Here is a 121896-nt window from a genome sequence, read left to right as displayed (position 1 = left end):
TTCGACAGAATCAGATGTCCACCGCCATTATAAGCAACCTAAATGACACAATCATATTAAATGAAATCATTATATTGAAACGCATTAAACTATACCTTTAAGTGTGGCTAAAAAAATGTTTTAAAATCTTATTTATTTTAAAATTAAAATAGTGAATTTAAATTTAATAAATAACAACTTAACATCAATCATATACTCATGTTATTTAATTTGTATAGTTGAAAATAATAATAAATATAATTCATAATGTATATACACAAGGAAGGTAAATTGATCGCAATAATTATGACATGATATAGATATACAATAAATATGACGATATTCGCAATTCGATTTTAAAATAATTATTTTTCGCGAATTAAGTATAATTCAATATATTTTGTTTTGGTAAATATAAAATTCAGCTTAAAGATGAGCTAGGGTGGCACTCGACTAACATGACCTCTCGATCCGTCCCCGCACCCTTCTTCTGGGACAGCACGACGTCTATCAAAACGTTTTTATGATAGCTGAAGCAATGGTTCGATATCTTTTCCTGCACTATGTCGGGAGAGTAAAAAGTTTCCTTGTAAGAGCACAGGTGACAAAACAGAACGAGAATTTGGTCAGGAGGGTTATCGTGCGTTTCCGTAGGATGGCTACCGCGGTCTATCCCAATATCCCGATTTGGTATTGGCTCACTCTCGGTATCCCTGATATCGTGGTGATTGCTTAACCCATTTAGATTAGATGGAGAGGGTTTACTAGTAGGAATAACACCGTTCAGTACTTTACGAGATTTTTGGGGGAATTTGGCGTTGGTAGACGGGACAAAGTTGTCAGAGGTAACGTGGGGGATTTTGCCTGCTACGCTTAAATCGTTCATTTCTTTGGCGGTTGTTATTACGCTGTTGTTGCGACGGTTAACGGGAATGTCTTTCTCGTCTTGTTTTTCTTTCCTTTTTACTAGATTGTCACCGAGTAGGGGATCACAAAATTTGGTTCGATTTTTGGCATTGCTCAAGTAAGTCCTTTTGCTTTTAAGGGTTGTTAGCTCTATTAGAGGGGTGTTGTCGCAGATGGGTAAGTAATCACGGACGTCAAACCGTTTCTCCGGCGGAGAGATTATTTTGATATCTTCTTCTTCATCCTCTTCCATGGTCAAATCTATAAGCATCTTCGGATTTGGATCTACGGGCAACTTTACCATGGGAAGTTGTTCATGATGTACAGACATGATTTTAGGAGTGGGTGTGGGGAGAGTATGAAGGGCAGTAGTCTTGGGTGATAACCGAATCAGCTTAATTTTGGGTTTTATCTTGTTGAAGGTTGGCTTGCTGTACTTTTTCTTGATGGCCAAACTGGGACTTCTATTGAGAGGTTTGAAGGAAGGAGGCGAGATAGTCTTGGAAGATCTACGATTGTGGAGTATAATATTGTTTGGGGATTGATTAGAGATTCTAGACGATATTCTTCTCTCAGCATGGACCTTGTCCTTTGGAAAAGCCCGTCGGCCCATAGAGCTATTAATATTGCGGGAATTGGAAATAAGGGATGCTGGTTTATGGCAACACAATGAAGTTGGGGTTTGGTGATCATTGCACCATCCATATATTCTTTCGGTGTAAAAACAACAGTTACATATGGAAACATGGTGAGGTGAGTTTATATTGTTTAAGATGGGATGCAAGCCATTAGTTTTAAATAAGGTAGTATCACTATGTGAAGAATAATATTCTGAATTGTAATAATCCCAATATTCTAAAGATGTTTTGACCACTATAGAGTGAATAGATTCTTTTATAAGGGGTATAATGGTACTTTGGAATTGAGAGTTGGATTTGTGGATGGTGTCAAATTTACTACTATATTTATTTTCCATTTTGCGCAAGTATATCCTATCTCTTGCATTTAGACAAAAAGATTCAGCTGATAATTTAGTCAGGCACACCTCAGGATCCAATCTTTTGTGCAGATGGGCTAGAAATTTGAGTGTATAGGAAGCAGACCTTTCACCAATTTCGGGATGAGATGGGAATGCATTTTTTGAAAGGCAGTCATAAGTAAAAGGATTGTAACAAAATTTGTAAGCATAGGATTGGGGTGTATTAAGTTTGCCACTATTGGTTGAAATATTGGATGGCATTTGGTCATGAGGCAAAATAATTGGGGTTGATAATGGTAAAGGTTTTACCGGCACTTTTTTTGTCAAATAATAATCATAAAAATTGGTGATAGACCTAAGCAGGGTGGGGTTAGTCGGTTTTCCTTGACTGTAAATATGAGAATATCTGTTGTATAAATTGACCATCTTTAAAATGTTATTATTATATGAATTTGTATTTGTGAGAAAGTTTGTATTCCTTTTATGATTATTTTGATTATTAAATGTTTGTTGAGGATTTAAAAGGGTTTGATTAAATGGAACTGACTGGGGTTCAGAATCTTTATTTACATCAGGCATATCATAATAATACTTTTCGCAATATTTTTCATATCTAGCACAATTTAAATGTAAAAGGGGCTGCTTCATCTTGTGAATCATTTTCAATGTTGAGAAAAGTTGTTTAACTATTTTTTGTTCAGGAGCTTTTAAAAGATGTTTAAATAATTGGTGAGCATTTGAATATAAGTCTAAAACTTCATAGAATTTGAGATATTTATCAAATTTTTGAAAATGTAAAAGGGCTGTGAGATAACTGTTTAGTAAAAAGCGTGGTTCTTTGATCATATTAATTAAACATAATAAATGTAGTTTATCAGAATTGTTGGCATTTGGGTTTTTATTAATATTCTGTGATTCAGGTTGTTTCAGCCATATTGGAGAATGTGGGAATAATGATAATAAATTATCGTATTTGAAATCTGTATTAAATATAATGGCATTTTTATTATCATTTATAAAGGAATCAACTGGATCTAATATATTATATGGTAAATTGTTGCCAACATTAATATTTTTGTTTGTATCAAAGCAATTTGTATTTTGATCAATTTGTAAGATATTTGTGGTATATATATGATTTGAATTATTTAATTCTTTAAAACCAATTGTAGATTTAGAATTTAATTTACTTTTGGGTAGAATTTTATCAAAATTTTGAATATTTGGCAAAATATCATTTCTGTGATTATGAGAATTTTTAATAGATATCAAACCAATGGATTCAAGAAAGCATTCCTTATTATTTTGAATTTTATGCAAGTGGCCTGAATATACATTTTCTGATATTCTTACATTTTTTATATATTTCAAATGACATTTTGGCAAATGTTGGTCAAAATCTATGTCAGAATAAAAGAATTCATAGCATTCAGTACATATGTGTTGAGGTTTGGAAATTTTATCTAAATAATTTTAAAACACATAATTAGCATTATATAGAATTGATATAAAATTATTACTTGTTTTTGTTAACTTTTTTAGCATTTTCTTATCATTATCCTAAATAGAATTTTATCAAAGTATAAATAAAAAGTTATTTACATATGGCAAAGCAAATGCAGTGATCTTGGTTTTATTTCTCAGGGGGTAAGACATTTAAATCCTAAATATAGTAATAAACATTATTAATTTGATTTTCGGAATTTATTCATATAATATATTTTTATTTATAAATTTCAATCATATTGTGAATATACTTATATATATATGAAATATCATATATTTATATTTAATTATTACGTTATAAAATTTTTATATTAATAACGATGTTTTAAAATAAAAGTATATAATAAATAAGTAAGATAGCATATATCAAATTATAAGTTCTATTAGGCTAAAATGTATTTACTTTTAACTATTAAACTATATTATATAATTATTTATAAATTTTAATCATATTATGAATATACCTTTTTATATATGAAATATAATATTTTTATTATTCTGTTATAAAATTTTTATATTAATAACGATATTTTAAAATAAAACTAAATAAATTAGTAAGATAACATATATCAAAATATAAGTTGTATTAGGCAATAAAAATGTATTTACTTTCAACTATTAAACTATAATATATAATTATTTATAAATTTTAATCATGAATATTCTTTTTATATATGAAATATCATTTTATATTTAATTATTCCGTTATAAAATTTTTATATTAACATTTTAAAATAAGACTAAATTCTAAATTAGTAAGATAACATATATCAAATTATGTATTAGGCAATAAAAATGTATTTACTTTCAACTATTAAACTATAATATATAATTATTTATTTGATTGTAAATTAATAATATAATGTATTAGTAATATTTATAGAGGGCGTTAATAATTTGCACATTTGTTCAATGCAAATTATTTGTTATTTACATATAAAATTTATAATAAAAAAAATAATTAAACAATTTAGATAGATTTTAATATAGAATAATATCGAGTTTTAAAAATTTAGATAATTTTATTACGTAGGGATGGACTAGAATGATAGAATCTTATACTGTATTCATAGTTCGGCGAAATGTATAATAATTAGTTAAATTATTATATTTATATCATATTTTTATACTTCACCTGAATTGGCATATCTGTGAATGTATGGTTACGAATATATTTATAAATATGGATTTATATATATAATATTATTTTAAATTTATTTATTATAAATTATAACTGACTACTAACCTAATAAATTATATATATATATTTTAAAAAGTAAATAACAATTAATGTAATTATTATATTAATATTGTATTAAGTGAAAGAGGTAAATAATAAGTCCGTAAGGTAAAATTTAAGTTAATATTATTCAAATATATTAACATTCCTCCCTCTGTTCTTTCTTCAGTATAGTGCGGGTAATGTTCGTTATAGTTAAAAAAGAAAGTAACATGCTATATATTAATCCAAATTAATAAAAATTACTGAAAGGAGGATTATAAAATAAAATAAATGGATAAGAGAAATATACATTACATTAAAAATTACATTAAATAATGTGAAAATCCCAAAAGAATAAAATATACATTAATAAAATAGAGTTCTAGAAATTTGGAAATATTAATAAAATAAAGAAATATAGACCGGAAGTAAATAAAATTTAAAAGAATAATTAAAAATAAATTTGTTAATTTTATTAATTTTATTAATTTTAGTTTATAGATATATAAATGATAAAATTAAAATTGACCATTATATTACACAAAACAAATATACACATGAATAACAATAATTTATTAGGGGTTAATATATTATTTTATGAATAAAACTTGTGATACCTTGGTTTTATATCTAATATGTATATATCTCATAGCAGGCAATATTTAAGTTAACTTTAAAAATCGGGTTACTCCTGGATGGATTTAAACCTAGGTCGAAGCTTATAATGATTGTCAAGATCTCTAGGTTCTGAACAACACACGCTATTCGTGAACAACGATTTTAGTATAAGAATAATCTAGACTTGTATAATATTTATATAAAATACATATAATTATATAATGTTCGATATATAACAATGAATATGTGTCCAAATAACTAACAAAATTTAATATTTTTAATATCCTAAAACCTCACTTAAAAAATAAATTTTTATAGTTACAATATCTGAATATAGAATTTTATGTATAAAAAGAAAGAAAGATTTGAACTGGTCAAAAGATATGCAACCTGGTAGGATTATTGCTCTCAAATATTTTTATAAACCATAGTTGGATATTAGGAGTTCGGATTCGTAACAATCTTGAATATCTACTACACTATTATAATATTTTTTTTTAAAACAATGTAGCCCAATGGCGTCGCTAGGGGGGTGGAGGGAGCGCAGGGGCTCGAGTCCCTGAAAAATTTGAATAGTCCCCCTGAAGCAAAATTTTTTAAAAGCTCCTTAATATCCCCTTGAACTAAAAATAAATTCTTTTGATTGCCCACTGAATGATTTCTTTTATAATTCCATAAAGTAATATATAGATATAATTTTATTATTTAGAAAATAAAACTATTTAAATTTTTATTAAATGAATATTATTTTAATTATTAGATTAGATTAAAACATATAAATAATATTTTCACTATGTCAGCTTGCAATCAAATTCTGTATTAAAAATATAATATCAATAACTCACTAAATATTACGCTTTAACAGTTGAAGTTTAATTGACTTTTATTATTTAAATTATTATTTAACCCTAATTAAATATATATAATCATATATTATTTAAAAATTAACAAATTTAATATTGGAATTAGCCGAGTTCAAAATGACTAATCAACTGTATATTTATTCATTTTAATATCATACCTTAAAAATATTATCAAGGTCGTAGATATATAGTTTATAATCCTCTACTATATACAGTTGTTTATAAAATATTAGATATAATGCCACTTTTATAGATTTGACAGTTATATAAATATTACAGTTAATATTATAATAAATTTTACTAATAAATGGTTTTAATAATAAATATAATAACAAATTGCATTCAAGTATTTAACGCCATCTATTTAGATATAAATATATTTAAAAATTAAACACTTTATTATTCATCCTGCAATAGATGTAATAAATTTGATATCTTTTCTACTCTTTTTTTACGTGTTTTTAGGAAAGCTATTTTTTTCTTATTCGAAAAACAGTCTTGAGTTAAATTTTTAATACAAGTATATTTTTGATATTATTACAAACTACTATTATTTTAAGATATAATAAATCAAGGTGGTACTACAATGTGTAAAATCTTAATTGTTTCTTCATATCATTCTGGTCCTTATTTTATAGTTAGAATTTCTAATATGGCATTGCCGTATAAATAACACCAGGCTTCAATATATTTGCATAATTATTTCTTCCAAAGATTTTTAGTGTTTTTATTTTATCAATTTATCCAACGTAATAAATTCTGATAGTTTACATCGTGAGTGTCATGGCTATTACTGCAAATTAACCAGCATCTATTATTGTGCTATGTAATTTAAGATTATTACTATACGGCTGAGAGCATATAATTGCATATTTTAGATAAACAATAATGGTCAACTGTGTAGTCGTTTATATATCATTTAAAATGGAAGATAATCTTTTAGAAATTTAATATCTCACAATAATTTTCTCGATTGCATATCTAGCTTCCATCATGTCATCTAAGAGGAAGCTCTAACCACCATAGAGTTTTATGATTTGGATTGGTCGTTTATACTCTCTCCTTCAAAAATTGTTGATTGGGTTTAGGCCAATATTTCCTTATTAGTCCATTCTATAAAACATTGTCTAAAATGGTAACAGAGAGCTATACTAGTTTGATAACTTTTTGTCAGTGTAAGTTGTTAAGAATTATATATTGCATTATGTGTCGTTTTTTATATGCCAGTTTATTTTGTATGCATAATATAATAAATGACAAAATATGAAAATCAGAATAATTATTCAGAGTTAGCAAATTTTATAAAAGTATAATATATTAATATAAAACCCGGCTGAAGGCCCGCAAATTGGAAAGTATGGGGGCGAAGCCCCCCAGAAATTTTTTTAGTTGAGCCCCCTAAGATTATGAAGGCTAGCGACGTCCCTGATGTAGCCCCACACCTGGTATAATCCTACTGGCGCCCTGATTTAATAATAATTATAAAAATATATCATTCTTATATTCTCCATTTATTATAATGTTTTGACTATGGATAATATATTTAGTTGTGGATTTATTATATTTTTTTAATGTGTAAAATTAATATAATTATGATTTTGTTATATATGATTTGGGATAATAATTCAGTTGTTATTTATTTTTTTCACTTATTTTTTGTTGTTGAAAGGTGTCACTATCCTTTACAATCTTAAGGGGTTTATAAAAAATTTTGAATTATTTTTAAAATTACATTCATTTTTTTTAAATTTTGAGGGGACTCTTCAAATTTTTCAGGGGGCTATGGTCCCCCTCCAGTGACACTACAGGTTGAACTTGTTCAATTAATTTTCTTTTCCAAATTTATCGGTGCCGTAAAATGTTTTTTTTTATTTGTCAGCAACATGGTTAAGGGATGTAACACAAAATAAACTTTCCCTATAGCTTCTCCAATTTTTAAAATGTGTTTTTTTGATTAAATAATTATGGTTTTGTTTATATTTTACTACTATATTTTTTCCTCATGGTCAATAAATCATAATTGTGTTTAGCTTTTGTATGTATGCTCTCATTCTCAATCATTATCGATCATAGGCGTAGCCAGGATTTTCCTAAGGGGGGGGGTTAAAAATTAATGGGGGCTTCGCCCCCAGACAGCTTTTGCCGGGCCTTCAGCCGCGTTACCTTAGTCTATATTTAGTCATAAAATATTTTTATAAAATAAAAGGTTAATTTTAATAAAAAATAAGTCTGGAACAAATATGAAATATATTTTTATTCGTTTATCTGAAATATAATAAATTACTTGTATATACATTTATATAAAAGCATGGTAATAATTTATTCCAAAAAGTATTAGAAATTTATTTATAAAAAGTAAGTCGACATATAGTTGATATTCCTCTATTTTATGGAATAGTTACAAAATACTAGGTAAAATTCAACTTTTATAGACATATTTGACAGTTAGAGAATATATTACAGTCAATTATATAACATCATCTTTTTATTTTAAATAAAAAATGATAATTAATTTTCATATTATTTATCCCACAATGTCTTTAAGAGATATTCTGATGTCCTTATCAATATTTTATAGTTTTCTAAAATATATAATTCGCTATATTGGTAAAAAAATACTTGATTGTTATATGATAATTGATAAAATTAGATATACTGTAAATATACAACGTATAATATTCCACTGTCTGTATTGTGCATCAATTTTTTTATTTAATTTATTATTTAATTTTATCAATAGTTTTATAATTATAGTTTACATTTATTAAGATTAATAAATTAAAATTACTCACTTTATAAAAAATTATATTTGATATTATTAGTAATTTTATGGATCTATTATTAATAATTATAATACATTTCACGTTTGTCTTAAGACTTATCTTTGGCTTATATTTCATTTCTTAAAAAACATTTTTGATTCATTTTTTTAATATATAAATGCTTTTATAAAAAAATATCAACATTTACATTCTTTCTTCCAAATTATTGTTTAAGATATATGCATATATTTTTGGGGTCAGGGAGTGGGGGAGGACTTAGAAGGATATTTTTTTATTAGCTTAAAATGATATTCACAAAGAGTGATAAATTTCTGAAGGTAGGGGGGTATTTCCTCTTGCCCTCCCCCCGGCTACGCCTATGTTCTCGATAATATTAATGGCTCAACACAAGTAATATTTATCTGAAAAGTATTTTTTTTAATACAAAAATAAGATAATGTAATAATGGAAGTATCCATAAGGAGTAGGAATTTTGGTTAGAGAAATGTGGGATATGGTTGGTGGTCAATTTAATGTTGGAGAGACATGTATTAAGTAAAGTTAATTAATTTATTTGATAGATATGACAGGTTTCATTATAGACAGACTAATATAAATTTTTGGGTTGAATTATTTGTTATAAAATTTTATAATCATTTGCAATTTTGGATATTAAAATTTTACAAAATACTCGTCTTTAATTAATTACCTCACCTGCAAAATATTTTTATAATTAAAACAGATGAAATATATATAATACAAGAAATTTGAAAGTTAATTTTTAATATGGAATATATTAAGCTCAATTGATTAATTATTTCCATGAAAAAATGCAATGTAAACAAAACATTTCAGTGATAATGAATTTTATGTAAAGCATATTAAATAGATACTGAATTGTCCATTTTCCTTAACTCATTATGTGTACTGGGAGAAATTATTTTATCTTCAAAACCTGCATTTATATTACCTTCAAGAATCATACTAAATAAAAATTTGTTAACCAATGAGTATGATAGGATTAAAAATATAGTAATCAAAAGATTAGATAAAAATGAAAATTTCATCCTCATTAGTGATAGGTAGACAAATATAAGAGAAGAATGTATTATATGTTATTATAATAATCCCAAGCCCCATATTCTGTAATTTAAATGAAACAGGGACCAATTGGCATACGGGAGAATATATATCTAATAAATTTATTAAAGTAATTGAAAGAACAGGAAGAAGGGTCGGACTGGCCATAAGATTAAGTTGGCATTTCTCCAAGAAAATCTCGATTTTGGAGGCTGATCAGTAAAAAATAAAAAAAAGAGACCGATCAGTTTTTTTCATATTTTTCTCTTATCATATTCATATATTTTATATATTCAAAGTTATCAAAATTTCCTTTTAGCATTTAGAATAACATATTAATACATTTTATGAGATTATCATTTAGATATTGCTATTTTATGGAGTTTTTTTTTTAAAAATGCTCATGAAAGACAAATTTTAATTAAGTTATTAATGCTGTTATAGGTAAAATTATGAATTTAATATTATAAAAGGGAGATAGGTAGCAAACTATTAGTGTGCAAATATATAGTACAAGACTTGATCTTGGTGAAAATAATTCATCTGGCTAAGAGAAGTTCTTAAGACTTTTTCACGTGCCCACCAAGGTGATGGCACGTGAAAAAAATCTTATATTATTATATAATTTATAGACCTAATCCGATTTTTATAAGGCAAAAACAACTTGATAAGTTAACTAAATCTTTAACTGAGAATCCGAAAAAATTTTAAAAGTTAAATCCGATGTGATTTTTTAAAATAAAGCTATAAAAAAATGAAAATTTATGAACTTGGAAAATGATTGAAGATGCCAAGTCTTCCATCTCCTTTCGAAATAAATCTAAAAAAAATGGCGATAAATATTTAAATTAAAATATTACTGTTTTAAAGCTATCAGATAACATCTGGATTCAAAATAAAGTGTTTAAGCTCAAATTATAATTATAACAAGGAGGATGTATAGTGATGAAAGCGATGATGAATGCTCGAAGATTGGATTAATTTTTATATTTTTAAACATTTTTGCCTACAATTGATCAAATTATAAATAGTTCAGCAACCATTAAGTTTTGGGTGGGACAAAGAGCTTATAACTAATGTCAATATTTACAATTTTTTTTTTGTATTTTCTCTAAATTTTGTATTTTGATGAAATAAATATTTACGGTATTTCTGGACTTAAAGAAAGTTTTACCATTCTAAAATTATTCAGTGGCACATTACGACATGAATTGTCTTCATTTCCGTTATAGTGAAGAGTCTATTAAACGGTTAAATATTACAAAATAATTGTAACACAAACCAAGTAATCAATGCTTAAAATGTAGCTATAAGATTCTTCGATGTTATGATATGCATACTACCAGAGTTTGGCATGTTACCTAATAGAAGTTTGCAGTTACCGAATCTCGATATAGGAAAAAAGATTTGTAGGGTCAGGAACAAAATACTCAAAATTTTTATTTAAATAATATGTCAATAGAAAAAAAATAATCAACATATACTTATAAAATATTTTTTAAAGGAAATTTCCCGATAAAATTTCCCTAATAATAGTTCCCCAAAAAATTTACATCCCTAACAAAGTGTAAAAAAATATTATATTGCAAAAAAAACATGTGTTCTAATAATTATTGTCATATACAGGGTTGCCAGGTCAAAATTTTTAAATTGCGGGAGAAATTTGGTATTATGCGGGAGAAATATAAAAATTGCGGTATAAAATTTTTTTTTTGCGGCACTTAATTATCCGCCTATTATTTTTTATTAGGTTATATAAATATAAAGTCGGTAACTATTTTTCAAAAAAAATAACATCTTGATTTATTAAAATATATTAATTTATAAAAAAAACCAACGATCTTTTTTATATAAAAGAATGTAAACACGATAAAATTTTATAAAATAAAAACCATTTTAATTTTACAATTAAAAATATATTTTATGCGAATGTCCTGCAAAACGACCGCAATTGGAAATCTACCGTGTGTGTGTATAACATTATAGGGATAGGCGCTTAATTATCACGTATCACGTTTAAATAAATAATAAGGTACTCCAAAAATAAGAAATAATACAGATGAAACTACAGTTGTGGTGTAATCACTTATATTGTAGTACAACATTCACAGAGATACTTATCATCACAATGTTTGTAGAATCTTTTTTATATAATATTTAACGACTATAATATAAATGAAAACTATACTTGTAGAACAAAAATGAGCAAGGCTATCATCAATGTTTTAGGACCTAAATCCAGGAGGTCAATTCTTGAGGATTTGAAAAATGGGCATACACATGCAGCATCTAATAAGGGAACTTGATCCTCCGCTATTTCATCTAAATTAAGGTCGTTTCAATAAAACTATTAAATCTTTTCCCCATAAATAGTGAAAAATCCAAAGACATAGTTAACCATATAATGGTAAATATAGCAGATTCGAGATTATCAATAAATTGCATGTCAGCTTTCTGATTTGATAATGCCTCAGGGAATTTGGTAAAAACTGTATTTACAGAATTGAGTCAGCACAATGGTGGTTGCGATATGTTCCTAATACCCGCAATCGATAGAATTTTAAAATTTTATAAACCTTTAAAGATATATTTCTTAAAAGTTGCAATCGGAAGAATCTTAACAAAGATTCATAAAATTATGCTGCAGATGTGTTCATCTTTATATTGACAATAAATTTTATAGCGCCATTGCTAAAACTTAATTATATTTTATTTGAGATTAAATAATAGAACTAAATGTTTACCGTCGTTATTGAGATATTTATAAAATTCCTGGCATGACATATTATATATTTGTTAAACCATTAGCTCGGCCTCTAATGTTGTTAAAGCAATTCGATTTCTCTCCCTTTTTCTAGGCAGTCCTTATCAGGCTAAAAATGCGCTCGGATGAGTCATTAGAATGGGGTAAGGAGAAGACATACTCTCATATATTTTCCAAGCATGGGGATTTATCGTTATTACGAAAAAATTCTACCCATTTCTCCTCTGCTTTTAGACCATCTAACTTTAAGTATTTTGGCGAATCATAAAAAATAGAGAGAATTACAATCTCCTCAAACAAAAAATCAATGTCTTTCGGTATTTTTAATATATTTATTAAATTATAAAAACCATCAATTGATGGTTTCTGTTCCAAGGTCATAATATTTATACATTTGTAAATAGAGTTATTAATATCAAATTTTAATTGTAAATATTCTAAAATTGTCTTAATAAAAATATCTGCTTCATTTAAAAATGTATTAATTAGAGTATTATTTGAACATTTTAATATAATATTTTTAGCAATAGTGCCATAAAATTTATTATCAATTTTTAACTTGTAGAGATGAACAGAGCTGTAGCATGATTTTGTGAATCTTTTTTATAAATAATATTCTTATTGTAACTGAATATTAACTGCTTGAAGTAGATTCTACATGTGAAACGAATCCCAAATATGCTTCTGCCATTTCATACTCAAAAATTTTTTTCTATATTTTAGGACAGGTTTTAAAATCTTTATTTAAGAAGTATTTTTTTAAGGGTTTGTAAAATTTTAAAAACACTTTTAATTCATTATTTTTTTAGTTGATGACTAAATTCGTTAAAACATTTAATCACAATTATTTCGAGATAGTACATTTATTGCCTTCTTAGTATATGGCATATACAGCAAATTGGTATTAATTCATAATTATGCTGCCTCAATCCGATAACTTTGGTTTCTGCCAAAATTTACAGAGGCATTATCAGCGAAGAAAGCTGACATGCAAATCATTGATAATCCTGAATCAGCTTTATTTATCATTATGTGGCTAGCTACATCGTTGGATTTTTCACTATCCGAGGAAAAAATTTTAACAATTGTATTGAAATGTTCTTATTGTTGAAATAGCGAAGGATCGAGGGAAATGTTTTAATATTTCCCTTATTAGTTACATCTGTTATAATTGCATATGGGTGCCCATCTTTCAAATCATATAGAATTGAGCTCTAGGATTCAGGTACTAAAACACTTGTGATAGCCTTGCTCATTTTTGTTGTGCCACCAGTAAGGTTTGCAATTATATTGGAGTGTTAAATATCATGAGAAAAAGATATGACCCACATTGTGATGATATAGCTCTGTGAATGTTGAACTACATGATAGATGTATACGATTTCCGCAAATGTAGTTGCATCTGTATTATTTATTATTTTAGAATATTTTTGTATTGAATCGATGTTGATATATTCCCCTGTACTGACTTATATGAATGAAATGATGTTGATTTATTATTGGATAAAAATAAAACAGGATAGAAAGAAATTTACAAACTAGACATGTTTTTCGAATAAATATTTAAAATTATTTTAAAAATATAAAAATAATCAATTAATGTCTATCAAAATTATTATTTATATATTAAAAATGTTAAAATACTAAAAAAAAAATTGCGGGAGAAATTAAAAATTTGTGGTGGATTTTTGCGGGAGATTTTTGATCGCGGTAGTTTTGAGGGAGATAGATGTCTGCGTGTAAACTAAAAAATTGCGGGAGTCTGCTGATGGGGGAGACATGGCAACCCTGGTCATATACCGCAAAAACAATAGCTGTATTGTATGGTATGGATGGTGAACAGTACGCATTTATATTTCAGGGTAATTAAATTCCATATTACAGAATAACTTAATTTAATAAATCAAATAATTAAGTACGTAAATAATTATTTATCTAACTTCAATTAATAAATACTCCCTTAAATTTCAATACTTCAATATTATGATGAACCGAGCCCCATAAAAATATTCATAAAAAGGCTCATTAAGTAAAAATGACTTGTATTACATAAAGCCAACACAGTATATAAAACCAACAAAACATGTAAAAATCACTAAGTTTATCATTGTTTTATTTTCAATATATATATACTAATAAAAAAAATTATTTTATATATTCTTCCGAAATAAAAATGATTATAATAATATAAAAAATGGTAAAATACAGCATAACTTTTCAAAACACTAAAAGTAAGCAAAACAGAGGTCCAATAAGAATTAGTGAATATTATGAGAATTATATAATTTCCGTTTCTTTTTCTTCAGAACGTCACGATACCCTCTTCGATACGATATGTATAGTTGTTGATCCTTGTCGTCATCTCTAGAAACCTTTAATCTGAACTAACTTTTTAAAAATACGGAACCAGCCTCATAGTAACCCATTTTGCCCCGTTTATTAATTAAAATTTATTAAAAAATGTTATAATTGGTTAATTGGTTGAATACAGACAATATCGTCATTGCTTGAGTATGAATATATTAAAATTTTGAGACGCTATTGAGAATGACATATGTTTCCAAAAAAATACCCAGCGTAATTGGAATATGATATATCGCGTGAATCATGAAAAATTTAATTTTAAACTATTAATTATGAATATAATATTTCAATTTAATAATAATAATATTTATTTCTTTAATTTAATTTTTAGACACAAATTTAAGATTTTTGAAGAAACTATTAGTTTTAAAAATATTCTATAAAGTATTTTTGCTTATTATATTTATATTTCTTTATTGACGAGGAATATGTGATCGAGACGCTTATATTTTGTAGATGTGCAGCAAAGGAAAAAAAAAACTATGGAAGAAAACTAACTTTATTTAAAAAATCGTATATTAAACAAGAGAGTTATCATATAAACATACAATAATTTATTTTTTTATACTCAAAAAAATTACATTTAAAAGTATTTTAGATAAAAATAATATAAACAAAGATAATAGACATAAAAAACGATATGACATAACATAAACAATAAGGTGACTGCTATATATTAATTTTAACAATCTCTCCGCTTTAATAATTTGAGCGCGAAAAAAATGAAAAAACAACAAATATAACACTATAGAATTGATAACCAGCTCTTGATTATCATAAAGAATATTAAGTGGAATTTAAAATGGGAGAAAATACACCAATCCACTGTAGGCCATTTAAGTAGCATTAAGAATAAATAGAATTATACCGTTGGTTTTAATACTATAGTAAGTGATTGGGAGACTCCCCCCCCCAATACCTATACACTAACCCAATGGCTCCATTCGTCTGCAAATAATTTTATGTAATGTTAAACCTCTAGGATTATGAAGGTCAAATTTCTATATTTTCATTTCAGCCACCTTAGAATTTGGCGAGAAAAATAATATATGTTTTCCAGATCATCTATAACGTAGAAGTTAACCAAACAAGAGATAACTAAAATTATACCTCTGCGATCTAGAAAAATAACGATATATGAAAGTCTTCACGGAAATAGATAGAGCAATTGGTTAACCAATAGACAATAAATGTGTCGTCCAATCATTAATTTCTACTGAATTAATTATAACCACTTGTCTGTTGCAGTTTACTAACATATACAAGCAGCATCTTCCATTTTTAAATGTTTTGCAATATATTTAACCGGTCAATCATTGATATAAAAAATTGAGACTAAGTCATAAGTCTAATTCTTTATATATGACTAAGCCCAATAAAAGGATATATGGTATATTACCTTCCTTTAGTCGAATTTTGGTTCTCATGATCATTAAGTTATCCTAAATATTTTAAATCACCACTTAATTGAATATTTTAAATTACAACTCTTATAAATATATGTCTTACAACTATTTCTTTTCTTTATTAGAGAACTTTTCTTGTTTTAAAATTTATATATTTTCGAGACCTTATTTTCTTAAAAAATTTCAACTTTTATTTTTAACAAAAACTACACAAATTAAGATAATGAATTAAAATATGATCATATTGAAAAAATAAAATTAATAATAACAATAAAAAAAATATCTTATCCGATTATCTACAATTTTTTTTCAAGACCTAAATAATTAATATTGATTTTTTAATAAATTAAAAAAAATTTTTCAACTTCGTGAGAGTAAAAAACGTTATTCAATAATAAAATGAATAATATGTATAACTCACCACCTAATATCGTATAATACTTGTAAATATTGAGTCAATAATTGTGTAAATTTATTCCCCTTTAGGTACCTCGATAAATTGTTCCTACTTTACTTTAATCCTTTAACAGATGTGCAAAAAATTATTAATTACCTATGTTTTCTACTCCAAAGGGGGTGAAGGTTTGCCTTAAGATATTTATTGAAGTATGAAAATGATATGTATTTATGACGACGCTACAATTGAATAAAATTGTAGGGGTGGGAGTAGAATTTTTGTACTTTATTTTTTGTAGATTATGATTTATAAGAGAGGAGAGGGTTTTAAAGTGTAAGGGATATTTTCTAGAGGTGGGTATGGATATATAATTGTAATTGATTTAAGGAGATATAATGGTGCAGTGATAATGATCGATAACGTCGACGTTTATATTTTCAATATATTATCGATCTTTTAATTGGAATTACTTTGCAGAATTTGTAGTTTTTAAACTTCCAAAGACCGTCTTATCCACAAAAGGGTCCATTCTTTAATATGCCACTCTTATTAATATATATATATTTAAAAGATTTTATATATGTTTATTAATTCATAATATATATTTAAATAAATGAAAATGAAGTTTATTATTTACATAGCACTTTATAATTATGCAATTTATTTATAAATAAATTTTTTTAAAAATTCTGTTTTTAATATTTATATTAATTTTTTTTTAATTAAAACTGTTATATTATTATGTATCAAAATAATTTTACTAACTTAAGACAAATTCCTTGAATTTTCAAATAATAAATAAAATAGAAAATAAAATAGAAAATGAATAAAGCCCTAATATAATTAAATTGATGAAATATAAGTATAAGATATTTAACAACGAAGTAGATGTTAAAATTTATGAAAAACAGAAATATTTTAAAAGAAAAATTGCCTTATATTAGTTTGAAAATAATATTCTTTTATAAACAAAACGGTCTGATTCCAAATCTCATATGATTTTGGATTGTAGTATTTTTTTGATACATGGATCCTAAAAGACCACCAGCATCTAAAGTCGTTCATGTTAGAGGATTGGCTCCTAAAACATCTGAAAACGATATAAAAAATTTAGTTCAAAAATATGGGAATGTTTCTTATGTGCTGATGCTGCCACAGAACAATCAAGCATTAATTGAATTCGAAAATATAGAAGGTGCGCGAAACTTAGTTATTACCACTGGACCAGTAAATTGCTCATAATCTGTTTTGAATTTCATGTTATTTTAATATAGCCATCTAAACCTTTATATTTACATGGAATGCCTTGCTATTTCAATTTTTCAACCAGTCAATATATTCAACGAACTAAGTAAAATATTTTGTAATTTATTGCAAAAAAATTTTAATTATAGAAAAGAGACTAAACTAGTCAACCCAAATATTTTGTTGTTTACAATTATTAATGCCAAATATCCCATAACAATTGATACTATAAGAAAAATTTGTGAACCTTATGGAAAAGTATTTTAGATTTTATAAGATAAAATATAAACCATCAAATAGATTTTAAAGATTGTCATCTTCCATAAATTAGAGCTTCATGCACTTGTTCAACTTGCTGATGAAGCCACAGCATTTCATGTGAAAAATAATTTAGAAGGATGTGATATATATGCTGATTGTTGTACAATCAAAATTGAATTTGCAAGAGTATATTTATATTTTAAATTTTTGCTATGATATATAGTAGATTAAAACATAATAATACAAATCACCATCATATTTTTTTTAATACCTAGTATTGTTTAAATTAATTTCACCCTCCAAAATATTAGAATTTATAAATAATATTGTATATTGAAATATATAGTCGTAAATTATATATGTATTATATCTTACATAAACACAATTTTATTATTCATTATAAATAATGCAATGATATTTGCCACCTTGAATTATATCAAAACTTAGACTGATGATTTGAATGTTTCCAAAAACGATAGCATGACCTGGGCTTTGGATAAAGAATCACAACAAAATGTTACTAATATCACACCAAATGCATCTTTAAGTGAATGTCACTATATCTTATATTATTTATTAAAATGTTAATATTATTTTATACTCAATGACACTTAGAGTTTAACAATTTTTCATATCATCACACATATTATTTAAACTATGAAAAAGTTCCAAATATTTCAAAGTATATTTTTTTAAGTTTTGATTTACTTCCCACATCGTATATAATGTGTTTTAGATTTAGAGCAATAACATTATGGTCATTTCTTAGGCACATAAAAAGTTGGCAAATTTATTTGGCAACACAATGTATTGATACATTTCACCTGTATTTGATAGGAATATTATTAATGGGAGCCTGAAATTATTTCTTTATCACTTGATTATAATTGGAATTGATTTATAATATTTTGATAATCTCAGTATATAAAGCAATTTTGAGTTTTTTAAATTTTATTCAAAAAAAACATTTATTATATATAATATATTATATGGCAAAAAAAAAATCTTTACTACAAAAGTTTATTTTACAAACGAATGCCTTCCGTACTTTACTAAATTATATTTTGAACATTTTTTTAATCTTTAATATTATAAAGGCTAAAAAATGTTTTTCATTGTTTTGTTTAGTAGCACAAAATATAAAATTTTCTTTTAAATTTATCATGCTTTTGAAAAAGTCATCCAAACTAAAGCTTTTGCTTTTAAAAATAAGTAAATGATATAACTTCACTAAAACCATTTTTTAATTGATATTATAATATATGTCTCTTCTTGCACAAACATCTTATTTAGTCAATCTTGACCTTAATACAAAGGTAAAAGTGAAATTTATTTTATCTACACTACTATATTTATTGTCGCAACAAACGTAAACTTGGCATAAAAAATTTATATAATTATAAAAATAGGGGCCATTTTTTTTTGTAATTACAAAATCATTAAATCAAACATTAATTTTTAAAATGGTAGTTTTTAAATGGGAGCCCAATACAAAGTTACTGGCATTTCATTATAAAAAAATTGATTTTTTTAGTAGCTAGTTTCTCTCTCTCTATATAACATATATTTTTTAAAAAGACCCTTGTTCTTAACCCCCATCCCTTCCCCCTAACCTTTTCCCATCCTTCGATTTGCCCTTTAAGAAAAACCTTATTCATATACACACATAAATATTAATACATTTTATAAAAGCAAATCATTCCTTAATTATTATTTTCCAACATAATTGAACCTGGAACTCAAATACGTTTATTTTGCTAACCATATATCTGTGTTTCTTTCTGAAATTTTTTAAATTTATAGAATATAATTTTTTTTTTTAAAATTTCCCTCTTTATATTTCATATATTTTTTGGTTTTTTTTATTTGTTTTCATTTTTTTCTTCTATTTAGTCGACAATGGAATATATGGAGGAATAACACCCATTTCTACACCTTCATCTAATCCATATGAGAAAAGATATACCCTCGATGCTGGCAATGGTATTAGAAAAACACATGTTTTGGGTAATTAATTATAAATGAAAATCTAGATGGAATGATCACTTTAAGTTGAAAACAAATAATTCAGACTCATGTGATCTAATTTAAAAGGCCATTTGGACTGGATGACCAATTTCAGTCCATTTGATCACAATTAATATTCTTTAATATATTATTCCTTATTTTAAACTTAATCTTGTTTAGAACATATGTATGAATCACCTATCGATCAACTTAGATCTCCAAACAAGGAATATGACTATTTAAAGATGACAGTCAAGAGTAAACAATTATTATAATCATCTGGTTTCACACATTAATATATTTATCAGAAATCTGCAGAGGTACCATTTGCATGGCTCGGCATAGGATTAAAAAAAAATAAGATTTTTAGGTCCAGTCTGGATATATTTAAAAATATTAACACGGGGGCTTAGGCTGGGCCTGCAGATTTTTGATCATTATATCTCCCTAAAATTTTCATGTTTATAAACAACGTCATTTTTATTTATTAGTTTATAAATAAAAACCATTATTTTTATTTTAAAAAATAAAATAAGTATGACAAATTGGTGGGAGAGGTACCTATTTCTTTATTTACAGCCTTTATTATTACAATTTATATATATTTTTTTTTTTTTCTTTTCTTTTCTTTTGTTTTATTTATTTATTTCACATAACACCTAATTAAAAATATTATAATTTATAAATTATAATTATATTATTAAAAATAAAATTCTATAATTGAGTCCCCAAAAAGGAACCATAATTGTGTCTAAAAATTTCTATTTGAATTTTTTGTCGAATAAAAAGGAATTCTCTTAGTTCATTTGTGAAAAGTCGTATTTTATTAGCAAGATTTTTTAAAAACAAAAATGTTGAAGGCGAAAAATGCCCGTTAGTAGAAGTCACAACTGGAAAGTTTTTAAAATTTTTGTATTTGTTTATCTTTTTAATTTCAGCCTGTGTTATTAAATGGTTGTCATACCATCAGGTCTTAAACCATCTACTTGAGATAAATTTGATGGTTCGAGATTGTTAGGAATGTGTGCAGCTGTTAAGCTTCTATTTATTATATGGTTTACAGCTGAGTGGCGTTGATGTCGCCCTTGACTAAAAATGCAATTTAAGCCATGTCTACCCTTTGAATCAACGGGTGATTTGCATTTGACGCAGGCATGAGGCTGTACTATATCGCAACCTAGACGTAGACCAATGGTTACTCTCAGTTGTTCATCTGATAAGAGATTACCAAGGTTGCGACTAGGGAGTGATTCTAACCATTCATGACCACCAAGTCTGTCAGATAATTGAAGAAGTTGAATGCAATCTAAAGGTGGATTGACTGATATATCTGACTGGTATTTAGAGATTAAAGGTGTGAAAAATTTTTTGTGTGTGATGATTGATGGTAATACGGTGTTAATGGGTGTGTTTGCCTTCCATTTGTCAATAGCGTCGTCTAATAAACGATCGGTAGGACATATGAAGCCAGAAATAATAGAATTGTTAGATAATCTAGATGATACGAATGATGATAAGGATAAAGAATTAATTTAAATAGTTTATTTTAGAATTAGTCCTCACTTGGAATTAACAGTTTCAATTTACCAAAAACAATATTAAAGTCTTTTAACTGTGCTTTAGAACATATCGATGTAACTTGGTCTACAATCTCAATTGGTAAGCTACATAGTAGTGTCCTAACTTTAGATGAGTCTGACTCAATATGTCCTTCAAAGTATGTTTCTATTAAGTTAAGATAAGTCTCAGATAATTTTCCTGATAACTTGGGAAATTTAGGAACATATTGAGTGTGTGTAAGAGTTAATTTTTCGTCCATGATATAATTTTATTTGAGTAAAGTAAACTTTCAATATTTAAAATCGTAAAAGCAAAACATTGTAGTTCATTAAAATCAAATTTAAGTTGTCTAAAAATTTTAATTTTAATCAAGAGAATATGGTCCACCAAGTTTTAATAGTTTATCTATAAAAATTCTAATTCAAATTCGTAAAGAGGATTTAATCCACTAAGTTTCAAAATAATTTGTCTGTGAAAAATTTAATACTAATTCGTAACTAAGTTTTAGAAGGAAAATTAAAAAAATTTTATTGATATTCTATAGGTTAAACATCGCGTAAATTTATATTTAATAACGTAATATAGGGAAAATTTTCTTTACCCTATAAATATAGTATGTCAAATATGTAAAGCGTAAAGATATTTAAATTTTAATATTTAAATTTTAATATTTCGTAATTTCACAAGATATAAAAATAAAATTATTTTCATCAAAAATATAGGGCTTCCCATTTAGAGACATATAAGCATCAATCATCTTTCGTAAGGATTTGAAATAAAAGACAATTTCATTCGTTCTATTATCACGGACATAAGAAAATTCATTACATACTCCCATTTCTCTCAACATTTTATCAATAATAATGCATTGAGGTATATTATAAGCTTTAAAACAAAACATCATAACGTAAAAATTGAAAGATTTTGATGAAAAACTATTTTTTATCATATTACTCTTTTATTTATATATATATACTCTATTTTATTTTTTTATTTTTTTTACCTTTTATAATTTTGTAAATTTGGATAAAATTTTGACTATCGAAAAGAAAAGTCAAAAAATTTTATTTGTCCTTTTATCATCTCCCATATCGAACGACGAATTTGATAAGTAATTCCTTTACCTTTTATTTTTACAAAAGAATTCAAGGTAAGGATATTTTAAACTTTTATTATTTTACTTTGTTTTATTTTTTTTTTTAAAGAGAAAGAAAAACGAAAAAACGTACCACCGTAACCGGGAAACCATAAAATAAACTATTTAAATTAATTCTAAAATAAACTATTTAAAAAAAAGTTAATTTGAACATATTAAACAATCAACGTTAATATATTTTAAAAATAAATAATATTCAAATAAGACTAATCAACATTCCCCCTCTTCTACAAAGATCAAAGCTTCTTCTCAGCACTCATCGAGAGCTTGTTGTCCTAGAAGTTTTTCCTGTTTCGATTGTACTCGGTTTTATCTTGGCTAGCGCATAAGTCTCAAATGTTCTCGTAGGCTTGATTCTATCACGTAGGTTTGATAAAATCGTTTATTAGAGTTGCGTGAGTTTGTACGTTTTTTGTAGGCTTGATATCCTTATCGTATGTTGTTCACATTTCTCAAAATTGTTATTATCATGTTTCATAATTAATCCAATCGAATATTGGAATTTGGAATAAATCGGAATATGTAATTTGGAATAGTTGATCAAATCAAAAATATGAATAATATGCACGAATAAAATTTTGAATTTCGGAACAATAAAATATGTAATAAGGAATGATAATAATCGAAACAGGAAAAACTTCTAGGACAACAAGCTCTCGATGACTGCTGAGAAGAAGCTTTGTTCTTTGTAGAAGAGGGGGAATGTTGATTAGTCTTATTTGAATATTATTTATTTTTAAAATATATTAACGTTGATTGTCTAATATGTTCAAATTAACTTTTTTTTATATATATACTATGTTTTTAGATATAAAGAAATAATAATAAATTTGATTTAAAAAAGAATTAATTTAAATAGTTTCTTTTATGGTGTCCCGGTTACGGTGGTACGTTTTTTCGTTTTTTTTTCTCTTTGAAAAAATAAATAAAACAAAGTAAAATAATAAAAGTTTAAAATATCCGTACCTTGAATTCTTTTGTAAAAATAAAAGGTAAAGGAATTACTTATCAAATTCGTCGTTCGATATGGGAGATGATAAAAGGACAAATAAAATTTTTTGACTTTTCTTTTCGATTGTCAAAATTTTATCCAAATTTACAAAATTATAAAAGGTAAAAAAAAATAAAAAAATAAAATAGAGTATATATATATAAATAAAAGAGTAATATGATAAAAAATAGTTTTTCATCAAAATCTTTCAATTTTTACGTGATGATGTTTTGTTTTAAAGCTTATAATATACCTCAATGCATTATTATTGATAAAATGTTGAGAGAAATGGGAGTATGTAATGAATTTTCTTATGTCCGTGATAATAGAACGAATGAAATTGTCTTTTATTTCAAATCCTTACGAAAGATGATTGATGCTTATATGTCTCTAAATGGGAAGCCCTATATTTTTGATGAAAATAATTTTATTTTTATATCTTGTGAAATTACGAAATATTAAAATTTAAATATTAAAATTTAAATATCTTTACGCTTTACATATTTGACATACTATATTTATAGGGTAAAGAAAATTTTCCCTATATTACGTTATTAAATATAAATTTACGCGATGTTTAACCTATAGAATATCAATAAAATTTTTTTAATTTTCCTTCTAAAACTTAGTTACGAAAGGAGCCATCGTGAAAGTAAAATTTAATGATTTCATACATTAAAGATATCTGATAACTTTATCATGGATTTAAATCCTTAAGCCAGAACTCAAGGCACATTCTCATGTTGGGTATATGTGCCTTATTATCGTATTAAATCTATTGATTCGTAGAGTTAGGTAAAGCCACACCTACTACCAATTTTGTTTGGTTTAAAATTTTTTATCTCTATTTTCGCACTAGCAATATTCAAGATGGTTGTCAAATGGTTACCCCTAATTAATCATCTGCAAGAGTGCAGTAAAACTTAATTAACCTTGAATGGACCTATGAACAGTTTATTTGAAGCTTCTTCTGTTCTTTTTTTAGTAAACGCGTTATCTTAGAGCGGCATTGTCACAGCTGATTAAGTTTAAAAAAACAACTAATTTAAGATAAAGCCAAAATAGAGATAATTATTATTTTATATAAGATTTAAGAAGATCAACGCGTCGTAACATATGTTTTTTTTAAATTTTATCATAGCGTTATAATCATAACGCTTTATACCTATTGGCTTAATTTTGTAATTCCGCGTTAATTAACCCAACGCTTAAAGTGTAACGCGTTTTCTATAAACGAGGCCCTTAATCATATTATTTTGTTCAAATTTATATATTCTTAAGTAACAGGTGTATTAATTTTTAAAAAAAAAACTAATTAGAACCAAGTGAAATAGACGAATCACGGATCATAGCTCATCCTTATTATTCGATCTATTACGATCGTTATTTAGCATCCACGGGTTCGGTCACCTCTGCTCGAGCAGCAGCGAAGGCGGCCGCTCTTGCAGCTATAACCCTAGAAAAACCGACGCATATGGATCCCGGACCAGCTTTAGAGAAGATGGAGCTTGACCAAGGTAAAAACTTAAATGAATACGTTCGATAATTTAAAGTAGGTATAATAAAAAAAGGTTAAACATTATAATTATAGATTCATCAAATAGTAAGCGAAAAATAATAATATATTAAATTGAGTGATTTATTTTATTTTTCGATACTTAATTAATTGTATCTTTTAAAATGAAGCCTACTTTCAACCCAACCCTCTGCAAGCTCATTTGCCTAATAATGGTTATGAGCCTCATCAACCTATAATTAGCAACAGCTACAACACTAGCCACCCCATCTTAGTTGAACCTCGAAACCCTTTGGTAATTCGTGTCACGAATGTTTCATCACCCGGGTTTAATCGGACCGGTGGCGGAATGAAACCGAATACCTCTTTTGCAGAATACGGTAACCAACTGGACTCAAAACCGAAATCCGTTTTCGATAGGCTGGGCTCGAATAACTCTCACCACCTGATTAACAGGAGCTATGACCACCATCTTCCAATTAGTATTCCCAATGCGAATCTCGGTAATCAGCTGATCCATAATCAGCTGTTAAATAATCGATTGCCGCCACCTATGCCTAGAGGAGCCATGAATAATATCAATCTCAGTAATTTTAATAACGACATGAGAGCCAGGGCAGCTGGCAACCGGTTTGGTATTCGGTTAAGGGCTGGTCCTCCACCACCTCTATTGCTCAACGTCATTCGCAACGCTATTTTCAAGTATGTATCTTAAAATTTGCAAATAGTTTCATGATGGCAAATATTTAATTGCAATATTTTATATCATTTATATAGCCAAAGAAGACCATCTCCACGTTCTTCGCATTTTAATAACAAACCACCGCCATTGATGTCAATCAACCCACTTCACGCTCATGTGAATGCCCACGGAGACTTCGAGGCCGCCAATCAGAACGGGGAAAGCGTGGCGAACGTTTTTGTCCTCTTTGGGATTGAACCTTCGCAGTTCAATTGTCGCGCCATTTTCAATCTGTTTTCTGCCTTTGGGGTCGTCTTGAAGGTTAGAGCATTAAATTCGAAATTAAATAAATTTATACATATATACGTAAATGTAATTAGCCCAATTCCGAATCGGTTTTCAATTGCTCTGACTCAGTTGCGCATTTAGGATTTTTATTCTGGGGGGGGGGGAATCAAAAATTAATAAAATCTTATTTTTGAGGGAATGCTGGGATTATCAAATGCCTCTTTATCCTCCCCCCCATCCCCCATAAACACGCCACTGCCATATTTTTTATGATATTATTATGATGTCTTTTTTTTTTGATTTACAAAAATGTTGGTTTATAAAGGAATTAATTCTGCACTTAATAGTAACTATAAAAATATTTAAGAAATCACTTTGATAAATATTACTTTTTCTATTTTTATCTTATCCGCGGGCTAAATATATTTTCTTTTTATTGGATGAAAATTTAAAGAGAAATGAATTTTTGTTAACGAATTTATTTGACAGTTATTTATACATTAAAACGTGGATGCTAACGATTTGTTATCTCTATTTAAACCTTTACTTGCTTTCTTTTTGCGTTTACGAAACACTTGTTAAAATTTTATTTTAATAATTCTTGTAACGTTTTAAAAAATTAAATTATATTCATGAAGAAAAAATAAATATAATTTTTGAGAAATCATATATATATGAAAAGAAGTTATTTTGTAAAAAAATTAATTCCTATTCTATCCCAAAATTTTATCTTTAAAATCTTCTCACAAAAAATACATTATACGCGTTCTATGCTTAAATGCTTTCAATATTATAATAAAATATTTTTATATCATTTTAACCTATCAATTATAATGTAATCAATTAACATTTTTATATAAAACAGGTCACGACAATTATAATATTTAAACTAAAATTCGATTTTTTTTTAGCTGGGTTCGGGTTTGACTGGACGAAAAAAATTACTTGAAAACGGGCTCGGTCACAAGATTTTTTAGAGATCGGGCTAGGATCGCCAAAAAAATCTCCTATATATATGAATTCTAAATCTGAGTTTGATTTTGCTCACAAACGTAAGATTTCTAAGGTTAAGATTATATATCGGACACTATAAGCTTATTCAAGATTTTTTAGGGGGGGAGAGGGCCTTCATTTTTATTTTACCACAAATTTTATCGAGTAATGTTATAGTGCAAACGAATTGAGCGTTTACGTTTTGCCATTTGTTTAATGATATCCGTCGATTTCAAAATTTTAAATAAATTCTAAAAAAAAAGGGATGTGTCTTCGAAAATTATATTATCGTCTGCCTTCTCATTTCTTTAATTTTATAAATATTCCTTTCTTTAGGATTATAAGTAAGTTATTTACATTTTGTAAAAAAATGGTTGCTAACGCCAAACGGTAATTTTTACTAATTTGCACGAGGCCATTTTGAAATGCATTATTCGCGCTTGCAACGCAGCGTTCGAAACGCTCAATTTGTGCACATTATTAGGCTCCCTAATTTCTCGCATATTTTACATGATCGTTAGTTTGTTTTTTTTTGATAGGGATAGATTCTTTTATCTCAAAATAACATTTGCCAAACCAGACAAATTTGTTTATTGTTTAAAAGAGTGTGGATTCCCCCCCCCCCCTCAAAAAAAATTATATGCTAGAAGATAGATTGCGTTTTTCATTTTTTATTTTGCGAACTAATTATTAGATAAGAAAGTCTGGTAGCAAAAAAATTTTGGGTTACGGCATTGAGAACTACTTTCTTTATGAGGCAATTATGAATAGACATTTTATGTTAAGAATAGAATTAACCCAATCATTCATGTCTAGCAATTACAATTAGGGACCATTTAACCTCACCCTTTATAAGATGTCGCAAAGAAGATTTCATCTTTTTGATGCTAGGGAAAACACTTGTAAAAACTAAAAAAATAATAATTAGGGCAACTAGAATTTGGCATTTTTTTTTCACAAGTTTATTATTTTATCTGTGGGTTGTATGAGATGTACCCGACATGCTAGGTGCCTTACATTGGCATCTATTCGTTTCTGCAATTTTTTTTGCAATGACAGCGGTCAAATCCTTTCCCGATTCTTTTTGAAGAACGTGTCGCAACGCGAATTCGCGGCGGTAAACGCAAAAATACAAGGCGTATTTTGTGAATTCGCGCTAACCGCGAATGCAGTTCATCATGTTTATTTCCGCTTCGTTCTTGGCGAATCGTCTCCAGAACCGAAAAGTTTCCCTTTCACCCTACTACACAATCAATCTATAAAATAAATTAATAGATTTATAATCTTGAAAGATAAAATAAAATATGAACGTATTATTCAAAAATTTTCCAATTATCGCCCCAAAGGTCAAATTTCTTCGCAACCACCCTGACCGGGCCGTGATCGAGATGAGGGACTCAACCACGGTTTCCCGTATGCTGAACCAAAACGTCTTGAATAGGCATATGCCCCCGCTCTGCTTCGATACCACGACGCCAGCTCACGATAAGGATCAAAAGTGAGATGATTGAGAAGAATCTAGGAAAAATTTTTCCCCCCGGAATTACAAAATTAATAAAATAGGGGGGAAAAAATATATCCATTGGATTGAAGATCCTTAAATAATATATTTAAAATCAATACCGGACCATTATTTTTCTAAGAATTATGAGAGAGAGAGAGAGATTTTGTTAGTTTAGGATTTGTTTGCACAAAAGTCGAATAGAGTTGATGAAACTCAGTAAAGATTTTAAAGAAAAAAACAGGCCTAGAATTAGGGCCAGGTTAATATTAGATTACTGACTCCATTTTCCCTTTAAAATTTATTAGGCTCAAAACTTTTTTCCTCAAAATCGGACCCGCCAAAAAGCCCTTCGACAGCCCTGACCCCGTTATAGTTGCGTCCTCTTACAAGGCCTCGTTGGATATCAGGGCGAAGCTAGAAATCAAGGACGAAAATAGCCTACTCGACGGGACACCGATTTGCGTGGAAGATTTCTCGGTTCTGGATATAAGGTGAATAATATGCTTTTGCTATGATCTAACTTAGGACAATCCCCCCCCCCCCTCCCACCACTCCTACCCCCCCAAAAATGACTTAAACTTCTAAGTTGAGCCCTCAACTTGAAGATTTGGATAAATATTATTATGATTAAAAACTTGCCTAAGCCTTTTTAGAATTAGCCAAAAGGTAGGTGATTTAACAGCACTCGATAGTATCGCGGAACAAACCCTTCTTTGCCTTTAGATAAGTCGGGATTGTGCCAAAAAGCCCGCCAACTCTTTATTTTTTTACCACGCCTCCTGCCTACCCATGTTTTTTTTCTTAAAAATTTACCCGCCAATTTATCTAAAAATTGTTTAGCTCCCTTTCCTCTAAACTTTCGTTTAAAAATTATATTGAACCAGCTGATTAGGGGTGGGGGTGGGTCCTTATTTATTTTAATATATTTTTTTAACTTATAGAAATATTTCTCTATTACGAAATAAGTATTAGAGGTCTGTCCGCCATTTTTTTAAATATTTAAAATTTTTTTTAGAAAATCCAAACTCGCCCACCTGCGACCATTTTTTTTTATCAGAAAAATATTATAATTTAAATTTTAGACGAATACCCAAACAGCTGGCCGAGTTCGTCCACCAACAAACACCCCCTACCATCTTGCCCTCGTCGTCTATCCTATTATCTTCCTCTTCCCCTCACCAGAAATATTGCATGGGAGTATCCGACAGTTTTCCCACCGGCAAATTGCTAATCTGTAATTTGCCGCAGGGTATAGGAATAGAGAACGTGTTGGAGCTTTTTGGCGGTAATTTATTTATAGTTTTTTATAAATATTTTACTCCTCTTTTTCCTTGGTATCATATATCATTTACCAGTGATGGTAGATTTTTAAGTTAGCGTTTTCTTAAGCCTCGGACTAAATGGCGATTTTTTAATACTGAATTTTATACGACATTTTTTTAAATGTACAGGTTTTTTTGGTAGTATAATATGCTGAAAATAAGAGAATATTTTGAAAGATAATGGTATAAGCCTTAAAAATGTAATGACCATATTATTACGATGTTCATTTGTAGATATTCCAAAAGTTAGCACCGAAAACGTGGTAAATTCTGTTATCAACGCCAAACCATCGAAAATTTTATTGACTGACGGAGATCAATTTTTTGAACACGTAAAAGATGGCGTCTCCGAGACCGAACCCATCCTTTGGTAAGAATTAGTAAACTTGCAAATTATTTAAATGTGTTTAAAATCATTTCTTTTTTTTAAAAAAAAATCCATTCCAAAGGGATCAGACGAAAACGGCTCTCAAGAATATTTCCGAATCTTACAATGTTATGGCCCTCCAAGGTTGCATTAAATTTTATACAAATTTCGGACCTTCAAAAATTAGGAGTGTACCGATACCACTTTTTTGGAGGTCGATATCCGATCCGATATTCCCGATATCAAATTGATATCGACCCGATCAGATCCGATATGAAATATCGGCACATCCCTATTTTAAATAGTGTTGTTAAACTGAACGATTTGAGCCGATTATTAAAATGGCTAACTCGATATTTTAGCCAGGAAAATGTTGTCTAAGCCTCAAAATTTTGTTAATAGATGTCAAAACTTTTGGTTATCCATAAGCAAAAAGTTTTTAGGCGACAAATGAATTATACCTGTTGTATTTATAATATTACTAGTGAAGGTCACGGTTCGGACCGAACCTATGCACTCTAACCGGACCTGGCCGCGGACTTTAAAAATAACGATCCAGAACCGTATTTTAAAAATATTTTTGGTTTTTACCCCAATTTAATTCTTGCTTATTCGGACTATAAAGTAAAAAAAAAACATGCATATTTGTGACAAACATATATTCAAAATAAAAATAAACTAAAAATTCGCAAATACTAAAATAACTCCCCTAGAAAAATAGGCACAAAATTTAAATATACCAAAAAAAGAGAAAAGTTATATTAATCGAAGTGTAAAGCAAACTTAAAAGGTCTTAACCGGAAAATTAAAAAGATCGGTTTCGGGCTAAGACCGATAGGGCCGGAATGTTGACCTTCACTATTGTACATTCGAAACGGCCCGGTTCATGTAAGCATCGAGATTTGGCAAATAGATGTCCAAGCATTTTCCGGCCTGCTACCAGCAAATCTTTAGGCTCTGATAATGGGCTTTTTTACATCACCACTTATTGTATACCGATTAATAAAAAAAATTAATAATGTATTTTAAATTTATATTTTTTTTATTTATATTTTTTTTTAAAATAAAATAGATGAAAAAATTTTGAAATCCGCTTGCCAAACAGCCTTAGCCGAATTCGATTCCATATCGGACGCCGTTAAAGCGATTTGTCTCACCAATTTCACCCTTTTGCCGGCTCCCAAAGATATCGGAGATTTTACTAATGGTTTTTTAATAGTTTTTTTTAGTTTTTTTTAGTTTTTTTTTAAAATTAAAATTTAATTTTTCTCTATCGAAACTTGTAGGGGGTTTTTTTTATTGGTAGAGATTAAGCTTATCCTATTTTGTACATATTTACACTCGTTTTTTTTAAAAAAAAATCAACAAATTTTAGGATTGCCTTTAATAGAAAACCAAGATAAAACTTTTATGAACATTTTTTTTCCCCCAATGAAATACATTTTAGGATCGTTTTTCGACTCGATTATCAGCATAGTTGAGTAATAAGATCAATTTTTATCTGAATCAGGGGGTTTTTTTTTATCTAGAAATGATTAAAAAAAGAATTGTTTTTCGGAATGGCCCTATAATTTTAGCTTTACTCGATTATAGTCATCAGTGAGGAGGTGATTGCGCGTGTCATAGAATATTTTCCACGATAGGCGGACATTGCTTAACTGTCATGCTTAAGTTGTCGGAATATTTACGTTCTTTTTTTTTTATACATATCCCCTATATTATATTTATTATGAACTAGGAGAAGGCGAAGAAGAAGCTAAGACCACGTATTTCCTTGTCAAAATGTTTTTTTGGTCTGACCAATTAAAATTAGGAACGGATTCGAATTTCAATTCTCCCCGAGGAATCAAGAGAAAATTTTGAAACATTTATATTTATATATATTAATATGTTGTAATTTATCAAAGTATTTCTTCTTTTTTTAGTTACATTTTTTTCATCCTAATATTAGAATTATAAATGTAATAATCGATTAGATCTTTTAATGTGTATTATGTGTGTATATATATATATAGGGCTCGAATTTTGTATTTATAATAACCTTATATTTTTTTATTATATAATAACAATAAAAAGGATTTTTTTTACTGTATTATTTTTTATTGACTTATGTTTAAACTGTGATATTTACATTTATGCGATCCTTATGCTATATGGCGATAGTAACTAGTGCGGTTACATCACAAATCTCTAGACCCCCCCACCCCCTTCCCCCCACCCAAATCGGCCTAGTCAATATCTTAAAAAAATTAACCACAATCATTAAAGCTGTGGCTTCGTCTTAGAAGTTTATCTTGGAATAGGCAAAAGGTTTAGATAATTTAACACTGATGCTTATTAGACCGAGGTAAAGACCTGGATGGAGGTGCAGCTATATTTAATTTGTGACAATTTGTTTTTTTTTCTGATATGAATTGGATATTATGTGCTGAGTTTATCCAGTAAACTCAAACTGGTAACTAAAGGGTATCGGGAGTAGCTATGAGTATCTATTTGATTTTAACCAGGATAGTAAATCCATATATAATATCATTTTGTTTCAGTAGAAGGCGTGAAGTAAATTACCTGACCTTCCTGATTCCAGAACTTGCCCGATCCCACCCAGATCCATCTCTAAATCCCCCCTCATCCGACTAGATAATGATGCAGGAGCTCGCTATCATGCTAAAATAATGCATACTATGTATGCTGTCTAAAACAACTCCCTATGAGTCCTTATTTAAAATTTTATTGATATTTTTTTAACTTATAATTAAGTAAGACGAATCTATCGTAAAATGAAGAGAAGAGTTTATTTTGTAATACATTTTTTTTGTTACATAAATTTTTTATAAAGTTCTCTTAAAAATGAATTGCGTAAAGAAATAATAATATTCTTTTCAGTCCATCATTTAGGTTAGTTGTCATCATCTCCATTTTCATCATCTTCATATTCATCATCTTCTCCATCAGAATCTGCTTTCGAAGATAAAATGAATAAATTAGATTAAGGAATGAGAATGACAGACTTCATCACTGTTTATGGGAAGTGCTAAAATCTTAAACTTTTTTGGAACAAAATTTAAAAAGGAAAACCAGGTTAAAAAAATTAAAACTTAGAAGCATCCTCTTCAGATCTAAGCGCTTGTAATTTAAAATTTTAGCAAATTAAAACTTAGAATTTTTGAAACCTTATTTTCTGTTTTTCTATTCATTAATTTCTCTCGTTTTTTAAATTTATTTTTTCTCTTTTCTTTTCTTCTTCTATTCCCTATTTATTTTTTTCTCTCCTTGTTCCAAGTGAAAGATGAATTTTTCTAACCTTAAATTCTGCGATAGTTCTAGATCATAAAATTTTATTGGTGCAGTGAGTTAGTATTTTAGCAAGCTCTTATTTTTATATATGTTAGCTGGAATTGCGTTTTTTTCCGGAAATGTGTTATTTTTTTTTAAAATTCCTGATCTCACGGGAAATGGATTCCATTATGCTTGACAACTACCTTATGAAAAATTTTACGATGAACTTTTGAACTTACATAAATTTTTCATATAAATTTTAAATGACTCTAAGGTTAACGATAAAATTATCTTATAATTCCTAATATAGGTATTCGAAACATGCTGGAATTACATTTTCGGTAAAATCATAATTTTAAATCATAAAGAAAACGTGCTTCAAAATATGATTTTAATTTGAAAAAATAATAGCACATTGTCTCTAACGTATACACAGTGTTGTTAAAATTACCTAACTTTGATCATCTCTATTGTGGCTTAAGTCAAGCTTTTAGCCTAAATAATTGTTTTAAGTCTATAAGTTGAGCCTCAAGTTGAAGATTTGATTGGAATATTTTTGGTTAAAAACATGGCTACGCTGTTTTATAGTTGACTATAAAGTTAGGTAGATTTAACGACACTTCATATACATATACAAAATTTGATTATTTTTGTAAAACTTTAAAAAAATAAATTATTTTTATTTTAACTTATATTTTTTACTTATTATTCCATCTTGGGTTGTGCATTCTTCCTCTGGTTCCTTGGTATCTTATTTTTGTTTTTTTCCCACAATTTATATTAAACATATTTTTTTTAAAAAAATGTGAATTTTAAAAAATAAAAGATTATTTTTCTTTCTTTCTTTCTTTCTTTCTTTCTTTCTTTCTTTCTTTCTTTCTTTCTTTCTTTCTTTCTTTCTTTCTTTCTTTCTTTCTTTCTTTCTTTCTTTCTTTCTTTCTTTCTTTCTTTCTTTCTTTCTTTCTTTCTTTCTTTCTTTCTTTCTTTCTTTCTTTCTTTCTTTCTTTCTTTCTTTCTTTCTTTCTTTCTTTCTTTCTTTCTTTCTTTCTTTCTTTCTTTCTTTCTTTCTTTCTTTCTTTCTTTCTTTCTTTCTTTCTTTCTTTCTTTCTTTCTTTCTTTCTTTCTTTCTTTCTTTCTTTCTTTCTTTCTTTCTTTCTTTCTTTCTTTCTTTCTTTCTTTCTTTCTTTCTTTCTTTCTTTCTTTCTTTCTTTCTTTCTTTCTTTCTTTCATTCTTTCTTTCTTTCTTTCTTTCTTTTTTCTTTCTTTCTTTCTTTCTTTCTTTCTTTCTTTCTTTCTTTCTTTCTTTCTTTCTTTCTTTCTTTCTTTCTTTCTTTCTTTCTTTCTTTCTTTCTTTCTTTCTTTCTTTCTTTCTTTCTTTCTTTCTTTCTTTCTTTCTTTCTTTCTTTCTTTCACACTGTATATAATTAAATTTTATATAAATGAATAAAATTATTAATTTAACCCTAGTCTTATGATTTACATTAATTTATAAATATAAGGTTACAATTAATTATAAAAGTTAACGGGTACTCGTTACATTTATCCCCCCAAAAATGTAACTTTTTATAAGTCGAATAAATAGAATAAACAACGTTCCATTTGTAATGCCCAATTCTCCAGTTACAATTACGGAAATTTTTACTTAATTCAAATTACCATATATAATATATTTGCATTAAATTTTAACTGTTATAAACATAAATTAAACATCAATTTTTTTTGCAATAATCATTTTTACAGTTTCTTTTTCAAATAATAATAATTAATCAAAATAACTTTTTCGAAATTACATCTGTTAAAGATGAAATTATTTACATTAACGAGGAATACAACATAAACTGGAAATTTAAAATTGTTTGGTTAGGCATTTTGAAACCATAGTTACAGACAGAGACCGATTAGGGGAACTCATTAATCCCGGGGTATAATGGACCTAATCGGTTTCGATTAAGTTCCCGTAAACAAAATTTCCATTAAATGAAAATTTAAAATTCTTAATTCCGGGCTCGAGTTCATATCCCTGACATAAACACATTCATAGTACTCTTAAGTGGAATACTGGAAGATTATTTATCTTATTTTACAATAAATATTACCATCATTTGTGACGTTAAAGCTTCCTAGATGATCCCGATCTCTGTCATTCTTCCATTCCCCAATCGACAGTGGTTTAGCTATAATATTTTTAAACAATTTTTTTTTTTTTTTTTAAAATTTAACATTGGTCGCCATATTTATGCTTTAAGAAAAATATAATAAACTAATATTTTATCTTAATTTCAAACTATATCAAATTCTCAATTCGCCTTACCCGTTTAAACTTAACTTTAGATACGTTATAATAAATTTATCAATGAAATTGCCTTTTTTTATTCACCTATTCAGTTTGACCTTTCCAGTTAAAAAAAAAAGCTTAATTTTTATAATTTTTTTTTACAAATAAACTAAATTTTATTTTTCCTTCAAAAAATAAAATAAATGTGAAAATAAAATTACATAATTTCTCTTTTTTTTCTAAAAAATAACAACTTTTTATTAATAATTCTCACCCTGACTCCTAATGGATAACGCCATTACTATTGCTAAGAATGCTAAGAAATATTTTAAGATCTTCATAATTTCTAAGAAAATAAATTTTTTCCTTCTCTTCTCTTCTCTTTGAAATAATAAAATATTTTAATATTATCGAAAAAAAAAACAAAATATAAAAGTTAAAATTTTTTTTTTAAAATAAGCTTAATAAAGATTAATTTTTTATCACAGGTTGGCAAAAAGCCATTAATTTTATTTTTTTTGAACAAAATAACCAGTAATTAGTAATTTTAAATTCAAGGAAATTAAGAGAAAAATAACTTAATTTTTGTTTTCCTTCAACTACAAGATATTGGTTAAAACCTGTTATTTTCTTATCATTTTTTGAAAAAATAAAATAAAATAAATAATTCATACTTAACAAAGAATTCGTATTGTAATTATTAACAAAAGTTATATTACAATGTTTAAGTCAGGCTATGAGTTATAAAGTCTAGAATTCGTGATTGACATTTCGAAGGAGGAAGGAGGGGGGGGATAATCGAAAGAGACCCTTATCGTTTAGATTTTCCTAGATGACGGTTATAACCTAAATTCGCTATGATTGTCATTGACTGCTTTAGTCAGGTTTATAAGTAAAAAGACACAGGCTTCATATTTTCTCTTTTTGTAACGTATAAGCTAAATTTCATTTCTTAATGGATGCGATAATAGCAAAAAAAAATACGCTGATTTTATTTTCTTGGCCCACGGGGAGTCAAACCCGGCTTCAAGAAAAAAAAAAGATTTGAAAATGATTTGGTAAGAAACATTTTGCGAACGTGGACCAAACAATCCGGGGTATCTTTGGTCCATGGCGTGTTCGAATCCAGATTGCAACCCGCAATGAAGTCAAAAAATTTCTGAACCAAAATTTAGATTTCAGGGAACTCTCGAACTTGACTAAGTAAACTTATTTTATCATCCAAAGCATGTTGCAAAATAAAAAAAATCTTTAAAGGTTAGAAGATTTCTGACAAAGAGGGGGGGGGGATTAAATGGCTTTTAAATTATTTGCCTTTAGTAGGTTACGCATTTTAGATTAAGCGTTGTCAGCCAGCGCCGATTTTTTTAGCGGCATCAGTTTTCCAGGGCCCTAGAAGGAGTCTTTTTATCATATGGTTGATGCATTGATTACGGGTATAACACGTGAAACAACGTGATCAACGTCTGGAAGAAGAGTTTTTTCAAGAGAATTCGCGATTTTTACGAATTTTTGAAAGATAAAACTAACAAATATTTTAAAAGGAAGTTAAATACAAATTTACAATGGTATTTCCGGGTTCTTTCAAAAAATTAATCGAGGCCAAAATTAGAGATAATAATTACTTCCTTAACCTTTCCCTTTGATAAAATTACTTAATTTGTTATTATTTTTTTGTGTTTTAATTTCAAGACTTATTTCAAATATTTTATTTCGATATATTTTATAAAAAAATAATATTTTTAAAAGAAGAGAAGAAGAGAAAAAAAAAATATTATTTTCAAAAAAAATACTTAAATTGAAGAAGAATATTAAAAAATAAAATAAATAAAATGATCTTTACGCAGTTTTTGACATTCCTGACAATCGTAATGGCACTGTCAATTAATCAAGGTGAGAATTATTTTTATAGCCTGAAATAACTAATCTTATAAAAACTTTTGATTTCTTTCTTTTCTTTTCTTTTCTTTTCGTCATAATGCATCAGATAAGGCAAATATGAGCTTTATTTCAACTGTTATTAGAGCACACTATTGTTTCATTATATTTATAAGGGAAAAATATAATCCAAATTCTATAAAAATTTCCAGTTTACTAGGAACTTAAAAGAGGGGGAGGGGGTGTTCTCTCGCCATTGATATTTAATAAAAGGAATATATTTTCTTTTCTTACTTTAAAGTTAATTAAATAAGCAGTCAAAGTCGGTAAAATGTTTATTTAAAATTATTATAGCTAAATCACAGTCTAACGGGAATTGGAAGAATTACAAGGATTGGATTAAACGAGGATATCGAAAGGCTGAGATTGATAGTAATATTAATTGTAACGCATTTTAATTTTATTTTAGCCCTGTAAAGTAACGATAAGTATCTTTATTCAATATTTTTCTTTACATTTCTAAAGCGCTCTAGACTACCCCCCCCCCCCTTCTCTTTCCTAGACCCTAATGAAGCTGATTCTCCTTCTACAATGATTAATTAAATTAATGAAATAGATAATGGGCACCCCCAGAAGTACCCCCGATATTTTAATGACGTAATTTATTCCTACCCCCTGGCCCATTTCATCTATCGAGTTAAATTGCTTTATTAATATGTCAAATTTTATATCATTTATTGGGCATGAATTGCAGAAAATGTCAAAAAATAATTATTTTAAGAAGGATTTTTGGAGAATAGAAAATGTGATAACTTTGCAGATATCAATTATTAAATATTTCTTGTTGAAGTCGATAAATGACTATATTCTAAACAATAATCTTAGTATAAAGATAATACGTTACTTCTTTAAAATAAAGTAACTGTAATTCCATATTAACAAAAAATCATTTTTACGAAAAGTAGCGATAAGATAATAAGTTACTTTAAAAAAAGTAACGTTTTACAAATATTTCCTTTTTTTCTATAATTTTATTATTTTTTCTTTTCCTTTTTTTGTGTAAAATTTATTTCTTAATTGAATAAAATAATAAAAGGATAAAAAAATAATTTTTTAAAAAGAAGAAGTTAATAGAAAAAAAAGAATGAAGGAAAAATGAATGGAAAGAAGAATGAATAAAAAAAAATATTTAAAATTTTAAAAATTTATTTATTAAATTGCAAAAAATAAAATAATGTCAAGGGTCCCTTATTGAAGAACCAGTGGAAGAAGTCATCATCGATAGCGAAAACGGGAACATATCTAATAGTAGAAAAAAAAGAAGAAAATATTTTATTTTTATCGAGGAGTTAAAAATAAATATCCAATTATTATTATTTTTTTCGCTATTTAGGTAAAAATGGTCGCTAAAGTTGTCAGCTGTTTTTAAGCGTAAAATCAAGAGCTCCTAGTTATATTAACTATTTACCCAAATAAAAATTTCAGAAATCTAAACGGAATAAGGCTGAAAACATTTAGGAAAAAAAAAATAGGAAGGAAAGAATAAAAATAAGAATAGAATAGAATAGAAAAAAAAGGAAGAAATAAAAAATGAAAGAAATAAAAAGAAATGATATAAAATAAAAAGAAATTTTTTCAAAAAAAATTAAATTCTAAATATTTTCATATAAATTACAAAGTAGACCTTTTTAAAGGTTGAGATAAATAACTATGATAAATTAAGTGATAACTGACGAGTGAGTTGATAATCCATTCATTCATTTATTTATTAATTTATTTATTAAATAAATAAATAAAACAAAAAAAAAATAAAAAAAAAAATTTATTTATTTATTCATTCATTCATTTTATGTTTTTTTATCTTCGAAAGCAGCTACCGATCCTGATAAAGAAGATGATGGAAATGCGACCGATGTCACTCTCTCAGCAAATAATTCTGATAAAGAATTCGACGGAAATGTGACCAATGTCACTCTCTCGACAAATAACTCTGATGAAATAATATTTTCTAAAAAAAAATGACAAATGTTTTTCAAACGAATTGTTTTTTCCTTCATATAAACTTTAAATTTAATAAATTAAAAGCAAAAAAAAAATTTCACATTGTGTTTAAAAAAAAAATAAATAAAGAAAACTAAACTCCTTCCAATAACCCTTTAAGCAAAACTATTTAGTTAAGGTTCCTAGCAACTATTCTAAATGTTTGAAGGGCTTCCACCTTTAACAGGCCGTGTGAGCTAGTGTTGTTAAACGGGTAACTCAGTAATTTAACCAGAAAAAAATATTATTACGCTAGCCTAAAGATTTTGCTCATTAGATGGTGCACAAATAAAAGTCTAGATATCTATTGGCCCAAATTCTGGAGGCTTATAAAGCGATTTTTCTTTTCTCTGGGCTTTCAATATAGAGTTAGCCGTTTTTCAATAGCGTCTCAAAACGAGGTGTTTAAACAACCAATATAGGCGTAACTTATAAATTTAAAAATCAAAATTCGATGAAAAATAAGACCCTTTTTTTATTAAAGGCATGAACAAAAAAAGAGAAATATGTATATAAAATATAAAACAGAATTTTCCTTCCTTTCTCTTATTTTTTTAAAATAATAATAAATATATTTCTATTTAATTTAAAAAAAAAAATGTTTCAATCACGGAAAAAATTTATTTTCATGGTTTATTCGTTTTAGTTTACCTTTGCTCTGTGCATTTCTATACCCTTCCTTGTTATGTGTGATCTCTTTGTTCCACGCGATCCCTTTGCTTCATTTGCATTTCTATACCATTCTTGGCTAAATGTGATCTCTTTGCTCCGTTTGCTTTTCTCTATACCCTTATTGGCTCTACCTGATCTAATTTTGTTTTTAAGTGAATTCTTTGCTCCTGTTGCATTTCTATGCCCTTCTTGGTTATACATGATCTTCTATTGCTCTTTTATAAGGTACAATGATTTAGCTTAAACCCTAATACATATTCGCTATTATTTCTTTTTTAAACGAACATTTAAAGCTATATGCTAAGTACCCATATCCAGTAGTGTCACTATAATATGGAGGGGGTAGCGCGCATGGGCTTGAGCCCCTCTGAAAATTTATTTTTGAGCCCCCCCCCCCTCATTGAGATTGTCAAGGCCAATGACGCCCATATCCGTATCATCTGTTCATACTTACCCTTGTTATTGGTTACTGGCTATTTCTAGGTTCTCATTAGTTGTTCCCTTAAAAATCAAAAATTTTGTATGAAATTTTATATATACTATAAAAAAATATATATAAGTGCCATAAGGATTGGTGGATTAATGGGATCCGGAAGAAGAAAGGGTTCGCGTATTACTTACGTTTTTTTTCTTAGGGAGTCATATAAGTGAGATTACCTTATGATAGATATACCGATAACCAAATAAATATAATTTTTACTTGTTTCGATCGCTCACAACTTAAAACACTTTCAACGCCCATGGAATTTGAATCCACAAAATACTAAATTTTTTTTCCGAATTAATTGACACTTATCACTTTTATTTGTCATTTTTGTATAAATATCGATATAACAATACACACCAGAGATCTGAGCTCAACTCGCACCCGGGCCAATCCGGGCCCGGTTAACGGGTTTCTAAAAAATATCGGGCCGGGTCTGGTCTTTAAAAATATATCTAAATTTATCAACTTTATGTGTTATTTTTTTTTATGTAAAATAAAAATAATGTGATTTTATTTATAAAAAACTAGACGCTATACACGACATATATCTATTTTGGGTAATTATTATATTTAAATAAATTCGGGCCAGGCCGGTTTTAAAAAATCGCACACCTTTTTTAAAAAAAAATTTCGGGCCTGGTCGGGATTGAAAAATACAAATGTAACCGATTCAATTATATAATGATATTTTTGATCGATTTTCCTCACGCTTTAACCTTAGATCTTATTATTTTTTTTTAACGATTATTATCGTGTTATATAAATTTGCGACATCTTCCATGCCAAATATAATTTCCACGTGGAAAAACATTTTTTAGTTCCGTCACAAACTCTCTCTCTGTTTTTTTTACCCCAATCAGCAATAAACTGTTAATGATAGGGATGCATTTCCCTCTACATACTATATTAATAAGTTTTCTGCTGCCAGGTTTTATTGCCAATATAAATTGGCAAAATTGGGAATCTATTGTTTTTAAAACTCAATTTTTTTGGTAGCGGCAAGCGTGTTTCACTCGCGTGCCTTAAATTTAATTTTATCCTATGCCTCAAATATGATCCTTGGGGGGGGGGGGTTAAAGTATAGTGGGTTTTTTTGAGCCCGTATATAAAAAAAAAATAGGTTCATTTTTGCAAGCGCCCATTAAGAGTGACACACTTTTCTTAGCATTTTTCATCACGTGGTTACTCCTTCCAGAACGTTCTTTTCCTGATTAAAAGTTAGATAATATACTAATATTTTTTACCTTATCACATTTTGTTTTAAAAATTTTAATATTCGCCTCATTATTTTTGACAAACAAATAAAATTTTTATGCTAGCCACCTTCTCTTATCCATTACTTTTTCCTGTATTTTTAAAATTCTTAATATTTTGTTACTTTTAAATTAAGTTCCTTCTAACAAATACATTTTATCACACAAATTTGGCATTTTAAAACTTGTTATTCAATAACACATAAATTTTATGCCTTTTTCAAACCTTCAATTTCCATGTTATCTCTTACCTCCTTTTTCTATATAAGATCGTTTAATTTTATGTTCCTTAGAAATTTAAAATTTAATTACATATTTTTTAAATCAAAAATATTTTATTTTTAATATTTAAAATTTTTGTAAATGTTTAATTATATATAACAATTAACTGTATTAGCGAAAATAAACTATAAAATTCTTTTTTAAAAAAATATGAAAATTCTATGGCATTTAATGACATTGATGTCAATCTCCATAATGGCATTGTCAATTAGGAGAGTTAACCCAAAAAGTGTAAAGGAAACGGAAGTTTGGATCAGGTATACAAATGCTAATTTAGAAAATATTCAGAATAGGTCAGAGCAAATAACCCCGCTTTCGCAGTCTTTTTTTAAGTGTACTTCGCAGACATATTTATATATAGTTGGCCTCGAAATTCGAGCTAATTGCGAAGGCAGGGTAACGTGTATATATATATCTATCTTGTAAGTAATATTGCTAACCAACTCAATAATTTTACCCAGAAAAAAATATTATACATTCTGCTCATAGAAGCAACACAAAGGTCTAGACATATATTATCGAAATCTAGAGGCTTAGGCAATGTTTTTTTAACCAAAATATTGAGTTAGTCGTTTTTCAAAAATCGGGCCCAAAAAAATACATCATTTCGGAGGACGGGCAAGAGAAAATAATCCTAATAATATAATTATAACCAATTTCAAAGGGAATAGTGTATTTTTTATCATGTTTTTTTTTGAATTAATAGATTGCATGGCCATTATGATGGTACGATAACGAATGAGGAATACAATGTATACGAAGGACGAGGGGGTGATTTCGATAGTGATAACACTTTTTATAAATCTTTAAAATATTCTCCAAGACCTGCAGAGGTGCCATTTGCACGGTCCGGTCCGACACGGCCCGGCCCGGATTTACAACCCGGCCCGGATTTACAACCCGGCTTGGATTTACAACCCGGCCCGGATTTACAACCCGGCCCGGATTTACAACCCGGCTTGGATTTACAACCCGGCCCGGGGTTATTTTAAAAAATATATTATATTTATTTTTTTGATTTTTATAGCTAATAACGACGATTTCAAATGTTTGGTTTTTAAAAAAAATTGAAATTCGGTTCTAGCCGGGCTAGGGCTAAGCCTGTAAGTTTCTGAATATTATTGTATTTTTATATAGAGAGAAGTTGAAACATTTACAATTTTTTATTTTAAAAAATAATAAAAACTTATTTTGATTTAATGGGAGGAATTTGGGAAAGGAAAAGAAAAAATGATTTTTATTTTTTTACATCCGCTAGAAAAAAATGAAAAAAATGAAAATTTTTCTTTTTTTTTTAAAAAAACTATAAATTTTAAGCTACGACAATGCAGGCACCAGAAGATGTTCTTGGCGAAGGGTAAATGGTAGTAAAATATGAATATTAAGAAAGAAAAGAAAGAAAATAAAGAAAAGAAAGAAAAAAAAGAAAGAAAGAAAGAAACTATAAAAATTTTCTTAAATATATATGTATATTTTTTAAAATTTAGATCTTAAAATTACTGGAATTGATAGATTCAAGATGGAAAAATTCTGACGAAATTAATCATTTTTAAAATATTACAAAAGATATTATGTTAGAACCTTTTCTTTAAATTAGGAATTCCAAAGGAAGATATGTTTTAATATATATATATATATATATATATAAACATATTTAACTTGATCTGGTATTATTCGGAGGGAAATTATAAACTATATTATTATCATTATTATCATTATTATAACTTATATATAATTAGATGTGTTATCAACAAAAATAACATATAAAACTTTTTATAGATGACGAATTTTTCAAAAAATAAAATTATTTTTAAACAGGGTTCTGGTCCCGAATTTGGGGGGTTCAGGAATTTTCGAAACTCAATTTAGTGCAAATTTTATAACAGGAACTTAAAATCTTAAGCCAATTTTCTGAAAGAGGTCGAGCCGGCACCAAGTTCAAATTACCCCGGTTTCCATGGGTTGCCCATAAAATGGTCTACGATCTTAAAATTCTCAACCGTACAATTGTAAAATTTTCAATAAAAAAGGGAAGTTTAAAAGGGTGGGATTAGTTTTTCCAATGTATGTAAAACTGTAGAGAATATAAAATAACTAATTGTCAGTGTATAGGAAGGAATAAAGAGATTGGCTTGATTAGAAAACGAATAAACGAAAAGAAAAAATAAATATATAATAAAATAGAAAGAAATGAAAGGAATAGAGAAAGGGAATAAAACAAAAAAAAATATTTAAATGAAAACTTTTAGTTCGAATAGAGTTTATTTAGAGGCCTTTATTTATAATAAACGCAAATCGCTCACGCGATGGGATACGCGTTTAAACTTACCCATTATTTGCTTGCTTTTTTTAAATATAAAAAACCCAGCGGTGCGCGTTTTCTAGAAATGAGGGATCTCATTCGTAGTTCGTTTTTTTTTACAATTAATCATATTTTTGGCCCCGAAAATGCTGTCAAACTGTCCTCTTGATGGGCGTGGGTGTGTCCAAGGATAGAGCGGAGAGGGGGGGTGCCTTTGAGTTTCTTATATTTTTTTTCCAGCATATATTTTATTGAAGATCCTTAAGCCCAGCTCGCTATTTTTTTTAAAAAAAATATTGTCTACCAAAGTTGGTGACAAAATTTCGAGAAAATAATAGGACCCATTGTAATAACACTGGGAAAACACCGCTAAATATCCTCAAGAGATTTGGTTATAACCTTTTTAAAGGACCACGGGCAAAGCATATTTAAAGATGATTTGTAGAACAGATATTCGCTAAATAAACCTAATAAGAGATCACATGAAACTTCAAAATTCATTCATAAGGTAGATAAATCTCAAATATATGCTTCACCCTCCCCCCCCCCTCCCCCATAAAGTTTAGAAAAACAGATGGAAGGAAAAAACATGGATAGAAAAAATGTCGGAAGAGTAATTACTCCTGTTTTCACAGTCTCTGTTACATAATATAAAGAAATTAATAAAAAATTTTATCGCAATTTAATGAAAAACTTCTATTAGTAGCGTAATTTTTTCTCTTTTTTTTGCTTCTACAAAGCGGAGAATCAATACATATATATATACACATATCTTGATAGAGCGGAGATGCTAATTTACAATTATTAAAATAACAAAAATGGGCTGAGAACGAGTAAATAATTAGGGGCCTATGAGCTGCTAACCCCAAAAGCAGGGCAGGTTTTTTCGATTGCGGATCCTAATTGGAATCGTCGGTCATGCCGTAACCCTCCGCCAGCTCCATATATCGGCTAAGTTTATTATTGATGTTCCTCGTGGAAGATGTTTTCCTCGGCGTTTCAAAGACCTCCCCGCTATAATCCACCATCTCGGGTTGATTTTCGGTGAACCGGGCCCAATAATCGAAATCGATATCGTATTCGTATTTGTAATCGAAGTCGTAATAGATCTCGTAGTAATACTTGAGGTAAAGTTTAACGAAGTGGTCGTACATCTTGTAAATGACCTTTTGTTTTTTTTGAGCATAATATAGTATTATTATGCAGAACGAATTCAAGAGGAGGATTTCTACTTGTTCGTCCTCCAGGATAAGCCCCGTTCTAGGGTCCTGATCATATATGACCCTGAGTGTTGTCAGGGTCACTCTCAGCTCTTGAACCGTGTAAGGAATATTTATACGGAAGTTGAAATAGGGTTGCCGCCAAGGATTACGATTTTCCAGTGAACGTTTTCCTTGTTTTATTTTTTATTTCGAAATAGAACGGAAGTAGTAATAGGAATAGAAATTTGTAAACTTATTGCACCCATTTCTTTATAATAACTACTTCAATAATTATATTTATTTTATTGAAACATGACTATACCATCCTCATTAACAGCACAATTACTTATATAAACCGACTAATTTATCAAAATACAATTTATAAACCATGGATGAATATGAATAACGAATCAGCTGGCGAGGCCATTTTGATTTTCCCGTACAACTAAAGATTCATTCTTATAAATTATATACGTATAAGGAAAAAAACAAAACTGCGTCGCCAGCTGTTACAGAATGAATATACATTCTTTTTTGGGCAATTTCAAGATTTAAAGTAATTTATAACATCATGTAATCGAAAAAACAAAAAAAAAGAGAGACATGATAAAAATCAGTGGACCTGCAGGTCCGGTCCTAAGCCGGGCCCGAGCACACGGGCCGGACCGTATTTTAATTTTTTTAAACATACCCAAACCGTGCCGGGCCTAAACTTTTTTCAAAAAAATATCTGGACGGGGCCTTATGATTCAAAATTTTGAAAATACCATTTAGTATCGATTTAAAATCTAAAATAAATATAATATATTTTTAAAAATATAAAACACGGGTAGGGCCAAAAATTTTCAAAAAAACCGGACCGGAAATTAGAAAAATAATTTTACAAAATTGAAAATCGATAAAAAAAAATAATAGGGTTTAACTTTTTAAGTAACAAATGTAAATGATGGGTAATCCTATGAGAGCTACTATTCCTAAGAACAAGGATAATGTTTGCCAGAAATCGCGGTAATCTAGATGATCCAAGCACATATCTTATTTTTTTTTACGATTAAATATATTTTCTTAAAACAAGATTTCTATGGTGGGAGGAGAAAAAGAAAGAAGGAAGTGTTAGTGTAGTTGAGACAGAAAAGAAATATTTTTTCTTAGAGACGTGTTCACTCTAATGCCCAGCTCAAACTAGTTTTCTAGTCAACCAACCACGCAAACATAAATCATATGTTAAGCCCTAAGAATTATGTAATTTTCGCGTAACTTTTCGAGGAATATCGATTGCGGCAAAAATGGTGATCCTTTCTCTTACTTTGAGTCAGGTCCTAAGCTCGGTGTCTCTTAATAAGATAAGGAATAAAGAAGAATACCTAACCCCCCCCCCCCCCCTTCCAATGAAAATATAAGGAAATAAGAACCCAACCCAAAAAGATTCTGATTTTGAATTAAAAAAACAAATTTTTCTCTAAAGCAGTTCTGATTCTACATCCGGTTTACAAATGTCTAAACTCGGGAAATAGATAAGAAAAAAAAGGACACAAGCAATAAAAAGAAAGAAAAAGAAGAGAAGCGAATAATCTTAACCTTTGACGGGCTCTAGCACGACTTTTTCGATAGTTACGCTTAATGGAGTGTCCCAATATTGGTAAGGAGCGGAGCGGAACTCGACCGGCAAAATAATCTTCACACTTTTTTTCACGTTCGCAAGGTAGTCATCCACATGTTTAAGGTATAGATATATCCTAAAATGGGGCCTAGTGGAATCTGGGGAAATTAAGCTTTTTTTGTTTGTTTTTTTTATAAATTATCAAAAAATTGGAGATAGGATATTTATCTATTATATAGAGAAGAAAAAATAAATATTAGGCAACAGTCAGTTATTTTTTTGGTACCTCGTTACTGATTGATATTATTATAATGCATAGAAAACACCAAGTTAAAAATCTTGCCAACATCCCTTCATAGATTAGGTGGGCTGAGTTGACTGAAGTTTTACTGTGATGTATTCTTCTACATTCATCTAGTATTTTTAAGTTATTAAAGCACCATTTTTTGGGTTTAGGGAATTCTTATCTGGTAAGTACGCCTGGTATTTTTGTGGAACCACGTATAACATATTGATTGTAGTAGAGGCTTCAAGTCTAAGATAGGTTGTATAAATGCTTAGGATAATGTTTTTTGGAACCACTTGTTTATGTTCTACAAGAAAAAAATAATATTTGAGAGAAATTGCTGATTCTGATGATGGTGAACCACCGTGTTCTGAAGCGTGTATTTTCTACTATCAGATCATCATCGAAATAGCCGAGGGAGTCTTTTACTTTCAGTTCCATTGTCTTGATTTGTAACTGCATTACTTGACTCTAGAAGGAACTTTTGGTGATTTGCCCAATCCAACTATTGGGTTGAGTAAAATTTTTACTTTTAATACCACATACTTATTAGATATAGCGTATATTAATTACAGGTAATGTATCAATTCTTATATTATTTTCCAAATATCTAAAAAAAACCAACTTAAGGTTATAGTTGATTTGGCAAAAAATCGATTCAGCCAGCAAAGGTTCTCGATGTGATCAAAATATCAATCGCACAACAAAAATGAATGTTGGAATTATTAAAAGGATAAAGTAAGATGATTATTCAAGTTCAAATTCTATTAAATGTAATTTGTTCAATAACGAAACAAAGTGAAATCGATTTTAATCTAATATACCTTAATATCAACAATTAAAACCAAGAAAGAACTTTAACCTCTAAAGTAAATATCACATAAAATATCTAGTTAATATAGATCACCATTTATATTGTAAAGAGGTTGTTGTTATGATTTGGAACTAGTGTTGTGAAACGGCTCACCCAATATTTACGCCAAAAAAATATTAGCAGGCCCGAGAATTATGCTCGTAGTTAGCGAAAAGATTTGGACATCTATTAACGAAATCTCGAGTCTTGGTGCTATAATCTTTGGCTAAAATTGTGAGCTAGCCGTTTTTATAAATCGAGCCGATTAACAACACTAATTGGAACCGAACATTTCCATTTAATAAACAGGTTTGAATATGTGATTCAAAAAAAATATTATTAATATCCTAAAACCGACCTTTTTTGTTTACATAAAAGAGATATATTACTTGTTAAATAATACGAAGAGGTCATCAAAAACGGATAATACTTTTTTTAATCGGCGATGGATCTATGTAAAAAATAAATTGGTTAAAAAAGAAGAAAGAAGAAGAAAGGAAGGAAGGAAGGAAGGAAGGAAGGAAGGAAGGAAGGAAGGAAGGAAGGAAGAGTTAAATATTTTTTATTAACTAGAATATATGATCAAGCCTATTCAACCTTATACTCCAAATCTCTAGTCATCAACATCTTTTCATAAGAAGTCATATTAAGGAACATGCGCCAATTTTTGTGATACATGTTGACCATCACCAAACAATGCACGTATTGTTCTAATTTAATCGGAAATACAAGAGAAAATTATTACTTAACCTTTTCGTTCCTCTTATATTTAAAAATAAGAGTGAACATATGACATATGATTCCTCACTTGCTAACCCGCACCTATTCCTGATGAAATCGGTATGACGCTCCTTGCATTTGCAGACTCCTTTTAAAAAATTGCAAGTACTTCGCACGTTGAAGGCTTCACATTGCCCATTGTTCGAACACGACTGGTTTAAACGTCTACCTAATAATAATGATAATAAATAATAATAATTAAGAATTAGCGAAAAAGAGTTATGATAATGCTCAGCCGATGTGCGCAGTTTATCCATACGCGAAGTAATTTTCATTTCATGAAATATTTTCGAGTGAGGTATGCGACTCAAGAGCCAGAGGTGATATTTCACTTGGAACCATTGCATTTTAAAACCTATTTTATAGGTTTGTTTAGTGAATTTGAATTACTCCACGGCTTCTAGCTGCGCACTATCATTACTCCCTAATGATTAGGGTATTAAAATGACCTTCAGAGCACGTATTATTATGGAGAAAGGTCCCAGTAGGACATCGGCATCTCGATTGGCATTGTCTATAAACACATTCACTATGATTCAAGCATCTTTGGCCGACAGATTTTTCTAACGAATAATATTAATAAGGGAATATTTAATAAACAACGATATAAGATGGTCATAACTTTCGACGCATTCCCCATTGATCATGATTAAAGGACCGATACATTCGCATTCATTTTTACGACAATAACTTTTGTCCATCACGAGCTGGCAATCCTCATTTTTTTCGCACTCGTGTTCTTAAATGTTTTTTTTTTTATTTCGTTAAATATTATTATTATTATTATTTTCTACAAGCCATAATGATAAAAGATTAAAGGTGTTAGACCCAATTATTTTAAATCAAAAAAATAATTAAGCAATCCTCAAGATTTGGTTGATAGATGGCCAAACCTTTCTATCTTTCTATATGAGAGATACTCCAGGCTTTGCCTTATAGTTTTGTCTAAAAATAATGGGTTAGAAACCGAGCAGTTTAACGACACTATCAATGATACAATCGTGCAATAAAAAAAAATACATTATGGCAATTGCTTTCCTTATGAACAACTGAAATAAAATTTAAACAACTAAAATTTTTTTTTTGCAAAAATGGGGTATATCATTAAATTTCTTCCTTCCGGCAATTATAATTAGATTGCCGATAGATTAAGGCTAATGTTGTTAAACGGCTTTAAGCCCGACTTTTCAAAATGTCTAACTCGATATTTTTAGCCAGAAAAATATTGCCTAAGTCTCGTGATTTCGTCTATATTATGTCTAAACCTTTGTTCCTTCTAGAAGCTAAAATCTTCAGGCTTGCGTAATATTTTTCTGGATGAATCATAGAGTTAGCCGTTTTTTAAAAAACAGGGGCTCAAAACGAGCCTTTTAACAACATTAATTCAGGCAGATAGTTCCTTTAAATACATATATGATAATTAAGAGTATTTACGGATTAAAGATGCCAGGAGATATAGGGAGGAGATACCAGAAAAAATAATTTAATGATATATACCACCCGCCTTATGGAAATTATAATATTTTGGATATTGGGTCGATAAAATTATATAGAACCCTTACAATTGGACCTAATACTTTTTTTCAGATCAGACCCGACCCGTGAAAAAAAGGTAGAAATTTTTTTTTTATCCTAACCAATCCGGTTATCCCTTTTTCTTTCAAAAATCCCGGATTGTTAAACGTCGACCAAATCAGTGTATTGCGTACGATACAATCGTAGTCATTGAGTAATTTTGATAAAAATCTTATTTCTTTCTATATTTTGGTGGGGCAGATAATAAGCTTTAAGGGGTTGGGGTAGGCTGGTCCCTATCATGTAGACTATGTGAGCAAATAAAAAAATTTTTTTGAATTTTTTATGAGGGATAAATCCGGTCCGACCTGAATAAATTTTTTATAGGTTCCGCCCAGACGGAACACAAGAGAATGTTTGTCCGAACGGCGGACCTATCCATTCGATGGCGGGACACTAGAATGTAATAATCTCTATCCAATTTCGAAAAACAATATATATTTAAATAATTATTTTGTATTTCTCTTACCCAGCAAACACAGCCCATTAACATTTTTCAAAGATCCTTTGCAGTTACAAGTACGATTGTGGCATAGCTCTGATAAGCATTCAGCATCGAATTTACAGGAACTGCCAGCCTTAATATCTTTAAAAAAATATGTTATTTTGTTTGGGGCACCGTAAAATGCTTTGTTCACCATTTTATATAAATAGAAACCAGTCTAACATTTTTCCATCTATTCCTCATATTTTTTTAAAAAATTTTTTATTAAGATTACGCGATGTCCTGTAATAAGTTGTTTGGGTTTTTCTAAACTAATCCACTTAACTGCCCAATAAAAAAAGAAGCGAGAAATAACAATGTAGAGACAAATGTCACTCCAAAATTAGATAGTTCGAATGTCAAATATATTTGGCACCCCATTGTTCCTTATATTTACGTTGAATCCCTTATTCTCTCTCTTATCTCTTTATATTACTATGATAGTGTCAATGTGTTTTTTTCCGGTAACGCGCTATAATTTAAAAATCTAATTTTACCGAAAATACATTCCATATGTTTGGAATACCATAAATTTAAAGACAATTCTGCTAAGCATTGAATCATTTATAATTTATATATATATAAATTTTTTTATGTAAAATCGAATAAATTTTATAAAGTTCTTCTAGAGTTCATGGCTAAATTGTCTAAAATTTATAGGGTTTCCAAACATATTGGAATGCATTTCATGGAACTATACTGCTAACAGGATTTGAGGGTAGGGGTATAACCGAGATTAATCATTTTAATACTGAATTATCTTTTTTTAAAATTTTTTATAACTGCATATTGACTTGAGGCAGAAGGGGTGGCCTAAATCACAGCGGGAACTGTAGAGCGCGTCTCCCTTTTTGACGACACATTTCGTTTCGGGATCTGTGGCGTCGATCCATTTCCTTTTGACAATTTTAATTTAAAAATTAATTTTTTTTTAATTTTTGGCGAAATATTCACTTTTTTTTTTCAAAAAAAAAAGTAGAAAGGTAAATGTTGCTAGTAGGGGATGTGCTTAACTAATTATGCATCAAATATCTACAGAAAAATTAGAGCCTAGAATCACGTGATTTTTTCTATTCGTTTAAATCAAACAGAAAAAGCCGAGTATTTGTTTTATTTTTATAAACGATAGCCAATAGAAATACAGATAATTTTGGTATTCGAATTATATATATATATAAATTTTTTTTTTCTTTCTGAACTTACATTAACCTACCGTAATACACGAAATAATTTGAAATATTATCGCTTAAACCACGCGTCACGAATTTTCCTTTCAAGTCTATGAGGACAGCGGAGTTATTTTCGTAGCCTTTTTCGAGACCCACCCAAAGATTATCATCTGGCACGTTGAATATATATAGCTGAAATATTGGATGGGTGGATAAAAATAAATGATTATATTTTGGAGAAGGGAAGGGCAAGGTTAAAAAAAATTGCTTATCCATTTTTGTAATGGTAAAATTGGCATTAACATTGAAAAGTTTTATTATACTATCGCTTAAAATTTACTTCTCTTAAGATATATTCATTTAATTTCTTACTTTAATAACTTAACTGATTCGTTATTGAGGTAGTTAAGTGAGTAAGTTGCATGATGACCAAATCTAAATTAAGATATCCTGTTTAAACTAAAAAGTTGCAATAAAATTTAAAAAAAATAATCTAAAAATATACTCGTAAAAATGGGAAATTTAACATTAATTCCAAGAAACATTATAGATTTTTATAAAAATTATTTTGGGTTATCAATATTTTTTCTTTTTTTTTTAAAATAAAAATGCTTATTTTTCTAAAAAATTTTCGAATATATAAGTCGTTATTAATAAAATATTATCCGAGTGATTTGAGGTTAAAACTCATGTTGATTTTTCAAAGAATTCACCATTTTTTTATTGAAATTCTGAATCCCGTGTTTCGGCACCGACCCAATATTCCTAACAATCTTAGAAATTTTTTTAAAGGCAACATGTTTGGATTCATTCCCCTTCCCCACCCCGGGGAATAAATTAATAAAATAATTTTTAGCCCCTTATATAAGTCGAACTAGCATACAATCTTTTTTGTGCAAAATAAATCGGCATTCTTAAAGGCTATATTCATTCCTCGTTGAGGATTCCAATATTACTTCTTTCTTCTTACCATCTAAGGGACTACGTAACTGCACTGCGAAAGATATATGGAAGCAAAATCTTTTTATCCCAATTCCATTCATGCCGGAAATGAGATTGTAAAAATAAATTTGGTCAACCCCTTCCCCCCCCCCCCATCCGCCCTCCAAATATAAAAAAAATAAAATCTAAAAAGGTACGTTCATTTGAATGTCATCGAATCTGTACAAGTTGCCGTGTAAAAACTTGCAATAATTTATGGATCTGCTGAAACTCATTTTAGGACCTATGTGATAACAGATGTTGTAGTGTCGATAAGGTGTTGAGCACAAATCAGAACAGAAATTGTACGCTTGCATTCCTTGGGGGGGGGGTGATAGAAATATATAAAATTTTGAGACTAATGCCTCATCTCTAGTAAAACGCGTGTTCAAGCGGTGCGTTTATGATGATAACGCTATGATAAAATTTGAGAAACATATGTTGGCGACATGTTTCAAAAATTATAAACGCTACGAAGAATCAGCTGCGATACTGTTAAATAGACACCAACCGCTTGAATATAACGCGTTTACTATAAACGGAGGTACAACACTGAATAATCAAAGATGAAATAAATGGAAAATGAAATAAAAGATAAATAATGAATAAAATATAAAATATAAAACAGAACAAAAAAAAAAAATTGAAAGAAATATATAATAATTTTTATTATAATATTTGATATTTTTTAGCGCTTTTTTTTTCCATTTTAACCTTTCTTTAAGAATAATAGAATAAAAAATACGAATCCTGAGAAAAAAGATGATCTTGCAGATGGAACCATAAAACAAATTATTCAATCTCATCTGAATTTTATGCTTTAATCAATCTTTCCGTTATTGAATGGTCAAAAGAACGTTCAATTCATAATTTAATCTTTATATATGAAATAAATTCCCTAAATAAAGTTTAGAAAAATTTACATTTATTATAATTTATGACTTTTTCTAGAAATAGAAACAAAAAAAAAGTAATGATAATATTGATGATAATGATAGAAATATGAAAGTTTGGCCTCGTTTATTATAATACAACTAAAAAGATCCATATTTATTCATAATTATATTTATCTATTCATTAAAAAAAAATATAAAGATTATAAATAATAATTATCCAGCTTCATATATTCTTCATTCCCAACAGGTCCATTCTTTGTTCCTCCCAGCTGACATCTCCAATTAATCCAATATCTTCAGTCCAAATCTCCAACAAAAGACTTTTCTTTAACGATAACCCATGTGATGATTTCGTTTTCTTCCCCTCCACCAGGAAAGACCAATTCCCCTGTCAGAAAATAACTGACATTTGATGTATTATATTCAATTTATTTCTTCTTTTTTTCAACAGCTACAACAACAACCAAGAAAAAAAAACATAATGACAGGACTCATAAACAGGGACCCGAACCGTTAGTTATAACGGTTCAGTTTGGTTGCCGTTCAGTATGTATAATGGTTACGTTTCGGTTACGGTTTTTAAGAAGAACTTTATAAAGGTTCGGTTTAGTTCACCTAATTATAAAGGTTTATAAAGGTTCATTACGGTTAGAAATTTTTATTTTATTGAAGCAACACCATCTTCCAATTTATTTTTTATTATAAGCATCTATTAATTATATAAGATTTCAAAATAACTCATTTTTAAAAAATATTATTTGAACGTATAAGTATAATATATTTTCTAATATAAATGGATTCCTCTTTGTTCGTTGTGACGATAACACAAATTTTAGCTCCCGAAAAAGCCCTTTCTACAGAAACTCGTGTTGCGGGAACCGCCAGTATTATAAGAGCAACTTTATACAATTCCGGATATTCAAATTCGTGCCACTTCTAAAACATAAAAATTGAGCCGGTTTGAACCGGTTTAACGGTTTAACGGTTTTTTATAAAGGTTCTTTTTACTCCTTCAAAAAATAATTATATCGATGCTACGGTTTTGGTTCAGATATTTATAACGGTTTATAATGGTTTAACGGTTCGTTACGGTTAACTCCGGGTCCCTGCTCATAAAATGGTTGATGTTATGGCGCATGCGCTATCGTTTACCGCGACTATAAATTGCGTCTCGCGCCATCATCGCTATTATCATAAACGAGAACTCGTGATAATATCGCTAAATAACGCTCCATCGTGTTTGCGAATTGTAATCCAAGCAAAAAAATAAAAGCAGTTATCCAATCGTTCAAGTGATAACTAATAGCTTCTAAATCATCCGCCGGTTATATCACCTAATTTTGACAAATTCAATTTCTTGCTTAGCAAAATTGTTGCGACAAATTTTTTTAGGATCAAAATCTTGGTTGTGCCATGCCATTTTTAGGACTGGCCCAAAGTGGTACAATTCTAATACATGAAATGAGAATACCTTAATCGTTTCTAAAATAAAATTTTATTTCTATGCTGTGATTATAACGTTGATACCATTTCCAAACAAGTTTTTTATTTTTATTTTTGAAAGCGATTTCATAGACAGGTTCCTAGAAACTTTGAACAAAGTAGAATATTGCATCTGGCGAGAAACGGAAGGCATATTTTTTTTAAAAAAAATATTACACTTCAGCTTAGTATTGTTAAACAACGCTAAATATTTTAAATATAATTTAGATACAAATAAAATGCGAAAAAGTTCATATCCGTGTTTTGTTGAGATCGGGCAGACACGAAAATGGTATGGCTTTCGAGGTTTAATAGGTATGCAATACGCGAAAAATAGATTTTAAACATTAGGCTAACGGGCGGGTAAATTTAAAAATTTTTTTACGGGGTTGAATGAGCTGAATGGACTTATGTTTTATTTTACCTTAAAATAAAATACGTTTTTATTTTATCTAATATTTTACAAAATTTTATAAATTTAAAGGAAATTTTGAAAAAAAAAGCTAAAGAAAAGAAAGAAAGAAAGAAAGAAAGAAAAATATATTAAAAATAAGATTGATAAACGCGTAGCGTGTCAATCAGGGTTGGGAAGTAAAGCGAATATTTATATTTAAGATACAAAATACAGATACTTTTTTTTTGTATTTGTATTTTAGTTTAAATAGAAATATTTTAGTAAGTATTTAGTATTCATATTTTAAATATACTAAAAAAATAAAAAGTATAACTAAACTATTATTATAAGAACTTTTTTTTAAAATTTCATAGACGATTTTCAATTATTTAATATAACTTCCTATTTGATAAAATTTGAATTTGTAAATCAATTTTAATTACTTATAAAATATTTAATTTCTGTTCACCTTTTTTTTATACTAAGCTATTTACATTTATAAATATATATTTTCACAGGAAAAAAGGGAAAGAAGAAAATATAGATTATTTGGCTGTTTTTTTTATTAAGATATTATTGCTTATATTAATTTTTAAAAGAAATCTTACAACATTCTCTTCTAAAATGTAATATAACCATCTTAGATAGTAAATTTTTTTTTATTAGAAATCACCAGTATAATAAAATAATATGATGAAAGTTATAAAATGTAATTTATGCTCAACTAAAAAATAAATCTGCCATTTAACTCCAGCCTCCCCTCATTTAAAAGTATTTATTATATGATTTTTATACAAATTTATTCTATTTTTATATAATATTATTAATTTATAAATGCAAATTTTAAATATACATATATATATTTTATAAAAGAAAAGAAAAAAAAGAATATTTTAATGTTATTTAGAACTAATCATCTTGTGGGATGAGGCTGCTTATGAAGCTAATGTATAATTAACCCAGTGAATAGCTATGGCGAGTCTTTGTTTTAAGAAAAAGCCTACGCAAGATTCATCAGTAAGTTCACGAATCTTCTATGAAAGAGGATAATGCACCATTCCCAAAGATTGTTTAGGTTGTGGGAATAATGGGAAATAAATATGTATTCTCTTGTGATATTTAGAATATTTTGATATTATATCTCAGATGTATCTATTTTTTCTTCTAATTGCTTGCTAAATATATTTTTATCGATCAAGTTTGAAAGTTTTTATAAATATGAATGCGTACATATTAATTTAATATAAATAATAATAATATAATTTTTTTTATATTATTCAAGAAAGATGATTTTAAATTACATAACGGTTGTTTAATATATCATTTTTACGCACATTGTCACAACTTTATGAGGGCAATTACCTAAAAATCTTGAAGATTTTATTTAAATATCAGAACCCCCGTCGTTCTGTCGATTTAAACTTCATTAAACAACTTATTCACATTGAGGTAGTAGATATAAAATATTTGACATAATAATATTTATGTTCTATAATCAATATTACACTTTACCTGTAAGTTTTTTTAAATATTATAAATATTAATATGGATTGCTGACCTCTGAAACATTTTCCATGATACTAAATATTTTAATTATTAATTTTTTGACTATCTAAGACAGCTAATTAGAGTAAATAAATAAATAATCAAAATTATTATCCTCCCCAGTATTATAATTTTAAACTCTACGTATGACATTTGGAATTATATTAAAATTGTTGTTCGCAAATTTAAAATATAACATTTTTAAATTGTTTATTTTGTATTAATTTTTAGTTTGTAATTTGATATTTTTTTTAACATGAGATGTTTTATGTTATTTATATTACAAGTTAATAAGTTAAAGTAAAAGTTAATAAGATAAATAAAGTTAGGATTAAGGTAATTATATTAGAAATTATTAAATATGATATTTTCAATAGAGTTTTACATAACACTGAACAAAAAAATTAAAGTTTATGATATACTTTAGATAACAAATAAAAATAAAAATATTAGCTACATATTTCCCTACAAAAATATTAAAATATATTAATTTTATTTATAAATTTAAGCATGACACGGTCCAAACCTTTTTTTTAACATATTAGGCCTGACCCAGAGATCATCAATGACCCACCTATTTTTTTATGTCTAAACTCTTTCCATTTTATAAAATTTGAAAAAAATTACTATACATTTTAACATAGGATTTAAGCCATATTACTTATATTTAAGTTGTAATAACTCTACTCGTACCCAGACTAGAATTTTTTGTTATAAGCATTAGAAAGTACAATGTCTATCTGTAGAACAAAAAAAGGATAATTCTCATGCCTAAAAACTACTAAATCTAATTTTTATACAACAAATATATATTATCCTAATTTTATGATTCCAGGTTAATGTTAATTTGAAAATATGTTATTTTAAAAAAGAAATGGGTAACTAAAATGGCGTTTCCAGCTGTTTTTCATTGATGTACACTTCTTGATGAATGAATCGTCAGTCTAGGTATTATTATATGTCATTGCATTAACCCTATTTTTTAATATACATATTTTTTAGCTTTAATTTTTAATTTTTCATCCTCTTTAAGCACTGCTCATTTTAATGGTTTCTTCTAAAAATCAAAATAAATCTTCCAATTTTTTAATATCAATTTATTTTTTAAAAAAAGATAGCATATAATAATACACACAAAAAATTATTAGAAGAAAAAAATAAATATATATTAGATTATGTTACATATATAAAAAAAATATATTTTATAAATGGAGACGTCAATTAAAAAAACACGTGACAATAACGTGGCTTATTAATAACTATCAAAGCGAAAAATCGGAATTTAACGAACCCTTCAACTCGTAATCGTCACCCATATTCATGTATTTGCTGCCCTTTCTCCGTGCCTCATCCTTCTTCTTGAGTTTTTCGGAGGAAATTTTCCTGGGAACCTCAAAGACCTCAGCGCTGTAATCGACCTTAGGCCACACGTGCTCGTTAACCCTAGAAAATCGTGCCCAATAGTCGAAGTCTATATCGTATTCGTATCTGTAATCGAAGTCGTAGTAGATTTCGTAATAGTATTTGAGGTAAAGTTTGAGAAATTGCTCGAACATTTTAGTGATGTCCTTTTATATGTATATTTTTTTTTCGCGTGAAATAGGTATAGTAGTAATATGTAGTGCTTATTAATTTGCTTGGTCGTAAAATTTATGACCCAACTTGGTGCTCAGACCGGCTCTGAGCGCGAACCCGGAGCACATACCCGAAGTTCAGACCCGGGGTTCAGATTGATACAAAATTTCTAAAAACGGTTAGTAACAAATATCTCGAAAACCTCAAGATTTCGCTAATAGATATCCAAACCTTTGGTCCCATCTATGAGCCAAATTCTTCAGGCTCGCTTGCGTAATATTATTTTCTGGATAAAATATTGAGTCAGCTGTTTTTTAAAAAATGGGGCCAAATGGAGCGAATACGCATCGCTAAATAGTAAGCGCGCCTATTTAATCGTAAATAAATTATTGGACCACATATGCGGATGTCGAAACTGCTAGAAAAAAAAATTTTGGGATATAACCGCTCCCGAAAATTTAACCCTTCCCTTTCTTTATATCATCCGGTTAAGAAAAAATGGAGCCAAATTATCTCGTTTGTTTAGAAGAAGAAAGAAAGAAAGAAAGAAAGAAAGAAAGAAAGAAAGAAAGAAAGAAAGAAAGAAAGAAAGAAAGTAATATATGGAAAATGATTTTTAATTAGGATTTCTCACCCGTTCTTCATATACGATAAGCCCGGATTTGGGATTTCGATTATCTAATATATTGAGTTGCGTTAGGGTGACCCGCAATTCTTGAACCGTGTAAGGAATTATTATTTTTTGGTTGAAATAAGCTTGTTTCCAGGGGTTACGGCCTTCCCGTAATCGTTTTTCTTTGTTTGTTTTTATTGATTGCGAAGAAAAAAAAATAGTGTAGATTAGAATAGAATAGAATAGAATGAAATAGGATAGAATAGAATAGAATATAATAACGGTATATAACAATTTACCATTACCGCACCAAATTTATGTATTAATATTTTAAATGTACCATTTGATCGTCACTAGTATACGATTCAATAAATTGAGGTAAATTTGAAGAATAAGACTCAATGTTTTGGATAGAAATGGGTATTCAAAATTGTGCATATCTCAACTTAGTTAATTTGGGAGGAGGAGGGGCAAAAGCCATTTAAAACCTTGTAACCCTTCCTACCCCACGCCGAATTTTTTTTAACGATATTATCTATATTTTGGCTAATTTTAGATAAGAAAATCCTTTTAAAAAAATCCTACATTAAAATTATTTATTGAAAAATTTGTTTTTTTTAGAAAAAATTGTACGAAAATGACAAATGTTTTTTTTAATGAATAGAAAATAACAAAAAATAATAAATTAAAATAGAATAAAAATAGAATGAAAGTTATCTATTTTTGATGAATAAATTTAGTGTACCGAAAAAAACAAATAATTAAAAAGATGGCGAAAACGCGTTACTTTTTAAGTACCACAGGTAAAGTATCGGTAAAAATATGATAGCCATAAACGCTGCGCATAACATTAATATGTAGCCGGCATCGTGGTAATCATCCATGCACATATCTTTTCATTAATATTTTTATTAAAAAAAAAAATTAAAATCCCGGTGTAAAATGTATATATTTATGGTTTAGTTAGAGGCAAGAAAGAGATAATTAAATTTTTTTTTAAGAAATACTCCCTCTAACCTTTTGATGGTCACTCCAAGCTCGGGCATCGTTAATACAAGGAAAGGAAGAAAAGATATAGATAATAAAAGGGAAAGGAAAAGCAGATAATAATAGGAAAAGTGAATAGAGAAAGAAAGAAAGAAAGAAAGAAAGAAAGAAATAAAGTAGGAAGGAAAGAAAGAAAGAAACTAAATAAGAAAAAAAATGTAGAGAAATTGACCTTTGATGGGATTTACTTCGACCTCTTCTATAGTCAAGCTTAACGGGGTGTCCCAATATTGGTAAGGAGCGGAGTGAAACTCGACCGGCAAAATGACGTTTAAACCTCGCTTCACGTTAGCCAGATGGTCATCTACACGTGCAAGGTATAGGTACATCAAAAAATGGGGCCTCTTGTAATCGGAAGAATTTAGGCTTTAAAAACCAAATGAAAGTATTCGGGGTGAAATTAGCGTAATTTAAAAAATTTTCAAATAATGTTTAACTCGAGGAGCTAAGAGTCACCAAGATTTTTTTTATTTTTATTTTGGCCAAAAATCAATTCCAAAGAATCTTCATTCAAAAATGATTGTTTTTAAGGAAAATCTAGGCATGGCATCCAAAGTTTCGACCCAAAGATCCCGGTAATAAAAATTAAAGCTCGTAGAAGAAAAGCTTTACCAATCCTTAATTTCTTCTAGAATATTCCAAAGAAAATTTTTTTTATAAAGTGGAAGGTTGAAATTCAAGAATTATTTGAATAGTGACAACATGTGCCCCCCCCCCTACCCATGTTTAGGCAATGTGTTATTTTTTTTAAAAACTATAAATCATTATTTTGAGCGCGTTTTTTTTAAATTTTAAAAATCACATTTTACCGGAAGTGTGTGCCCTCATGTTTGGAATACCTACCCCCTAACCCTTACTCTAACCCTAACCCTATCTCTAACCCTGACCCTAACTTAACCCTAACCCTATGAATTTTAGACAATTTTTTTACATGAACTTTTTTAAAATTTAAATATAATTTACAATTAAATCTTCCGCGTATATTTTTATAAATATATAAATTATAAACTCAAAGGTTTTACAGCTAAATTGTCTACGATTCAATTAATTATTTTATTACCTATTTTCAGCCATATTTTATTATTTTCAATATTCAGACTTTTATTAAAAATCTTATAAACATGATTAAGAAAATTTATATAATTTAATTATTTTTTAAAATGTCAATAATATAAAGCATAATCTCGCATTATTTCTTATTTATTTTTAAAGGAGAGGCAGTTTCTTTTAATTGATTTGAACAGTTTTAAATTAAAACGCGCTGTTTGATCTTTATAGAAATATGCATTAAAACTTGAATAAAATAAAATCGTTCAAGAAATCAATATTTAAAAATTTTTTTTACAATATATCAGGGTTCCAAGTTGGAACTATTAGTCAAATTCAGTTATAAATAACGGTTAAGTAAATCGATAGGTTAGGTTATCCTTACACGAAAGAATATAATTCCGGAAAAATCTGATTTTTAAATTTTGAAAAGACTCGCTCATAAAAAAAATGATTTAAAGTAGTAACGATAACACATTGACGCCAACCTTTACAATCACATAAATTAAAAATTTTTTTTATTGTTCAATTTTTAATTACATAGTTTGTAACATTAATGGAAGTATTGCCAAAATTCTAGCGGAAATAGACCAATTATCCTAGATTATGCATTCATAATAATGCATCTTGAAAGCGTCGCTGAATGCAAATCAGCTGGACCCGCCATTTTGGCAACCCATATAGTCATTTTTATTCTCGTGTTAAAAAACTACTTATTAAATTAAATAACTTGCTTCCTTATTATCTCGATGATAAGGCTATTCTTTTTATAAAAGCATGCGTCAGACATAGAAATAAATGGTGGTAATCAAAATGGCGTCCCCAGCTGATTTCATTGATGTACACCTATTAATGAATGCATTGTCAGGGTATTATTATTATTATGTCAATGAGATAGACCTAAATAAGTGGTGAAAAAGTCTAATCAAATAAATATTTCTCCTTATATCATCTGGTTTTTTTTTCTTTTTTAAAAAAAATTGCCTTGGTGTGATGACGTTTATTTAAAGAGAAAAAAAAATATATATAGACTAACCTCAACTCATATCGGCTTTTCTAGGCTTTTAAGAATTTTAAAATCTAATGCTCAGAATTTCTCAGCGAAATAAAATAAAATGATAGCTTTTAAGGAATAATTTCTCCAGGAGGAAAAAAAAATTTGCTCAAAGTTTTATCAGAATCCTCTCAGACACCTAGGGGGAAAAGATAAAGGGTTATTATACCTGAACCAATAAATTTCAAAAGTTATTATAAGTAAACATTTTGAATTAATCTAACAAAACCAATATAAATAATATTATTATTTTTCGGGAAATATTTCGAACAAAATTGGAAAGATGTTAGCGAGGAACAACTTAACCTTAACATTATTATTAGTTTCAAAGTTAAATATAAACTGGTGGAACGATAAATCGGTTAAAACCGGAAATAGATTGGAAATAAAATCTAAATTTTTTTTAGAACGATTTCTTCCCTTAAACGAAATAATGAGTGATACAGTCATTTTTACCGAAACAACGATTTAATTTTTGAAATTCCTTTTTTTTTGTGTTGTTAAATTAGCTAACTTTGATCATCTCTATTGTGATTTAGTCACACTTTTAGCTTAAATAAAACTAAATTAAGCCACTAAGGAGTCTCATCTTGAAGATTGATTCGAACATTTTTGCTGTTTTGCAGTTGACTTAGGTAGTTTAACAACACTACCTTTTTTTTTTAAAAACCCCACCTGGTATCTTTCTATTTTAGCCCTTAAATACCTTGCTCGAGCAAAATAATGGGTTTTAGGAAAAATAGATCCTGCTGGGAACGAACCCCAGCAAAGAAGATTGCTTCCTCATACTATCCCTGTTTCCCCAAACTATATCTAATCTTCTGGCCACAGCTTCCCTTCTTAAATACATATTAATTCCACGAAAACGAACGCATATTGTATGTCTACGATTTTTTATATTTTGTTTTAAAAAAAGATTAACAATATGTTTAAAAAAAAACAATGCACTCCAGGCCAGGGTATACTATCTTAAACCAATGCGATTTACTACTTATCATGATACTTTTTATTTTCGGAAAACTGAGCTCCTCTTAAAGTAGCCTTTTTTTAATAAAAAAATATTAATATTATATTACTTGTTAAATATCATGAGGAGATCTCTAAAAATATGGAATTCTCGTTTCAATCGGGCGTGGATCTATGTAATATAATATAAATTATGTTAGATAAGGAAGGATAAAGCAAAACTCATATTTAGTAAGAGCGTATCGCTGGGGTGTTTTTGGTATAAAAAGCAAGCAAATTAATGGGTAAAAATTTATAATGGATAGCGATATAATTCATTTCATCTTTTCATCGCGCAGCTATTTATAAATTTTGCCTATAATTTGCTTTGCAGTTAACTAATGTTGTTAAACGGCTCGTTTAAAAACGGCTAACTTAATATTTTCGCCACATAAATATTGACTAAGCCTCGAAATTTCAATACTATATTTCTATACCTTTGCTCCTTCTATTAGCAAAATTTTCAGGCTTGCATAATATTTTTCTGGATAAAAAACTGAGTTAGCCGTTTGAAAATAGGCTCAAAACGAGCTATACACTGCAGTAAACTCCTAACCCTAACTCTCATGATAGTTTCCTCTCCTTTGTACATTATTGCTTAGTGAAAATAGCTAGGCAATGCCCTAAGAATCGGGCTATACCTGCAGAAGGAAATCCCTTTAGGGAAAATTGAAGTATACGGGCTAATTTTTGCTTTTTTTTTCCAAATTTGAGCCAAATTTTTTTAAAAAGGATAAAAATATAAGTAAAGTTACTTAAAACGTATTACTTACCAAAAGTGAAAGTTAAAGGAAAAATTAGGAATGGGTGTAGAAAACAAAAAAAAGGGTGAATAAATCTATACGCAAATACATGTTTGACATCTATCAAAAACCTTATCTTCTAGATCCCTTGTCATCAGCATCTTTTCGTAATCGGTTAAATTAACGAACATCTGCCAATCTTTGTGATACATGGTAACAGCTGCCAGACATTTAAAATGTTTTTCTGAATTATTTTTATATAAAAGTTGTTTATAAATAATTATCAAATAAATCCGAGTTCGAGATATGTCGGGTAGATATCATCCACATAAAATTCGAATGATTGATTGATTGGGGTTGTTCTATACTCAATTTTAAAAATAATTTTGAAAGTTTAACCAAAAATGGATAGATAGTATGTTATTTAGGCATAGTTAAAATTATAAATAATTAAGACCCGCGGGGCCGGCCCAAAACCGGGATCGTACCCTTAAAAAAGAATCGGGTCGGGCCGGGTCGGGCCGGGCCGGGCCGTTTATTTTTTAACCGATAATTATAAATAGGTATTATTATCTAATATAAAAAAAAATTAAAAATAAATAAATTGTAATTTAAAATGGAACAATACATAACATTTATTCACTTAATTTCTTATTTTCCATTTTTTTCCTTTTCCTGAATTCTTAAGAAAAATAATTTCTAGCGAAATATTCTTAAAATTAATTATCTCAACTGAAAAATTTTCTTAGATGATATCCAAAAATAAATGAAATTAGAAGCAATAGGTATACCCTCAATATTTAAAATAATATACCTTTCCATGGATAAAAATTTATTTTAGATAATTTATACATTTATATCTCTTTTTTTCCCTCAAATTCAGGAAATTGTTGCCAGCAAGGGAGCGCAAAATAACGGATACTTTATACCAATGACTCTAGTAAATTACAAGATGAACAGGAAATAAGAGAATTACCATCGATCAGTCAAATAGAAAGTGTGTGGAAATTTAAACTCACTCCTTATTAGTATGAATGGGGAGAATATTATAATTTTTAAAAGTTATTATATATTTGATTCCATATTCGCCGAAAATCGATCCGTAAATTGCCGAATAGTTATATAAATTTTTTTAATTAAAAAATATCCGGGCAAAAAATTTTAAAAACCGGGTCCGATAATTTTTTTTGCAAATCCAGGCCAGGCAATTCAAATGGTACCCTCTTGATACAACGATTTTTATTTTAACATAATTAATTCATGTATTCGTAAAACTTCGGTTGATATTTTATTTAACAAAACCTAATTTTGTATCTTTCTATTAGAGATTCTAAATCTCGCTGATGAATTTTACCTCTGAGATTTCGATAAGATAATAGATATCTAAAGATCCCATACACGATAAGAACAAAAACTATAGGCTTAGAGCTAATGATGACAAGTTAGATTTTAGCTCAAATATCTATCCAAGTATCATCTTTGCTAAATGTATGATTGTGATATACATCTGACCTTATAAGTCTGGAAAAATAGGCCTATGTGCTCCAGGACAGATGGCCTTTAAGGGCTATAAGATCATGTTTATTGGTGAATAGGGAGATGAGCGAACTCATATACAACTCGTGCGAAGTTACATTGAAGGCCATTATTATTCCAACATTAATTGTAGGTCAAGAACAAACAAGTTCAGATTATATCAATCTAATTTTTTGGATCTTACACCAGGAGGCGTCAAAATTTTTATAGGAAGTCAGAGATATATATTTTAGAATTATATCACTCAATGCAAATAAATCCTCAACCAATTTACTCTACCAAGTGGGATGTAAAAATAATAAAATATCATGAGATGAACCATGGCTTATTGCGAATCTCAGTTAAACAACTAGTGGATAAGTAAAATTTTTAGGCAAAAAATAGTTTATCAAAAAACAAATTATATTTTCTATTTGTTATAGAAATTAATTATAATGTTGTATTTTGCATTGTAATAATTATCTCATCCTACTTTTGAATTAAGTAAGTGGGCCTAATTTTAATATTTCAAAAATTCTAATTAATGAAAGAGATTAATTTTACACAAATCATTACATACGAGGGTATGTGTGTGTATCCATATATTTAAAATATTTCAAATTACCAAGAAGAAAATTCCTCATCATGATATCATGATTCATGTTGGAAGCATGAAATTGCAAAACTGAATTAACTCGTCAAAGAATGAATGAAAAGGGAAATTCAAACTCTATGCATTCAAAGAACATAGAGAAATATTTCCCCGGTAAAGTTTATTATCACTTTAACAAGAAATTTTAACTTCATTTGCTCAACCAAATTTGGGTTTCATCTCAATTCCAAATATTCGAAATCACTATTCAATATTTTCCCGCCTTCCCTAAGTTATTTATATCGTGTACAATATCGTAATGGTTATAGTATTCTTAATGTCGGGAACATTTGAAAATTAACTATTATTCTTATAATATATATTTTATTCAAATTTGATTAATAAAAATTAAATCAACTTGGGGTTTTTTTAAAAAAAAAAACTTTCTTATATACTTACTTTCCCCCTTCCGGTCTTGGTGACAAAAATATAAACCGCGTGATATTGTGATCCTTACTTGCTAGCCCGCATCCGTATCTCATGAAAGTGGTGTGGCGATTTTTGCATTTACATACACCTTTTAACGGATCGCAAGTACTACGCGCGTTGAACGCCTCGCATTGTTCACTGTTTGAACACGATTCGTTGAAACGCCTTCCTAAAAAATATTTTTCAAAAAGAAATAATGGTGGATATACAAGACCTTCAGAGCACACATTATTATCTAGAAAGGTTCCGGTAGGACATTTACATCTTGATTGGCATTGTCTGAATTCGCATTCACTATGATTATAACATCTATCTCCGATAGATCTTTCTAAAACGAAATATAATATATTTTTTTTTACACTTTATGTATAATGATAAAGAAATTGAAAAATAACTTTGATTATAAAAAACTAACTTTTGATGCAACCTCCATTGATCATAATGTAAGGACTAACACATCTGCATTTTTTCTTATAACATTGACTATTATCTATCATATTCAAACATTGAACATCATTTTGGCAAGCGATATCTAACATTTTAACATTATGTATATATTAAAACGAGTAGATAAACATTTGTTAATATACTTATTAAATTTATTTTGACCTTATAATACATTCCGGCAAGGTTAATTGCCAAAATATCTAATGATAAAAATTTCTAAAATTAAATTATCAGAACCGCGACTTCCTTATCTCGAAAAACAATATATTTTATTAAATTTTTTTACTCCATACACATAAGCCATTAACAGATTCCAAATTAACTCCGCATTGACACGTACTATTCGAACAATTATTTGATAGGCATTCTTTGTCGGATTTACAGGCGTCTCCCAGCTTTATATCTTAATCACGTGATTATAATTTATAAAAAAATATTACATATAAAAAAATTTTGGAAATTTTATAATCAAAAAAATGGAATCTATCTAACACGTTCTACACCAATTCTTCATCTTCCCCCCAAATCTATTATCGTGCCATCAGTAAGGCCAATTAGATATTTATAAATGTAACTGCTGTGATAAATTATATTTAAATGTTTACATGTTTACCATTCTGAGGCTATATTTTCGTCTTTTAATATGTTCGATTGATTTTAAAAGTTTTATATTTTTACTGTTTTGAGGCGATATTTTGTTATGTATTTAGATTTACATTTTTTTAGATATCATTTTTGACCTTTGATATTAAACAAGGGAAACAAAATTACCAATATATATTATATAGTTCAATAATATCAATAATTTACACAATATTCAGACTTTGTTGGTATTTTTTATTCGCTAACAATATTTATTTTTGCCAAAAAATAAAATAAGGAAAAATAATTTAGAGATGTGAAAATCAAATTCAAAAGTTCAATCAAACTTGTGGGGATCCTTTTGTTCCCCACCTTTCTTATTCACTCATACTTTTCCATCCCACTGTACCACCAATTCCTAGCCTAGTATTACCATATCACACTGACAGGATTGGGAGAGAGTCCATCCTGAAAACTGCATGAATCCCAAATCCAGAAAAGCCGACTCATGGAACGGACAATTTTGGGGAAATTTCTTTTTTCCCGCGACAAAAAAAATACGAAGCGGCAAAACGTTTTAAAAGTATTTAACGTTCTGTTTGGGTCCACGTGTCAATCTTTTATGCCTAGGGTCCATTCCGAGATAGGTCATTTTATTAGTCGGGAAATATCAATTTAGTAAAATTATATTCTCAATTATTTTTTTTATTTTAAAACTGCATATTGATTTGAGGCAGAAGGCATGACCAAAATCACATCGGGAACTGTAAAGCGTTTCTCCTATTATGACGACACATTTCTTTAAGGGATCTACGGTCATTCCATCGATCCATTTCCTTTAAAATAAATGATAACTATAACATGCATTTTTTTCTTTTTTTCTTTCTTTCTTTCTTTCTTTCTTTCTTTCTTTCTTTCTTTCTTTCTTTCTTTCTTTCTTTCTTTCTTTCTTTCTTTCTTTCTTTCTTTCTTTCTTTCTTTCTTTCTTTCTTTCTTTCTTTCTTTCTTTCTTTCTTTCTTTCTTTCTTTCTTTCTTTCTTTCTTTCTTTCTTTCTTTCTTTCTTTCTTTCTTTCTTTCTTTCTTTCTTTCTTTCTTTCTTTCTTTCTTTCTTCCTTCCTTCCTTCCTTCCTTCCTTCCTTCCTTCCTTCCTTCCTTCCTTCCTTCCTTCCTTCCTTCCTTCCTTCCTTCCTTCCTTCCTTCCTTCCTTCCTTCCTTCCTTCCTTCCTTCCTTCCTTCCTTCCTTCCTTCCTTCCTTCCTTCCTTCCTTCCTTTTCCTTCCTTCCTTCCTTCCTTCCTTCCTTCCTTCCTTCCTTCCTTCCTTCCTTCCTTCCTTCCTTCCTTCCTTCCTTCCTTCCTTCCTTCCTTCCTTCCTTCCTTCCTTCCTTCCTTCCTTCCTTCCTTCCTTCCGTCCTTCCTTCCTTCCTCTTTCTATCACCCTATAATTAATTATAGGGGTTATGTTAATCATTATTATTTTCCTTTATGATTTATAATATACATAAATAAATTAGAATATTTAAAAAAAATAAAATAAAATTGTATGGTACTTTGAAGGTGTACTTAACCCATATGCAGCAAGGTACTATGTGAACTGAGTATTAACGGTTAACTATAATTTAGCGTTAAACATACTATTTTTGGGATTTTTAATAATTTTACTAACCAACGGGAAAGAATGCTAATGCCTATACTCTTACAATACTTATTTCCCTCGTTTACAAACCCCAAAAATGATAAACATCAAAGTCATAAACTAAGATTTTCAGATAAGATATATTGAGATGTCTTTTTTTTAACAATTGGATTTCTGCTCATTTGTATTTAAAATTAATTTTCCCTTTTTACTTACATTGTTCTCCCGTAATAGGAGAAATCATTGGATATATTATTGGGAAAACCACGCGTCACAAACTTTCCGTTCGAGTCTTTAAGGACAGCGGAATCTTTTTCGTAATATTTTTCAAAGTCTACCCATAAGTTATCCTTGCCTACTATAAATATATCCTTCTGAAAAAGGATATAATATTTTAGGAAGGAATAGGAAAATATGAAATATTTAAAATAAATACACTAAATAAAATAAATTTTTTTTTAAAACAAATATTACCTATCACTTATACAATATACATTTCTCGAATATTGCTTATAATCAGGCGCCCGGAAATAAAGGATTTTAGACTTCCGGCACAATTAAACAACTGATCGATTGATTTTTAAAAATCAATTTTATGAGATACATTTTTTTAATTTGAATTCCATTCGTTAATTAATAATCACAGAATTATTGAATTTAAAAATAAAGAAAAATCCATCCTCATAAATTTATTTTGAAAATCGATCATGTTAGATATCCTGCCGAATTGGCTCCCACCATCAATGCAGATTCAGCCAATAAAAATATCCCCTATTCCCATACGTTCTAATTGGAACGTTCCGGTAAGTATTCCTGGATCCAAACGTTCTAATATTCTCTACAGGTGGGGTGGGAGGAATGGTTATTATAAATTTGTGGGTCGGTAAAAAAATCTTTCATAATTTTTTTTTAAATAGTGTTGTTTAAACGGCTCCTCGATTTTGAGCCTATTTTTAAAAATTCGCAACACAATATTGGATAGGGAAAAGTTAAAGGGCGAACCTGAAGATTTTGCTCATAGCAAAAGGTTTGGACATCTATCAGCGGAATCTCTAGGCTCAATATTTTTTTAGGGCTAAAATATTGAGTTAGTCCATTTTTTTTAAAATATCGACTCAAATCGAGTCGTATACAACACTACTTTTATAGAACGTCCTTAGTTGCCCATGGAACGAAAATTACCCTTCCTATTTTAGTTCTCATATATTCTCCATATCCCTTCTTATATTCCAATAAGAATAATCTAAAATATAATAATCACCATTCTTTTGCGATGTCAGTGACTTAGATAATATTTGCGACTAACCAATAAGAGAAATTTAAAATATAGGGTGAAATTACTTAAATTTGTATATCCATATTATTCATATATCAATAGCCAAAATTATGTTGTCTTATTACATCCCTAACTTTATGTTATTTGATAGGGTTTTTTTTAAAATAAATGAATTATAATTATTAGACTCCTTTATATATATTATCCTACAAATTGTAATGTAATGTCTATTAATGTTATATTACAAATATAATTTAGGGGTATAGGATAATAAGTACGACACATTTCATTTTGGTCGATTATTAACTATTAGAATAATTATATATGGGTTGAAGAAGCTACAGCCAAAATCTAGAACTTAACGTTCTTCTGAGCAATTTAGGACCTCTATTAGTACTCACCCAGGATGCTAGACCATTACCCTGATTTGAAACTGATATATTTAGAATGGTAATACTATTTAAATTAGTAATTATCCATTTAGGATTCATAGGAAAGTAATTGAACGGTATTAATGTACATTCCCTAGAAAATAAGTATGCAGCCCATAGCCTATGATTTTGCGTGTATTGAGTTTTTTTTTCCTTTTGAGCTTTCAACTTTTCTGGTGCCTATCTCTCTCCACTTTATGTTATTTATGCTATCTCTTTTATCTAATTTATATTTCTTCATATTGGCTCTAACTTTATGGCCCCATTGAAGTTTTGGCCTTACTCTTTTACGTTTGCCCATCCCTTCCAAACTCTTAACCTTATTTCCTATATAGTTTGTAGATCTTCTCATTCTGTGCCCATACCACCTAAGTTCTGTTCATCATTATCTTAGTCTTAATTGGCACATATACAAAACTTACTTTCATTTACCGAAAAATATTGGCGATAATAATTTCCCCTCATGTACAACTTTCGTTCTCCTAAAAAAAATATCGGCAATATATATCGATTATCAGCGAATAATTTTATCTCCACCAAAAATATCGGCTTTTAGCAAGGGTAGAATATTTTTTAAGAATGTATTTTTTTGGCTCTACGTAATGTAGTTTATTTTATACTTAATGTTAACATTTGAATTTTCTAACCAACCTTAGATCTTTTTTTTGAATTTATTAGCATTTCTATTTGTTTCTTTAAAAAAAAACGAAATAAAGGGGGAAAATTAGAAGGAAAATAGGAGGAAAAAAAAACATGTTTGGGTAATTACATTCATTTCAATGTCGTCGAACCTGTAGAGCTCACCGCCCGAAAAAGCGCAATAACTTTTAGCGTGGCTAACACTTTTATTGGGTCCTATATTATAACAGATTTTGTTGTATGTGTAAGGCGTAGGACAGGAATGAGAACAATCACTGTATGCCCGTAAACCTTAGGAGATATTTAAAAAGATATTAAAAATTTTAATTTCTAAACTCCCAAAGGAAAATAAGGCGTAGATAATTGTAAACGCGATTTGTTCAAGCGGTGAGGGGCATTTAACGGTATCGAAATCACAGCTGATTCTTAATCACTAGATAATTTTTTTGTAACATACGCTTTTCAAATTTCATCTTAAGCGTTTTCATTTTTTTCGCTTCATAAAATTTATAAATTATATCTACTTTATTAGCTTGAGTTTAGAAATAACGCAACCTTAAATACCGCGTCAATCATTTGAACATATCGCGTTTACTTTTTATACAAATAAAAATATAAGAAACTCTAATTATAGTGTGAACCAATGACATATAATAATGCCTAGACTGACGATACATTCATTAAAAGTGCACATCAATGAAAACATCTGGGGACGCCATTTTGATTAGCCATTTAATTATTAACAATTTTAAACGAGAGACCAATTCATTCCTATGTCTGGCGCAAACTTTCTTAAAGAATTGCCTGATCGTCGAGCTAACAAGGAAGCAAGTCATCAATTTTCAAAGTAGTTTTTAACATAAGAATAATGAATATATGGGTTATCAAAATGGCGGCTCCAGCTGATTTTGCATTCAACGAGGCACTATGAATACATCGTTAGTCCATTGAACGTGACTCTACATTGTTAAATTGCTCAGTAAAACGATTTCTGCATAATAAACGTTTAAAATTTTTTTGCTAGTCATTATTTCCTAGGTTCTCCATATGGTTCCAGCTGAAACGTTATTCATAAATTATTTTAAACCTTTCTTTAAGGATAATAAGATGAAAATGAATCCTGTGAAAATGAACGATTTTGCAGATAGAACCATATAATAATGTAATCAATCTCATCCGGAATTTTTTTTTATTTTATGTTATTTGCATATATAGAATGATTTTTGGAATGTTAATCCCTATTTTTAAAAGATTTTTTAAAAAAAATGGAATTTGTTTAAAATTTCAAAACTTGGTTCATATAATTTATTAGAAAAAAATAAATAAAAATATTTTTTATAAGATCATATTTCTAGAAATCTAATTTTAAAAATTATTTTTTAATTTGAAAATTACTTTATGTAAAAACAAACTGCTATTAGAGTTCGTGAGTTATGAGACCTTTTGCCATAGACAGAATTTATTAATTATAAGTCAAAATAAATTTAAATTTCTCTAAATTAATGCTTGTTACCCTGCAATTTACAATTAAAGCTAACGAAATATAAATACATAAAAATACAGCTTATAATTTGCCATAAATTCGCCTTAACTTATAAATGAGTTGTTAAGTCATGAGAATGATATGAGGATGATTATTATATAGATTTATTATATATCCGATTTCTCCAATAATTTCTATATCTAATGACACTCTTGTTAAGTGGGTAGTTTAACAGGGGTTTTTCCCAGTGTTGTTAAAATAGCGCGCTACTTTTTTCAGTAGCGGTAGCTATAGCGCGCTACTTTTTTTAAAAAATAGCGATAGCGGTAGCTCGCTACTAATTTAGATTCAATTTTACATAATAAATACATCTAAAAATTATTAAAATATATTTTTTATAAAATCTAAAATTATAATCCTTTTATTTAATTTAATTTTATTTTGAAATTTAAATTTATATTTAAAAATATACATTATTGTTATATATTAGATATAAACAGTTGTTAAATAGAAATCTGTATTTAATTTATATTTCGCGCATTCATTAAATTATATATTTTTGAAATTCCGTTATTGGTATGTCCTTGATTTTATCTTATTTTATATTTCATTTTACATTTTATATTAAGCATCATAAATCTTGTTATGTGTGAGATTGTTGAAGATATTGAAATTTCTTTGGAAAATGAGCAAAATATAGATGATCCTTTCCCAAAATTCAAGAAATACTTTAACCTTGAAGAAAAAATTAATACTGGATATCGGTTTCGGTGCAAGATGTGCCGCAAAATTATCTCTTCAAATCATACGAGCAGCCTTAATTTGAAAAAACATTTAAAGGTAATATATTAAACAAATTTAATATCAATGTGTAGGCTAATCTTTAATTTTTAAAATAAATTAAAATAAAAAACCATATATTCATAAATTTTATCTAAATTATTTAAAACATTTTAAAATAGTTATTTCAATCATTTTTATGTACTTATCTCCTACATAATTTTTATTCTAAGTATTTTATAATTTTAGACTGTGCACACTTCAAATTATAAAGAGATTGAAAAATATCTCAAAAGTTTTGGGGTAATGGAAGAAGATAAATCCACTTCCAAATCAAATTTAATACAAACAAATTAACCAATTTGGATTCATTAACACCTGGTGTATCCCATAAATTGGCTGACAAAGTCATTATGAACTTTATAATAGATACAGTTCAACCATTATCCTTGGTGGATTCTTTTATAAAGATGATAAACACCTTTTCTCCACGCAAGATATTTTGCCGGCAGACATTGATGGCAAGAATTTTGGAGAGCTTTAAGGAAATGAAAGAATCTTTGATATTAATTCTATCAGATGTCTCCTATGTCTGTACAACGGCAGATTGCTGGACTCACAATAGAAGGTAAAAATGTTTATTTTCTGATTTATAATATGTCATATTTTTAGAGCTTATTTAGGAGTAACTGCACATTGGATTGATCCTAAAAATCTTAAACGAAAATCTGTAGCGTTAGCTCTAAAGAAATTTTTATTTACCATAAATCATTGCTATTTTAATATTTTTTTTTATAAATGAATCTAAATCTCAGATAAATTTAAATTTTAAAAATTAAAATGGTATTCTTCTTTTTTTATAATAAATACAATCGCTTTATATAAATTAGATTTCCAGATCTGTATGATGATGATAATGTAATAGCTGCTATCGTTCATCCTAGTTTCAAGTTAAATTGGCCATACATTAATTTGACTGAATCTAAATGGCAACTTGATAGGCTGATGGTAACGTTAAAAAATGGCATGCCTAACCACGATACTATAGCAAGATCGAAACTGCAGCCTTCCATAGACAATTTTTTTGAAATAAATAATAATAATAATATTATTAAACCTCTAGATGCTTTTTTTAAATCTAAAAATACTTATATAAATATTTTTGATGATTTTTTTCATATAAAAAGTTTGTTTATTAAATTTAATACTGCGTTGCCCTCAAGTGCTAGTGCTGAACGATTATTTAGTATGGCAAAGCTTATAATTTCTGATCGTCGCTCTAGACTTGGGGATGACAGTACCGAAATGTTATTATTATTAAAGTGCAATAATAAATAAATTATATATATATATGTAACAAATTATAGTCATGTTTTTATATCAATATTTTATTTGTGGAAATAAAGTTACATAAAAAAAAATATTTAAAAAAAAATCAAAGTAGCGTAAAAAGTAGCTAATAGCGCGCTACTCATTTGAAAACGATAGCGGTAGCGATACCGCGCTACTTTTTTTATAAAATAGCGGTAGCGATAGCGCGCTACTTTTAAAAGTAGCGTTTAACAACACTTCCCCATGTATTAAGAGGTTTTTGGACGTTCTCTTTCGTCTATAATGCTGGAGGGTGAGGCTATAATGGGTGTTCAATGAAAGACATTTGTCTTTGTAGGGCATTAAAAAAAATATTAAAAACTAAGATTTAAAAACACAGATAAAATAACACAATAGTTTACAAGAATAAATTAGGAGCAAAATATTGTGACTCATCAATCATTGTATTTTATAAGGAAATCTCTATGACTTCCCAAAAAAAATTTTACATTAGTTCAGGACATTTTCTGCTTAAAATTCTCATTCCTTTTTATCTCTAGTTGATCTAGTTGATAATATCGACAACTAGCTAAAATTGTGCTTAACAACCTTTATTCAGAGTTTAATTGAGCGATAGCCCAACTTCCGCCCAAACAAGGCGATTTGACACAATTTTGGTATCATCTTTGTCAACCTTCTCCGTCTTCAATGTGAGGAAGATTATTAGCCGGCTTGTGAAGGGTAGAGTTAGTTTATTATTTAACTGCTCGTGATTTATGGAGTAAAAATTCTTGCCTTGAATCTATTCTACAGCACAGTACAAAAATAAATTGCTACGAGTTAGCTTTAAGAAGTTTAAATAGTTTCCATTGGGAAGTACTCATTCTCAAATACTTAGGATCCAGGTCGTGAACTGAATCGGTTCCAAGTGCCAATATGGGTTTGTCATTAACAGGGGTTGAGGGTTATATAGATTTAACTGCGACATATTTCTACCAATGTCTGATCCTAAGGAGTATACACAGCCTAAGTTTCATGAGGTTTATACTTATACCAAATGGTATTTTGGAAAACATATCATCAGAGGTTTCACTGCAGTTCTCCCCTATTCAAAACATTGATGTGATTAAAACATTTTAAAAAATGTAGAAGATAATCAAATTAAAACAGTTTTTTCAGATTTTTATTTAATCGCAATAGTTATTTCAACCGACATGTCCTTAGCTCATAAAGCTCCGATTATTTTCTGACTTGAAGGAAAAAATTTCCAAGAATCCATGGGATCTTCTAATTTTCAAATATCCAATCACAGTTCCCGAATATTAAGTTCATCTCTTCTTAAAATGTTTTATAATAAAACATAATTCATTAATTTGGTTAAAATAAATATAATTTTGTTATTGGAGTATTGGTAAATTAAATATCAGTATAAATATTATTATACAAATAATTGACTTAAAACAATTTTTTCTTTTTAGCTTTCACCTTTTCTGATGGTAAGCTTATTCAATATCTCTCTCCACGTTATGTTATTCATGCTATCTCTTTTATCTAATTTATATTTCTTCATATTGGCTCTAACTTTATGGTCCCATTGAAGTTTTTGGCCTTCCTCTTTTACGTTTGCCCATCACTTCAAAACTCTTAACCATATTTCCTATATAGTTCATAGGCCTTCTCATTGTGTGTTCATACCACCTAAGTCTGTTCACCATTATCTTAGTCTTAATAGGCAATACCTTTAAACTTACTAGTATTCTTGTACTTCGCACCTTATTCTTTCTTGATGCCCCAGCACCTCAGCATTCTCATCTCCATAGTTTGTATTTTATAGACTTCTCTCGTCTGATTCTTTGGTTGGCCATGTTTCCTAACTATATAGAATAGTTGGTTGTGGAACTGTAAATTTTTCCCTTCAATTTGTAAAAATATACATATGTTAAAAAAAAATTACTTAGATAATTATTTCTATTTTTTTGATAATTATTTATATGTTTTTGATAATAATTTATATATTTTTTGATAATTATTTATATTTTTTTTTCAATTTTCATGATAACAAATAGATTATTTTATTTTATTTCGACGGAGAATATTTAAAATATTATGTTTTGGAGATATATCAAAATAAAAAGTTAAAAAATATTAGTCTCATAATTTGTATCATTCAAAACAATTGTTGTTAAACGGTTCATTTTTAGCCAATTTTTAAAAACGGCTAACTCAATATTTTATTAGCAAAAATATTATGCAAGCCTTAAGATTTTGTTCATAAGTGGCACAAAGAGTTGAACATCTATTAACTAAATCTCGAAGCTTAGATAATATTTTTCTGGCTAAAATATTGAGAGTTAGCCGTTTTTGAATACGTTAAATTTTTTTTGTTATATTGTATATTTTTTCAATTTTTTCAATTCATGCCCAATTTTTAAAATATTATTTTTTATGTCCAGTTAATTCTATTTTTGTAGCTTTTAAAAAATTTGTGAAATATAATTTGTTTTAAATTTAAAAAATTAAAATAATTAAATATTTAAAAACAATTTTTAAAAAATTTTAAATTGCAGAAAAATAAGTAACGAATTATCGGCCGATGAAAAATAAGTAACGAATTATCAGCTGATAAATATTTTTCTCCGAATCGTGTTATAATTCGTTTACTTACGATTCTAACTAACTTCTTATGCACAAATTTGTTTTTAAAAATAAAGTGTATACCGATTTGTATAACAAGAAGAAGAAAACGGATTATAATTAGACCCACGTGGAGATATAAATCGGCCACGGATTTTTATCAGCTGTTACCGGCGACAATTTAACCGGCCGAGGTAATAAATATAGGAGCGATTTATGTGCCTTTTAAAAGCGTATTCCAATCTAATGGAGTAACTAGGAGCTGGGTTGTCAATAATTCATTTGTGCTAAATAGTTGTAAGCAATATTCATTTATAAAAATTTACGATAGTCTTAAAGAAAACAATAAACCTTCAATATAAATTCCTTCTTTTTTTATTTCACGATCGAGAAAAATAATTAAACTGCAAAATTGGTGAACGAGTCAAAAGTGCTAAAAAAGAGATGGTAATAATAAAAAAAGAAAATTAAAAATAAATAAATAATCAATACAAGGATAAAGAAAAAAGGCTCCGATCAAAAAAAAATACTACTAAATACTCAGAATAATTTCTTGATATTCTGATAAAAAAAAACTTGATTGCCCAGAAAAATAATACCAATTTCTAATGTTTAGATTAAAAGTGAATCTCTCAGAAAAAATGTATGAAAAGCTCAGAAAATCGTCTTTTTAAGATTTTTAAGAAAAATATCTCATGAAATTCAGTAAAAACAAAAAAAATTCTTAGTTTTTAAAAGTATTTTTCAATTCTTTAGCGATTAAAAGAAAAAATTTGGACCCGAAATTAATATAGGTTATATAAAAAAAAATACCTCTTATTTATGTATACTTCAAAAATAAATTTGTAGATCTAAAGGAAAAAATGGCGAGGGTACTATTACAAGCGGGGATACTTGTACTAATAATAAGAGAAGAGATCTGCAGTTAGGCCCGTATAATTTTAAAAGTAATTCGGGCCAGGTCGGGTCGGACCTTGGAAATTTTTTTAAATATATCTAAATTTATCAATTTTATATTGAATTATTATAAAATAAAAATATTTGATTTTATTTATTGAAACTATACGACGTATAACATATGTCTTTTATTTTGAGTAATTATAAAAATTAATTTCTATATTTAAATAAATTCGTGTCGGGCCGGCAAAACGTTTTTAAAAAAATTTCGGGCCGGGCCGGGCTTGAAAAATTAGGCCCGGTGCAGATCACTAGAGAATGTTATAGAATTTATGATGACCAATCGTTTTTCTTTAATAAATTTCCAGTATATGCTTAATAACAAAAATGTCTCTTTTTTATATATATATTATTTTCTTTTTAAAAACACCTTTAACCTTTTTAAAACTCAAAATAAACAAAAATAACATGTTCAATTACGATATAAAATCACTTCCTTAAAACATTAAAATATAAATAATATAAAAAAATACCCAATTACAATATAAAAATAAGGGCTTGAAACATTAAAATATATAATAATTATAATATGACATTAAACTCCTTTTATAAACATTTAACTCTAAAATTGAAATAAAACGTTATTTTAAAATAATTACGATCATGTATAACAGGTATAAAAATAAATAATAGCTTTTTTGATAGGTCTCAATATGTCAATTTATAGTTTTTTGTTTTCAACCCCATCTTATAATTCCGAAAATGGAATTCGAGAAACCAAATCCTTAAATTTTGCTAAGAATAACTTTGTCTCTCTATGCGCTTGAAAAAAAATCATTATTCCAACTCGTTAGCTAAAGGAAAAAACGTTAAACTACTTAACTTTAGTCAACTATAAAACAGCGTAACCATGTTTTATCCGAAAATATTTCGAATCGATCTTCAAGTTGAGACTCAACTCAGAGATTTAATTCAATTTTTTAGGCTAAAAGCTTAAGTTACTTAATTTAACAACACTAGCTAAATGCAAATCATATACTTAAAAATAATTGGTCGGATGACATAATACGATAACGAATTGTATACAACTTTTTTTAAGAATTTAAAAATTTTTTATTTTACTGAAATGTATTCTATCATGTTTGGAATACTTACCCTATAAATTTCGGACAATTTCGCCCAGGAACTTTTGAAATTTAATAAAAATTTATATTTCGTTTTTCCATAGATATTTCTATATAAATTATAAATAACTTAAAAGTTGACGGAAAAATTATTTACGACTCAGAAGATAGGTATTCTAAACATACTGGAATACATTTCCGATTTTAAATTTAAAAAAAAAAGCTCCAAAAATGATTTTCGGAAAAAACACATCGACACTAAACCTATATATATAACCAAAGCTCTAACCCTTATAAGTTTTGTTTTCCCCGAGAAATAATTTAAAAAATAAAATTAAAACGAATTGATGATTGTTAAAATTTGGCATTATTACATTTTTGTTTTTATTGTAAAACCCCTAGCTAAACTAATTTCATGTAATTATCAACATTTAACAATATTTCATATATACCAATATTTTATCCTATCATTTTATTTAATATAAATATTAATATCAAACACCAATATTACATCCCATCATTTTCATTATAGTTATAAATATAAATTCATTTGTTTTGAAATAATCTTTAATTTATTAAAAAGTTAAAACAAAGGAAATAAGCAAAGAAAATTTTCTTGAAAATATATTGACAAAACGTCCATCAATGTCAAATACGAATTGACAGATACAACAATGAGTTTAAAAATGATTATTTATAAGTAATCCTTCATAATTTCCGCGAACAAAGAAATCTTTCAAGATGAAAATCACGAATTGTTTAAAAAGAATTATTCAAAGATTTCAATTCAAAAAAAAAAAATTTAAAAGATTTTTTTATAATCTGATTTTTTTTCCTCTTGGAAAATATTTTATAAACAATTTAATTTTCGAATCGAATTTTCGACAAATCGATATTCGATGATTCGAATATTCGACAAATACCGAATCAAATACGAATAATGAAAATATTTGATTCGAGACGTATATTTTGTAGGTATTTTCCTGATTATACGTTTATTATATATCGCTGTCGCGATAGCTAGAGGCTTATTCGTTTATTAAACCACATTCTTTTCGCATACTTATTTTATTTCGTGCACAGTCTCTTTTTTTCCAATTTTTGTGAATTACAAAAAAAAATAGAATTTCTCAAAATTTTATTATTAAAAATGTCATATAAAAAACGTATAAATAGAAAAAATTAAAAAAAAAAGAAGATATAAGATATGGATTGGAATAATATCTAACAAAGAAATGATTGTAGATATTTTAGGTAAATTTGAAAGAATGCAAGTTTCAGCGGCCTAAATTTTTTTCACTCCGACATATAGGAATCGAACGAACCCTTTATGGAATAACCATCGGCCAAATCCATGTATTTGCTACTGTCTTTATTGTAACCCATATCGCATATGTTTTTGTAGGAAGAAATATTTTTGGGGTTTTCAAAGACGTCCTCACTGTAATTGTCCGTAGACCCCTCGTGTTGGGTAATCCTAGATCGGGTCAAGTAGTCGTAATCGATATCGTATTGGTATTTGTAATCGAAGTCGTAGTAGATCTCGTAATAGTACTTGAGGTAGAGTTTGAGAAATCTATCGTACATTTTTGATAAATCCTTTTTTTTATTTTTGTAAAAGATTAAAATTATTAAGTCACTTTTTGTTTCCTCCCCTCAAATCTCCCGCGCACATTCTCCTAGCCTTTTCCACCCCATTCCAAGCGACCAATCAGAAATTAGGAAAGAGAGGCAAACCTAAATTTAAATTAGCGAACAACATGAAATCCCAATCAACAAACCAAAAGGTAATCCAAATTAATACCCTATTCCCCCTTCATTTTCAATGATAATCTTGTGTTCATACCCCCCTTCCCCCACCCTAGAAGTTTCTGGTCTATTCTCTTTAAAGAGTACTGTTAAGGAACTTGGAAACATAAAATATCCCGTATATGTAGAAAACTGCCTATTAGGATTTCTACCCGTTCTTCATATTTGATGAGCCCAGTTCTGGGATCTTGATCATCTATGATATTGAGTTGTATCAGGGCGACTCGCAGTTCTTGCACCGTATAAGGGATTATCATGTTATGGTTGAAATAGGCTTGTTTCCAAGGGTTGCGGCCATCGCGATCTCGTTTAACTTGTTTTTAAAAATAAAAATGTAATTAAAGTAGAAAAGAAGATAACAAAATAAAATAGAATAGAATAGAATAATTAATTAAATATAACGCGCATTTGCCTTACCACCCTTCTTTCAATGAAATCTACATCTTACTGTAAAATAATAGAGATCTTTAATATAATGCTTTTATTGTGAAAGAAATTTTGTTTATTACACCCTCCCACAGAACAATAAACTTTATTTTCCTTCGATTGCTGATAGAAATCTTAAAACCCTATATCCCAAAACCTCTCAGGATTTTCAATCCTTAAGCTCATCATTCTAATTTAAAAATTTCTCTTCGCAATCACACAATTTATTCAATTATTTAAGAACCCCTAAAACCATTTATTATTGAAAATTTTTTTTGTTTTATACGAAAATGTGTTGAAAGGATGCTAGGTAAAAGGTTAATCCAAATCGTGTCCAATCATGGAAAAATATAAAATCGCTCCAAAATATATCCTTCACACAAGTCGCATACTTTTAAATCAGGGATTAAATAACGTACAGATTTGTCACGTAATTCCCTTTTGTCGGAGATATAATTACTATTTTTTCCCATTAAACACTTATTTGAAATTTAAAAAAAAAAGAAGCTATTTTCCGACAAAATTAATATAGAATTCCGTTCCCGAGATCAAAAAATCTTGAGGTTTTACTGCATTATATTATTTTTGGCTGAATAATATTTGACATTTTTTAAGTTTCATCTTGGATGGAACAAAATACCTTCAATGTGTTTGTTTATTAATTACCATAAAATCCACGAATGTTTTTTTTTCAATAGTAGTAAAATGAATCTCATATACTACAAGATTTAACGTATGACCTGTACCATGTATATAGAGTGGTCTATATCCTTCATCGCAAAAGATAAGCGTAAAACCTCGTATCTTTCCCGTAACGCTAGGGGCTCAATCATAGTATTGATGTGAGATAAGATCCAGAGATAGGAGAGACGAAATTGTAACAATGTAAGTATAATGATTAATATGATTTTTTTTTTGTTCTCCTTTTAAGATGAGATGGAGACATCGCCCACATAGAAATTTGTCAATATAGGGGCAAGAGCTCAGCTGGGCCCATAAATTTTTAGCCTATACAAGGTGACCGTTAGTAATGGTGGTTATCGACAAACCTGACCCTATGTGATGAATTTATGAAATGAAAGAAGATTTATACCGAAAAAACAAGAGCGAATTAATTATAAAATAAAAATGAAAAAGATTACATTTTAGGAACCATATATATAGTATAGGCAACACAACGATGGCCAAGAGAGACGAGCACAACGATATCACTAGCCAAGATTTTTTGTAATAATTTTCGCACATATCTTTGTATCATTATTTTATTTTTTTTAAAAAAACCTATATTCCTAATGGAAAAAGATAAATTAAAATTAAATGCGGCATCTCTAGTGTTGTTAAACGCCTCGTTTTGAGCCGATTTTTAAATTATTGACTAAGGCCGCATTAATAGTGGATCCGATCCAACACGATTAAACAGCTGATCGATTTTTAAAATCTGTTTATGAGTATCCACGATAAAAACTTATAAAATATTGGTTTTAATAAAGAAAAATTGATACTCAATAAACCGATTTTAAAAATCGATCAGCTGTTAAATTCGGATCGGATCCACTATGAATGCGGCCTAAGCCTCGAGATTTCGCTAATATATGTCCAGACCTTTGTTCCTTCTATGAACAAAATCTTCAGGGCTTTCGTAATATTTTTCTGGATAAAATATTGAGTTAGCCGTTGTTAGAAATCTGATCAAAATGAGCCATTTAACAATACTAGGCATCTCCCTTATAAATCTTTGGATATTCACTCTTAAAGTTTCCTGATACGATAAATGAAGAAAAAGTATTTTAAAAAAAATGATTAAATATTTTGGTAAACCTTTCATGGGCTCCAGGTCGAATCTTTCGATAGTTATACTCAAAGGGGTATCCCAGTATTCGCCAGGAGCGGACCGGAACTCAGCTGGCAGGATAACGCCTAAACCTTGTTTTACGCTAGCAAGATAGTCGTCCACCTGTTTAAGGTATAGGTACATCAAAAAATGGGGCCTCTCGTAATCGGAAGAAATGTTGCTTTTAAAAATTTTTTAAAATTAAAATCGCTATATTTGGGGTATATATTATACACGACAACAGGACATAATTTTTTTTATAATGTGTTAATTCATATGGATGTGTAGAAAAGTATTTTTTAAATATATATATTTTTTAAAAGATCCGATTGTGGCAAAATCTTGATTCCGACATGCATAGAATTCATAGTTATTAAAAGATATTTTATTTCTTAAAATGGGATATAGATACCATATTTTGTATCTGGATACCTTTTAATGATGACCAAGTTGTCCAAGTATTTTCGGGATCTGCAAATCACGATCCGACCGGTACCCGGCCCTAGGAGTTTATTTTATAAAATTCTTTCGGAATCCGGCCGGCAAAAAATTTCGGTTGAAGCCGGGTTTGAAAAAATTAGGCCAGATGCAGATCGCTACTAAAAAAAACTTTTATTGGTAGATGATCCTAATTTTCAAATTTGCTGACAGTCCAGGACCCGTGAAACACCGCCATTTATATTTTTTAAACCCTTTACAAATACATTGACAGAATTAAACTTGATTTGTTTTCGTATTGGTCAAATTTATGCAATAATTAAAATTTTAATTTAATGTTACTAAAAATTTGGCGGAAGGGAGGGGGTGTGGCTGGAGTGTCTGTAAATTAGTTCATAGCCTCCCACTCTAATTGATACGCTGTTTAACCATACGATCAAAGCTTTTGTAGGCATAGCATTTAATTAAGATGCAATCGTCCAAATGTTAAATTTTTTTTTTGGAAATCATACGCGGAAAGAATTGTGTAAGGAAAATATAAATCTAATCCTACCTAGTTTTGTTAAACGGCCGTTTTAAGCCTATTTTTAAAAACGGCTAACTCAATATTTTATCTAGAATAATATTATGCAAGCCTGAAAATTTTGTTTGTAGAAAGAACAAAGGTTTGGAAATCTATTAGCGAAGTCTCGAGGCTTAGGCAATATTTTTCTGGCTAAATTACTGACAGCCGTTATTAAAAATCGGCTGAAAACGAGCCGTTTTAATAACACTAATCCTAGTCCTACCAATGTAATGGAATCGTAAATACATCAAGAAATTACTTATACAATTTCACTCTACACTTGATAGGACATTTCACCAAATTCACAAAAATAGGTAGGTAAATTAAGAATTAGCGTTTTTTCTGAAAGAACGGCCATAGCCCCAAGCTAGGTTACAGAGTCACAACCACTGTTCCTATCCCTCTTTATAAAATTTTCTTTCTTTCTTTCTTTCTTTCTTTCTTTCTTTCTTTCTTTCTTTCTTTCTTTCTTTCTTTCTTTCTTTCTTTCTTTCTTTCTTTCTTTCTTTCTTTCTTTCTTTCTTTCTTTCTTTCTTTCTTTCTTTCTTTCTTTCTTTCTTTCTTTCTTTCTTTCTTTCTTTCTTTCTTTCTTTCTTTCTTTCTTTCTTTACCTTCCCCAGTTGGTAAGATAAGGGTTAAGCTAATCTTAAAAAAAAAATTATATTGTACTTGTTGAATATTATTATAAGATCTTCAAAAACAGCGAATTCTCTCTTCAATATGGAATGGATCTATGACAAATAAATTAAATTATTTCGGTAAAAGATAAGAAAAGAAGGGTTGAAAAAAAAACTTTCTTTTTTTTTTGCAAATACATGCAAATATAAATCAATCAACCTTATCCTCAAGATCTCTGCTCATCATTATCCTTTCGTAACTGGTCAGGTTAACGAACATTTGCCAATCTTTGTGATACATTCTAACAGTTACCAGGCAACGAATGTGCGGTTCTATATTTATCAAAATAAGGGGTATTTTAAGCTAGATCATGTTACAATTTTATTAATAAAAAAAAGTATTGTGAGCGACAAGTTATCGCGCTAATCTGGCCATCAATCACCATAAATGAGACCCTACGCCTTATAATAATCGCAATACGACGCCGCCTTAACCGCCAGAACTAATCAAGTTTATGAAATCTTCCAAGATAGATTTAAATTTCAATTTCAATCATAACATTAAAATATTAAACAATTATTTAGAGAGAAACAATGAAAAATACCTCCTTGGAATTATGGCACATTTCTTTGTAATGCCATTCCAGTCTTCAATTATTTAATTTAACCATAATTTAAATCTTTTTTTAAAAACTTATAATTATCATTTTTCTGCCCACCGTTTTGTCACTTTGTGTGATACCATTAGGGCATTAACTAACTAAGATAAGGCTTAAGGAGACATCCCCGATAAATCTAAGAAACATTAATGATAATAAAGAAATAATGATTTGAATTTAAAAGCGTTTACTATACTAATTATTATTTTTTTTATTATACAGTTTTTTATATAGATTTTAATTTACAAATAGTTTACATGATATTTTTAATATATATTTTTAAATTACCTGTATATATGTTTTACTTTTAACTTTCAATGTATTATTTTAAAAATTGTGATATAGTATTATATAAATCTATGATATTCCTAATATAATAAAATGAATTATAAGATAAAAATTTTTTTATAAACATAAGATGAGGTTGTCCTAAATGACATTTTTTTCTATATTTCAGTGTCATAGAAGCTCAAAGTAAAAAAAAATCTGTAATGTTAAAAGGATAGGATTAATGCATATTCTAGATAAAATTTAAGAAATTTTTTTTCGGAAGTGGGGCTTAAAACAAATGCGGAGTCATTCATCAAGATTTTGGACAAGTTTTAAATTAATATACATATAAAATATCATATCAAAGTAACTAGTGTCAGGTTCAATTTAAAAATTTTCTTTCTAAATATCCTTGTTAAATTTTAAATATAATGTATAGAACTAACTAATTAATGTATCATATTTAGATAAGATTTACCGAATCTGTAATTTAAATTAGGTTGTGTTTAGACCAATTTATACCAAGACAATATAAGTATTTTTTAAAAAAATGTTGTTTTGAGGCCAGCTTAAGGAACCAATCGCTTCGAATACAGCAATATATAAATATTGGTTACGAAAAGAAGAGTATATCAGGTCAGAACATAAGGGTAAAACAAATGAGTGGTTTTAAAACGATACATAATCGTAAGTATAATATTCAAAATTTTAAATTGAATTATTCGAGTATATTGATATCTATAATTTAGATTTTTTTAAACATAATTTCATATATTTTATTTCAGTTTTAATTTTAAGCTAAAGAAATATTGCCGAAACAAAAATTATTAATATCGCTTCCATACTAGATAGCCCGCATATGTCTCCTATGAAATTGGAATAGCGATCTTTGCATTTGCATACACCGTCATTACAAGTACTCCGTATGTTGAAGGCCTCACACTCTTCATTGTACGAACAGGACTCGTTGAAACGTCTACCTATAAATATCAAAAAGAAAGGTGTATATTACTTACTTTCTTTTTCTTTTCTTTTCTTTTCTTTTCTTTTCTTTTCTTTTCTTTTCTTTCTTTCTTTTCTTTTCTTTTCTTTTCTTTTCTTTTCTTTTCTTTTCTTTTCTTTTCTTTTCTTTTCTTTTCTTTTCTTTTCTTTTCTTTTCTTTTCTTTTCTTTTCTTTTCTTTTCTTTTCTTTTCTTTTCTTTTCTTTTCTTTTCTTTTCTTTTTCTTTTCTTTTCTTTTCTTTTCTTTTCTTTTCTTTTCTTTTCTTTTCTTTTCTTTTCTTTTCTTTTCTTTTCTTTTCTTTTCTTTTCTTTTCTTTTCTTTTCTTTTCTTTTCTTTTCTTTTCTTTTCTTTTCTTTTCTTTTCTTTTCTTTTCTTTTCTTTTCTTTTCTTTTCTTTTCTTTTCTTTTCTTTTCTTTTCTTTTCTTTTCTTTTCTTTTCTTTTCTTTTCTTTTCTTTTCTTTTCTTTTCTTTTCTTTTCTTTTCTTTTCTTTTCTTTTCTTTTCTTTTCTTTTCTTTTCTTTTCTTTTCTTTTCTTTTCTTTTCTTTTCTTTTCTTTTCTTTTCTTTTCTTTTCTTTTCTTTTCTTTTCCTTCCTTCCTTCCTTCCTTCCTTCCTTCCTTCCTTCCTTCCTTCCTTCCTTCCTTCCTTCCTTCCTTCCTTCCTTCCTTCCTTCCTTCCTTCCTTCTTTTCTTCGGAGTAATAGGACCCCATAACAAAAAAATAAAGGTTCTTTCAAAGATACCGTCAACGCAGGTGGAACTATTCACGAAAAACGTTCCAGTAGGACATTGGCATCTTGAATGGCACTGCTTCCATTTGCAATGGCTATGAGTTAAGCATCTTTTGCCTACCCATCTTCCTACGGAGATATATATATATATAATATTTATTTTTTTTGGTTCATTTTTTAATGATAAAAAATATATCCCGTCGGTCTAGAATTGGAGTGCTCTACTTACGCAAATGTTTAAAACGAGATATAAGAAATAGTTATTGCTCAATTTTGACAATAACTTTGGGCAAAAATTTGATATTTTTTTTTTAAAATCTGGGTTTCATAATTATATATTATATATATTGGGAATAAATAAGTTAATTATTCCACTTTCTAACCACAAATAATTTTTTTTTTGTAAATGTCGAGTAATATAGTAGCGTTGTTAAACGGCTCGTTTTGAGACGATTTTTTTAAAACGGCTAACTCGATATTTTAGCCAGAAAAATATTGTTTAGGCCTCGAGGTTTCGATAATATAATGTCTAGAACCTTTGTTCCTTCTATGAGTAAAATCTTCAGACTTGCGTAATATTTTTTCTGGATAAAATATTGTTTAGGCCTCCAGGTTTCGATAATATAATGTTTAGAACCTTTGTTCCTTCTATGAGTAAAATCTTCAGACTTGCGTAATATTTTTTCTGGATAAAATATTGTTTAGGCCTCCAGGTTTCGATAATATAATGTTTAGAACCTTTGTTCCTTCTATGAGTAAAATCTTCAGACTTGCGTAATATTTTTTCTGGATAAAATATTGTTTAGGCCTCCAGGTTTCGATAATATAATGTTTAGAACCTTTGTTCCTTCTATGAGTAAAATCTTCAGACTTGCGTAATATTTTTTCTGGAGAAAATATTGAGTTAGGCCGCGTTCATAGCCGATCCGACACGATTTAACAGCTGATCGATTTTTAAAATCGGTTTATGAGAATCAATTTTTCTTTACTAAAACCATTATTTCATAAGTTATTATCATGTATAGAATTAAAGACAAAATTAAATCGGTTTATGAGAATCAATTTTTCTTTACTAAAACCATTATTTCATAAGTTATTATCATGTATAGAATTAAAGACAAAATTAATATTATTACAAAAAAAATTGATCTCATAAAAACAGATTTTAAAAATCGATCAGCTGTTAATCGGATCGGATCCACTAGGAATGCGGCCTTAGCCGTTCCGTTTAACAACACCAGAGTGGGGAGTGCTCCAATTCTAGACCCGACGTTACAATAATAATAATAATAAAATGAAACTGTTTTTTTTTAAAAAAAAGCCAAAACGTATACTTTTTTCGCATTTGGCGTTGAGCATAAAATATGGAGGATCGCACTCGCATTTGCTATTATTATTACAGAAGATAGTTTTAGTATTGAATTTTCTCGTGCAACTGACATTTTTTTCGCAGTCGTAATCTTATAAAGATATACATAATAAAGAAGATATGAAAATAGACCTTGTTTCAGGCTAAATTGTTGCATTTTTAAAGGTTAGCTACGTTCCTACAGTGCCGAAACACTTCACTCTTCCACCCCCCCCCGCTCTCGCTCTAAATATAACGTTATCGAAATTTTTTTTAACAATTATCATTCAGGAATATATATTTTTAAAATAATAATTATTAGGGTAATTAGTAGAGTTACTTATTTTTCAGAGTTGTTAAAAGATACTTTTTAAATGGATCTAGATACAGATAAATCGTCTAAAATAATATCTAGATACAGATATTTTCATCAAAAATCTATCTAGATACAGAGACCACATTTATATATCTAGATACAGTATCTAGAGACTTGTATCTAGATCCTTTAACAAGTCTGCTTATTTTATATTATATTATAGGCAATATATCATAATATATAAAACATTATTAAGCATGATTTTAAATGATCCATCCTATTACTAGCCTTTACCTTGAAAACAGCTGATCGATTTTTTAAAATATGTTTATTAATTAAAATTAATTTTTAACTTTTAAATTCAATTCATAATAAATGATCTAAAAAATAATGATTTTAGATAAAGAATACATTGATTTCCATAAAACAGATTTTTAAAAATCGATCAGCTGTTGAATCGCGGTCGCGAACGTGACATTATGAATTCTAGGTTAGTCTACTCTCCCGATATATTATTGAAACTTTTAGAAATTTTTGATCGATAAATGTCAATTTTAATCCCTAAACTCTTCCGAACGTGAATGTGAAAATGAATTCGTTATCATCTAAAATCCTACAATTTATCACAAAAAAAAAATTAAATGGAAGAGGGGGGTATTACCAATTACATATTGCCAGGAATGTACATGTTATAGAATGTTCTATTACATAACTAAATTTGAACTTCTAATAGTTACTAGTTAAATATCTTCGATACAATATGAAGGGAAAATCGCTCCATAAGCTGTTTTTTTAAAAAAAAACGGCTAACTCAATATTTTAGCCAGATAAATGTTACCCCAAGCTTCCAGATTTGGCTAATAGATGTCCGAATCTTTGTGCCACCATCTATGAGAGCAAAATCTTCAGGTGTGCTTAAGACTTTTCGCATAAAATATTGAGTCAGTTCGTTTATAAAAAATCGGCCTTAAACGAAGCCATTTTTATTTTACATCCCTAACTCGACAAGCCCCTTTTCGCCCACCAACCCTCTTAATGAAAAATAATACAGAATTCTTGAAAATTTTTTATCAAAAATCTTTTATTCGGGAATGTTTTTCATTTAATCGCAATCATATGCTTTCGCTCAATTTTATTATTATAAGAGTATATTTAAAATATTTTTAAAATAATTTATAAAATTTAATAATTTTCGTAAAAATTATTTTTTTAGGGCATAAATGTTTTCTATTCTAAATATCCTCCCTAATATATTTACTTAAACTAATGCCAATTGAACTAAATATAGAAAGCAATAAAGTTGTAATTTATACTCGGCTAGAATTAGTGTCGTTTTAAACGGGCTTCGATTTAATAAATACGGCTAACACCAATAATTTAGCCAAAACACATACGAGAGCATCGAAATTTCGTTAAATAGATGTTCGAAACCTTTCTGCCATCTGAGAACGAAATTTCCTGGCTTGGTTAATCATATTTTTTTTTGGCTATAACGTGTTAGGTTTGTTTTTAAATAAACCAAGCCGTTTAACAACACTATTTTATTGATTATTGTATATATCATATATATTAAACTAGTATTGTTAAGCGGTTCGTTTTGAGGCGATTTTTAAAAACGGCTAACTCACTATTTCATCCGGAATAATATAACTCAAGCCTGAAGATTGTGCTTGTAGAAGGAACCAAGGTTAGGACATCTATTAGCTAAATCTCAAGGCATAGTCTATATTTTTCAGGCTAAAATATTGAGTTAGCCGTTCTTAAAAATCGGCTCAAAATGAGCTGCTAAACAACACTATATGAAACACTTCTAATAATATAAAACAACCATTAAAATCAAAAAAAAATATACAATTTCAATAAATGTGTTCCCAAAAAGGAAGATTGTTTATGTTAGAGTCAATGTGTGTTTTTTTTCCCGGGAATGTGTTATATTTTTTTCATCTAGAAATCATTTTTTGAGCGCCTATTTTTAAAAATTAAAAATTTGATTTTTACCGGAAATGGATGCCACGAAACTTTTTGAAATTAATATAATTTATATTAGTTTTTCCATAGACTTTTTTTTTTAAAATAAAAATTATAAATGACTTCCAAAGGTTTTGAGCTTAAAATCCATTTCCGATAGAATCAGATTTTTTTTTAAAATTTAAAAAAAATGCGCTTAAAAATGGTTTTCCGGAAAAAAAACAACAACATTGACGCTAGAAATCAATATAAAATTTCGAGAATAAATTTTGTTTTTACTAGTGACGCATACTCCATTAATATCGAACCCCGGTTGCATGCATATACACCAACCTGTAAAGCATTTACCCGAAGCGCATTGTATACCGTCTTTACAGGGCCCTCCCGCTAGTATATCTTTGTAGGTATGTATTTATATAAATATTGCGACAAACGCTATATATGGAATATAATCCAATCCCCCTGGCTGAAAAAAGGGGATCTTTGATCCTATACATCGAATGTTATAAAAGGTAAAAAAAATTCGAAATTTATATTATAACGTAACAAATTTCGGTAATCAGAATTCTTGATCAGCGCGGGCCTGATCTTTCAAGACCGGTCCGGCCCGGAATATTTTTTTAAAAAAAATTAGGTCCTACCCGACCCGAGAACGAACAATTTTTTTTATTTATCTTGAAAAGCCCGACCCGAAACAAAAATAAAACCAGCCATAACCAACCTTTTCTGGATGATGGCCGTGCGGTGATTTGCCGATCTCTAATCGGAATATCACCGCGATAAAATCGACCCGTAGAGAATTTCCCAGAGGAAGATCGGTCTCTGGGGCAAATTGGTCTCCGGGAAATACGATTCCCTAAATAATTAGCCTGTGATCAAAATTTAAAGCAAACTTTAATCTTCACAACATTGGAAATGACTAATTTTTTAAAAAAAGAGATAGGAATTTAACTATAAGGTAGGCAACCAATAGAAATTAGAACTTGTTTTTGGTTACATAAGCATGCTCTCTCATTCTGATTAAAAGGGATAGAACATCCCAATAAATTGTCAACATGAAAAATAGGGGCTATACAAGAACCCTGGCTAAACCTTGCCCAAGAGGTCATTGCATCGCGTTTGTCCCTGAGCTAAAGTTAAGCGATTTAGCCCCTTTAGGTGTATAGGAATTCTATTTGAATCGCTTATCAAAACACCAGTTAAGTAAAATAAAACGCAAAAATATATTGAAAAAAAATAACAATATTTTTTTTAAATATTTTTACTGCATATAGATTTGATGCAGTAAGCGTGACCATAATCGCAAGCGGAACCGTAGAGCGTATCGCCACTTAATAGAACGCATTTCCTTTCGGGATCTTTCATTGTTCTATCGATGAATTTCCTTTCGACAATTTAAAAAAAAAAAGTTTATATATAATATATTCCCATTTTTAACCGGAAATAATTCCCTACTCAGATTTCCTGAAGGAGGATCTCATGCATATTCTAGATTCTTATTAGTGCTGTTAAACGGTTCGATTTGATCAGGTTTTTTTTGAGCTAGAAAAAAACATGGCGTAAATCACGAGATTTCGTTTAACAGATGTCCAAATCATCCCGCCATTTAATGAGTCAAAATCTTCAGGTTCGCGTAATAATTTTTTGTGGATAAAATATTGAATTGACCGTTCTTAAAATTAGGGGCAAATTTAATCTTTTAATAACACTAATTTCGATACTTGATATGTTAATATTCCTAATATTAATTTGCAAAACGTTAAAATATTAGTTATTCTTGTTCCCATTATTAATATGATTATTATTAATTATTATATCATTCATAAAAGAATGGTAAACGTTGACGACATTTATAAAAGATAGTTTCAGGGTGTAGTATATCGACGATTTGGATAAAAAAAATTAGAAAATAGAAAACTAATTTATATATAAATTCACAATGAATTTTAGAAAAAAATATATTTTGAATCATTTACTAAGAGCCAATTTTAAATTTATAAGACAGGAATTCTCTGTACCCAAAAAACCATAAATTTCAAACAATTTTGCCATGAACCTTATAACCTACTCCTAATTTATATTAATATACGAATTTTTTCATATAAATTAAAAAAAAAATTACTAAAATGTCTATAGCGGAAAATTAAGTGCAATTTATAGGATAAAATATTCTACACAAGTTAGAATAGATTTCCGGCTAAATTTACTTACACATTAATACTATTCCAGACTAACAAATACTACATTACATAGGTAACATGCATTTGAAGGCGCCCGCGAAATTTGAATGACATTTAAACAAAAATTATCTTGAAATCGATGACGTATAACTACAGTCAACATCATTTGCCACAGCTGATTTCAATTGTACCAACAAGCACCCAGAAATGCAGATTATAAGGATCTCTCATACATTTATTTTAAATATAAACTCTTAACAAAAGAGATTTTTACATGGTCATTCCGTATTGCACGAACTGATTGGTAATATTTTCGCCGAAACTCTTGTTGTGCATCACGAATTTTCCTTTCAAATCTTTCAGGACAACGGAACCATCTTCGTCGTAATATTTTTCGAAGCCTACCCATAGGTCAACAATGGGAACTGTGTATATATACGACTGATAGAAGATGGGGAGGAAGGTGAGGGAGAGGGAAGTAAAAAGAAATTATTACCTTTAATCGAAAAGAGATGTTTAATTCTACGAATAAAATGAACATTAAAAAAAAATTTAACAGGTTCTCTAAATAGTAACTCAGGAAAAGGGCAAGACTATAATCAAAATTAGATCAATTCAGCGACCTCAACTCGGAGGGGGTATCATTAAATAGGGGTGGGGAAGAGGGCGGTTAAGATGCGATGTAATTATTTTAAAATTAAAGGGGTGGTATTAAGGGTGGGGGTTAGTTTTGTCCTTTTTCTTCTTCTAATTTTGATTTTGATTTACTCTTTTCTTTGATAAAATATGGAGGCGATATGGGAATAAATTTATAACGGAAGATAGGAAGTTAAAAAAAATTTTAGGGAAGAAGTGGGGGGGGGTAGTGGGTAATATCATCATTGCCTCTGGAGGGAGTGAAGCAGATTCTGGATTGATTTATATAGGGTATATCCATAATTTTCGTTTCTCAAAGTAACACCCAAAAGGAGTGGACCTTTGCACAATTATACATATCATTTCAAAATAAAACTCATTATTGTTTGATATTTACTTTTAATTCATTTTATTGGGGACAAAATTGCTCACGGAAAATTATTAAACGCAACATAGCATTAGTAACTTTTTAAAAGTTGTTCAGACTTGATAATAATTTTAAATGATAAAAAAAATTCTTCATTTTATCGTATATAAAAACAATATTGATAATATTTATAGTAATTTAATATCTTCAAATTAAATTTTTGAGTAATTGTGAAGATCTGGGGCAGGTTTTGACGGGGTTCGTACTAGCTATTTTTAAGCAGGGATTATTTTGAATATAAAAAAAATTACAAATAAATTTATAAAAAATATTAGAAATCCAAGGCCATGAATGACAAAATAAAAATGATTGACCTATTCTTTGCTAATTATATAAAATTTTTAAGTGACAACAAGTTCTTCCGGGAATATAAATATAGATGAACCTTATTAATTTAAAATATTTGACAGTTTATTCTTAATTAATTACTTAGAATTAACATTTTTATAAAAAAATTTTTTTAAAATAAATCTACAAATAAAGAAGCCCTATAACACAGCGAAAGGATAAAAGGTACCCCGGGTATTCTTCGTAATTCTCTAAACTTTCATTTTTATTTAAAATTTCATGCTAGTTAAAAGACTTAAATTTTTTTTTCTTAAATATTAATTTCTACTGAAAAAGATATATGTAAAAAAAAATTAAAAACTACCTTTAAACATTTTGGATAAATTGCCTTCGTCTATTTTTTTTTTATAGCACTTCAAGTTTTTTTTTATGGACAATATAAACCCCGGTCTTTCCTACTTTTATTTAAGCCAAAATAGGGATGGGTAGATTAATTTTTAAGAAAAATGCACCCCTATATCTCCATCAGTGTTGTTAAACGGCTCGTTTGAAGCCGATTTTTTAAAACGGCTAACTCAATATTTTTGCCAGAAAGATTTTGCCTAAGCCTCGAGATTTCGATTATATATGTCCAGATCTTTGTTCCTTCTATGAGCAAAATCTTGAGGCTTACGTAATATTTTTCTGAATGAAATATTGAGTTGAGCCGTTTAACAACACTAATCTCTATGTTACGTTATTTCTATACGCAGATATCAAATTTTTATTACTTTAAAATATAATATTTTTTTGTTATATTTTAGGATTGTTGAATTCTAAGTTCCTTCCCCCAAAAAATTTGAGAAATATAAGGAAACTACTGTTGTTAAGAGACTCGTTTTGAGCCAAATTTCGAAAAAAGTACAAACTCAAATATTTTATCCAGAAAAAAATATCATGCAAAACCCTAAGAATAAGATCTTGCTCATAGATGGCGCTAAGGTTTAAATATAAAATACTGAGTCAGCTGTTTTTAAAAATAGGCCACAAATTAAGTCGTTTAACAACACTAAAAGGAATCAAAAAGTTTAAAAAAACGAAAAAAAAACAGATGTTTTTTGATTACGTTCATTTCGTGGTCGTCGAACCTGTACAGCTCGCCGCCCACGTCATCGCAGTAGGTTAAAGAGGCGCTAAAACTTTTATTGGGACCTATATTGTAACAGAGACTGTTGTTGAATGTAAAATGACTTGGGCAGGAATAAGAACAAGTACTGTATGCCTGTATGCCTGAGGGATATTAACATAAAATGAAAAGTTCAATAAATGAATGAATGGATAAATGAAGGATTGAATGAATGAATAAAATAAATGAAAGAAATAATTGCTTTTATATTAAAGATAATATGGGTTATTTATATTTTTAACCATTCTTTATGAATAATATGATATATATGAATTCCGATAAAATTGGTGATATTGCGGAAACCATATAATAAATAGTGTATTAAATGTCATCCGTGATAAAAAAAAATGATTGTTGTTTGCCTAAATGGAATGAATGGCTATGGAATATTAATCCCTAATTTTGATTTTAGAAATTTTTTTTTTGTCATAACTTGTAACAGTTCAAAAATTGCTTAAACTAATACATAAAATATCATTTTTTTAAAAAAAATATATATATATATTTCACCAAAAAAAATTTATGTTGCAATTTCTAGAAATCGCATTATTTTTTAGTTAGTAAAAAATAAAAAATGATTGATAAATATGTATAGATTAATTAAAACTATCAATGACATATAATAATACCTGGACTGACGATGTATTCATATTAAGACATTTGAAAGTGTTCGTTGAATACAAATCAGCTGGACCCGCCATTTTGGTAAACCATATTGTAATTATTTCTTATGTTAAAAAATCTACCATTAAATTGATAACTTGCTTCCTTATTAACTCGATCAGGCAATACCTTTAATAAAGTTTGCACCAGGCATAGGAATAAATTGTAATCTCGTTTAAAACTTCTAATAATGATATGGGTAATCAGAATGGCGCCCCTAGCTGTTTTCAGTGATGTACATTTAATGAATGCATCGAGATATTATATGCAATTGAAAAAAATGTTTCATTTATATCATTATCATATTTAAAATTTATTCTATAACTATCTATAGTTGTCAAAGTATTTAGATACAAATATGTTGCATTCAAAAAGTATCTTTAAATAAATCGGATCCATCTTTCAAAGTTAATTACTCATTCATGCCATAGTTTTTTTAAGAGGCCCATTTGAAAGGAAAAAATAAATTCAACTAGAAATTTCAAGGAATATTTAGCCAAAATCCTAAGAATCGTTAATCGCAACCAACTTTGGATCAATTCTGCCTCATAATCCTTACTTTTGTATCGACATGTGGGCAGTCACGAAAATAAAATTTCGGGCAAAGCCGGGCCTAATTTATACCTCATTTATTTTTTATTTGAAGGGAAATGGCTCATACCCCCCCCCCCCCCCTTTCCTCCAATTTAAAAAGACAATTGAAACGTACCTCTACGTTGCCTGCAATGTATGGAGTGACAGAGATCGCTAGAGTATGGGATTATCTCGTAACATAGTCGGTGAGAAGTGATGACATGATTGAACATATCGACGAGTAACAAATGGAACGTTGAAATAAATGCTTCTCTATATTTATAATCGCCACATGACGAGTTGGTGGAAAAGTGTAAGAAATTATGATGTTTAAACTTTTCAATATAAAATATAATAATAATATCTTTCAATTTTAAAATACGCCTTAAAAATGTTAATATTTTATCCACTCTCGAACTAGTCTTCTAAAATGAAAAGCCATACGCCCTAATGGTATATCTCTCATTCCCTGGAATAATGGTTTCTCGCTTATTTGAGACTATACGTGTCTATTTTGCAACAAAGTCCGACCTCCCATTTCCTGCCATCGAAAAGGCAGAAACCCTTAAAAAAATAACGTTGGCCTCATCAACACAGTGTTCATACCAATCGTTACCAATACCCCTGACATTTTTGGAGAGGCCTTTCAATTTCATTAAAATCATAGGAAGAATAAAATGAGACCGATCTCAGCGAACCCCAATGAAGGATTTTACCTTTGTCAGCAGATTTCCCCGCATTGTTGGTCCAATTTTTTTAAGTCACTCTTCTCTAGGGTGATATGCACTTTTTTTAAAATATTTGTTTCTCGTAGATTATATTTGTATTATTTATTTTTTTAAATATAATTTTAATTCACGGAAATTATATTTATCTTTTCTCATCGTCCTCCTAAATAAAATAAATAATTTAAGATAATTTTTCAAAGACTTCCCTTCACATATTGAATATTTCCGTGCCTTTTTTTTAAAATTCACTGATAATATTCACGAAAAATATTGTATCATTTCAAGTATAAAAAATTTAAATCTAATCTGGTTGATTTAGCAGAGAAGAAATAAACGATTCAATATTCAGAATTAACAAATCATATTTTTGTACCGATCGTTATTTCTTCCCTTGGACTTATGTCAAGCGGAACTTTAAAATTTTTAAAAAAAATATAGGCGACAAGATAAGAGCCTTCACATCAGAACCTAAAGAATTTTATCTTTTAAAACAAAATCTACAAATTACTATTTTAAAATATAATTATTCATGTTTTTACTGGGAACTTTGTACTCACACCTCCGTTTATATAAAAATTAGAATTTTTATTTTATTTTATATTTGATATGTTAATTTTCATATAATTTTATTTGTATCATTATCCACCATTCTTATTTACTAGTGGCTTAATCGTTTATTATTTGTTTAAAATTTAAATAACATCCTCTTAAAGTCCAAATAATTAAAATAAAATATATAATTAACGATAATTTTCATCAGTTTGTTTACGAATCCTTCTTTTTCTCTTGTTTTTAAAATTTTTTTTTATATTACATATCTATCTTTTTCCTTCTCATCCAAGAAAAACAATAACACCAAAATAATTTTAACGCCCTTTCCCACCTTGCCCCTTTCCCTATAAATATAGTGTACCATTCTCCAATTCCAATTTTAAAAAAAATATCCTAACTCTGAGATAAATAACCTAATCAACAAAAACGGGACCCTAAGGAAGCACGGTAAAAGTGGTAAAGTCATTCATCACATCAGTCACCTTTCACAGATCCTATTCCCCCCTCCCTTTTCTCTATGCATTTAACATTAACATCCCTTTCGCATATCTCAGCTCTCACCACAATTAATAATTTATCTATTAATGAGGACTCACCATGTATTTCCAATAAATTACCAATACCCTCCTTCTCCGATGAATTTATAAATTTACCTAAATCTCATATTATCTCCAGAATCCTCCGGGGAGCCAGACTTCTTGCGGCTAAATCATATAGTAAAATATTAATAACCTTCTAAACCAATTTTAACTGCCCACAGCACTGGAAAAAGTTCTTTTTATTTGGTTATTCCATGCCTTTCAGGCTCCAACTGACAAAAGCAAACTGTCCCTCAAACAAATTATAAAGAGGTTAAATGATCTAGACAACATTTCAATGGACTTAACCTCCACACCGAAGTTGTCCATAAATCCTTTTAAGATTAAAGTAAATTTAGTGGGGAAAAAATCGATGATTTAGATATAAAAGGGGCACTTCGTCAAGCCTCTTCATCAGACACACACCCCATTAATTTTCAAACTTTTATCCGATTGGCAATGAAGCACCCTCCACATCAGGCACCTACAATTGAATTATCTGGTGTAAATCCCACATCTTATCCAATAGAATTTACCCCAGAGGAAGTGAGAAAAGCATTCTGCACATGGTTTTGAAGGCATGAGACCGATATACTTTCAGGACCTAACCATCCCTCTTTTAAATTCTCGAAATAACTACTCTACAGTATAAATCTACTTTGTAACAGGATCATACATGGTGAAGTTCCAATCTTCGCCCAGCCAATTATGTTAGGGCAAAACTAATCGCACTTACAAAACTCAAAAATGACCTACGCCCAATTGCCATAGGCACCCTCTATAGGAGATTAGTATCTAATTCTTTTGACTCGAATCAATGAAAAAGTCAATCACTTAAACTTAACTAGGGATGATGTCAAAGGCGGCTGTGAGTCTTCAGCTCATATAACCCGCATCTATCTTCAAAATATTCCTCTAAATAAACACCTAATTAAAATTGATTTTAACAATGCATACAACACAATAAAACGGTCTGTCTTCCTAAAATCCTTCATCAATAGCTTCCCATGCTACTCCAGCTACATTTTAAGCTGTTATGCGAATCCCTCCATCTTACAATATGGTGAATATAGGCTATCTTCTTCAGAAGGAATTCACCAGGGTGATCCCCTAGGGTCGATATTATTCTGTCAAGGAATAGACAATCTACTTAAAAAAAATTAAAAGCAGCTGTCTGTTAGATCTTTATCTCTGATACAAAGATGACGGGATTATAAGCGGCAACCCAGAAATGATAGACAAAGCCCTAGAAATTTTGAAAAAAAATGAGCCAGCCATAGGCCTTCTCTTAAACTGAAACAGAATTCTGTCAGCTCACCTCTCAATCTCCCAACTTCCATGCTTATAAATAGGTTATGCCTAAGAACTAACACATCTTGGCTCACCAGTTGGAGGTTAATTAGCAGTTGAAGCCTTTTTCCAAGCCACTTCTAATAATTTAGACAATATGGATGAACTACTTATACAACTTCCCAGATATAATTCTTTCTTCTCAATTAAAAATATCTTCAATATACCAAAGATGCTATACGCTCTACGGTCAACTGCTGTTTTTTAAACATCATAAACCCTTAAAAGCATATCAATCCATAAGAAAAAACATAATGGAAATGGAAAAAATAACTAATCTCAAATTTAACTCCAATTCGTGGCATCAAGCAACTCTAACTCTACCCTCAATAAAGGAGGCTTAGGGTTACGATCACCCATAGTCTCATCAATTAGTGGTTTCATTTCGTCGATCAAGCTCTAAAATAATAGATAACATGTCCTAGCCAGATGCACTGCTTGACGAAGCCTATATCATATGGGAAGCCTCGTCGAAGATGAATGTCAACATCCGGCCTCCTATAAATAAAAGGATTGGGACAATCCGGTGATTGCAAGGTCCGTTAATTATCTCTTTTCAGAGTTGTTAAATTGCGGCGTTCCTGGAGCACCGTTACATTTTTTCAAAAACACCTGAAGCGTCCCTCTTTTTAAAAACGAGGAGTGGGAGCGGGAGCTAGCTCCTTTTAGGGCTAGAGTGGAGAAGCGTCGCTCCAGCGCTCCTTTAAATTTAAGATATAAATTAAATTATTTTTAAATAATTTTATTTAAATTTATCCATTATTAAATGTTAAGCCGAATTTTATATTGGTTTTTCTTCTAATCTTTTATTGAAAATTTTGTGGAAAATCTTGTAATAAAAAATAGTTTTCAATATTATGGATTTAGAGATCATAGAAGATATATTCGATATTCCATTTCCATCAAACAAAAAATATTTTATACTTCTAAAAGATGTTGATCCAAATGATTCTTTCTTTACGAAATGATAAGTATATTTTTATTTTGAAATATTATTTTTTAAAATTATAATTATTTTTGGGCAATCATTATAGTTGAGCTTGGGTTGTTAGATATGATGCTTCTTTAAATATATTTTAATAATTATTTAAATTTTCTCATTACTTGTTCAACCTCCTTTTTTATACCTGAATTAAAAAATATCTTTATAAAATACAATATCCCGCTTCCCTCTAGTGCTCCCATGGAGCGCTTATTTAGTATTGCAAAACAGGTCTTAGGGGAGAGGCGTGGATGTTTGTTAGATTCTATAGAAAATTTATTACTTTTAAAGGCTTATAAAAGATTGTAAATATTTTGATAGAAAACTTCTTCATAAAAAAATATGATTTTGTTTTGTGTACGTTCTAAAAAAATGAAAATCAAAGGAGCAGTTATGGAGTGGCACTCCATTATTTGGAGCGGCATCTAGCTCCTTTCAAAAATGTAGTAGCGGGAGTGGGAGCTAGCTTTTTTTGAGAAGGTAAGAGCGGAAGCAGGAGCTAGCTACTTTTAAAAAGGAGCTTAACAACTCTGCCTCTTTTTGACCCTGCTATCTGAAGATCGCCATATTAGCTTCCCTCAACCAAGGTTCAGGACATGACTTGGATGCCATCCCCTCTAAAAATTTTGATCTCGAACTTTTAAATCAAGAATTCAGTTTTGCTGTAGCCATTTGCTTTGTGACATTCTCAGTTTTATAAGTGCACCAAGTGCAAGAAGCCAGTAAATCAAACTGGTCGTCATTGCCTCCAATGCATCTTTAGCAGTGGGCGCTCGATCCTGCATAACAGATGCAATGCTCTAATAAAACGAGTTTAACAGTCGCTTTCCTGCCACTTTAGAATCCTCAGGTCTCTTTATAGAAGGGAGACGAGTATTACACAAATTCCTTGGGAGAATGGCCGATTTCTAGCATGGGATTTCTCCTGCGTTGACCTCCTCTCACCCTCCAACAATAAGGACATTTTAAAATACACAAAAGATTTTAAAATGAATAAATATGTAGATATTTCTGATGAGTATAAATTCATACCAGTTGTCATGACAACCTTGACATTCTTTGAAGTCAAGCATTTAAACTAATTAAAAAGATTGATGGAGCCTTAAGAACTAAATCAGGAGACCCAAAAGAAGGCGTCTACTTACGTCAACGCATAGGAATTCAGATTATAAAATCGAATTTCACATACTTCATGGTTTCATTCCCTGAAGCCCGATTATTCTAGATTTTCTTCTTCCCTAAATTATTTAAAATTCCCAACCTTTTTCTCATAGAATCATTTGCATTAATTATAAATGTAATAAGTTATATATAATTATAATTATTTTGTGATCAATTTAATCCATTACAATGCATATTTAGAATCATTTAGTTTTTCGATATATAATTGTTTATAGTTAAATTAGATCTATAAATTTAAAAATTTAATATATAATTTATATTATTTTTTTTAGATATTAAAAATATATTTATTATAATCTATCAAATTAAATCATATGAAAATTAACATATCAAATATAAAATAAAATAAATAAAAACCTTATTCTATTAAAATGGAGGTGGGACTACAAGTTCCCCAAAAACTGAATAATTTTATTTTAAAATAATAATTTGTAGATTTTGTTTTAAAAACTAATATTCTTTAGGTTCTGATGTAAGGGCTCTTATCTTGTCGCCTATATTTTTTAAAAATTTTAAAGTTCCACTTGACATATGTCCAAGAGAAGAGATAACGATTGGTATAAAAATATAATTTGATAATTTTGAATATTTTAATTTTTTTTTCTCTGCTATATCAACCGGATTAGAATTTAAATTTTTTGGAAAAGAAGATACGCATGTGAAGTCCCAAATTAAGGATTTCCATAAAGACCAAGGCACGGAAGTTAAGCCATCAGGTTTTAAGCCATCATCTAATGATAAATTAGTAGGCTCCAGGATGTTTGCTATTCGGACCCTGGTAAGGGCTAATAGTTAAATTAATTGCTGCATGTCTTGCATCTCTGCCTTGACTATATATACAATTTAGACCATGTCTCCCTTAGGAGTCAACTAATATTTTACATTTGATGCATGTATGTGGATGAACTATGTTACATCCAAGTCGATGGCCTATGACAACTCTTAATTGTTCATCTGTTAAGAGGTTACCTAGGTTACGACTTGGTAATACTTTCAACCATTCATAACTACTAGCACAGTCGGTAATAGGAAAAAAAACCCCTTGGAAAAAAATTCAAAAAAAGAGAAAATCTTTATTTTTTAAAATTTTTTTTTCAATTTATATTTTTCTTCCCATTTTTGCTTTAAGTCATTTTTAATCTTTATTTTTCTGATCTTATCTCAATTTTTTTCTTCTCAATTTTCACTTAATTTTTTTAGTATAACCTAGCAATAATTAATATTGATAAATAATTTTAAACTCCAAAAAAAACACAAAATACTCGAAAAAATATTCGAAGTAATAATATCTAAATGTCAAGAACGGGATTTATTTCTTGATCCATTATATAAATACATGGATTTCGAAAAGTATGTTATGAGCGCGGTTAAAACTGTCATAGGTATGATTATTAATATGTTAAATTATTTATATTTATTTATTTAATTAGGTGATCACATCATAATCATATATTGGCGTACGCAGCGGGGGGGGCTGGGGGGTAAATCACCCCAAAAGCCAAAAAATGCAAATGCCGGATTATATTTTTCAAATATATTATTGTTAATATTAATTTATATTTGTTTATATCTATTCCTATCTCATATAAATATATTTAATTACATTTATTTATCACATTCATCTACTAAGTTATTTTATCAATTAATTTCGATTTCAAGCTTTCCTTGGCGTAATTTACCTATTATTTTCAAATTTTAGTGGCGTAATATTTATCTAAATCACAGTCAAATAATAATTATCTCTGAAACTCCTTGTCCAATAGGGAGAAAGAAATTGCAAGCTTGTCCAAAGAGATCGAGTCTCCGCCATCAAGCAGAAACAGCTTTTATGGAGTTAGAAGAACCGATTATTAATGCTATTACTGAAATATCACAATGGCTTGAAAGAAATATTTGCGCAGAAGCAAGAAAATTATCAATCATTATTCCAATTTTTTTTTCTTTGGAATGTATTATTTTATTATACAACTATTTTATGTAATACTTTTCAAAACATAAAATTGACTTGATTAAGAAGATGAGAATAGCGGAGAGCATTTTATTAGATCTCAAGGAAATTAGAGCTATTGTTGATGAAGAATTTCATATTTTATATGTTATTGTTGGCAAATAAAGAACAGTGAAATTATTAGAGAATCATTAAGGAGAATTGTCAAAAATTTGACGAAACATGTGATAAATCTGAATTACAGAGATTTTCAGATAACGACAAGTCGTTCATGGATGAATATTCTATGGTTAATGTTAATTAAGAAATATAATATTTTTATGATTATATAGGTTATGGAGTTGATTCACGGCTCTTTCAATTTTAGAGAGAGAATAAAAAATGCATTTGGGATATCTCACTCCCACGTTAAATATTATAATATTAATACTTAAAAATAATTGGCTTTACATAATTTCAAGTTTTGGAAGACGCTTATTAATTCAATCCTTGGAAGGCATAGATAAAAGGTTTACTGTTCAAATATAACTTACAATTTATATTTTGATTATTTTTTATTTTCAATAATAGATTCAAACACATTTATAAAGATGATTATCAGCAATAATTCACCCACACGCTATTTAAATTGGATAGGCCCTGGATAAAATTAGAGGGTCAACAAAGGAAGAATGCTAGAACTTATTTTCAGTTTGAGAAAAAATCTCGGTAAAGAAAATAGCAGGCTTAGTTCCTTTAAGCAGCACTCGCACGCCAGAATATTTTCTCATAAAGATAAAAATTTTTTGATGAGGAATTGAATGAAGATCCTTATTTTTTCCGCCCCACCCTCTCGGTCGGTTGTAAATGCTTAGTAATGCCACCTGCCGATTTCTGTAATTGTAATTTAAAATTAAACCCTCAACCCTCTTTGGTCTGCCCATAATAATAATAATATAAAAAAATATTTAGTTTTAATTTTTTTCAAAACATTTATGCAAACCTATTTCAAAAGGTCAATTAAACGTGTTTATTTTTTGCTAAAAAAAAAATTAAATTAAATTAAAATTTTATAATAAAAAATAATAGAAATAACTAAACAATTTCAACAGATGTTTTAATATATAAAAATTAAATATTTTTCTTCTACCAGTTTTGTTAAAAAGCTGAATTGTAATAATTTTTATGACCAGGTTAGGGTTAGGGTTAGGTCACAACTTGAGAAAGCAAATTTATGATCAATGTGAAGCACTATTCTAATTTTTGGTCAAAATAGGGAACCGAAAAGAAGAATTTTACTTTCGTTAAAGAACCTGAATTCTAGTGATAAAATTAAAATTTGCAATGTTTTAATTAACTCATTCTCCTCGTGGCATTGTTATTCTATCTTTCCCCTTTATATATAATAAATTTTATATATTAATTTTGTCAAAATTTTTACACTTTCTATATTTAGTTTTATACGTTGATTTTCACTTTAAAACTTTAGTTAATGCATTCTATTATATATAGATGGCATGGCCATCGTTACTAGTGGTCTGGATCGGGCCTAATTTTCCAAGCCCGGCCCAGCTTGAAATTTTTTTAAAAAAGTTTTTGCCGGCCCGGCCCGAACCCTAAATATTTTAATTTTTTGATAAAAATTCAGATTTTTCACTATTATTTATTACTAGGACTATATAAAATATGAAATATTTTCTTATTCTGATAATATATTACGAAATATATGAAACAAATAATAAAATTTTATATCTTAATATTAAGTTTAAAATTTCTCTAAATACATTTTGTTAAGATTGTTTACCCTGTAGCTAGTAGCATTAAATAAATGTTTTATTTTAAATATCAATAGCAAAAAACAAGGATTTTATTAAATCTCTCTCAAGAAATTTGTGTATTACAAGCCTTGACGTCACTTAAAACGAGCATCAGGCCCGACTATAGGGGACCTACCTGGATATGGTGGTCGCAATTTATATTGACTAGAAATTTATGAAAGAAATGGGGCATCATAATGACAAACGCCATAGCGTCTCGCGGGTGCTTTAACCTGAGCCGTATAAGCCTATGTCAGCCTATTCACTTAAGAAATTTAAATGAGAATTAGAGTTCTCACTGTTATTCTTAGAGGTTTGCAATGGGAGCGCTTTTAGCCAAAAAGCCCCACCTTCCACTTGTTGTTTTGAAAGCTCCCTTTTAATTGTTTTACAAAAATTTACCCCACCCGACCATTCATTTTGTTTAACCCTCCCATCCGCTTAGTGCTTTATTATAATGGCTAGTTTGGTTCTTTATTTATTTAATTTAAATGTATTTTTAATTAAAACATAAATAATATGTAATTAATATTATGAAAAATATAACTATTATTTTTAATAAATTAATGTCGTTCTGTTAATTTGGCTGGAAAACTACCAAAAATTTACCCGCTCCACGCCAGCCCATTTTTTTAAAAAAATTTTCAACCCGCCTGTCACCCGCCCAATGTTAAAAATATTTTAAAAAACCAATTATGCCCATTTATAATATGAGCAGTCTTGGGCGCAATCAGACCTCTAATTCCTATCATTTAAAATGGAATCAGTGTTAATTATAAATATTTAATTCTCGAGAGATTTTAATATAGAAAGTTGCCGCTATTTGAAAGAACAATTTATTTTGAATAAAAAATGTTTAAAAAATTTTTAAAACTAGAATATAAAATTTTATTAGTCCAATTTAAATGAGAGATTATCCACTTTTTATAAATTTATATTTTTTACATATTTTTGATGTAACTAGTTAATAGTTACAGATATTTTTAAAGTAACTTGTTAAAATAATAATAATTCTAAAATTTAAATATTATAATAAAAAAATTTGAAATATTATTTATAAAAATTAGAGAATATTGTATGAAATGTTAAAAAAAATTAATAATTAAGCTAATTTGAATCGACACACGTGAAAAATAAAATTAGTTATTTAGCATGTTGAATTCTACTATTTTACCCAAATAAATCAAAAACAGAATTTTCTATTATATTTTTTTATATATTTATTAATAACCTTATCTGATTTTGTTTTAAATTCAAGGGTTCCAGCCTGCCCCTTATATTATATAATATTAAATCATATCAGAGCTATATCCAATTCGGGATGTCTTTCCACTGAAAGAGGCTACCAATTCTCCACCCATCTAAGATCTTATTGAAAAACTGGTACATGCATAAATTTTAAAATATAACAATAATTCTTCAACAGTTTTCTAATTTAAATTTTTTTTTATCTCCGTTTTTTTGGTGGAGTATTTTTTTTGCAAGCATTTTTTTCTCATTTTTATTATATATATTTTTTTATCTATTTTAATGACATATATAATACCTAGACTGACGATTCATTTATTAAAAGTGTACATCAATGCAAATCAGCTGGAGACGCCATCTTGGTTACATTAATCATTACTAAAATTTTAAACGAGAGCCTAATTTATTCCTATATCTGATGCAAACTTTATTAATGAATTACCGGATGAAGCAAATTATCAATTTAATAGTAATTACTATATGTGTTACCAAAATGGCGGGTCCAGCTGATTTGCCTTTAACGACGCTTAAAAATGCATTTTAATGAATGAATCGTCAGTCTAGGTATATATTTGTCATTGATCTTTTTGCGTCATGTTTCTAAAATAAATATTATTATAAATTACATAATATTTTTGATTAAAAAAAATTTGATTGTAGCTCGCTTATATAAATAAAAACGTTTATATTATAATATAAGAAAATTTTAAATAATTACAAAAATAAATTATCTCTTTATTATTAGATATTTTCTCAAGATGTTACGAGTCTTGAATTTTTTATATCAACCGCCAGCAACCTTGAGCTATATAGGGAACAAACTTAGAATGACGGCCACCATTCACCATTTATATTTAGCCGACAATCTATTACAAGCGATAAATTTATAGAATAAAATTTTTAAACAAACTCCCAATTGTTATATAAATTTTACAAAAAAAATGAAACCATTGAAATCAAATAACAATTTTATATCGATTATTGCCATTATGTGATTTGAATTAAGTTCATAATTCATATTTGAAATAATTTTAAACTGTATTTTATAAAATTAATATTGTATAATTAGAATTTTAAATTTTAGTTTGGTAATATTGTTACCAAGTTATAGTGCTGAAGGTTGTATTTTAATTTAAAAACTACAGCACTTAAAACAAAATTATAATCTAACAGAAAAAATATTAATTAATAATAATTATAAGATGTAATAATCTGAAAGATTAACAATTGTTAATTATACTTTATCGAGATACACCCCCTCCCCTCTATCCGATACTGATCAATCGATTTTTGCTAGTCTAAGTAATTTTTATAAATTTCCATCAATAAATACTTTACCTTGATACCCAAGCCCACTCACCCTCTCCCAGCATAACCTGATTACCATTATCTAAACTATTAATATCCTAAAAAAAGCTCTATTGCAACCCGTTGAACCCCACCATAAGGCTAAGATGGTACAATTAATCTTTTCTTTCTTTCTTTCTTTCTTTCTTTCTTTCTTTCTTTCTTTCTTTCTTTCTTTCTTTCTTTCTTTCTTTCTTTCTTTCTTTCTTTCTTTCTTTCTTTCTTTCTTTAATGAACTTGGCTAAGTAAATCTTTAATTTTTTTCTTTAAAGTATTAGCAATGAATTTACAAAGGTATCATGAATATGGATTTTTAGGGGTTAATTAAAAAAAAGAATTGGAAAATAAGAGGTAAATCCTTCAATTCCCCTTGGCTGAGTTTTTATTTTTAAAAATATTAATTTATATAAAATTTTTAATATCTCCTCATTTTTATAAGTTAACTCATTCAATTTGATTAAAAAGTGCCAAAGTCAACATATGAAAATCGTATTTTATAATTAGTTTTAAATTATCTTTCTTTTATTTTTAAAGTTTAAATTGATATTCTGTGTAAATAAGCAAATATAGGTCGTAAAAATATTATAAGAATATATATTATCTTAAGGTGATATTTAAGAGAAAAGGCAAATTCGCTATGGGGGGAAGGTGAGGGACATCCATATAAACTAAGCCTAATAATCATTATTGACAGGCCGGGAGGTCTTGCCCTGAGAATTTTTATGGTCTCTCTATTTGTCAGCAATGGGGATTAGCCTGTAGAGAGGAGAGGGGATTAGTCTGTATAGAAAATCACTCTCCTCTATAAGTTCAATAATATTTATATGGAATGTATATATTATAAAACTAAAAAAATACTATTAAGTAAATTTCAATCTTTACGCGAAATATATGGTATATCAAATCAACCAAGGTTTCAACCCGACCCCTTTCAATTTTTTTTAAATTTTGCATACTGGTAGTATATACTATAACTAAGAAAAAAATAAAATTTTACCTCCCAAAAAGGCTTACCCGCTAAGATATGGGCGTTTAAAGAGCAGAAAAATGGTACATTTTTGACAAAAAGTGCCTCATTTATTTTCAAATACCTCGAGAAATAATTAAGTTAGAAAAATAATTTAAATTTATTATGTAGCTTAATAATAGTTCTTTAATATGACATAAAAATAAATATGATATAAATTTGATGAATGTCCAAAACCGGATGTATAAAACCGGAAATGGCCATAGAAAAAAAAGGTATTTTTTTTATCGAAATTTTTTTTCTGTAGATAGATATAACACTGCTTTATATTTGTGCCAAATCCTAGCTAGGGATAAAAAAGGGTCTAGGAGTTATGACTCTTTATATGGCTTAAATTTATCAAAAATATCTTCATTTAATGATTACTTATGAAATAATGTTTTTTTAAAAATTATGTCTAAATGATAGGCCCTAACTTTTTTTTATTTTTAATTGTTAACATATTGTGACTAAAAATTACTTGACAAAATAATAAACCAATTTACAACTTTATTTTTCTGCAATGCATAATTATATATAATATAATAATTCATAATTATGTTTACAATATATCATATATTAAATTATCTAAAGAATTGGAATAAATTTTGACTTTAATTTTATTTTCGTCAAGGGGAATATGGTATTTTTGTGTTCCCGGAATTCTTTTTGCTCTCAAAAATCTGCTTTCTAGATGATTTTCCATATTATTGTATTCTTATTGCTTACAAACGGAAAAAATAATAAAATTATTATATTATTGGAAAAAAAAACTAAATTATTATAAACTAAAAAAATTAAAATCATATTATATTATTGGGTAAAGAAACTAAATTATTAGAATCGATAATATTATTAAACTAAAAAAATAATAAAATCATATTATATTATTTAAAAAGAAACTAAAATCTCAAAATCGATATTCTTAAAAAAATAAAATTAAAAATTATAGGTTTATTTCAAATAACAAATATTTTATTAATTTCACAATTATTTAACTTAATGAACCCAATTAATTTATATTGCTCTAATCCTTTCAAATATGAAAAACATTCCATTCGCAAAGACTTGAGAAATGTCTTGGAGTGGATGATAGAAAAATACGAGTCTTTAACACTAAAAGATAAAATTTGCAGTGGATGCAGAAAATATCCACGGAACATGACTTACCATTACCATCTATTTCCACAATTCCCGAACAATACATTGATAGAGATGTTTCTATAGAAGTTTTAAATGAGACATTACAGTTTTTAGACGAGACTCCTATTAAAAAGAAGCGAATTATTAAAAAAAAATATTCTACAAATAAATGTATTAAAATTCAGAAAAAGATTAAAAAGGATATATTTAAGATAAATTCAGAGTCAGATGAAGTTGAAAAATATGAATCCGAAATCATTAATCAATTGAAAGAAAAATTTTTAACAACAACTTCTCGCAGCGAAAAATTTTAATTTTAACTATTTTACCAAAATCATGGACTAATAAAAAAATTGAAGAAAAATTTTTCACGACTAATTTTATGGCCAGAACAGCCAAGAAGTTAGTTAGGGAAAAGGGTATTCTCTCAAATCCCAATATTATTAAACCAAGTCAGCATATTTCAGAAGATATTGTGAAGAAAGTAAAAAATTTTTATAATTCTGAAGAAAATAGTAGGCTTATGCCTGGAAAAAATAATTTTATATCAATGAATATAAATGGGAAAAAGGATCAAGTGCAGAAAAGATTAATTTTATGTAATATTAAAGAACTTTTCATTCACTTTAGTGAGCCTCATAACGATATTCAGTTAGGTCTCAGTAGATTTGTATTCTTACGACCCAAAAACTGTGTTTTAGCAGGTGGTCCAGGTACACATACCATGTGTATCTGCACACTACACCAAAATTTTAAGCTTATTTTAATAGGGGAAAATAACAGCTTACAAACAATAATGATCATTATAATTATCCTCCAATAAACGATTATAAACATTGTATTGCACAAAGTCTTTGCAATCCTGCCCAGCCTGGATGTTACTTCAATAAATGTAAACTTTGTCCTGGATCATCCTAAATAAAAGAAAGACTTATTATATTAACGAATTCAATAGATTATATATCATTTAAACAATGGTTGGCAGTTGATAGAACTACGCTCGAAACGCTGACAAAATCAGCTGATGAATTCCTAGATTATTTAACTGAGAAATTAGGCAATTTGATTCCACATTCATTTATAGCATCACAACAATTATTATTTCAAAACAATTTAAAATCTAATTTAAATGTTGGCAAATACTTAGTTATTGCCGACTTTTCGGAAAATTATGCACCATGCACAGGGATTTCATTGGACAAATAATCAGTCCACTATTCACCCTTTTATTATCGTCAGGAAAACACTATAAAACATATAAGTTTAGTGGTGATATCAGATTGCTTAAAGCACAATGCCTGTGCCTTTTATTTATTTCAAACTAAAATGAACTTATTTTTAAAAGAAAGATTTGATACATTGACCAAAATTTATTATTTTTCTGATGGGGCCGTAACCCAATATAAAAATAAAAAAAATTTCATAAATCTCTATAATCATGAATGTGATTTTGGTATAAAGGCCGACTGGCATTTTTTTGCTACAGCTAATGGAAAAAGTCCGTGCGACAGTTTAGGAGGTATTACATAACGGCTAGCAGCTCGAGCTAGTTTGCAACGGCCATATCACAACCATATTTTGACATAAATGGATTTATTCAACTTTGCAACAAATAATATACATGGAGTAAATTACATTTTTGTAAGCAATAATGAATACAATAATATGAAAAATCATCTAGAAAGCAGATTTTTGAGAGCAAAAAGAATTCCGGGAACACATAAATACCATGCTTATATTCCCCCTGACGAAAATAAAATTAAAGTCAAAATTTATTCCAATTCTTTAGATAATTTAATATATGATATATTGTAAACATAATTATGAATTATTATATTATATATAATTATGCATTGCAGAAAAATAAAGTTATAAATTGGTTTAGAATTATTTTGTCAAGTAATTTTCAGTCACAATATGTTAACAATTAAATATAAAAAAAAGTTAGGGCCTATCATTTAGACATAATTTTTAAAAAAACATTATTTCATTTCATTAAATGAAGTTATTTTTGATCAATTTAAGCCATATAAAGAGTCATAACTCCTAGACCCTTTTTTATGCCAGGCTAGGATTTGGCACAAATATAAAGCAGTGTTATATCTATCTACAGAAAAAAAATTTCGATAAAAAAAATACCTTTTTTTTCTATGGCCATTTCCGGTTTTATACATCCGGTTTAGGACATTCATGAAATGTATATCATATTTATTTTTATGTCATATTAAAGAACTATTATTAAGCTACATAATAAAATTTATATTATTTTTCTAACTTAATTATTTCTCGAGATATTTGAAAATAAATGAGGCACTTTTTGTCAAAAATTCTACCATTTTCCCGCTCTTTAAACGCTCATATCTTAGCGGGTAAGCCTTTTTTGGAGGTAAAATTTCATTTTTTTCTTAGTTATAGTATATACTACCATTATGCAAAATTTAAGAAAAACTGAAGGGGGTCGGGTTGAGAATCGACTTTTTTTGGTTGATTTGATATGGAATTCACCATATATATCGGTTTAATTAACCGCCTCAATTAAAACAATTTTATATAAAATTAATATAAATTGATTTGATCGATACAAGTAATATAATAATGTAATGCGTAAATTGATTAAGTAAGCACAATTCGTAAGCTGTAACAATCCTTGATATAATTATCAATTATCTATTTTAAAAATATAAAATAATGAATAGTTAATTTACATTATTATTATTAGTATTGTTAAAAAGTCCCGATTTGAGTCAAGTTTTCATAACGGCTAGATTAACATTTTAGCTAAAATAATATTTTGCAGTCAATTGTCAAATAGATGTTCTAAGCATTACTTGCCAGATTTGAGCAAAATCTTCTAGAGTTAGATAATGTTATTTTGGTTATAATCGTAATCGGGCAGTGGACAACACTATTTATTATAACATCACAATAATAAATTTAGATGTTATAAATTATTGTAAAAATGATTAACTTATTTATCTAATATTGCATCATTTATTCAATTTTCTTATACTTTTCATTTGCAATTTAATGGCTGAATTTGTTTAAAAATATTTATTTTTAAGCTAATATACAAAATGACGTAAAAGAAATTTTTGCGAGTGATGCATCTCCTATTTTTTGTTTAAACAAACAAAAATTTTGAGAAAAAGAGTTCCACGAAATTTATTGGCGTATATTCTTAAAAGTTAATAATTATTTACGTTTTTTTCTTTCTTATTAGACATTTTCCTTGAAAAAGTTAAAAAAAATTTTAAAATTAAATAATAAAAAATCTTATTTTCTAATTTATAAATCCTTTATTATTGAATTATTTTTTTGAAATTTTCCAATTAAAATTGTTCCATAATTTTTATTCTTGATATGATCAATATTCTTCCATATTTCATCGTGACTCTGTCTCTCTTTGGCGTTATTGGTAAATAGACAATTTTTCATTTAGCATTAATAATTTATATATATTAATTTTTTTCCTCGTGTTGTGATATATTTTCATTTTCTAGTAAGAAATCTTAAGCATTTTTAATTATACAAACCCAAATGTTAGCGTACCTTTAATTATGATCTTTTAAAAATAAATTAAATTATATAAATCCAATTGGTGAATGATTTATAACCAAAATTTTATATATGAATGAGAAAAAAAAACTATATTAATATAAAGCACGATTGTTACAATTTATTTTAATAAAATATTATTAATAAAGTGGCTATCTAAATGTAATATTCTAGTCGAAGGCTAAACATAGGGAGATACAGAATCTTTCAATTTTAATTTATTTACTGTAAGATTTTATAAATTTCAAAGACATAGTAAAGTATTTCAAAAATAAAAATTACAAATTATCTCCCAAAAAAAGACTCCAATTATTAGCATATACCTAAAAAACTTAACTGAAAAACTGGATATAAGTATTTGCCTTGACTTTTGATTAATTTTATAATTTTATTCTATTCATTAAATACCGATTTATTTTCTACAGATTATTTTTCTTTATTTTGAATTTTTTTATCTTCAGTTTTTTTCCTCAGTTTTTTTGGCGTAGTTTTTCTAACTAGTCATGTTACTAAGATAATAATATTATAATGATGTTTAAGATTTTGTTATAGTTGATTATTAGTCTTTTAAGGATATAAAATGAAACATTTTTTTCTAAGAATATTAACGTATATACAAAAAAAAATTTTTTTAAAGTTTTGTTAAACAAAACAAAAATATTATTTTTAAATAAATATTAGTATTTGTTTTTGCTTACATAGTAGATTGTAAATATCTTATAAAAATTAAATTGTTATTTTGCGTTAAGTATAATATACTAAATTAAATAAGAAAATTTTGATTAATTACAAAAATAAATTAAATTTTATCTATAAGATCAAGGAGACCCTTTGGGCCCTCTGATCTTTAGTTTAGGTAAACATAAACTAGTTCATTGTCTAAAATCCTCTTTTAATTTAGATTTAAACATATGGTATCTAGATGATGGTACCATTTGCGGACCTTCTAAAAATATTCTTGCAGCGATATAATATATATAGAAGAATTCTCTAAACATAGGCCTTACTCTAAATAAAGCTTCGGAAATATGCTTTTTAAATTCAAATACTCTCAAAGTCCAAGGGTTTAAAATCATCAAAAAAAGTGAAATTAATCTTCTAGGTTCACCTTTAAGCAGTTTTTCCAACTGTGAGGTGTTCGTGGAAAAATTTTTCGAAGGCTTATCAGGACTTGAAACTATTTTAAACGAAATTCCTTCACACCAGATAAAAAAATATTTATTTTTACCAAAGATTGTACATATTTTTAGATCTTCTTCCTTTTTTTTAAATAATGAAATTATTAATCGTGTTCATGAATTTTTTAGAAGTTTATTAGAAAATATTTTAAATATTAAATTGGAAGATTTTAATTGGGGTTTCTCACAATTACCCTCGAAAATGGGTGGTTTAGATTTATATCCTTTAAACCTTCTATCTCTTTCCTCATTTTTGGCATCACGTTTGATGAATAACACCATGATATCTTCTTTTATCTCTCCTAAAGATAACCTTTTAAACTCAGCCTTGACAGCCTGGGTATCTTTAGTTCCACCTGAAGCTCTCTTACCCACGATCTTAACACACCAATCTATTTTCGAACCTTTAATAAAAAAAAATTTTAAAATAATCTCATCAAACCCCCTTTGGAGTATATTCAACTATTACAGAATGCTGACTGTACTAGTGGTTATGAATGGTTGGAAGCATTACCAAGTCGTAACCTAGGTAACCTCTTATCAGATGAACAATTAAGAGTTGCCATAGGCCATCGACTTGGATGTAACATTGTTCAACCACATACATGCATCAAATGTAAAACATTAGTTGACTCCAAAGGGAGACATGGTCTAAATTGTATATATAGTCAAGGCAGGCATGCAAGGCATGCAGCAATTAATTTAGCTATTAGCCGTTCTCTTACCAGGGCCCGAATACCAAACATCCTGGAGCCTACAAATTTATCGTTAGATGATGGCTTAAGACCTGATGGCTTAACTTCCGTGCCTTGGTCATTAGGGAAATCCTTAATTTGGGACTTCACATGGGTATCTTCTTTCCCAAAAAATTTAAATTCTAATCCGGTTTATATAGCCGAGAAAAAAAAACAATTAAATATTCCAAATTCACAAATTATATTTTTACACCGATTGTTACCTCTTCCCTTGGACATATGCCAAGTGGAACTTTAAAGGTTTTAAAAAATATAGGGGATAAGATAAGAGCCCTTACATCAGAACCTAAAGAATTTTATTTTATAAAACAAAACCTTCAAATCACAATTTTAAAATATAATTACGCATGTTTTTTGGGAACTTGTAGTCCCACCTCGGTTTTTATCTAATATTGTTTTATTTTATTTTATATTTGATGTGAGAAAACTATATATTAAATAAAAAAATTTATTTATTTTCCAGAGTGTGTAAGGTCCTTATAGTATCTTTCTCAAAATATCAAAAAGATACAAGATAAAAGATACTTGTAACTTTTGCTTAATTACAATATCTTAAATACAAGATACTTTTAAATCATTACCCATTAAATTAGAATAGTTTATAAAATACATTTTTAAATATTTATTTATGAAGAATTTAACATACGCATGTAACAAGAATGAATTTATAATAATTAATATAATTTAATGATGAGTTAATTATAATATTCAAGCATTTTAATATTGTATTAGCCCATTCTTATGGGAGATTAGTATTTTTAATTAGAATTGATTTGCAAAAAAGTATTTAATAAACATTCATTATTTTATAAGATAATCAAATTTTTCAAATAATTTATGATTAGACCTTTGCCGTTTCGGCATACTTAAAATTGTTCCAAAACTAAATAACTTTCAATTGTAACTGATGAAGGTATTGGAGTATTAAATATATAAAATTTTCTTAATGGAAGGATGATAGTTAAGTATTTATAATGTATTTCGACTAATATAAGTTAAAACCTCCAGCTTATTGTTATTTGTATTATTGATGTCAGCAACATTTGTGTCACCAAAAGAAAAATAAACATCTGTGATATGTAAAATTTTAAACATTAAATATTAATAAGAATCTGTATCTCTATCTTTTATCAATAAAATGAAGATAAAAAAGATACAAATTTCTCTTCAGAATAACGGATCTTAGATTCATATACTAGTGTCATTAGAAAAGTCAAAAAGATACTACTGATAAAGGATCATGTATCTTAGATAGAAGTATTAGCGGTACTGCCCAACTCTGATTAATTTCTCATAATTTTACGAGCCTTGCATTAGGTTTAAAACCTGAACAGATGATAAATTTAAAATTCTTAAATAAACTCCCAATTTTAAATTTAAAAAAAGTGTAACAAATGAAATCTTTTATCGATTATTGATATTATGTGTTTCGAATTAAGATCATACAAAAAAAATTTTAAAATTCATTTTTGAAATAATTATAAATTCATTTTATATATTAATATTGTATAATTTGAGTTTAAAATTTTAGTGGTAATATGTTACCAAGTTATAGTGCTAAAGATTATATAATATCTTAAAACTATAGCATTTATTAAAAGTATAATCTAACAGAAAATATCTTACTTAATATATAGTTAAGAGTTAAAACTCTGAAAGATTAATAATTAAATATACCATATCAAGATAACCCCCCCCCCCCCTTTCCTTTTTCCGATACTGATTGATGGTTGAAAAGTTAAAGTAATATTTATCGATTCTATTCAATAAATACTTTTCCTTGATACCCAAGCCCATTCCTTCTCTCTGCGCATAATCTGATTACCATTATCTAAGCTATTAATATCCTAAAAAAGGTTTTCTATTGCAACCGATCCCACCATAAGGCTTAGATGGTACAATTAATCTTTTCTTTCTTTCTTTCTTTCTTTCTTTAACTGATGAACTTGGCTAATTAAATCTTTAATATATTTCTTTAAGTGTTAGCAATGAATTTACAAAAGTATCATGAATAAGGATTTTTATGGGTTAATTAAAAAAAATTGGAAAATAAGAGGGTGCCAAATTCTTCAATTCCCCTTAGCTGAGTTTTTTAAATTTATTATATCTTCTCATTTTTATAATTCCAAAATTTGGTTGAATCAATATATTCGATTAAAATGAGCCAAAGTCAACATATAATCTAATTTTAAAAGAATTTTTCAATAATCTTTTTTTTAAAGGTAAATTTATTATTCTATGTAAATAAAAAGATATAGTGATAAAAATATTTAACAATCTATATTATCTCAAGGTTATATTTACTAAAAAAAAGGCAAATTTGAAATTTTACAACGAAAGAAAGAAAGTAAGAAAGAAAGAAAGAAAGAAAGAAAGAAAGAAAGAAAGAAAGAAAGAAAGAAAGAAAGAAAGAAAGAAAGAAAGAAAGAAAGAAAGAAAGAAAGAAAGAAAGAAAGAAAGAAAGAAAGAAAGAAAGAAAGAAAGAAAGAAAGAAAGAAAGAAAGAAAGAAAGAAAGAAAGAAAGAAAGAAAGAAAGAAAGAAAGAAAGAAAGAAAGAAAGAAAGAAAGAAAGAAAGAAAGAAAGAAAGAAAGAAAGAAAGAAAGAAAGAAAGAAAGAAAGAAAGAAAGAAAGAAGGAAAGAAAGAAGAAAGAGAGTAAGAAAGAACATTATGTAATCCAAAAATTTTTTCACATAGCTGACAGAAATGCTTGGACATCTATTTTGAATCTCAAATAGCATTTTTTTGTTATAATCTAAATCGGGTCTTTTTGAAAAATCGACTCGAATTGGGCTTTTTAACAATACTACTAATGATATTTAATATTATCACATCAATTTTAAAATATGAAATAATGAATAGTGTTAATCAACATTATCATAACATCAATTGATAATACGTATAAATTATTGTAAAATAATTAATGTTTTACTTCTAACGTTCAATGTATTATTTTAAAATTGTGGTATAGTTTTATATAAATAACTTATTTATGTAATATTAAATTTATTCAATTTCTTATATTTTTAATTTGCAATTTAATGCCTGAATTTGCCAAAAACATTTGTTTAAATTTAAGATAAGAAATGACGTAAAAGAAATATTTGGAAAAATTTTATTTTTAAGTAAATTCGACCCCTCCTTAATTTATTTTTGTTCTAACAAAACAACACTTTTCGAAAAAAAAATTCCCCTAAATTTATTGACGTATAATTTTTAAAAATTAATATTTATTTATGTTTATCTTTCTATTAAACATTTTCTTTGAAAA

General features: G+C 28.3%; 4 protein-coding genes and 2 long non-coding RNA genes across 10 annotated transcripts; 2 read left to right on the top strand and 4 right to left on the bottom strand.

Annotated features, from left to right (window-relative positions):
• Positions 1 to 261: 261 nt before the first annotated feature.
• On the bottom strand, positions 262 to 4015 carry LOC135924134 (uncharacterized). Of its 2 annotated transcripts, XM_065459190.1 has the most exons (4): positions 3980 to 4015; positions 3467 to 3527; positions 3385 to 3424; positions 262 to 3327 (listed from the first exon to the last, which is right to left on the bottom strand). In XM_065459190.1, the coding sequence occupies exons 2-4, from the start codon at positions 3518 to 3520 to the stop codon at positions 401 to 403; spliced, it is 3021 nt and encodes a 1006-aa protein (XP_065315262.1). In that variant the 5' UTR covers positions 3521 to 3527; positions 3980 to 4015; the 3' UTR covers positions 262 to 400. The 2 variants fall into 2 exon arrangements, with proteins under 2 accessions (XP_065315262.1, XP_065315257.1); XM_065459185.1 differs by lacking the exon at positions 3980 to 4015 and having other exon boundaries at positions 3467 to 3572.
• A 13809-nt stretch (positions 4016 to 17824) lies between these two features.
• LOC135931709 (uncharacterized) lies at positions 17825 to 32769 on the top strand. Its single transcript, XM_065468985.1, has 17 exons — positions 17825 to 18073; positions 18121 to 18197; positions 18241 to 18349; positions 18392 to 18538; positions 18800 to 18899; positions 20246 to 20359; positions 20540 to 20617; positions 25386 to 25583; positions 25753 to 26284; positions 26360 to 26585; positions 28892 to 29043; positions 29355 to 29540; positions 30132 to 30334; positions 30606 to 30741; positions 30821 to 30882; positions 31811 to 31945; positions 32477 to 32769. The coding sequence occupies exons 1-17, from the start codon at positions 17873 to 17875 to the stop codon at positions 32599 to 32601; spliced, it is 2781 nt and encodes a 926-aa protein (XP_065325057.1). The 5' UTR covers positions 17825 to 17872; the 3' UTR covers positions 32602 to 32769.
• A 737-nt stretch (positions 32770 to 33506) lies between these two features.
• LOC135932009 (uncharacterized) lies at positions 33507 to 36724 on the bottom strand. Its single transcript, XR_010573249.1, has 4 exons — positions 36564 to 36724; positions 36111 to 36188; positions 34717 to 34764; positions 33507 to 33693 (listed from the first exon to the last, which is right to left on the bottom strand). It is a non-coding gene; the product is annotated as an uncharacterized LOC135932009 (long non-coding RNA).
• A 1786-nt stretch (positions 36725 to 38510) lies between these two features.
• Positions 38511 to 40160, top strand: LOC135931729 (uncharacterized). Its single transcript, XR_010573137.1, has 3 exons — positions 38511 to 38599; positions 39410 to 39475; positions 40041 to 40160. It is a non-coding gene; the product is annotated as an uncharacterized LOC135931729 (long non-coding RNA).
• LOC135931727 (uncharacterized) lies at positions 39447 to 59360 on the bottom strand. 4 transcript variants are annotated; one of them, XM_065469003.1, is made up of 15 exons: positions 59334 to 59360; positions 54292 to 54452; positions 53187 to 53344; positions 52767 to 52879; positions 51969 to 52085; positions 50547 to 50663; positions 50374 to 50487; positions 49953 to 50093; positions 49742 to 49854; positions 49534 to 49595; positions 47984 to 48177; positions 47329 to 47439; positions 46436 to 46596; positions 46068 to 46369; positions 39447 to 39469 (listed from the first exon to the last, which is right to left on the bottom strand). In XM_065469003.1, the coding sequence occupies exons 2-14, from the start codon at positions 54448 to 54450 to the stop codon at positions 46103 to 46105; spliced, it is 1827 nt and encodes a 608-aa protein (XP_065325075.1). In that variant the 5' UTR covers positions 54451 to 54452; positions 59334 to 59360; the 3' UTR covers positions 39447 to 39469; positions 46068 to 46102. The 4 variants fall into 4 exon arrangements, with proteins under 4 accessions (XP_065325075.1, XP_065325074.1, XP_065325076.1 ...); XM_065469002.1 differs by lacking the exon at positions 39447 to 39469 and having other exon boundaries at positions 45967 to 46369; XM_065469004.1 differs by lacking the exons at positions 39447 to 39469; positions 47329 to 47439 and having other exon boundaries at positions 45967 to 46369.
• A 312-nt stretch (positions 59361 to 59672) lies between these two features.
• On the bottom strand, positions 59673 to 75814 carry LOC135922708 (uncharacterized). The gene is made up of 15 exons (XM_065457148.1): positions 75761 to 75814; positions 75432 to 75438; positions 73270 to 73430; positions 71010 to 71167; positions 69877 to 69995; positions 68864 to 68980; positions 68546 to 68662; positions 68345 to 68458; positions 68159 to 68299; positions 65666 to 65778; positions 64863 to 64924; positions 61858 to 62051; positions 61426 to 61530; positions 60660 to 60820; positions 59673 to 60018 (listed from the first exon to the last, which is right to left on the bottom strand). Exons 1-15 carry the CDS (start codon positions 75812 to 75814, stop codon positions 59713 to 59715), a joined length of 1929 nt encoding a protein of 642 aa, XP_065313220.1. The 3' UTR covers positions 59673 to 59712.
• Between the last annotated feature and the right edge of the window lie 46082 nt (positions 75815 to 121896).

Source organism: Gordionus sp. m RMFG-2023, chromosome 1, assembly GCF_954871325.1.
Source record: "Gordionus sp. m RMFG-2023 chromosome 1, tfGorSpeb1-WG-v2, whole genome shotgun sequence".
NCBI lineage: Eukaryota > Metazoa > Nematomorpha > Gordioida > Chordodea > Parachordodidae > Gordionus > Gordionus sp. m RMFG-2023.
Note: the sequence above shows the minus strand (reverse complement) of the source record. Positions and strands in the feature narration are given on the sequence as shown.

Coding starts and splice junctions, on each gene's coding strand:
- LOC135931727 (XM_065469003.1), bottom strand. CDS start 54,450: ATGCAAGCGTACAATTTCTGTTCTGATTTGTGCTCAACACCTTATCGA. Junction 48,178..49,533: donor CTCTTCGTATTATTTAACAA/GTAATATATCTC, acceptor AAACAAAAAAAG/CTTAATTTCCCCAGATTCCA. Junction 46,370..46,435: donor TTATCCTGGAGGACGAACAA/GTAGAAATCCTC, acceptor AAAAAACAAAAG/GTCATTTACAAGATGTACGA.
- LOC135924134 (XM_065459190.1), bottom strand. CDS start 3,520: ATGTCTTACCCCCTGAGAAATAAAACCAAGATCACTGCATTTGCTTTG. Junction 3,425..3,466: donor CTGCATTTGCTTTGCCATAT/GTAAATAACTTT, acceptor AATTCTATTTAG/GATAATGATAAGAAAATGCT. Junction 3,328..3,384: donor AAAAAAGTTAACAAAAACAA/GTAATAATTTTA, acceptor AAAATTATTTAG/ATAAAATTTCCAAACCTCAA.
- LOC135922708 (XM_065457148.1), bottom strand. CDS start 75,814: ATGACTTTGTCAGCCAATTTATGGGATACACCAGGTGTTAATGAATCC. Junction 71,168..73,269: donor TCGACGACATTGAAATGAAT/GTAATTACCCAA, acceptor ATCCTTTTTCAG/AAGGATATATTTATAGTAGG. Junction 60,821..61,425: donor TTACCTGTGGTACTTAAAAA/GTAACGCGTTTT, acceptor AAACAAACAAAG/AAAAACGATTACGGGAAGGC.
- LOC135931709 (XM_065468985.1), top strand. CDS start 17,873: ATGGATCCTAAAAGACCACCAGCATCTAAAGTCGTTCATGTTAGAGGA. Junction 25,584..25,752: donor GAAGATGGAGCTTGACCAAG/GTAAAAACTTAA, acceptor TTTAAAATGAAG/CCTACTTTCAACCCAACCCT. Junction 30,742..30,820: donor GAGACCGAACCCATCCTTTG/GTAAGAATTAGT, acceptor TCCATTCCAAAG/GGATCAGACGAAAACGGCTC.